Below are 144,179 nucleotides of genomic sequence, written 5' to 3' on the forward strand. Positions count from 1 at the left end.
CCCCATGAACTGCAGCACACTAGGCTTTCCTCGCCCTCACTATCTCCCGGAATCTGCTCAGGTGCATGTCCATTGAGTCAGTGATGCTGTCTAACCATCTCATCCTCTGCCCACCTCTTCTCTTCCTGCCTTCACTCTTTCCCATCACTTACTATGTACTCAACATGCAAAATTTTTTTTTAATAGTAGCTAAAAGAAAACATACTGACAGAAGTGAAAAGTGGGACTGGATAAAATATCAGTGAGAAAAAAATAAAACACAGAAAGTTACACAAATAAGCAAAAAAAGAGTCCTTTGGTACTATTTTGCCTGTAGTATTAGCAAATCGAAAGAACTAGAGGACATCAATTATAGCACTTTATGTCAACTCATGTATTAAAATAATTGCATGCCATTAAAATATTTTTAAAGCTCCATATAGTGTTTTAGTAGATAAAGAATGGTGACATAGTTTGAAGAGAGTTAAAAAAATTTAAATATTTATATATTAAAAACTTTAATTCCTTTGAAATTCATATATAAACAATGCCTGTAATGCTGCAAAACTAATGAGATGTTACTGTATGTGTCTCTGGGTGTGCGTGAACACATTACTTACGCAGTAAAGTTTTACTTAAACATGAACAAAGAAAATCATGCTCTATTCTCACAGATTTGTTCAGTGAGTTCTGACATGAAGGAGGTGGCTTGCTTGTATGGTTTCTTGAAATAAATGATAGTATGGGCAAAACCAAAAATATTTCTCACATCTTAAGCTGCAGAATGGCCTTCCTAGAAGTAAATACAAATCAAAATACCCTGCTGTACTCAGCCAGCCATGATATTTACCTGAATGACTACCCTGTTTTCAAGCTTGTGTATAACTAGAGTCAGCATCACATTACGCAGGCAACTATAAAGCAAAACTTGAGGGCAGATGGAGAGTTTAGAAGGCCTTAAAATATCAACCCTATTGCCAATGACAAAATTAGTTCCTTTTCATATTAATTTTTTGGGGTTTAAAATGGCTAGGTCTAAAAAGACACTCCTTATTGGAAAGAAAATACTCAAGGGATTGAAGCATTTCATAAGTTGCTGTCAGTGTCCTCATTAATGGCATTTAATTGACAGCTGGAGGAGAAGCCTGAGGGAAAACAGGGCCTGGCAGGCAGGGCGCCACGGATGAGCAAACTTGGAGTCCTAGTTTGGGCCCAGTGCTGTCCTTAGCAGTCCTATATTTTGAATAATACGAAGATTTCTCCTCTTTATTTTATTTGACTGGTTTAGGTTACTGGGCTCACTTTTTGGTCACTGACTTTCAAGTTTCTGAGAGACCAACCAGGATATATTTGAGTGTACCAACATAAATTGAAATCAGCTGGCTTTTCTTCTAATGCTTTATAGTATATTTAGCTCCTGGTAAGTTTGCTTTATACAGAAGTTTGAAGCTGGAAAAATATACTTTAAAATAAACTGCTTTCATGTATTCACTTTATTATTATTATTTTTATTTTTAGAAGTACTACTTTTATAGAACTTAAAATCTTACTTAGTATAAGGTGTATTATAGAAAACAGCAAATCTCTGGGTCAGGAAGTTCCCCTGGATAAGGATTTGCAACCCACTTGAGCATTCTTACCTGGTAAATCCCATTGACAGAGGAATCTGGTGGGCTACAGTCCAAGGGGTCACAAAAGAGTCAGACATGACTTAGCAACTAAAAAACAACAACAACAATACCTTAACACTACCGTTTCCTCCCTAGACCGGCTCTGAGAGTAAATTAGCTCAATATTTTAACTCTTTAACTGTTTCTTCTTGTATTTGCCTACAAATTTTTGACCAGTATCACCCTTAAAAAAGGCAAACAGGGATCTAGTTTCAGGAAAATGACCAAACATCAGATCACTCCTGCTGGATAAGGCAACTATTTTTTTCTCGGGATCTTGTGAGACTGAACTATCAAGATGGTGCTGACTAACTAATTTAGGGTGACTCATTTATGTCAGACCTAGGACAAGTTCAGATACTGGACTACTAATGATCCACTACTGATCCTTGGCCTGTGCAATGGATTTCACCCATCCGTGTCCCAACCATCCTATCGCTTCAGGCCTACAGCACCCAAATGTGTGCTGTGTGGCTGTGGTGGTGCTACAGGAATTCTTTACACTGAATGTTCCTTTGCCAATTGACACTGACCATGGCTAGGCAGTTCAGCAAGAGTGGCTGTGCTCTTTTCTCCAAAGGTCCTTAAGACTCTTGCCACAAAATACCAATAGGCCTTTCTTATCTATTTCCTCTAATTGTATTCAATGGATGAGGAGATGTGCTCCCATGACCATCTTCAGCTCTGCTAGACAAAAGGTAGACAGTCCTGTGAATGGGACTACACTTCTTCCATTCAACTCCCCTATTTAACTTCCACTGGTGAAAGCAGAGGTATAACCAAGATCAAAAGAGACTGCATGCTATGAATGTGGACGTTATAGTTTAAAGCATTCCAGAAAACATATTGTTAGAAGGCTTTGCAAAACTTTTATGCTATAAAATTCTAAATTGGAAACTTAACAAAACCAGAAAACTATGTGGTATACTAATGTGTATTCTTGATAAGACTTGCATTTGTGTTCACTATCAGTGTAACACACTAGCAGCTTTTCAGAGTAATTGCAAGTTAATATTCACAGAAGTAATGATGTAACCAGCATTAAACTAGTGGAATTAGGGAAATGTAGAGTAAGATCTATATTGCCTCAATATAGACAGGTTTTAAGGCAACATTGTACCATGAGTAGTAACAATATTACTAGCTTTTTTTGTTTTTTTTGTAAGAGTAGGGTACCATTGACCATGAATGGTACTTTTGACAATGAGTAACACAATACTGTGGTTCCCAGACCTGAATAAAAAGAGGTGATTCATTGACACCATGACATATAAATATTTATATACTTCTTCTCTACATCTGCAGTAAATCAAATTGAACTATCTTACATGAGCCCATGAACTTTATCATACATTTCTGGTCAACTTGTTGATGTGAAAAAGGACACTGTCAAAGTATTATCCTGTGCCACATAAACTCAGGAGAGGGCCTACTTATCACTTAAAATTCTGATGCTTCTTCATTCCATTTCACAATTCAAGGCGTTATCTAATAATCTTCTTCTACTGAAGATCAGAAATAATATTTTTTATTCTCAAATGTCGTGTTCTGGCCCCACATGGAAATACTTTCTGTATCTCCATCCTAGCAATTATATAATTTTTTGCTAAATAAATATTTCATGTGTGCCTTTTTATGATTTTTAAAATATTATTCATAGTTAAACCACATATTGCTGCATAATTGCATTTTATTTATTTTACAACATTTGCTTGGGCTAGAAATTGCTCATTCATAAAATGACAATAATAAAATTGCCAAATTTATAAGTTTGCTATTATGTTTAGCAAATTACTATATAAAAAATAATGGTTACCTGGTGCAAGTTAGCACTCCATAAATACTTTCACCCTTAGATTAATACTTAGCTGTAATTTTTCTTTCTCTAAATTATCTGAAAAAAAGAATTTTGTCAGATGATCAAGCAGTTATAGATTCCCCCCCACTTAATTGTAACTCTCTTAAAGCTCTCCATCTTCATGAATTTATCTCTAATGGGAACTTGCTATACTACTACAGTCATTATCTTGTTATTTCCATTTAAGCCCCTTGAGCATTACAATCTTTATTTGTTAAATTACATGATTTCTATTTCTTAATACACTCTCATTTTTGGCAGAACATATATAAAGAAACTATAAAAAATGCGCCTCAGTTGAGTACACTTCAGTTGTTCAGTCGTGTCCAACTCTTTGTGACCCCATGGACTGCAGCACACCAGGCCTCCCTGTCCATCACCAACTCCCAGAGTTTACTCAAACTCATGCCCATTGAGTTGGTGATGCCATCCAACCATCTCATTCTCTGTCGTCCCCTCCTCCTCCTGTCTTCAATCTTTCCCAGCATCAGAGTCTTTTCAAGTGAATCAGCTCTTCGCATAAAGTGGACAAAGTAATGGAATTTCAGCTTCAACATCAGTCCTTCCAATGAACATTCAGAACTGATTTCCTTTAGGATGGTGTGGTTGGATCTCCTTGCAGTCCAAGGGACTCTCAAGAATCTTCTCCAAGACTCTTCACCACAGTTCAAAAGCATCAATTCTTCAGCTCTCAGCTTTATTTATAGTCCAGCTCTCACATCCATACATGACTACTGGAAATAGCATTGTCTAGGTGACTGTGACAGCTCACGGGTGTGACCAGGAGGAGCTACCTGGCACCCGAGGTCAGGGGTGGCGGGTGTGCTTTGCTGGAGCAGCTGTGAAGAGAGATCCCACGTCCAAAGTAAGAGAAACCCAAATAAGACGGTAGGTGTTGTGAGAGGGCATCAGAGGGCAGACACACTGAAACTATAATCACAGAAAACTAGCCAATCTGATCACATGGACCACAGCCTTGTTTAACTCAATGAAACTAAGCTATGCCATATGGTGCCACCCAAGAGGGACGGGTCATGTGGAGAGTTTGAACAAAATGTGGTCCACTGGAGAAAGGAATGGCAAACCACTTCAGTATTCCTGCCTTGAGAACCCCATGAACAGTATGAAAAGGCAAAAAGATAGGACACTGAAAGATGAACTCCCCAGGTCAGTAGGTGCCCAATATGCTACTGTGGGCAGGAATCCCTTAATAGAAATGGAGTAGCCATCATGGTCAACAGAAGAGGCTGAAATGCAGTACTTGTATGCAATCTCAAAAATGACAGAATGATCTCTGCTCGTTTCCAAGGCAAACCATTCAATATCACAGTAATCCAACTCAATGCCCCTATCAGTAATGCTGAAGAAACTGAAGTTGAACAGTTCTATGAAGACCTACAAGACCTTTTAGATATAACACCCAAAAAAGATGTCCTTTTCATTATAGGGGACTGGAAGGCAAAAGTAGGAAGTCAACAAATACCTGAAGTAACAGGCAAATTTGGCCTTTTAGTACAGAATGAAGCAGGACAAAGGTTAGTAGAGATCTGCCAAGAGAACAAATTGGTCATAGCAAACACTTTCTTCCAACAAAATAAGGGAAGACTCTACACATGGGCATCACCAGATTGTTGACACTGAAATCAGATTGATTATATTCTTTGCAGCCAAAGATGGAGAAGCTCTATACAGTCAGCAAAAACAAGACCAGGAGCTGACTGTGGCTCAGAACATGAACTCCTTATTGCCAAATTCAGACTGAAATTGAAGAAAGTGGAGAAAACCACTAGACTGTTCAGGTATGACCTAAATCAAATCCCTTACTACTATACAGTGGAAGTGAGAAATCGATTTAAGGGACTAGATCTGACAGACAGAGAGCCTGATGAACTATGGACAGAGGTTCATGACATGTACAGGAGACAAGAATTAAGACCATCTCCAAGAAAAAAAAATGCAAAAAATTAAAATGGCTATCTCAGGAGGCCTTACAAATAGCTGTGAAAAGAAGAGAAGTGAAAAGCAAAAGAGAAAAGGAAAGATATACCCATTGGAATGCAGAGTTCCAAAGAATAGAAAGGAGAGATAAGAAAGCCTTCCTCAGCAATCAGTGCAAAGAAATAGAGGAAAAGAATAGAATGGGAAAGACTAGAGATCTCTTCAAGAAAATTAGAGATACCAAGGGAACATTTTGTGCACACATGGGCTCAATAAAGGACAGAAATGGTATGGACCTAACAGAAGCAGAAGATATTAAGAAGAGGTGGCAAGAATACACAGAAGAACTATACAAAAAAGATCTTCACGACCCAGATAATCACGATGGTGTGATCACTCACCTAGAGCCAGACATCCTGGAATGTGAAGTCAAGTGGGCCTTAGAAAGCATCACTAGGAACAAAGCTAGTGGAGGTGATGGAATCCCAGTTAAGCTATTTCAAATCCTGAAAATTGATGCTGTGAAAGTGCTGCACTCGATATGCCAACAAATTTGGAAAATTCAGCAGTGGCCACAGGACTGGAAAAGGTCAGTTTTCATTCCAATCCCAAAGAAAGGCAATGCCAAGGAATGCTCAAACTACTGCACAGTTGAATTCATCTCACGGGCTAGTACAGTAATGCTCAAAATTCTCCAAGACAGGCTTCAGCAATATGTGAACTGTGAACTTCCAGATGTTCAAGCAGGTTTTAGAAAGGCAGAGGAACAAGAGATCAAATTGCCAGCATCAACTGGATCATCGAAAAAGCAAGAGAGTTCCAGAAAAACATCTATTTCTGCTTTATTGACTATGACAAAGCCTTTGACTGTGTGGAACACAATAAACTGTGGAAAATTCTGAAAGAGATGAGCATACCAGACCACCTGACCTGCCTCTTGAGAAACCTGTGTGCAGGTCAGGAAGCAACAGTTAGAACTGGACATGGAACAACAGACTGGTTCAAAATAGGAAAAGGAGTATGTCAATGCTGTATATTGTCACCCTGCTTGTTTAACTTATATGCAGAGTACATCATGAGAAACGCTGAGCTGGAAGAAGCACAAGCTCGAATCAAGATTGCCGGGAGAAATATCAGAAACCTCAGATATGCAGATGACACCACCCTTATGGCAGAAACAGAAGAAGAACTAAAGAGCCTCTTGATGAAAGTGAAAGAGGAGAGTGAAAAAGTTGGCTTAAAGCTCAACATCTAGAAAACTAAGATCATGGCATCTGGTCCCATCACTTCATGCAAATAGATGGGGAAACGGTGGAAACTCTGGCTGACTTTATTTTTTGGGGCTTCAAGATCACCGCGGATGGTGATTGCAGCCATGAAATTAAAAGACGCTTACTCCTTGGGAGGAAAGTTATGCCCAATCTATACAGCATATTAAAAAACAGAGACATTACTTTGTCAACAAAGCTCTGTCTAGTCAAGGCTATGGTTTTTCCAGTGGTCATGTATGGATGTGAGAGTTGGATGGTGAAGAAAGCTGAGCGCCGAAGAATTGATGCTTTTGAACTGTGGTGTTGGAGAAGAATCTTGAGAGTCCCTTGGACTGCAAGGAGATCCAACCAGTCCATTCTAAAGGAGATCAGTCCTGGGTGTTCATTGGAAGGACTGTTGTTGAAGCTCAAACTCCAATACTTTGGCCACCTGATGCGAAGAGCTGACTCATTTGAAAAGACCCTGATGCTGGGAAAGATTGAGGTCAGGAGGAGATTGGGACGACAGAGCAAGAGATAGTTGGATGGCATAACCTACTCGATGGCCATGGGTTTGGGTGGACTCCAGGAGCTTGTGATGGACAGGGAGGCCTGAAATGCTGAGGTTCATGGGGTCGCCAAGAGTTGGACACGCCTGAGCGAATGAACTGAACTGAACTGTCTAGATGGAACTTTGTTGACAAAGTAATGTCTCTGCTTTTTACTATGCTGTCTAGGTTGGTCATAACTTTTCTTCCAGGAGCAAGCATCTTTTAATTTCATGGCTGCAGTCACCATCTGCAGTGATTTTGGAGCCGAAGAAATCAAGTCTGACACTGTTTGCACTGTTTCTCCATCTATTTGCCATGAAGTGACAGGACAGGATGCCTGATCTTAATTTTCTGAATGTTGAAATGTAAGCCAACTTTTTCACTCTCCTCTGTCACTTTCATCAAGAGGCTCTTTAGTTCTTCTTCACTTTCTGCCATAAGGGTGGTGTCATCTGCATATCTGAGGTTATTGATATTTCTCCCGGCAATCTTGATTCCAGCTTGTGTTTTTTCCAGCCCAGCGTTTCTCATGATGTACTCTGCATATAAGTTAAATAAGCAGGGTGACAATATACAGCCTTGACGTACTCCTTTTCCTATTTGCAACCAGTCTGTTGTCCCATGTCCAGCTGTAGCTCTTGCTTCCTGACCTGCATACAGGTTTCTCAAGAGGCAAGTCAGGTGGTCCGGTATTTCCTTTTCCAGTCCTTTGGCCACTGAACCACTTTCACAGCATCATCTTTTAGGATTTGAAATAGCTCAACTTGAACTCTTTAGCAAGTATATTTCTTATGTCCTATCTGGTTTTGTCTTGGTTAGTTCTTTTTCTATGGTTTTGTCTTGTTCCTAATTTGGAACACATTTTCTGTCTCCTCATTTGCCCAGTTTTCTGTTCATTTTCGTGTCTTGGAGGTCAATTATGTTTTGCAGTTTTGGAGAAGTAGCCTTATGCAGGAGACATACTACTGGCCCCAAGAGTATACTCCTCCCTGGTCACCAAAGCTATGTAGACTGTGTGGACTTTTTGTTGAAATGGGGCTGACCGATATGGGCACGCTGGCTGGTGGAACCTACCCCAGACCCATTTGTCTGACAGACTCTGAATCACATGATTGTGCTGGCCCAAGAGTGTGCAAGGGCAAGGACCCTGCAAGCTGGTTGTGTGATATTAGTGCTAGTGTCAACCCACTCTTGCCTAAGGCTGGGTCCCAGAATGGGTCGTTGTGGGTGTCAAGAGAATCCTGCTACTGGTCCAGCTTGTTGGTGGGAAACTAAGCCCCTATAACTAATAAGCTAGAGGGAAGATACCAAGATGTCACTTGCCAGCACCAGCATTCTTGTGGGGGAATGAATTCCCTAAAATGACTGCTACCGGCATCTGTCCCTATGGGAATCTCATTTGCCTTCTTCCTCTCTGAGGGGTTCTCCAACATCAGCAAGGATATCTGACTCAGTCTCCATTCAAATCACTGCCTCTGTACTGCAACTGAGTGTGTGATATTTAATACACCCTTTAAGAGCTAGTTTGTTTCTTATAAGCCTCTGACTTTTCTATACACAAGTGTGACTGGCTTTCAAAGCTATACATTTTGGGTCCTCTTCTTGGTTTATGATCTCTAGACATGGGAGCCTGAAAAGGGTCTCAGATCCCTCCTGCCTTCTGTACAATCTGTGCTGTTTTAATTATCCTCAGTTTATAAGTCGGTACCCAAAGGCATTGACCTTGACTATTCCATGCCTCTGCATCTCTTACCTTACTGTATATTCCTTCTGCCTAGCATCAAGTCTTCCTCACCAACAGTTACTCATCAGCAGTTATAATTTTGTTGTGCTCATGTGAGGAGGTGAGCTTTTGGTCTTCCTACTTCACTATCTTGCCCACATCTCCTTTATTGTAATTTTTAAAATAATATCATTGATAATATCCCTGACCCATTTTATCCTTTCTTATATTTTGAAACTGCTAGTTTAAATCTTGAATTAATTCACCAGTTTTTCTTTATTCTGTATTCTTCTACCTTTTGGATCATATATATATATAAATAATTTGTCAAATAATATTCTATTTTTGCTAAAGTGCACTTTTTCACATTTTCAACACCAACATTTTAATTATCTGAATGGTTCATCTTTTAAAAACATAACACCCTGAACTTCCTTGGTGGTCCAGTGGTTAAGAACCCAGCTGCCAGTGCAGGGGACATGGGTTTAATCCCTGGCCTGGGAAGATTCCACATGCCGTGGGGTGACCTAAGCCATGTGCCATAACTACTGAGCCCACCCTCTAGAGCCTGTGTCGCAACTACCGAAGCCCAGGCACCCTAGAGCCCATGCTCTGCAATAAGAGAAGACACCACAATGAGAAGCCCCTGCATCACAACCAGAGAGTAGCCCCTGATTGCCACAACTAAAGAAAGACCATGCACAGCACAAAGACCCAGGACAGCCAAAAAATATAAATAAATAAATAAATAAATCCAATAGTATCCTACCCTTACTTAGCATGATGTTATATCATCTCTTGATATTACAGTTTCTATTAGTGCTTTACTTTCAAACTTTATTATCTCTAAATGATTCATATTTCTTGAGTGTTTAGCTTTTGTTTTGCTTAGGTACAGTTTTCCCTTGAACAATGTGGATTTAAACTGTATAGGTACACTTATATGCAGATATTTTTCAATAATAAACATTTCCATGGCTGAGTTAATCTGCAGATGTGGAGGAACTGTGGCTATAAAGTGTTGACTACATATACAGATTAACCCCTGCATTGTTCAAGGGTTAACTGCATATGCATATTTGTCTTTAAATTTAGACAGTGTCCTAAAATATGGTAGCTATCTGTTTCTTTTAAGATTTAAGAACTAAAATATAATATATTAGGGTATATGTGTTGTGAGAAAGGCTAAAATATGACTAGGTTTTATTGAAACATTTTTGGTGGATGCTAAGCTGTTTCATTGATGATACATAATTATCAACATGCATCATCTTTTTTTGCATTTTCCTGGGTCAGGTGGTTGCTTCTAATAGGTAGTATAAGCCTGGCTTTGTGAAATTTAGAAGCTGATAGACAAAGTAGGATGAGGTTTTAGAGTTTAAAAAGGAGACATTTATCTAATCCTCATGTTTCAATATCTTCTCTTACCCTCAACCGCTATTAACTTGGCTCAATATATTTAAATCTAGAGCTCACTACTTTCACTTTTCCATGGAGTAGACTTCTTTTCCCTACCTTACCGGAGAAGGAGTAGTCACATCGTTGTGTGGAGTAAATAATGGAATGTTGACCAAAAAAGTACGTGCTTTTAAACTGTTTAAAATATTATTTGTTTTTATTCCCATGCCTTATCCATGTTTTCTTTGAGCTTGTGTCGCCACTCCCTGAGAGCCTCTGTGGTTTTGCAGCATGAATAAGCCTCCTTAACGCTGGTTTCTAACTCTGCCTGCCAGATGATAGATTTCAACTTTTTGTCCTGTGCTAAGTTAGCCGCTACTTGTCATTTTTCAAAATTTGAATATCAAATTTCATCTGATAGTATCTCCTCAACTTTTCCTTTCATTTCAGTTCAGTTCAATCACTCAGTCACGTCCGACTCTTTGCGATGCCAGGCCTTCCTGTCCATCACCCACTCCTGGAGCTTGCTCAAACTCATGTCCATCGAGTCAGTGAAACCATCCAACCATCTCATCCTCTGTCATCCCTTTCTCCTCCCACCTTCTAGCTTTCCCAGCCTCAGGGTCTTTTCGAATGAGTCAGTTCTTTGCATCAGGTGGCCAAAAGTGTTGGAGTTTCAACTTCAGCATCAGTCTTTCCAATGAATATTCAGGACCGATTTCCTTTAGGATTGACTGGTTGGATATCCTTGTATCAACCAACCAGTGCAGCAAGGAGATAAAAGGAGCTGAACTTTTCCTTTAGGTAGCTATAAATATTTTTTAGAGTAAAAACATTCTATTATATTCCATAGAGATAGCGGTTTTAGATAGAGCTTACAGAAATTAAGACATTTTACCTATCGTGTTTAATAAAAAATATAATTTCTTTGCAGTTGAGTATCTGCTAAAGTTGTTTATATGCTTGACATAGTTTGAGTCATGTAACACATTCTGTTCTACCGGTTATAATTATTATTGATAACAGAATTGTTGTTGCTAGGAATTTGTTGTTGTTCTTGAAATTGTTTTTCCAAAGTTCACGCAGACAGATAATGGAAGAACTGGAACTCCAACTCTAACCTTCTAGCTTCCCTCTTTCATCCTTTCAGAAAGAGAAAATAATTCAAATTTCTGACCTTCTCTTTTACTGAAATTGTCTTCTATATATCTGAATACAGGCCAGGACTTAAGGAAGCTATGAGCATGTAGAGACATTTTAACCGGAAATCAAGCCAACTTTGAGGTTTTTAATGTGCTGTTGCCTTTGTACTGAAGTGTACATCTATATGAATTCCTGATCCATACTTGAAATGATTATCCCTCAAACAATTTAAGCACCCACAAGGAGGAAAGTTATTTTTATGTGCCAAAACTATGGATATTAATTTTGGTCCTACCCTGAAAAACTTCACTACTAGAGCTTAAATAGACTAATAGTCATAACATGATCAGATGCCTGAGCCAGTGAAACAATGAAGAAATGAAGAGAGACCAGAGAAAAGAATAGCTAGGGAGATTAAGAGGTCCCCAAAACAGTGTGGCTTGAGTTCCCATGGAAAATGACCAGTTGCTGTTGGATACATATTTTAAGCTAAATAAATTGGGCAAACAAGGCAAAAAGTTATAAAGGCATATGATGTACTGTGCCCAAAGTATGCTCACTGTCTCTCGAGCAGGGGTATATGCCTTTTTACAGTCAAGTTTCCACATATTCTTTGAACTCTGATATGCCTTTGATCTTTGACTAAATTTTTTTGTGTTAAAGCCAAATGCTGATTTACAGACACTGTATATGCTCAACATGCTATTTGAAACAAAAATAAATATGTATCTGTCAAAATATTGAAATAGTTAAGCCATATCAAAATAGTCATGAAAAACCATAGTTCTGGATGGTAAGATATATGGAAAGGGATGTTTGCAAATGAGATGTGGGAGCCGTGATGGGGTTTGAATTTGATTCCATTAGCAAAGAAAAGTCATAAAAAAGGTCATATTTAAAGCTAATCACTTTATGAATATTAGAGGCATATGTAAATTTGCTTTATATAGTGCATTATGTCCACTGGAAGGACTTAAGAAATGAAAATCATTTGATTTGACCTATCAAGTATGTTTTATACTATCAGTATCAATTAACTTCCTGCAGTTTTTAAGTTGTTTGTCCATGTTTTTCACAAGAACTGAAAACTTATTGGTCTTACATCTGATCACCATTCTCTTCAGTTCTGTGCAACCTGACTTATCCCATAAGACGAAACAGTCTTTGAGTCTCTTTCTGCCTAGACTTCATCCAGACTAATTTCTAGTTCTCTCAGCCCATTTCTCACAAACCGTACACTTAAATAGTATCATTCACTTGACCTGTTTGGCAAAAAAAAAAAAAAAAAAATGTTTAGAAATTGTTAGAAATTGCCATTCTGGAATTTGACATGAAGTAATGAGCACACCAAGCAAACAATTTTCAGAACACGCACTCTGCCAGTCCAATCTATTTCAGACAAACAATGGGAGGCTTAAAATAGCTGCGGTGTCATGGTGCCCATTTTGAAATGAATAAAATGTTTTGGGTGACAAAGGGACATGTTTTCTCTCCTTCACAAGGTCACAGGGGAGACTGAACAAGTTTCCGGGATGTGCTATTGCAAAAAGGCAAAAAAATTGCATGACCATGACTTCATGGATATGAAAGCATATTTGTACTTTCTAGAAGCTTTTGGTTTTTATTTTAACTAATGATACGTTTTCCTCACAACCTAGCAACCTAATTATTCCTCCTTTAAAAAATGTATCTCTTTTTGCAAGGTTATTACTTTGTGTGTCTCAGTGTAAAATAAATCCAAATACTATATATGTTTGAAAGTGTACCCTATTTAGCTGTAGCATTATAAAGGATGGTGTTTTAAAAACCAATAGTGTGGGGCATAGAATTAATTAAATTGAGCCATATAAATTTCTAAAGCCTGATTATATTTTATATCCACACGGTATGGAAATTATCTCTTGCCTATGGAAACTTAAAATATAAGAGTCAAAAGAAATTGTAAAGACATTTATATTGTCACAGTAATGGCATAAATCAGTGGCACACTTAAAGGATATACATGAACAGAATTTAATAAAGGGACTTTTCGTAGAGTTTGGATGAATCAAAAATTCACAGTAGATGGTAAAGCTGGCAAGAATTGTTAACAGTGAGATGATATTACATCCGTCATCACCACTGGCCTGATGGACAAGAGGCTGAAGCTGGACCTGTGAAGAGTAGGAACCAGAGAAAACAGGATGGCCGACATGAGTCATGGCCATAGAGGCACAGAGCCGTTGCTGGGACTATGGCCAAACCTGGAGATGCATGAGAGAACAAAGACAAGGCATACTCTACTTGGATCTATCCCTTATTTTACATATTTTCAATTACATTTAGTCTTTTCCCAGAAAGGAAGGGAAGGAGGGATTCTTACACTGCGGTCTGTAGAAGACAGTTAACTTCTCTAGTCACAGAGCTAGAGAATATAAAGTATAAAACTTGTGATATACCAATGCTTTTGCTACTCCACATTCATCTGCCATGCACCACTCTTTATATTAATACATGATTTAGATGAAGAAACTTCCATTTCCCCAAACAAGGAAATATATAATGTTTCATCAATAACAATATAGTAGCAGAGTACGGTTAAATCAGTGAAAATTAGACACCAGTAGTTCTAGTGTATACATTAGTAAAATAAAAAGAATGAGAGTGATTAATTACCACAAAGAGCGCTGCTACAGTCTCAGTTTTGTAACTGGTTAATAAGTCCTAAATCTGTAACCAATGGATTTCCTTTGCACTTTCCATCTTCTCCTGCCTTCTGTCACCACCTTAGTTTTGTTTTTTTTTTTTTCTTGTTCTCTGGTTGTGTTTTGTCTTTTTTTTTTTTTTTCTTTTTCTTTTCTACAGTGGGTAACTCAAACTTCTATCATTATAATTTTTGAGCCCTTATAGATGCTACCCTTCATGAGAATACTGTGGTTTCTTATTAGTTGTTATTATTGAATGTGAGAACATTGAGTTGCACTCAAGTGATTCTCTGGATTCCAGATATTATCTCACCTGCCACTTTGTGTAGCTATATTCAGATTTACCTAGCTTGTGGTAATCAAGTTTCCTGGCCAGTGAAGTGATTCAGAAACATGCTGATTCAATAGCATGAGGAGTGTAGGATGGTCTGGAGGCAATTACAGCTTCTAACAGAAAATAGTCGTGATTGTGTTTCCTAGAGGAATCACTTTTCTTTTGAGAGATAATATATGAGCTAATGTATCTAAACCCATCAAACCCAAGACTATGGGAAAAGAAATAAGCAACTGTTTTAGTGATTATTAGGTACAATTATGAAAGGGACCTACTTTCACCTTTTGGTTTTGGAACCCTTGAAAACTAGGAAATCTGGAAGCAATCTCCTTATAATTGCCTTTGTTTTAAGGCATACATTATACCCAGTGGATGATACACCAACCCACATAGATGTTGCTTTATAGATGACTCTGTACTTGAATTTTCAACAGGTCTTTGAATAGAGCTATTGCATGATACAACCAGCGAATGTCATCAGCACAGGACCTTTGTTGCCATTTTTTGTATTCACCTTAAAATTTATTCTCTGGACAGAATGTATGTTCTTTAGATGTCTCAGAATGAAAAAAATCTTGAATGATGCTGGTAAAATTAATGAAAGTGGGAAAGGCAAAAATGTGTACAGATCTATACATCTGTTTCCATAAGGACTAATTACTGCCTGTCCATGATGGAAATAATTCAAAACGATCAAGTCCCTGCCACGTGGTGAACATGAGAGTGCCATACCAAGCTGCTTCCTATCAATGGTTTCCATAACTAGATCACTTTGGTAAGGAAAACACAGGCAGGTAAGTTCTTGCATAGCTTTTTTTCCCCCTACTGCTGCTCTCAAGATTAGACATGGACACATTGACCAAGCACAGAAGCAACTGTGAAAGAGGCTCCCTGACAGCTATAAAACAGATCATTTTTTAAACCTGATTATTGTTAAGCATCTCTGTCCAGGGACCCTCAACTGAAAATTTATATGAGCACAGATGGTCACACTGCCTATTGACAAAATATTTCCCCTAACTGGTCTGTTAGAATCTCTACATCAGAGCATCTCTTATTCCAGATAAGGTAGAGAAATGGACTTGCTGCCTGGAGTTCTTCCTTCCAGTAAGTTTCCTTACACAATGTTTATCAGTAGCACTGCTTATTTCTCTTACTGGCAAATTCTGTTTGGATCCATCTATATGGTAAGCCTAGAGTCATTTAGCTGGGTCTTTCGTTAGTTAGACATAAGAAATGCTACTTGAAGCCATAGTTTTAGATTCAGAGAGAAATAATAAATGTTTAAAGCAGGTACCCTTGGAATATGAGCCACATTTGCAAGCAACATACTTGTGCCCTCAAGAACTTCTTTTGTACATTAATAATATACAATTTCCATATAATAATAGAATGCTTGCTCACATGTCCAACTTTCTGATTGAATGGATCAGATAACAAATTTATAATGGACATCTTAAGTTTCATAGTCCCCTAGTGCCCTATGATCAGGCATTCCCTGTCTCTACAAGCATCTAATAGCGAAGTCTAAATAGGAGTTATTTTCCTCAAGGTAAAATTTTTTGTCAGCAAAGAATAGCATGGCTTTACTACAACATTTGAGAGTCTTCCCTTTGATTCTCTTATTGGGACTTGCTAAAGGCTTCAGACAGTATCTCTTTATATTACAGATTGTTCAGGTAAAATTTAGTCTGTTGGATCATATGATCCAAGTAACAAGGCTTCTTTTAAAATAGCCTGGATATGATGCAGAGCCCTTCCTTGCTCTGAACACTGCCAATACCAGAAGCATTATCAATTATCTGGTAAAAAGATTAAAGAATCATACCTTTTTTAAACTAAAGAATGTCATCAAATATTCTTTCAACTTAATAGGTGACTCAAAGAACAGAAAGTTGCTTTTTACTTTCATAATAATCTCCTGACATGCCAATAAAGCTGGATCCCTAGAGTTTCCAGATATGGCAAATCCCTGAACTTATAAATTTTGATACTTGTATGTTTAAAGTATCTAGGATGCGTTCCATGTCATGCTAATGAGGTCCAACTAGCACAGTAGCATCAATGTATTGGACAAAAGTGATATTCTGAATGATACAAAAATGATCAACTTTCCCACAGAATATATTCATGGCAGACAACATGAGAGCATCCATAATCCTGAACTAAGATAGTGATGCTATAGCTTTTTTTCCTTAAGGTAAGGGCAAAGTGCTTCTAACGTCTTTACTGATTGCCTTGAATATAAACAATGTTTAGCTCAATGGCTGCATACCAATATTTTGTTGCTACCAAAATGGAATAGTAGCTATTATTAGCTATCACCTTTTGAGCATATTTATAATTATCTAGTCATTTTATAAGATTTGTCTTTGTCACTAACCTCAGAAGTGAATTATATGGAAATGTATAAAGGGACAACCACTAACACAATTTTGACACTGATGATGGAAGTATTCCCTGCAATTCTTTCAGGAATGCATTTTTGCCTTTGACTTCTATTTTGCTGAGGTGAGAGATGAGATATGGCTGGTAACAATTCTTAGAATCCTTTCTACCATGGTAGTCCACTGATATGTTTGGGAACCAGTTGAGGATCCTTCATGTTAATAAGTATATCTAGTCCCACACTACTTGCTGGAAAAGGATGGAAAAGAGCTGAGAACATCACTAGCCCTTAAGGATAGAAATATAGCAAGACATACATTTTATCCCACTCTAGTGAAGCTTACTTTCTAATTTATAAACAGACATGTAAAAATATTTAATTGTTGTGTAAAAACAAAGACAAAGGAAAAGTATAGGAGAGATAAATTTTATCAAGAAGATTTTACTTTGAGAATCATCATCAAAGACTTCCTACAAAGCCTATGTTTGAGCTAAAATCAGAAGAATACATAGGGCCTTAACAGAGTAAAGGGAATTGGGAGGGGAGTAGTAGTGGATTCAAAATTCCAAGCAGATGGAAAAGTACAAAGATAGTCTCAAAGAAGGCATATGTGATGGAGCGTTCTGATAATTAAACATCAATGATCAGACTCACATGTTTCATTTTATCATTGAAGATTATTTACTTTAAAATGAATAAGTTACAAACACCAAATATATTCTAGATTATAGCAGAAAGTGAAAATCAACACTTGGAGAAGCTCTCCTAATTTTCTCTATGTTGAGACACCCAGAATTCAGCAATAGAAACAGTTAAGGGTTCCTGCCATCCAAGGAAATGGATTTATTCAATTCTTCCTTACAAAAAAGTAGCACTGGTAATTATTTTAAATCATAATATAATTATGAAACTTAAAAATACATACTTGGAGAAAACAGCCCTTACATGGACACATACCTAGAAAAACAGATTTACATTAATTAAAAGATACATATGGATTCAAGATGAATATCAATATATTGGAGTAGGCTTGTATAAAAATGGAAGAGGGAAAGAAGCAAGCGAAGGAAGGCCTTGAAGAACTAATAAAGAAGTATGTTATAAAATGATGAGTAAGATTAATTTAATCTTTGCACTTTGGTTCCACAAATAAGATGAAATTTAAAATGTTATCCTTGATAGAATATATATGAATGTGACATACTTGTGAAACTTGTTTGTAAATTGAATAATTGCCCTTGAGGTATTTATATCGTCTTGCATGTGAATCTCTACTATAAAGAGAGTATCAGTCGCTCAGACATGTCTGACTCTTTGTGATCCCATGGACTGTAGCCCGCAAGGTTCCCCTGTCCTTGGGATTTTCTAAGCAGGAATACTGGAGTGGGTTGCCAATTCCTTTTCCAGGGGATTTTCCCCATCCAGGGATTGAACCTGGGTCTCCTGCTTTGCAGGCGGACTCTACCAACTAAACCAACAGGGAAGTCCCTACTATAGAGAAACTGTAGCACTCAGAGATCAACTTTGTTTAAACAGGTGGCAATTGTCAAGATAAAACTATAGATGGAGAAGAAAGCCCAATCATACTTAAAACTTATGTTGATGATGTTGGCCTTTATTCTAAGACTCCTGAAAAGATATAATAGCACTTTAGGGAACAGTATCGGCCTGATCATTTTTACAGTTTAGGGCATGTCAGGAGAAGAGGTAGATGGCAGTTTATCACGAGAGAGACAATTGCAGGTTTGAAAAGGGTGATGAGCCTGGATCCAGAGAATTGTCAATGACTTCCAAAAATATTTTCAAAGTTTCTTTCACCCTTCTCTCTGATTGTCAAATTTCTGCGGATAGCACGTTTAGACATGAATGCTAATAAGGAACATAGTAGTGATATATTGAACAGAATATAGCCCAGGAATTATTTCTTCACTCCTAGAACTATGGCTGGAAGCATTTAGAACATCAACTTTTTCAGGAAACTTTTACGCTTCACCAGCATGGTGCAAATTGAACACCGTAGCGTTGCAGTGCCGCATTTTTAACGGAAAGAATGGGAGAAGTCACTTTCAATGTAAATGATTATTACTTAATTTGCAAAGAAATTAGTGCTAAGAAATCTTTAGAAGTTAATAGAATATCACTACTTGGCTAAGTCACACAACATAAAACCTGTAATGAAGACAGCCATGCACTTTTCATGTAAGTCCTTGGTTCACTTTACACTGTGAACAATGGTGAAGTCAAACCCAGAAACCGTGAAGCAACCACTTTACAAGCTTAAAGAACTCCAGTGAATTTCTAAAGCAGGCAATTTGTTTCACACACGAAATTATAGGAAGTTATATGAACCAGCGCCATATAATTATCTGGTTCTTCTATCTGAAAAATTATTCAGAGCTTGTTTTATAAACCTTTGTGGACTTTCTATCTAATCCAGATCTTCTCCTTTACTTTCAAATGGAATCGCATACTTTAGTTCAATTATTACCAACAACAAATTGTCCCCTACACCGAACAGACAAGATAAAGCATAAAATAGTATTCTCAATCTTCACCAAACAAAAACTTTTCAACTAGTGTTGGCAAGGATAATCTCCACACAAGGAAAATATAAAGTACCACTACTTCTTGCTAATATTCAAATTGAGGATTATGTACGTCATTATTATTTGCCAATTTAGTTAGGCTACAATGTCAGTTATTCAACAAAATGCTAATCTAGGTGTAGCTATGAAAGGTCATTTTGTATATGTGATTAAAGTCCATGATCAATTGACTTTAAATAGGGGGAAATATCCTAGATAGTTTGGGTAGGCCTGATTCAATCAATGGAAAGACCCTAAGAACATGCTACTTAATGTTTAAGTTTTACCTTTTTGCCAGAGCACATTTGCCTTAGTAAATGGCAAGCAAATTTTAATTCATTCATGTTCAAATTAGGCTAATTAACAAATCCTACACATTCTTTATCCCTATTTCTTATACCTCACTTCTGATAGCAAGTCATTTTTTGGTTGAAAATAATGTTAAATAATTTATGTAAATAATCAGAAAATAATTAATTGAAAGGATAGAATAGGTCCCAAGAACTAGATAATCCATATTTGCTAATCAGGCAAGAACCAAAGCAGAGTCAAATCCAAATGAGAGAAACATTTATTTACAGCAATTATCTCTTCCCCTCACCACTACTGTTTTATGGCCTATGCCCGCTTCTTGAACCAGAGCCCTTGAGACCTGCCATTGGACCCCAACACACCAGGACAATATCCACTTTGCTGCTATTTCTAGATTCCAATCTGGTCCCTTCCAAAATCTTTAACTGATCTTGCATTTTGTGACATTTATTCAAAAGTTAATTTTTCATTAGGAAGATAAAATTCAGTGAACTTAAGTCATATTTACTTTTCCTTGTTGCTAACGAGATCAGAGAAGGAAAATCTATTCTTCATTTGTCATATACATATCAGTTCAGTTCAGTTCAGTTGCTCAGTCGTGTCCCACTCTTTGCGACCTCATGAATAGTGGCATGCCAGGCCTCCCTGTCCATCAACAACTCCTTAAGTTTACCCAAATCCTTGTCCATTGAGTCAGTGACGCCATCCAACCATCTCACCCTCTGTTGTCCCCTTCTCCTCCTGCCCTCAATCCCTCCCAGCATTAGGGTCTTTTCCAATGTGTCAACTCTTCGCATGAAGTGGCCAAAGTATTGGAGTTTCAGCTTCAACATCAGTCCTTCCAATGAACACCCAGGACTGATCTCCTTTTGGATGGACTGGTTGGATCTCCTTGCAGTCCAAGGGACTCTCAAGAGTCTTCTCCAACACCACAGCTCAAAAGCATCAATTCTTCGGTGCTCAGCTTTCTTCACCATCCAACTCTCACATCCATACATGACCACTGGAAAAACCATAGCCTTGACTAGACGGACCTTTGTTGGCAGAGTAATGTCTCTGCTTCTAAATATGCTATCTAGGTTGGTCATAATCTTCCTTCCAAGGAGTAAGCATCTTTTAATTTCATGGCTGCAATCACCATCAGCAGTGATCCTGGAGCCCAAAAAAATAAAGTCTGACACTGTTTCCACTGTTTCCCCATCTATTTCCCATACGTATCTATATGCACTTTATATATAAATATAAAAATTTTATATTATATATTTTTAGCAAAGTCCTTCTTTTGCCATGAATAATTTGTGTCTCTTTGAATTTAACAAATACAAGTTACCATCATACCTCTGATACACCCAGTTGAATCATGCAAAATTTACTAGCAATGATTTTACCTTCATGGAGTTTGCCATTAAGTCACTCTGGAGAAATAACATAACCATTCTAGAATTCAGTTTTGTTGTCTACTAAATGAGGCAGTTTAATTATCATGCAAATCATTTATCATCCTTTTTTCCATACTTCTGGGAGTGAAGTTGAGAGACTAGTATTGAAAAGGAAAGACTTATTATTTGTGTTATCTTCCATAATAATATAGGAGACATAAAATCAGGAGACTAAGTAATGACCAAATCTAAGTGGGAAGGAAAAATTCATTAAATCAAACAGGGAGACTGAAATTTTTGCTAAAGCTGATTTTCACATCCAAGTTGTTGTTCAGTCTCTCAGTCATGTCTGACTCTTTGCGACCCCATGGACTACAACACACCAGGCTTCCCTGTCCTTCACTGTTTCTTGGAGCTTGTGCAAACTCATGTGCATTGAGTCGATGATGGCATCCAACCATCTCATCCTCTGTCAACTCCTTCTCCTCCTGCCCTCAGTCTTTCCAAGGATCAGTGCCTTTGCCAATGAGTCAGCTCTTCCCTATCAGGTGGCCAAGTATTGGAGCTTCAGCTTCAGCATCAGTCCTTCAAATGAATATTCAGGACTGATTCCCTTTAGGATTGACTGGTTTGATCTCCTTGCAGTCCAAGGGACTCTCAAGAGTCTTCTCTAGCACCACAGTTTGAAAGCGTCAATTCGTTGTTGTTCATCCTACTTTATGGTCCAACTCTCACATCCATACATGACTACTGGAAAAACCAATAGCTTTGACTATATGGACCTTTGTTGGTCTCTGATGTCTCTGCTTTCTAATATGCTGCTAGGTTTGTCACAACTTTTCTTCCAAGGAGCAAGCATCTTAATTTCATGGCTATGGCTGCAGTCACCATTTGCAATGATTTTGGAGCCCAAGAGAACAAAGCCAAGTTACGCATTCAAAATCTAGGAGGGAGTGAGGCCAGTCTCACAGAAGTAGTGTGGGTAAAAATAGAGAGTAGTCCAGGGCAATTTCCTAAACAGGTGTTGTCTGCATGACATTTGTATAGAAGCACGTGTGCGTGTACTTAGTTGCTTATGTCGTGTCTTACTCTTTGCAACCTTATGGACTGTAGCCTGTCAGGCTCCTCTGTCCATGGGATTCTCCAGGCAAGAATACTGGAGTGGGTTGCTATCTTCCCAACCCAGAGATCAAGCATACATCTCCTGTGCCTCCTGCATTGCAGGCAGATTCTTTACCACTGAGTCACTGGGGAAGCCCATATGGGGGGATAACCTAGTCAAATTTAAAGAATTCGAATATAATAAAATGTTCTGCAAAAGAACATAAAAATATGATATTTTTTTCCCTCTATAATTTTGTTCACATAGATTTCTTTGAAGCACTATCTGATGCAGATAAAGCACTTGGTTAAATAACAATAACAACTATTGTATTGTTGTTATTATTAATATTACTTCCCTTTAGTCTCTAGCAGAGCCCTCAGCTTAAATCTCTCCTGTGCTAGGCTGGAAAACTGGGGAAAACTTTATTTTATGCAGTATGAATGGACTTCCTGAGAATAAACTTAACCTCAAAGAAGAAGGAACAAATCTCAATAAGCTTGATCAGGGAACAAAGATCTGTCTTCAGGGGTAAAGTTTAAAACAGTTTGGTGACTCTCAGTAGCATCTGTGTCCTATTGCAATAACCACTGCATTAATGTTTAGTCTTTCAGCGACTAACTTTAAAAAGGCAGGGAGATGGGATTAGATAAACAGGAACAGAATGAAATAAAAATCAACATAACATATTTCTAATATGGAAATGGTCATTGTGATGTAAATAGTACTTCTGATTAGTCTTCTAACAGACTTAACAGCAATAGTGAGAGATATTTTCATCTACCTCTTAATGGAACACAGTTGATGTTTGGCATTGAAAAGTCTATGGCCTACACTGTAACAGGAGGACATGACAATTTCCAGTGGGTCCCAGAAGAAAAATAGTGATGCAGCAGCTGTATCCTCCAAGACATAATGGAATTCTATGTAAGACAACCTCTGAGGCCTTCATAAATACTTAATATACTGCATGAGCAGATGGGAAAAGAACCAGGAGGATAGGGATTTGAATTTTTATAGTTATTATAGATTCACTATACCCATAGGCTGCTTTATATGACCACTAAAATTATTTGAATTAAAAATATTTTAGAAAAAGGCATTGACGTACTTATCCATAAGTGTATTTTCACATAAGAATTGGCTTAAGAGGAGTTGGTGGTAATGTGTACCATAAATTTCCATAGATAAGATTTACAAATCTCTTGATTCTATAATCTAAATACACTTTATATTATCATCAAAGTTAAATTCCTTAAAAATTCTAGATTCAAAAGAGATTTTAAAAATGATTCTAAACTAAATATTGAGTGACCTTTATCCAACAACTATGTGACACTTTCATTTAAGGAATTTTCATCAGCTTTTGACAGATTAGTCTTTGCCTTCTTCTGCCCTCTTTATTTCTCTAGTTATTCAAAATTTATTGTTTCTTTGATATTAAGCTTTCTTTATCTTATTCTCCTTCACTTATCTTTTTAAATATTTTCATTCTTCTTTCCCTTTTACTATCCTAATTTTGTTTACCATTCACAAATATATCCTTGTCCTTCCCAAATATCTGAGCCAAAAATATTCACATTTCTAACTACCCACAGGGATTGCTCATAAAAGTGGATTAAAGTACTTAGTGAAATCTTGTACTGTAGTCTTTTATCATCTATATAGTAAGTGGTAGAAAGTATAGTTAATAAGTAAATATCAGTTTTCCACAATTTTTAAAAAAATATTATAGATTTACCTGAACATTTCTTGAATGAATAAATGGTGAATACATGAAAATCCTCTAAACTCCTAGTAGATTTATATCTCTGTCCTTTTGTAAACTGCATTAAAGCCCCTCAAAATGAAATTTCATCATGACAAGTTTTTCCTTTCTTCAGGAAGCAAAAGGCTTTGTTTGTACTGTGTATGAACAGATATAACTGGCTTATCCCACCAGCTAGTGGGACATGTTAAATGAAAACAATGCCAGCACCCACATGAGTTCCTTGTACAAGCACTGATGATATTACTGTCAAGTCCATATCACAGCCCCTGCCACACAGTAAGTGTGAAGGACATGTGATGACTAATACTGCCCAAAGTTTCAACAGTTCTTTATCATGTGAAAACAGAGGCTTAAGTGAGATTAGAGACTTAGAGAGGCTTGCTTATGACAAATAACTATTAAGGGCAGAGACGGGATTTAAAACCAGATAAAGCCAACCCTACAATCAATGTTCTTAATCAATGCCCATTCAAAATTTCCTTTCCTGGTCTTATTTGCCCATTCAACATTTCCTTTCCTGGTCTTATTTGCCCTTCTAAGGTTAGACACCTCTCACGTGACATGGAAGAAAACTGAAAAAAAAAAGAACAATCAACAATGATCATTTGCCCTACTTTAATTTCATTTATAATTCACTTATTCCTTCCCAATTAGATATTCACTCCTCACAATGGGAGACAAATGTATGCATATAAGAATTTCATTTTTGTGACTGGAGTTGGGCAGAAAAAGCATAACTAGAGTTCTCCTTAGAAGTTATGGCATATGAGTAGTGTTTGGCATATGGGAAGTATGCACACTTCTTTTCATTTTAAATGACCAATCACAGCATAGCATGGTATGAGTATTCAATCAGTTTAGTTCAGTCGCTCAGTCGTGCCCAACTCTTTGCGACCCCATGAACTGCAGCACACCAGGCCTCCCTGTCCATCAACAACTCCCGGAGTTCACCCAAACCCATGTCCATTAAGTCAGTGATGCCATCCAACTATCTCATCCTCTGTCGTCCCCTTCTCCTCCTGCCCTCAAACTTTCCCAGGATCAGGGTCTTTTCAAATGAGTCAGCTGTTCACATCAGGTGGGCAAAGTATTGGAGTTTCAGCTTCAACATCAGTCCTAACAATGAATATTCAGGACTCATTTCCTTTAGGATGGACTGGTTAGATCTCCTTGCAGTCCAAGGGACTCTTGAGAGTCTTCTCCAACACCACAGTTCAAAAGCATCAATTCTTCTGTACTCAGCTTTCTTTATAGTCCAACTCTCACATCCATACATGACCACTGGAAAAACCATAGCCTTGACTAGAAGGACCTTTGTTGGCAAAGTAATGTCTCTGCTTTGCAATATGCTGTCTAGGTTGGTCATAACTTTCCTTCCCAGGAGTAAGTGTCTTTTAATTTCATGGCTGCAATCACCATCTGCAGTGATTTTGGAGCCCAGAAAAGTAAAATCAGCCATTGTTTCCACTGTTTCCCCATCTATTTCCCATGAAGTGGTGAGACCACATGCCATGGTCTTAGTTTCCTGAATGTTGATCTTTAAGCCAACTTTTTCACTCTCCTCTTTCACTTTCATCAAGAGACTCTTTAGTTCTTCTTTACTTTTTGCCATAAGGGTTGTGTCATCTGCATATCTGAGGTTATTGATATTTCTCCCGACAATCTTGATTCGAGCTTGTGCTTCTTCCAGCCCAGTGTTTCTCATGATGTACTCTGCATATAAGTTAAATAAGCAGGGTGACAATATACAGCCTTGATGTACTCCTTTTCCTATTTAGAACCAGTCTGTTGTTCCATGTCTAGTCCTAACACTTGCTTCCTGATCTGCATACAGGTTTCTCAAGAGACAGGTCAGGTGGTCTGGTATGCCCATCTCTTTCAGAATTTTCCACCGTTTATTGTGATCCACACAGTCAAAGGCTTTGGCATAGTCAATATAGAAGAAATAGATGTTTTTCTGGAACTCTCTTGCTTTTTCGATGATCCATTGGATGTTGTATAATAATATGAGTATGAGTATAATAATATTCAATAATTCTGTTGATAAAACATAATGAGACTTTAATATAAAGTTAATGATTTGAATCTTATAAGGTAAGCAAAAGGAAATGAATACTATTTTTCGTAGGAGAGAAACAGAATTTCTTTTGGCATAAGCAAACCTGTTAAATGAAAATAGAATTGAAATGTTCCTAAACTGTTTTCAATCCATACTCTGCTTATGTGAAATGGCTCTCTGCCAAGAAGTTCAACATTGGTAAATTATATATGAGATTCAAAAAGTCATATTGCCAATTCAATATTTGTATTTGGGAAAACTAAGGTGAGAAGTTGTAAAGAGAGTGATCTCAGCATGCTCCATAGTGATTTGACTAGAATATTTTTTTCTTAACATTCTTATGAAAGTTTTATACACTTAGAAAGACCAAAGAGTATGCTATTTTGGCCTTAAATTCCATACAAATTGACTAATTATAAGCATTTTTCATCAAAAATGAAAATACTTCCTTTTATAGAAAGATAAAACCATTTATAGCAGAGACATTCAATGTGAATTTTATGCTACCTATTTGTTCATAGACCCACTTTCTGAATTTTCACCAGCTGATGATAGTAGTTTGGCAGGATTCTACCTTTGAAGTAATTTTTTCCTCATTTTTTTTTTTTAATATATTTACCAAGCAAATCTGTGCTGGAATGAAGGGGACAGGATATAAAGAAAAAAATGTGAATCTGGCCTATTATTAGTATTCAGTATTGGCAGCTGTTAAATTACTCATGATATTAATTTTTTAAATACAGATGGGCTGCACATTAAATATAGGGAGCAGAGCCCAAGGACTATAAGTTAAACATAAGTTGTCAGTCAATAATACTCCCTAAGCATCCAGTATGCACAAAGTCTCCCTTATATGCTGTGGAAAATTTTAAGTGAGCAAATAAGTTACAAGAGGATGTAGCACAATGGTAAGGGAATGGCAAAGACGAAAATGCTAACTGAAAAATCAATGCCGCAAAGCTTGAAACACTTGATCTATTCCCAGGTTTATTTCTTACCACTTCTCTCTTTTACTCTGCTTTCATTCATGCTATATGTAACACATGAAATTTCCTCAATACATACACCCTCTCTCACTTCCAAAGCGCAGCATGTACTCGTGACTCTAAATGATTTGTCTTTTATTCACATCCTGTAAGTGTCAGACTGAATGAGTCTGGCTTCAGGAAATCTCCCTGTATTTTTCTCTTGACTATATTAATTGCCCTTCTGTTTTCCCATTGCTTCCACACTTATCTCTAGCAAAATCCTCAACTTATATATTCAAACAGTAACTTTTTCCATTAGATTATAACCTCAGCTACCATTTTCCACTAGATTATAGGCTTTTTGTCTTGTGGACCAAAATATTTTACATTTTAGTTGCTAGCATAGTGTCTGGTATGTCATATTAACTTAAAAGCAATTCTGTATGTTGAATTTGGAAGTGGCTGAATTGACAGTCAAAATGCTCAAGTCTGCGCTCCGTTACTAGTTAACTAACAAATAGTAGACAAGCCATGTATTCATTTCAAATCTACAATACTAGAATTACATCTCTTTTACAAATTCATGAGAAGCATTATATGAGATAGCAATGGGAAAGTGCCTTGTTAACTGTAAAATAACATATTTAATTAATATTAATTTTAACCTCAAATCAAATGAAGTTGTTTATCTGAATCCATATATCTTACTGCTTGTTATCCTCAACAACAGAAACTGAAGAAATGACCTGAATCAGTTGAGAGCGATATTATTTGAGAACAATCTAAAAATAAGAAAAAGGAAATAGATGTTCATACATGGAATATGAAATTAGGAGAAATAATGAACTCATGAAATGAAAGTAGAGGGATAAAAATAGAGATCTTAAAGTGATTCCTTATCAGAAACATACATTACAAAAACAGTCTCAGAGGACTCTTAAGAAAAACTCAAAAAGCATACGACAAGAGAGCCAACGTTGAGAGAGCTCTGTCTACGCTGTTTCAAAGATTTAAGAGAGAAAAGGCTGCCAAATTTGAGAAGGAGAAATTCATAGGATAGTAAACAGCATCTTTAGTAAAATCTATTCAAAAGCTGTTATTTTAAATTGAAATAGCATTTAATTTACTTCTGTTACCAAGCAATTTGGCAGTCTTTCACCAGGTTGATTTGAACTAGAGTCCCTAAGAAACAAAAATCATTAAATAATACCTTGTAAAAATGACAGTTACTGATAGTATAGTTTGATTTTCATGCCTCTTGACCTTTGTCATTTTCCATCTAATTTCTTAAGTTTAGTTACAAGATGATCGTATTTTAAGCTCAGCTACTAATTTGTATACACTTTTCAGTTCTGTTTCTCAATCTGTTTTGACCACATAAGGAAAGGGTCACAGCTATCCAATTAATTCCCCTAATTAATAAACTTGATTTCCTCTTCAGCCACTTATGGCATGCTCCACGCTGTTCATCTGTCTCAACCCGTCCTTCCAACCTACTTGCACAGAGCCTTGGTGGTTTGGGCAGCACACCAAGATTTTCACAGCTTTAAAACCACATTAAAATCACATTAAAACCCCTTCTGCAAATCTGTGCATGTACACCACTGTGTCACAGTTGCATCTCTGCTTAACTTCTTCTCCATACCTTTATTATCTTCCAATTTAGCTACAGAGTTCACTTCAGCAGTAGCATCTCGTGGTCCACATTTTCAGATTCTATGATGTACCATGTGAAGCTGATGACAGAGGCTCAGCAACACCCACATCTGTATACACAGCCAGCATTTTCCTCGTTTCTTAACAATTCCATTGACTATCTCTTTACTGCATTTGTTCCAAATATTTCTTTTCTTGTTTCAAAATTTGCAATGGGCTTCTTATAGTTTTCCTCATGAAAACCTTGCAATCTGTAATTTCCTCCCACCCAACCCTAGCCCTCCACTAATTATTCATATATTGGTAAATGAAATTTCTCCCCTGTAACTTCTCTCACCTTCAACAGTCTTCTTATTACTCTCTATCTCATTAGCTCTCCATATTCAAGCTTGGCTGAAAGCAGAATGTTTTTCTTGCCTGACTTTCATTTCTTCATTCTCTCCTTCCTCTCCTTCCCTTTAATTCAATTACAGAGGAAAATATCACTGATCCTATCTGTCTTATAATGTCTTATAATGTGAATCTCAAAGGACTAACTCATGCATCATAGATCAAAGTGAGAAATGTTGTCTCTCTTGGTGTTAGACCCACTCCAAGAGATCATTTTTCCAAATGGAGTTGTTATTAGTGGTACAGCAATATCTGATGTGCACAAATTTGGGGGAATTTTTTTACCTAAAATATTTCTATCTTTATCTTTCCATATAATTTTTATATCTATAAGGTATGGTTAGCACAGCTGGAGTTCACATAAGACTGCCCTAAACCTTGAACTTCCCAGATGGCTCAGCAGGTAAAGACTCTGCCTGCAATTCAGAAGACACAGGTTTGATCTCTGGGTGAGGAACATTCTCTGGAGGAGGACATGGCAAAACACTTCAATATTTCTTGCCTGAAAAGTCCCATGGACAGAGGAGCCTGGTGACTACAGTCCATGGAGTCACAAAGAATCGGACACAACTGATTGACTAAGCACACAATAATACAAACCTTGAAACAATATACATTTATTGGTATCATCAGAGTTTATCATGTGGTAAGTGCAAGCTAATGTTGTTATATTTTGCTTGGGCTTTATTACTGTGTTGGTCCTTCCATCTTTTCATTTATAGAAGGACAGAAGACAGTTATATTTTATATGTAGGGATATACAAACACTTATATGCTATAACTGAACTATGGTGAAGTACAGAGGAAAATAAATTGAAATTATTATATTACTTGGCACTTATGAGGTAGCATTTCCTGTGCACAGAACTTTAAAACATATCATTTCTTGTAGTGTCATAAGAGAGGTAGCCTACCAGGCTCCTCCATCCATGGGATTTTCTAGGCAAGAGTACCGGAGAGGGTTGCCATTTCCTTCTCCAGGGGATCTTTCTGACCCAGGGATCGAACCCAGGTCTCCCACATTGCAGGCAGACGCTTTACTGTCTAAGCCCCCAGGGAAGCCCAAGAGAGGTATTACTGTCACACTAATTTAACTAAAGAGAAAAGCCAATATTGAGAATCTAAACATTTTGTCCAAATTTGTTGAATGCAACTCTTATCTTCCGACTCCAGAAAGGTAACAGAGAAGAACAAACCTGACTCCAGGCTTGAGCTATTTCTTTAGCTCTAACCTCGGTGCTCTCTTACTGTGCTTAGTCATGCTGGCTCTGAACCTTTGTGAAAGAATGCTGCCTGTAGTCTGAAATATACATGCGAGCCCATTCTCAGGGTTCTGCCTCCCAGGTTTGACTTCTAAAATTACAACATTTTTCACTCATATAGATTGTGAAAGTGACAGAACAAAGAATTTGTCTTGTGGAGGTTTATAGGAACATTGTCATTGGATGGGTCTACCTAGACAGCTGCAAGAACCTAGGATTCAGGCACCAAGAGGTTTTCAACAACCAGGCATGCCCCTTCCTCTTTAGTATAAAGTGAAAGTCGCTCAGTGGAGTCCGACTCTTTGCGACCCCACGGACTAAACAGTCCGTGGAATTCTCCAAGCCAGAATACTGGAGTGAGTAGCCTTTCCCTTCTCCAGGGGAATCTTCCCAACCCAGGGATCCACCCAGGTCTCCTGCATCGCAGGCAGATTCTTTACCAGCTGAGCCACAAGGGAAGCCCAAGAATACTGGAGTTGGTAGCCTATCCCTTCTCCAGCGGAAATTCCCGGTCAAGGAATCAAACTGGGGTCTCCTGCATTTCAGGCGGATTCTTTACCAAACGAGCTATGAGGGAAGCCCTTTAGTATAAAAGAAACCTGAATTCTATCTTGGGTAAGATTTTGTGTGTGTGTGAAGTTAGTTCTTCATCTTTTCCATTTGCTGGGTTTCTAAATAAAGTCACTATTCCTTACCTCAACATCTCGTTCCTCAATTTATTGACCTTTTGTGAAGCAAGCAGTACAAGCTGTGACCCAGTAACAGATTCTAAATCCTTATCTAAAGTCAACTAATAAAACTTCAGAATTAAATTATCTTTTATTAGGTCTTAAAGGATAAATAGAGTTATGACATATAGAGATGGTCAAAAAGTCCTATTAAAATTACGGAGCAAAACAAGTGCCTCTTAAAGGAGGAGTCTCATTCCCAACATATGCATCATAAAAGTTAAAGAGAAATTCCACTTCATTTTTCAGATTTAGAATAATTTGATAAAAACTAAAATTTGGAGTGTAAAAATGGTAAACATTCCTGCACAAGAGAAATATATAACCCATTGTTTTTATTGAGAATATGGAACTAAGGGACCTTGTAAACTGAGTTCAATGTACCGTACTTAAGCATAGTTGTGAGCTCAACATAAGAACAAAGCAAGCAGTGTGTATTTGATTCTTGGGCACATTCACAGATTGGCAATCAGGAAGGAAACCAGGTAGCCTTTTTGCTAACAAAATATATTGGAAATATGCTGGAACATACAACTCACAATAATTTCAAATATAAGAATTTTAAACAGAGCATTTAATGGTTTATAAATTTCATAAATGGTGAGAAATACAGAACAATTGTTGTCTTTATCCCCATTTTTGGAGGGGAAAGTAAAACTGAAAAGTGACTTGTCACAGTGAATCAGTGACAGGCTGGAATACGAGTTCTGGTCGAGGAAAATCACAACATCAGCAGCTCCATGGGTGCATGGGTGTTCAGTTGCTGAATTGTGTCTGATTCTTTGCGACCCCATGAAGTGTGTGGAAATGCCTCTCTCATTTTCACAGATATACATTCAACATTTGAGTTCAACCAGCCTGTACTCCATAGAGATCTACACTCATTTGACCCCAATACAATACTCTCTACTGTGAACTGATCCTTCAGAACAGAAATATTCTGATGGTGCCCTTTTTTGCCCTTTTCTCTTTCTGACAACTTAGGAACCAGCCAGCTCACTGAGGATGGGCGTTTTGGTATCACCTAGCCGTGTGTGCTCTCTGCCTCACATTCTCACACAGCTCGAAGTACAGAACATATTCATAGTGAAGGGAGAATTGAGAACTTCAGTAAGGAAAGACTTCCCACTGTTCCCTCCTCTTAACATGTGTCTTTTAAATTTTAAGGATAGAGTGTAGCTTGCCAGAAGCTGTAGTTTGTAAGATTAAAAGCCATGAAAGAAAGGTTAGAAAAATGAGACTTGATATAAAAACAAATCTTTGAAAAAGCAAACTGACACTCAAGTCAGATCTTGGAGTCCTGAATGTCACGGTGGCTCATCTCATTGTACTTTGCCCTTTGCGTTTCACTTCCGACACTGGTTCTCAGGGTACTCTGCATTCAATCAGGACATAGCAATTAGCCTTTATGAGACATTCAGTTATTCAAGTCTTAATGCCCGAAACACCGTTAAGAAATCTTTTCATTACAGGCACGCAATTCCCAAGCAATAGAGTAACTCATTTCCTCCATCTAAAACTCTGTGCTAAAGGTCTCAGCTTCAGAGATTTGCAAATGGTGGTTTAAATAACACCACAGGTAAGTTCTTGTAAGTGTCTGAAGCCCCGTGCCTACCTAGGGGATGGGTTTCTTTGTGTGTAACTTCTGAGTTATTCATTCCATTTATACTAAGCCCTTTTTATTAAATCGATGCCTTTTACTATGACTTTGATACAGAGGACTCCTCTTTTGTTATTTAGACCTGGAGGCTTCAAGTCTATTCATCATTTTAATTTGTTAACTAGGATAGAGTACAGGATGAGTGGTCTGAGAGCTTCTGATATGCAATGACTATGTAGTGTAGGCTGGGGGAAATCATTTTAGTCTCCATTTTTTTTTTTTTCCCCAAACATTTTTCCATTGTCCTATAGACTAGGCTATAGGGAACAATCCTCAGCTGGTAAGGAATGAATGAGATGACCTTAAATGGAGTTGTTTCATATCCAATGTCTATGACTCTTTAATTCAGTTATCCTCCAGGCATGGAAGAGCTTTCCATCAATACTGCTAAGCTAACTACCACTGTGACTTCAAAAAAGTCTCTCAAGATGTGCTCCACTTTTCTGTCTTGCTTGAACTTCTGCTTCCTGTCACTGGCTGCCACTGGTGATACAGCTTTTCATCCTTGCCGAAATCACTTCCTGGTGTTCCTCCAGATTGATATTGAGAAACTTGATAAAATGTCTCTATCCATGACAGATGTGAAAACATTTGTCCCCCATTTTATGACAGGTACATTTCTAGCACCACTCATTACTGCATATTTATTTAGATTAATATTCCAGAGATAGAAGCCAAGTAGTTTATATGTATAATTTATACATAATCTTCTGCTTCTCCTGTTATTTGAATTTCAAGTTTACTGCCTTATGAATGTTTATAATCTTGAATAAGCAGAGCTCTAGGCAAAGCGCACTCTGATGCTGTCTTCTCTGAACCAACAGTAAAGATTTGCCAAAGAAGTGACTTTAGATAAAATGGGAAAGATTTAAAAGAAACAAGGAAAGAATAAATGCACTCATATATCATACTTCTGACTCGTGGAGTTTGGGTGGTGTTAAATATCTAAGATTTTATGTATAGAGTTTGTAAACTGTACACATGCAGTTATATACTTGGCTGAGCTCACACACACACACAGACACAAACAAATTAGCAGTCCTTTCCATGACAAGCAGTTCTGTTGCCAAAACTCTGCCTCTGTTTGCTGGTGCTGAAAAGAAACATGGAGACAGATTTTTGAATGAAGTAGAAAAGAATAGTAGGCAAAGGGGGCCACAGAGGACTAATGCCCTTAAGACTGTGTGACTACTCTTGGATTGGGTAGTGAGGATTTTTATAGCATTCAAGGAGCAGGGCATGATCAACTTACAGAAAATTCCAGGATTGGTTGGCATCAAGGTGAAGTTTCAAGCATCATCGACTTTCTGATTTCAATCTGTTCAGTATCTACATTCTTGTGGTCAGCAGTTTTATCTGAAGAGGGGTCTGCTTCCTATAAAAACAACTTAAGAATATGTGTCAGGCCTTTATCTACGTCTTTCATGGAACTTTGAGTTTGGTGATTCTGCTATGTGGCAGAACTATAGTCTAAATTGTTACCATTCCTTAGCCTAACATCTGTTCTTTGTTTCTATATCTTCACATTTCCCAACCATTAGTTCTTGAGTCAGCATTTTACTTCAGAAGACAAGGAAACAAGGGGTTGTACACAGTTTCAGGTAGAAATCTACAAGGGTGTGAACTTTAAATAAAATTGTTTGCAAATAGAGAGGGAGTTAATTTATTACTAGATTAAAAAAAAACAATTTGCAGTTAGAGTAGATTGATATAGGCCAGATTTAAAAAAAAAATGAACATTTTTTATATCTTTGTTGAATTTGTTGCAATATTGCTTTTGTTTTGTGTTTTTCATTGCAAGGTGTGAGGCATGTGGGATATTAGATCCCTGACCCAGGATCAAACCCACAGCCCTGCATTGGAAGGTGGATTTTTTTTTTTTAATTGGAGACTAATTGCTTTACAATATTGCGGTGGTTTTTGCCATGCATCGACATGAATCTCCCATGGGTGTACATGTGTCTCACCATCCTGAACCCCCTCCCACTGGAAAGTGGGTCTCAGTCCATCCCTCTGGGTTGTCCTAGAGGACCAGTTTTGAGTGTGCTTCTTCATGCTGGAAGGTGGATTCTCAGCCATTTGTTCTTGTTCAGTCACTAAGTCAGGTCTGACCCTTGCAAACCCATGAACTGCGGCATTCCAGGATTCCCTGTCCTTCACCATCTCCCAGAGTTTGCTGAAACTCATGTCCATTGAGTCAGTGATGCCATCCAATCATCTCATCCTCTATTGACCTTTCTCCTCCTGCCCTCAATCTTTCCCAGCATCAGGGTCTTTTCCAATGAGTTGGCTCTTCTCATCAGGTGGCCAAAGTATTGGAGCTTCAGTTTCATCATCAGTACTTCAATGAATATTCAGAGTTGATTTCCTTTAGGATTGATTTGCTGTCAAGTCAATATCCTTGCTGTCCAAGGGAATCCCAAGAGTCTTCTCCACCACCATAATTCAAAAGCAACCATTCTTCCACGCTCAGCTTTCTTTATGGTCCAACTCTCACATCCATACATGACGACTGAAAAAACCATAGCTCGGACTATACAGACCTTTGTTGGCAAAGTGATGTCTCTGCTTTTTAATTCACTGTCCAAGTCTGTCATAGATTCTCTTCCAAGCAACAAGTGTCTTTTAATTTCATGGCTGTAGTCACTGCAGTGTTTTTGGAGCCCAAGAAAATAAAATTGGTCACTGTTTCCACTCTTTCCCCATCTATTTGCCATGAAGTGATGGGACTGGATGCCATGATCTTAGTGAAATGGTATCATCTGCATATCTGAAGGTGTTGATATTTCTCCCAGCAATCTTGATTCCACTGACCACCAGGGAAATCCCTTGAACCATTCTTGAGAATAATTGTCTTTCAAGGACTTGTAATCAGCAAGTGGTGAATTTCCTTCCAATCCTTCATCTTACGAATGTGCTATATGAACAGAATGTATGGCTAATAACTCAGTAGAAAATATGTGCCTGGGTTCCATCAACAATTGTGGTATCTAGAACTGAATGTTTTCATTAATTATCTGCTTTAGCTAGTCTCCACCCAATTACTCAAGATTACTCTAGTCATCAATGTGCCTCAAATGGAAATTTCAGTTTTCTCAATTATCATATTACGAAAAGAATATAATATTTTGTGTATGAGGTTTTATAGTATAGACTGTAGGAATGCAAATATAGACATTTATATAGTTTCACATGTAGATGTAGGCATGGGGAGAGAGGGCTATAAATTAGATAGATTGCTTCCTTCTCCTTCTTACAAATTCTGTGACTATGGTCAATTAATCTTGATAAGGTTCAGTTTCCTCTGAGTGAAATGAGTATTACCTCATAGGGTTCTCTCTAGTAATAGGATCATGGATGTGGAATTTTTGGCAGAGTGAAATACATGATGAAGGTTAATTATTATTACATAATACATACAGTTGAAGAGTTTAGCTTTGTAATTAAATGTTAAATTTCTCCTGTTCTAGAAACCTTTAACCCAGATACATGTTCCCCTTCTTACGCCACCTCCACAATAAACACATATACACACTTAAGCACAAAAGCCCAGCCCTCCAATCTGCTTGTCTGCTTGTAATTTCTCTCTCTCATCTCTCTTTTTTTCTTTTAGATAGAGTGCCTTTGCTTGTATGTCCGTCTGATATGTTCTCCTTTCCCTCCATATATTTGACTGGCCAATTCCTATTATTCTCCAAGATTCATTTTAAGTATAATTTCTACTTGGGAGCCATAATGAGCAGCATCTCTTCCCTTGCATAGGATGTGGTAGAAGTTCTTTCTCCTGATATTCTAAAACTACAAAGTTGAATTCCAATTATCTATTAATGAATTTATCTCCAAGTGATCTCTCAACTAGTCGAATGGAAGAAAAAATAAGTATAAGCATATACTTATTTATATAAGTATTTCCATAAGATTTCATTATTCTTTTCTGAATGAAAGACTGAAAGAATCAGTGAACAGGTAAAAGTCTATGTTTTTACCAATAAACAAATTTATTTTTAGTTTTTTATACATTAAAATTTTTATGCTCTTTTCCATATGATTTATCACAGGATACTGAATATAATTCCCTGTGGTATACCTTAGGGCCTTGTTGTTTATCTATTTTAATTGTAACAGTCTGCATCTACCAACCCAAACTCCCAGTCCATCCCTCTCCCTCGCCCAACCTCGGCAACCACAAGTGTGCTCTCTCTGAGTCTGTTTCTGTTTTGTAGATAGGTTCATTTGTGCCAGTTTAGACTTCACATATAAGTGATATCATATGGTATGTGTTTCTTTTCCTAACTTACTTCACTTGCTGCGTCCAGCACAGCAGGTGAGAAAGACCTGAAATGGGGGTGAGCACAAAATGAAAAGACAGACACATATAATTTGGCAAGCAGGGAGTCAGGGGGCCCTCTTGCTCTCCATGGCAGGAAGACAAAATGGCTCATTTTTAGCCTGCACTTTTATTGGCAGAAGTCACATGAGATCATTAGGAAATAGTTATACTTGGGAGTTTGATCAGTGCACCATTAGCAGGGGGTAAAGTTAAGGCTCTGCTGTTGATCAGGAACATCTTGTTTTGTTTCCATGGAGATGGACACATGGGCAGGCAGTGAAGCTGAGCAGAGAGCACTTCCCACCCCAAGAATGTCTGTTTCGCATGCTTACTAGGACAATCACAAGGGTGCAGTTTGCCACACCCTTGAGTCATGTGGCAGGTTCTGGTCTCTGCTCCAACAGGCTGCAACATCACTTAATATGATAATCTCAACTTGCATCCATGTTGTTGCAAATGAAATTATTTTGTTCTTTTGTAGGGCCAAGTTGTAGTCCATTGTATATAGGTACCACATTTCTTTATCCATTCATCTGTCAATGGACATTTGTTTCCATATCTTGGCAACTGTGAATTGTGCTTCTATGAACAGCCTTAGGAATAGGATTGCTAGGCTATATGGTAATTTTATTTTCAGTTTTCTGAGGAACCTGCATACTGTTTTCTATATTGGCTGTACCAATTACATTTCCACCAACAGGGTAGGAAGGCTTCTTTTTCTCCATACCCTCTCCAGCATTTGGTATTTGTAGATTTTTTAATGATGACCATTCTGACCAATGTAAGTGGTACCACATTGTAGTTTTAATTTGCATTTCTCTAATAGTTAGTGATGTTGAGCATCTTGGCCATCTGTATGTCCTTGTGGAGAAATAAATGTCTATTAAATCCTGCTCACTTTTGATTGGGTTGATTTTTTGTTGTTGCTGAGTTATATGACCTATTTGTATATTTTGGAGAGTAAACCAAATATTATTATATACCAAGAATATGTAATGTCTAGAATTAATGAGCAAATAAGAAATCTACCAAAAGACAGTCACATAGTTTTTAATTTAATAGGGGTTTGAATAAATGAACTGCTATTTAAAGGGATTAGAGTCTTTTAAGATGATCCCTTTGGTTTTATACTCTCTATCAGGGCATTTATTTGCACTGAAAAATGATGGTTCAAGATTTATACCTAAAATGCAATGCCTATTTTTTAAATTCAATCAGATCCATGATAACAAATAAAGCCTGAAAAAAACATAAATAGATACTATATTTTAAGTCACTTTACAAATTAATCCATGGTAATGATATGAAGAAAAACTTTGACAGTGTTTACAATATAAAGCAATTACTTTCTAGTTATTATCAGAAATAGAGATTGATATATAATGAAAAAATAAAAAAGACAAAGTATCATAAGAATGATTGATAATCATAAGAAACATATCTGGAGGTAGATGATAATTAAGAACATTAAAAACAAAAATGAAAAAATAAACACAAGACACACACACACCTCCAAAGAGAAATCCACATGAGTGAAATGTATTAATAAATATATTGAAGGCATGAGGAGAAGAGGATGACAGAGGATGAGATGGTTGGGTGGCATCACTGACTCAATGGACTTGAGTTTGAGCAAGCTCTGGGAGCTGGTGATGGACAGGGAAGCCTGGCGTGCTGCAGTCCATGGGGTCGCAAAGAGTCTACATGACTGAGCAGCTGAACTGATGGAAGAAAAAAATATATATAATGAAATCTGGACAGGATCGGATTGAAAAAAAGTAAATACTAATAAAGAAAGCGTGATAGAATCCCAAAGTGGGAACTCAGAGTTCTCACTGAGGAAGAGTTATATCCAGCATTTCACACAATGATGATTTCAGATAGCATGTCTCAATTACCTCAGTTGTTAAATCCATTAGCTTTTAAATGATGCAACTTTACCATTTGACCGTAATTTAAGACCATGAAACTAAGATGACCTTTTTGTTGTCAACTTAATGGGTTATTTATTAATGATTTCTGCCCTTTTTGGGTGATGTTAACATTGTAGATCTGGATCAACTGACAAGATAGTTCTATGTTTATACTTGTTTTTAGATTAAAACTTAGTTTGCTTATGGTTTTCTAAAAAAACCATGATTGAGACAACAAACATATATTCTTTGGTGCTGTTAATATTTCACCTGTGTATTTATTTTCTAAGATCTTTTAAAACTGAACCAGTATGAACACTAATTAATCACTGCACCCCAAACACCATGATCCCTGCACATAACCACTTCCTGCCTTGCCTCTTTAAATATAGCAACAAATTTGATAATCAACTTTAGAAAAATAATTATGAAAGCTTCTAAACCCTAATAACTTCCGCTATATGTAATAAAAAGGAGTAGTGAAAGGTTGCTGCTGAGCCGGGATTCTTGGCCTCCGGAGGAGAGGAATTCAATCTAGGGCTGGTGAAGAGGCTTGATCACTTAGAGCTTTTGTGTAATAAAATTTTATTAAAGTATAAAAGAGATAGAGGGAGCTTCTGACACAGCCATCAGAAGTGGGCAGAAAGAGTGCCCCCCTGCTAGTCTTTGGCAGGATGTTATATAGCTACCAGTAGGCTGCTAATGAGAGAAAGGAAATATCTCAAAACTCAGAGAGTGGCACCAGGTCCCTCACCCACAACATACATTTTGAGATAACATTGGCACAAGGTGAGTTGTCCCAGGCCCTAAAATAATTGACATGATTCTTTAAGAAAGGCAGGTTTCCAAACAAAGACATAGTCTCATTAACATAGCTTAAGAGAACACTTGCATTAGTAAAACATACTGGTTTGTCAACTGGTTCTGACTTTTAGGCCGAACTGATTTGAAGACAGAATCTAGGGTCAGGTTTCCAAACAAAGACATAGTCTCATTAACATAGCTTAAGAGAACACTTGCATTAGTAAAACATACTGGTTTGTCAACTGGTTCTGACTTTTAGGCTGAACTGATTTGAAGACAGAATCTAGGGTAAATACATAGTTTATTAACATAGCTTAAGAAAAACATTTCCATAAGAAAAACACATTGGTTAGCTCAAGGTTTGAGAACAGTTCAGGTGGGACCAGGTGTCATCCTGGCAACACAGAATTTAAAAAAAAAAAAAAAAACTCCTTTTATATAATTTGTATTGAGAAGGGAAAAAAAAAAAAAATCTGACACTTATAGTTTGTTTCCTCCTGCCTCTTGAGAGAGATAAAATATGTCTGACACTTGCAGCCTATTTCCTCCATTTGGAGACCCCTGGCCTTCCTGCCTGTTACCCTCTCAATCGATTCATTATATCAGGGATGGAACATCAGACCTCTATACCATGCTTTCTCTGTCCTCAGGTGACTGAAGGAGCAATCAGCAATGTATTTGGAAACCATTTATTTCCTGGAGCCTTAGAATTTTTTTCAATGCTTAGTTCCAGGCAGACCCTACTAATTACATAGATAGCATATGAGTGAAAGTTAATGTGACATCTCTAATTAGGATACAAGGTTCTGGATCATAACTGAATTTTATATCAAGAAACATTGATATCTGGGTAAGAAACATCATTTGGCTAAAAAATTAATATAGTACGTTAAAGAAAAATCAGGAAAATGATAGATAATTTCTCCAAGAGTAAGCAATGATGTAACTCCAATGTAGCCTGAACAGGCAGTAAAATCTACAGAACACATATTGCATTACACAGCTGGAACAAGATGCCCCAGATCACTGCGGCTATTCTCTTATGCATTAACTCATTTTATATGTGCAGAAAACTTTTATGTTGAATACTATTATCATCTACCTTTTGTGGATGAGAAAATTGAGGCTCAGAGAGGGTAAGTAACTTGCTCAAGTTAAACTGGGTAATAAAATGTAGAAACTGGGATTTGAACCAGATAATCTGCTTCAAAGCCAATATCCCTAACCATTAGCTCTATACCTCCTGCCTCCTATACAAGTCTGTTAGAGGAATCAAATAAGGATGGCGGAATGAAAGTGACTTTTAAAGCACAAGCATGGGTAAAGACTTAATAATGGACCCCAGGAATATGTGGAGTGATTGATGATTGGACTTGCCAATAAGAACACTAGCAAGGAAATGCTGTGACCAATCTATTAGTAAGTGCTACAAGTATTTGAATAATTTATTTCACTTGAGTATTATTTGAATGTTAACTTTGTATTACATTAGCTTTAATAAACTGAGCAGAGAATTTCATGCAAAATCCCAGTGACTTTATCATGTTTATAATTTACTACAAATATTCTGCTAGTTCCAGAAATTCCTTGTAGAGAGAAACTATCTTTACAACATGCTATGCCCCGAAGGGCTATGTCAGGGCTTTGAGGATAGAGTAGGTATTCTATAAATGTTTGTTAAATAAATATATGAGTTAATTATAATTCTATTTGCATTAAGCTTTTGTTCAAAGAAAATGTCAGCTTCATTTTTGGAGGGCCTAGGTTTAGAATTATTTAGAGCCTCTGAGTCTGTGCCAGAGGCATTTTTATAAACAGAAGTCCCATGAGGTTCCCACATCCCCTACTTCTCACCAAGCTTATGTATCCTTCTCCTATAGTAACTGCCATCACAATCCTAGTGGAGAAAGCAGGACTTAACTCAAATGTTCTTTAACATCAGCATCTCTACTGAGTGGAAGGGAAATTGATTATGACAGTTGCCAAAATGCAAGAAAACAATTTAAAAGCAAAAAATGGGCTAAATGACATCTTTGATTTTAAAAAATCAAGTTCCATTTATCAGTAATGTAAGGGCATTCCAAATGAACAGAACAGTGAGATAAAGAATGCGGAACTGCAAGGCCCATTTTGAGAAAATAAAAACTCATACATTTCTCTTTTTCCTGATGCTGAAAAATGTTCACAGCATCCCTTTATCTGAGTTTACAATAGCATAAAACTAAATGTTTTTCAATGAGAATTTAATTCCTGATAATGTATAAACAAAGGCAGGGTATTCATTTTTGGCAAGTTTGCCATTACTGGCTGACTTACAACTAATTCATTGTCAATGCCAGTTGATTTGGAACCATCATTTTAAAAACTCCATTTACCTGAATGTGAGCTATTTAGTGGGGCAACAGGTGGTGAAACGTTTACTAAAACAAGCTCAGCTTGAAATCGGAACACAAAAGGATGCTATTATTATTACTAAATTATAAGCAGAATCGTAATAAAAAGTAACTATTGAGATAAAAATCTGGTAAAATAAGCAAGCAAAATCTGTTTTTGAGTCAGCATATCCTAATGCCTAACAGCAACTCCTGATATACTCCTGAAAAAGTTCTAATCTAGAGTGGAAGCTGTATCTTTCCTTAGTAGCTTTATTGTTTTGTTCTATAAACGCATGGCTACAGAGCTTAAACTAGTACCGTGTTTGAGATGTTGCTCTAAAATAAATCTCTCCTGACATGGATTTATAGGTTGGCCTGAAGTATATTTTAACCTCATGGTTTGGTTATTTTTATGCTATTTTAGATGTTTCTAAAAATTTTAAGTGTCAAACCACATAAATTTCATATGTCCCTTAAAGCCATTTAGACGTTTTTCTCATTACTGATGATGAGTAAAAACCATTTTTGGAGGCAGCAGTGTATGGGCTTCACTATCTCACTTACCATAGATAAAAGTTTGTTTCATTCCCGTTTTTTATAAGCAATAATGCAGCTGTGCAAGGCATTTGCCAATGGTTAACTCTCTTTATGTCTGTGTGCACAGGAACTGATTATGATTTAACACTCCAACACTCAGGCAAACCATTCTCTTACCCACAAATCCCCACAGAAAACAGACATCAGACCTAATGCCAGTATTCTCTAGGACTTTCCTACTTGTCCAACTATTTTCTGAGTCCATGGTAACAAAAAAAGAAGCTGAGACAGAAAACCTTCACTCTCCCTGCCCCATCCTCCAACATAGCATGTTATTCACATGCTAAACACACTAAGAATGTGAAATTGGCTCAGTGTTATTTTTCTAACTTCCCCTCCTTCTCACTCAAAGGAAAATTAACAAATGCAAATGAAAAGGAGTACAGTGATTAAAAAGTATCTCAAACATACTCCAGCTTCTTTTTTAAGTAAACTATAAGATGTACTATGCTTTGGCAATGTTTTGCTTGGAGACTTTACAATTTCACTGAGAGCTACCATGAGGAACAGGAAGAGTTGGGAGGTGCGGCAAGCTGTGGATAGAGGCCAAGAGCCACACTTAGCATCGGAGGCCAGAAAGAGGTCTCATGCATCAACACAGAGTCCAGAAATGCTTCAGAGAACTTTGGTTCCCACCAAGCTGGGGAACTAGCCAGTCTACAAACTACCCCACTCCCCTAAAATGCAGAGAGACAATACAAAATAGGGGTAAGATAAATTCCAATAAATAAGTTTTAAAATAAATTATTTATTTTAAAGTCCTATTTTATATACTTACATTTAATTAAAATAAATTTATTTTTCAAAATTAAAAAAAACTAGCAAAAATACCTGACAAGTATTGAGGAGACTGAGGGCCACGATGAACTCACCATCGTGGATGTGAAGGAGTTATGGGAGGAAAGCAGCTGTAGGTAGGGCAGGAAGTGGATGATGTGGCATTAAAGGGTTGGTTGGGGGAAAGCTTCTAAAATTCTTCATCTTGCACTGCACCAGGCCACCCTCAATGTACTGAGACAGTCTTATTTCCTTCATTGGAGGAATCAGCTGTGTCAGGCTGTGTCTTCCAGCACATGGTCTTCGAGATAAAGGCAGAGCAAAACCGTGCAGGGATGAAGAGCCAGCGGTAGCAGATGTGGATGACCGGCTGTCCCCGGCTGTTCACTCCTGGATACTCCATCTTCCCCTTACGCATTTAAGGCTAACAGATCTACAACACTGACAGATGATTATTCTCATGGACTGATGGGCAAATGGCAATAATAAAAATTTATTTTGTGCATTAAGGGGCTCTCTGTCTTACCCTTAAACTTACTAGCACTGACAGAATTGGGCCTGGCCTTGGGTGTTTCCTCAGTATACATAACCATTCACAGCAGCTGGTGAGCCTAGAGGAATAGGAATTTACAAGCTCAAGTAGCAACACTTAGAATTCTGAGTACCTTACTTCAAAAGAAACTAGATAACATATATTGTTTAAAACAGAATTGGAACAAAGGACCAAAAATTTAGAGTATGTATCATAGATATTTAAAAGGAGATGAGGGATGATATTAGCATTATAAGACAAGAAAAATAAATCATAAATGAAATAAATTGTACTATAAAATATACTAATTGAAAAGAAGAATGAACACATTAATTGATATCAAGAATACACAGCATAAGTAGTAGGAGGGATCCAGCTTGGGAGAAAAGAAAATTATTGAAAGACTAGATAGAAACTACAGCCCAGAAGATACCAAAAAAGTTGGCAATAAAACAAAGCTAACAGATATGGAAGACAAAATTTAAACTTTCAGAATACACACTAGGCTTTGCACAAGGAAATAAAATTTAAAATGCTCATTAGAAAATAGATTAAAAAGCCAGTATTAAAGATAAAAAAAACAACAACTGAGTTTAAAATGTCAGGCAGGAGAAAAATGACATATTCAAATATGCTTACACAAGTTTGGGCTTCCCTGGTAACTCAGCTGGTAAAGAATCTACCTGCAATTCAAGAGACCCAAGTTCAATTCCTGGGTAGGGAAGATACCTTGGAGAAGAGATAGGCTACCTACTCCAGTATTCTTGGGCTTCCCTGGTGGCTCAGATGGTAAAGAATCCACCTACAATTTGGGAGACCTGTGTTCAATTCCTCGGTTGGGAAGATTCCCCTGGAGGAGGGCAGGGAAACCCACTCTAGTATTGCTGCCTGTAGAGTCAAGCCCATGGACAGAGGAGCCTCGTGGGCTACAGTCCATGGAGTCACAAAGAATCACACATGAATGAGTGACTAAGCATAGCACAGACAAGTTTAGACATACTATGTAACATTTTTAAAATATCAAAGAAAAAGAAATATTTTCTAGATGCTTCAAAAGAAAAAGCAGGTTACCTCTTGAACAGATAATCAGACAGGCATCAGAATGTTCTTAGTGACTCAAGATGTAAGAAGAAATGGAGATCTTTTGAATTGAAGATAAATAATTTTGAAACAAATTTTCTATTATGTGTAGAACTGCAAAAAAAGTATTTTCAATTATGCTGCTGCTGCTAAGTTGCTTCAGTCATATCCAACTCTGTGTGACCCCATAGACGGCAGCCCACCAGGCTCCCCATTTTCAATTATAAAATGTCTTAAATCATTTGAACATGGAATGTCACATGGAATAAAATACTTTTAAGAGGAAATACTAAGAGACACAGGAAATGCTACTAGAGGTATGTGAGTTAAGGTTATTTAATTATTTTGATTAAGTTTATTGATGCTTATAATGAAAGGGCAAAGAAATAAAAATTATATATATATAATATATGAAATATATTTAAAAACTAACAGCTTTTGGTGATTGAGAATGAGTGGGGGAGAGACATAAGACAAGACTAAACTACTTGCATTAAAAAAAGGAAGATAGAGAAAATGATATGTTTAATAAGGTAGTGGTAGTAAATAAATGTGAATAGGGGACTTCAATTAATAACTACCACTTAAGAAAGAAAAGCAAAATCAAGTTGATGTATGGCAGAAGTCACCACAATATTGTAAAGTAATTAGCCTCCAATTAAAATAAATACATTAATTAAAAAAAAAAAAGACTTCAACCCTGGTGGTAGGTGGTAGAGATAGCTTCTAGCACAATATGAGAGTCCAGTTGATAAAATTTTCATCTATTTTGAGTTGGTATGATGCTTGTGAAAGAGAAAGCATCTGTGCACATAATGATACACATAAGGATGATGAAATTGCATATTTATTACTAAGTTACATTATCTGCCTTATAGGCAGATAATTAAAAACTTACGACAAGTAACAAGTAATTGATAACTGAATATAAAAGTTATACAGTTTCTTTGGTAGTTTACAAAGAAGCCTTCATTTTTAGTCAGTGAATGAGCATGCAACAGTAACTGAAGATCAAGATAGTTGAATACTCAGCCTGGGCAAATGTGTTATTTCAAAATCATGGCCCTAATTTGGAAAACTGGGAATCCTGCTACATGGGATGGGAATAGTTTGGTGGAAGACCCCAAAATATTTATTTCTCAGATTTCTCTAAGCATTCTGGGCCTATAGAAATAGTATATCTCTGCCTATTAAAGCTAGTACCCCATCTGTACAGAAAAATAATGCATAATTATTTCACTCAAAAGGCAAAAGTGACCACCCCAAAAGCTGTCTCCACCTCCTCTCATGGTTGCCACCCCTGTAACTCTACGATCCAGGTTAAGTCACAGTGTAATCCATCTAGGAGCAAATGGTGCCAGATAAAAGAGAAAAAAAAAAAGGACTTTACATCAAAGAGGCTGTCTATCTCAGAGAATCCAACCTATGATATTAAGTGATGGAGTAATTCCCATATGTTTACCAAAGAAGATTAATGACTGAATTGTCTGACAAGAAAACATCAATATGTGATTGTAAGTACATGTATGCATGCTCAGTCAGTTCAGTCATGTCTGACTCTTTGAGATCCCATGGACTGTAGCCACCAATCTCCTCTGTCCATGATATTTTCCCAGCAAGAATAATGGAGTGGGTTGCCATGCCCTCCTCAGGGGATCTTTCCAACCCAGGGATTGAACACATCTCTCCTGCATCTCCTGCATTACAGGTGGATTCTTTACCTGTTGAGCCAGAGCGTAATACAGGCCTGACCACTGTGAAAACATAGGATAAAGGAAGGATTAAATAGGAATCATCTCACACTGCAGTTTTGAGACTCTTTACCTGACTGATGGGACACAGCAAGGAAATATGGCCTGTTAGAGGAGTCCCGCACTGGGTAAATGGCTCAGGTTAGGGCTTAGTCACTGGCTAGGAACAGCCTGGGGCAAGCATGATACTGACAGCACCGCCATCTCAGCAGATACAAAGATGTGACAGCTGGAGATTGTCAGTCAGCCATGCTCCCTGGAGCAAGCTACCTTGAAAGGATATCGGAGCAGTTCAACTACATGGCCATAAAAATCACATATGACTACACAAAGAAATGTACACAACAGCTCATAGAATCTTTATTCATAATAGTCCAGGTCAGCAAACAACCCAAATGTCCATCAACAGCTAAGCATATGGCGTATCCTTACAGTGAGATGTTACTCTGAAACAACGTGACAAGCTACTTACGTGCAACAACGTGGAAGAATCTCAAAACTTGTGTGCTGAGTACATGAAGCCAGAGAGCAGAAGATGTTGAGTCAAACAATTCTATTTACATGAAGTTCTAGAGCAAACAAAACCCATGTATATATCAATAGAAATTTGATCAGTGGTTACCTGTAGCAGGGATTGCAAGATAGTTGATTATGAAAGGTCAGGAGAGAACTTTTGGTGGTGATGAGTATCACAATTGAAACCATGAATTCATGTTTGGTACATTTGCCAAACTGTACTCTGAAAATGGTGATATATTACTTTTTGTAAATTATATATCTATAAAGTTGCTTAAAAAAAAAGTGACCACTCAAATAATCCTATTTAAGGAATATTTCTTATTTTTCTATATCAATTAACTAATAAAATTGAATTCAATTTAATAAATAAACAGGAGGGACTATGAGGTCATATTTCCCATATGCAACACTTAAAAAAAAAAGCTTTTAATGTATATATCATTATTCTTATCTTGAAAAGGAAGCAGCAGAGGCTCAACAATATTAGTTAACTCATTTGAAACTATACAACTCCTGCAGGAAGAGGCAAGTCCATATGATGCCAAATTCTATAATTTTCCACTCTGCTTTGTTGCTTCATATTTTGATAGCATAATAAAAAACTAAGAAACCCTTTCTATCATCGATTTACATACTGAAATTGAGTATGATTCAAAAAGGAAATTAAATCTGGTAAGATCCTAAAATGCTTATAATTATTTTGCTTCTCAGCCTTAAAATTTAAGTGATCTACTATAAATGATATTAATAATAACAATAATGATAACACTCTACCATACATTGATAAAACTCTATTCTCTTCTGAGTTGTTCATTAATAAATGCATAACATAGCTTTTCTGAAATTATGTTTAATCAGTTATTTCCAAGATTCTTTAATACATTAAAGAGAGTAGAAAGTTAATAGATATAAAATGAGTTTACAAGGGAGATTTGAAGATAGTTAAAGTCACTGATTTAGAAAGACAATTGTGGGTTAAAATGCTCCAGAGAAGGTTAGGAATAGCTGCTTTCGTATACACATGTCAAGAAGGCAAGGAACCAGAAGATAAATCATACTAAGAGGAAAATTCAGATCAACAAACCTGGAATTAAAAAAAATAATTAAGAAGCCAATTTAAAAATGGATTTCAGAGTAAATAGGAATCAAAAGGTTAATGTATATGTATTTGTTCTTAATTCCAGTGAAGAAGAAAGCGAGGAACAGCACAGATAGAGCTCACATATAAAATAAAATAAAACAAACAAACAGACAAAGACAGAAAGAGAATCCTGTTTAAGTACAAACAGCTTTAGTAAGTAAGGGTGTCAAAATGTTAATTTTCACTTGCTCTTTGAGCACAGGCGTTCCAAGTCCAAGCTCGTACTGCCACATGACAGGTCAGGAGCTGGAGAGACAAGGTGTTAGGGCAAGGAACAGTGACTTTATTCAGAAAGCCAGGAGATCAGGATGCTAGTGCTCATGTCCCAAGCCATTTTACCCAAGGTAGAATTCAGGTTTCTTTTATACTAAAAGGGAAGAGAGGTGTGGCTGGTTGTTGCAGACTTTTTGATACAGGAATCCTCTTTCAGCAGTCCATGTAAATCTTTATCAAGCTGATCATGGAGTAGGAAATGGCAACCCATTCTAGTATTCTTGCTTGGAGAATCCCGTGGACAGAGGGACCTGGCAGGCTACAGTCCATGGAGTTGTAAAATGTCAGACATGACTGAGCTTTCACTTTCACTTTCACTTTCATGTAAGTCTGGTATCAATGATGTTCCAATAAGTCCATGGTTATTTTCTTTTCTGAAATTTTTATTGCCGTATGAATGAAAAAGTACTATACTTTTAAAACTCAGAGCCTTGAGAATAGACTGTCATATATATTTCAGGCTACAGGCAACATTCTTTTACAAAAGTACAAAGCTTAGTCATACTAATGACTAAGCACAGGCAACAGAGCTTAAAGGCTACAGTAAAGGAAGAGATCCAATATGGAGTCAGGTTTGCTCTTCTCTGTTACACAAGTACTTCTTTATTTCAGTTGTCATACCATTAAATGGCCAAGCCTCTATTACTCATTAGAATGTGGTCCCTTGTTTTATATGGCATTTAAGCTAATCTAAGAATTTCCATTACAGTGAGGCTGATACTGAATTTCTGTTTAATTACTTCTGTATTTGAGTTTCCCAGGTGGCTCAGTGGTAAAGAACTTACCTGCCAATGCAGGAGATGTGAGTTTGATTCCTGGGTTGGGAAGATCCCCAGGAGAGGAAAATGGCAACCCATTCCAGTATTCTTGCCTGGAAAATCCCATGCACAGAGGAGCCTGGCAGGCTACAGTCAATGGTGTCACAAAGAGTCAGACACGACTAAGCAACTGGCATGAGCACAAGCTTCTGTGTAAATGCTATGGTCTGAATGTGCATGCCCCAGTTCACATGTTGAAGTCTGATCTCCAGTATGACAATATTTGAAGGGGAGGACTTTGGGGGTGATTAACTAATGAGGATGGGACCTTTATAAAAGAGACCCCAGGGAGATCTCTCACAGCTGCTGCTATGCTAAGTTACAGCAAAAGATGTCTGGCTATGAGCCAGGAGGTGGGTCCTCAGCAGACACTTAACATACCTGCATCTTGGCCTTAGATGTCACAGCCTTTGGAATTGCGAGAAATAAATCTCTGGTGCTTACAAATTATGCAGCCTAAAGTATTTTGTTATAACAGCGTGAAGAGACTAAAACAATGTATTTCTCCACATGAGGCATTCTATGATTTTAAAAATAAGTAGCAATTTATTATATTTTCTCAGATAATCCCAATTTAATTGATCTCTTTTCTTGCCCTCAAAAATGACTTATTTAGTGTATGTGATATGTGAACCATGAACTTCCAGATATTCAAGCTGGTTTTAGAAAAGGCAGAGGAACCAGATATCAAATTGCCAACATCTGCTGGATCATTAAAAAAGCAAGAGAGTAACAGAAAAACATCTATTTCTGCTTTATTGACTATGCCAAAGCCTTTGACTGTGTGGATCACAATAAACTGTGGAAAATTCTGAAAGAGATGGGCATACCAGGCCACCTGACCTGCCTCTTGAGAAACCTGTATACAGGTCAGGAAGCAACAGTTAGAACTGGACATGGAACAACAGACTGGTTCCAAATAGGAAGAGGAGTACGTCAAGGCTGTATATTGTCACCCTGCTTATTTAACTTATATACTGAGTATATCACGAGAAACGCTGGGCTAGATGAAGCACAAGCTGGAATCAAGATTGCCGGGAGTAATATCAATAACCTCAGATATGCAGATGGCACCACCCTTATGGCAGAAAGTGAAGAAGAACTAAGGAGCCTCTTGATGAAAGTGAAAGAGGAGAGTGGAAAAGTTGACTTAAAGCTCAACATTCAGAAAACTAACATCATGGCATCTGGCCCCTCACTTCATGGCAGATAGAAGGGGAAACAGTAGAAACAGCAGCTGATTTTATTTTTCTGGGCTCCTAAATCACTGCAGATGGTGATTGCAGCCATGAAATTAAAAGACGCTTACTCCTTGGAAGGAAAGTTATGGCCAACCTAGACAGCATATTAAAAAGCAGAGAGACATTACTTTGCCAACAAAGGTGCGTCTAGTCAAGGCAATGGTTTTTGCAGTGGTCATGTCTGGCTGATGTGAGATTTGGAGGATAAAGAAAGCTGAATGCCGAAGAATTGATGCTTTTGAACTTTGGTGTTGAAGAAGACTCTTGAGAGTCCCTTGGACTGCAAGGAGATCCAACCCATCCATCCTAAAGGAGATCAGTCCTGGGTGTTCATTGGAAGGACTGACGTTGAAGCTGAAACTCCAATACTCTGGCCACCTCATGTGAAGAGTTGACTCTTTGGAAAAGACCCTGATGCTGGGAAAGATTGAGGGCAGGAGGAGAAGGGGACAACAGAGGATGAGATGGTTAGATGGCATCACCAACTCAATGGACATGGGTTTGGGTGGACTCAGGGAGTTGGTGATGGACAGGGAGGCCTGGCGTGCAGCGGTTCATGGGGTTGCAAAGAGTCGGACACGACTGAGCAACTTAACTGAACTGAACTGAAATGATATTTACTTTGGTTGTCTTCTAATGACATATATTTGACAAACATACTCTTACTGATATGGAAAAATATCTCAAATGACACGATCTCTTCATTGTTATAGAAAATACTGTACCAGTTATAACAGATGTTCCTTGACATCTGAAGAAAAGAAAGTCCTTTTGCTTTCCCTCATCCCTTTATTCTACTTTACAGTAAAGAGCTGTGGTAATACTATTGATCAGTTTCTAAAATATTCTTCAGACAAAATATTTTTTTCAGGTATGAAACCTCATGGAAATAATTTGGTGTAAACTTCTTGTTTCTATCCTCTAGCACCTTTTCAGTTTGTCCTGGGAAGTCTGACCTCTCCTTTAATAAGTACAGTGAAGTCAGAGACTCGTGTTTGAATATTGGGCTAGTTTTTCTTATTTTTCTGGTATGATATTTCTGTACTTTGATTTGTGACCACAACCTTCAAAATTTTAATGCCATCTGACATATATATATATGTACGCCTATATTATTTAACTTTCTTTTCAGTGACTTTGCTAGGAGACAAATATTTGAGATGTAGTAAGTGTCTGGTATTTCTGAATTTCAAGGCCCAGTGTTATGGGAAAAAAATGACATTTTAATTCAGCATCATTGTTATTCTCAACTTTTGGCATCCTCAATGAAATACTAAATGATAGAACTAAAGTCAAAGGAGGGCTTCCCTGGTGGCTCATATGGTAAAGAATCCGCCTGCAATGTGGGGAACCTGGGTTCCCCCCCAGCGTTGGGAATATCCCCTGGAGGAGGGCATGGCAACCCACTCCACTACTCTTGCCTAGAGAATCCCATGGACAGAGGAGCCTGGACGGCTGCAGTCCCCTGGCTTGCACAAAGTCGGACACAACTGAAGCAACTAAATAGTGGTAGCAGCAATGCCAAAGGAAGAGAGGACAGAATCAGGATTTTTAATATAGAGAAGAAGTAACACCCTCAATTGTTTATAAGAGAGATCTTAGAAAAGAGTTCTTTCAGCCTAAATTTCTATCCAGGAGCCAAAAAAATAAGTATCAGGATACCTAAGTGAATATAAATCAAAAATGCCAACACTGTCAAAATTTCCATAAGTTGGAAGAGAATAGAACTTTTTCTATAATTCTTAAATTTCTTCTCAGTCCTAAGAATGTAAAAGATTTGAAAAATCAGAGCAAAGGATGATTTATAAAGAGATTTTTTGGACAAAGACGTGGTTATAGTTAGAGACCTACACTCTATTCCAGTCAACATCACTGCAACTTTGGAGAAAAAAATTGTTATCTTCTAACTCTAGTCATTAGTGAAGCTCAAGGTAGATTCCTAGAGATCAATTATTTAACCAGTAGTTGGGATATCACAGAAGCTGTGGAGCTAACTCTTGGACAGATTATGATTCTTAGAAAGTGTAACAGAGAAAGGTAGACAGGAGATTTCAGCAATGTGATTGGTTTACTCTTCCTGGGTTCATTGGGGTAAAGGATGCCTCAGTGTTCCATGGCAACATGAGAGACAAAGTTAATGTGAGATCATCAAGGAGGTTGTCTGAAGGGTCTATCAATTTCAGCCCAAGGACTCTGGGATTTTATCATTGGCTGCCCATATGTGGAGGAAGGCATCAGGCAACCACCAGGATAGAGATGCATCACTCTGGCCTAATGAACTTCTTCTGGAGATGAGGTTTCATCAGGAAATTTCCTTAGAGCCCAAAGAACATCAAGTCAGGTTCCAGAGTTACCAGTTCAAATAAAAATGCTGCAGTGCCTTAGCTCTCCTCTCTCACCACTGCTTTAATACAGACCCAGGTCTAAAAAAATATTTATAAATAATGGAGGTAAGAGTTTGGGGATCAACCACATAAGTTTAGGCTTATAGGTTGGGGAAAGATTCAATGCTAAATCAAGTTGCGATTTACACTATATACTATAATTTTATAATATATGGTACATAATTTATATTGTAAATGTATTGAAGATATATTTTTGACTTAAAGTATATCAAGGCCTTTCTGTTTCCAAAAAATAAACATCAAAGAGTCTGGCAGAGGACACTGAAGACCCCAATGAATTAAATTTAGAGAATAGTAGAATAAACAGATACAATTGCATTTTTGTTACAAAACTTACAGCCTGGTTATTTCACAAACCAGTTATAATTATGTACTAGCAAACATAGACAACATTATTTCATTTTTGTCTCACACTAGTCCTATGTGGCAAATATTATAATTCATATTTTGCGAAGGAGAAACTAAAATACGATAATCTGGTTGTCCTAGGACACTAAATAGTTGAATGGGAATCAAGGTCGGGAAAATTTCAACATAAACTCTGTACTTTGTCCTATAGAGAAAAATAACTTTCTAACAACTCCAATCTGCCTCTTGAGAAATCTGTATGAAGGTCAGGAAGCAACAGTTACAACTGGACATGGAACAACAGACTGGTTCCAAATAGGAAAAGGAGTACATCAAGGCTGTATATTGTTACCCTGCTTATTTAACTTATTTGTAGAGTACATCATGAGAACTGCTGGGCTGGCTGAAGCATAAACTGGAATCAAGATTGCTGGGAGAAATAGCAATAACCTCAAATATGTAGATGACACCACCCTTATGGCAGAAAGTGAAGAAAAACTAAAGAGCCTCTTGACGAAATAGAAAGAGGAGAGTGAAAAAGTTGGCTTAAAGCTCAACATTCAGAAAACTAAGATCATGGTATCCGGTTCCATCAGTTCAGTTCAGTCGCTCAGTCGTGTCCGACTATTTGCGACCCTATGAACTGCAGCAGGCCAGGCCTCCCTGTCCATCACCAACTCCTGGAGTTTACCCAAACTCATGTCCATTGAGTCGGTGATGCCATCTGACAATCTCATCCTCTGTTGTCCCCTTCTCCTCCTGCCTTCAATCTTTCCTACCATCTGGGTCTTTTCAAATGAGTCAGCTCTTCGCATCAGGTGGCCAAATATTGGAGTTTCAGCCTCAACATCAGTAATCCCAATGAACACTCAGGACTTATTTCCTTTAGGATGGACTGGTTGGATTTCCTTGCAGTCCAAGGGACTCTCAAGAGTCTTCTCCAACACCACAGTTCAAAAGCATCAATTCTTTGGCACTCAGCTTTCTTTATATTCCGACTCTCACATCCATACATACCAGTGGAAAAACCATAGCCTTGACTAGACAGGCCTTTGCTGGCAAAGTAATGTCTCTGCTTTTTAATATGCTGTCTAGGTTGGTCATAACTTTCCTTCAAAGGAGTAAGCATCTTTTAATTTCATGGCTGCAATCACCATCAGCAGTGATTTTTGAGCACACAAGAATAAAGTCAGCCACTGTTTCCACTGTTTCCCCATCTATTTGCCATGAAGTAATGGACTGGATGCCATGATCTTAGTTTTCTGAATGTTGAGCTTTAAGTCAACATTTTTACTCTCCTCTTTCATTTTCATAAAGAGGCTCTTAAGTTCTTCTTTACTTTCTGCCATAAGGGTGGTGCCATCTGCATATCTGAGGTTATTGATATTTCTCTCAGCAATCTTGATTCCAGCTTGTGCTTCTTCCAGTCCAGCGTTTCTCATGATGTACTCTGCATAGAAGTTAAATAGCAGGGTGACAATATAGAGCCTTGACGTACTCATCTTCTTATTTGAAACCAGTCTATTGTTCCATGTCCAGTTCGAACTGTTGCTTCCTGACCTGCATACAGGTTTCTCAAGAGGCAGGTCAGGTGGTCTGGTATGCCCATCTCTTTCAGAATTTTCCACAGTTTATTGTGATCCACACAGTCAAAGGCTTTGGCATAGTCAATAAAGCAGAAATAGATGTTTTTCTGGAACTCTCTTGCTTTTTCAATGGCCCATCGGATGTTGGCAGCTTGATCTCTGGTTCCTCTGCCTTTTCTAAAACCAGCTTGAACATCTGGAAGTTCACAGTTCACGTATCACTGAAGCCTAGCTTGGAGAATTTTGAACATTACTTTATTAGCATGTGAGTTGAGTGCAATTGTGCTGTAGTTCGAGCATTCTTTGGCATTGCCTTTCTTTGGGATTGGAAGGAAAACTGACCTTTTCCAATCCTGTGGCCACTGCTGAGTTTTCCAAATTTGCTGACATATTGAAAGCAGCACTTTCACCGCATTCGGTCCCATCACTCCATGACGAATAGAGGGAGAAACAGTGGAAGCAGTGACAGACTTGTTTTTTTTTTTTGCTCCAAAATTACTGCAGATGCTGACTGCAGCCATGAAATTAAAAGACACTTACTTCTTGGAAGAAAAGTTATGCCGAACTTAGACAGCATATTAAAAAGCGGAGACATTACTTTGCCAACAAAGGTCTGTCTAGTTAAGGCTATGGTTTTTCCAGTAGTCATGTATGGACGTGAGTGTTGGACTATAAAGAAAGCTTAGCGCTGAAGAACTAATGCTTTTGAACTGTGGTGTGGGAGAAGACTCTTGAGAGTCTCTTGGACTGCAAGGAGATCCAACCAGTCCATCCTAAAGGAAATAAGTCCTGAGTGTTCATTGGGATTACTGATGTTGAGGCTGAAACTCCAATATTTGGCCACCTGATGCGAAGAGCTGACTCATTTGAAAAGACCCAGATGGTAGGAAAGATTGAAGGCAGGAGGAGAAGGGGACAACAGAGGATGAGATTGTCAGATGGCATCACCGACTCAATGGATATGAGTTTGGGTAAACTCGAGGCCTGGGATGGTGAAGTTCATAGGGTCGCAAATAGTCAGACAGACTGAGCGACTGAACTGAACTGAACTGAACAACTCCAAAGCTGGAATAGAATATCCTATGAAGCAGAATTTGCTATAACTGAAGAAAATTCAATGAAATATCAATGATAATGCAGATAGTTTCTTACATGTCAAGCTGTAACAGGAATTTTATTCATTTTGACAATTCATTCAAAGTTAAAGGAAATACTGTTTAAGGAAGACAGTATTTCAGAGCACAAACTGTCTTTGACTGTGTATATAAATATCACACAACAAAATACTAAGGGGAAACTGTATAAGAAAATATATTTCACAAATATTATATCTCAAATTATTATCATTTTTCAAGTAGTAACTAATGAAACTTTTAGAAATGAATAATTATCCCCAGTTCCCCCTGGCACTGCCCACCAGTCAGCCAACACCTAGGGGATATGGGATCCTGTAGGGCCCACAGCTAGCCATACCAGCATTCAGCTCTGTCTACTAGCAGCTCGTGGCCTATGCACAAGGCAAAGCCTGGCAGCCAATTAACGTGCCCTGAGTAGTTGGGCCCATCACAATGGAGAAGCCTATGAAGATCAAGAAAGGGGGAAACCTTAAATCATGTAGCTCTGGAGACCAGAAAAGAGTGTACTGCTCGACCTTCTTTTAACAAGATAAAACCTCAGAAGCACTAAGAAAAACAGAAAAGCAATCTACTTGTAAAGAGTTCAAGGTAATGATCACAAAGATGATCATTCAGAATGATCACCCATTCAGAATAAGAATTGGTTAGCTAATATAAAGAAGAACCAAAGAGAGCTGAAGAATAAAATAACTGAAACAAACAAACAAAAAATGCACTATAGAAAACACTAGTAGATTAAATGATGCAGAAGAATGTATCAGTGAACCGAAAGACAGAGTAATAGAAATTTGTCAGGAGCTGCGTTAGGCATTACTGACAAAATGGAGGCATGGCCCCAATCCCCTCTCCTCATCCCGCAGGCACAGTCCCGGGATGAAGGAGTTAGGTCTTGTGATTCTGACTTGTCTTTTCCTTCCTTCAGTTGAGTTGGCTGGAAAGAATGTTAAGGTGCTTATTGTCTTGTGAGGAGCATGAGAAAGCACAAAGCCTTCTGCAGTTATGCCCAGGAAATAATCCATAAAGTTAACTACTGACATTAGTTCAAGGATCTTTACAAAGAATGTTCCAGGATGAGCACATAGGCTGCAGCTTGAGGCCATGGGAAAGATTGTTATCTGAGACCTGCTTGTGAGGGAAATGTTTATGGCAAAAGAAGTTTGCTGAGCTTAGGGTTTAGGAATAATTAAGAATAGTTAGAAGCTAAAAGTTTAAGGAATGTTGTAGTGTTGGCATATTTTACTATAGTTTATAGAGATTAGGAATTTTAGAGATACTAATAGGTAGAAGCCTCTTTAGGAGATAATGAGCTTAGGATACTAGGGGCTAGCAGGATTTAGAAAAATAAGAAATAAACTGAGGAATGTGGTATACAGCCCAGAGATAAGCATGAGTTACAATGTAATCACAAGTTAAATATAGGACACTTAAGAGAAAGTAAATAATAGATGGTAAACCTGATTCTGAGAGAATCACTAAAGCAGGAACTCTGGGTAAAGGGAAACAATGATTTACGGAGACAATAAATCTGGGTGAGGGGGAACTGAAGATGTCAAACCTCTGACTTCATGCTTTTGTCAAAGTATAAAAGAAAAGCTGATGCTTGAAACAAACATGCAGCCCCACACCTTGAGTCAGAGGCTGCATCATTCTCCGCCGACACCGCTCATGCCTTCAGGCTGATTCCCTGGCTGCTGGAGCTGGACTCCGGCAGAAATCACCCAAGCTGAACAGGTAAAAGAATTTTTCATAAAATAATGATAATTTAAGAAACATCTGCCAAAGAAGACATACAGATGTCCAATCAATACATGAAAAGATGCTCAACATCACTCATTATTAGAGAAATTCAAATCAAAACTACAATGAATTATCACTTCACACCAACCAAAATGGCCATTATCAAAAAACTATAAACAATAAATGCTGGAGAGGATGTGGAGAAAAGAGAACGCTGTTGCACTGTTGGTGGGAATGCAAATTGATACAGCCCAATTCAAAAAGACACATGTACCCCAGTGTTCACTGCATACCTGTTTGCAATCACCAAGACATGGAAGCAATGTACATATCCATCAACAGATGAATGGATAAAGAAGGTGCAGTAATATATACAATGGAATGTTACTTAGTCATAAAATGGAATGGATTTGAATCAGTTGTAGTAAAGTGGATGAACCTAGAGCCTGTTATACAGAGTGAAGTAATATAATTATGACTATTTGCATTGTTGTATGCAAGAAACCACACACCACTACAAAAAAATTATCCTCTGATTAAAAATTAAATGAAAAAAATAGACCTCTGGGAAAGCATCAAGCATACTGTCACTTCACATGATAGAGGTGAGAGAAGGAGAAGAGCAATAGAAAGGTCAGAAAAATTATATAAAGCTATAATAGCTGAAAATTTTCTTAACTTGAGAAAGAATAAAGACATCCGGCTCCAGGAAATACAGAGTCCCAAATAAGATCAACTCACAGAGCTTCACACCAGGGTATACTTTAATTAAAATGGCAAAAATTAAAAATTAAGGGAGAATACAAAATGTAGAAAGTGAAAAACAACTAGTTATGTATTAACTGCAAAACATACATAGACATGTGTAGGCTAAAGAATATGCTACTAAACAGCTACTGGGTCACTGAAGAAGTTAAAGAGGAAATCAAAGGATACTAGGATGTATCTGAAAACAAAACCACAAACAACCAAAATCTATTGTACACAGATCTAAGAGATAAGTTTATAAAATACAAGCCTACCACAGAAAATGACAAAAAAAAAAAAAATCTCTAATGAACAACCAAATCTTCCACCTGAAAAAATTAGAATAACAAACAAAACCCAAAGTTAGTAGAGGGAAATGTAAAGATATGAGTAGAAATCAATGAGAGACTAAAAAATAAATATAAAAGTCCAATGAAAATAGGACCTGGTTATGTAAAAGGTAAACAAAATTGATAAATTGATAGGAAGACTAATCCGGAAAGAAAAAAAGATAAGATTCATTATACTTTATGCCTTTTCAGTCAAGGTGATTCTCAGAAGGTGGTATAGATGCCATATTAGCAGCCAACATCCATACCTGGAGGATGCATTTATCAACAGTAAAGGGAACTTGGAGGATCCTCAACAGCTTCAATATTTCATTGTTTTTAATCGGTGAAAAGGTCTTAACTAAAGTTGTAGTAGGCTCCTACTTTTCTATTTAAACAATAGCATTTCTGCACTGAATTTCTAAGCACTACAGAGCATGACTGTTGCACAGAACTCATTGGAGAAAGACGGATATGTATCTTTTTTTAATATTTTAAGGACATTTTAAGAATTATCTTTTTAACTTGTGATTTTTCTTGAAACTAAGCTTCATTTCCAAATAAAAATATAAAGATAAGTTTCAAAGAATAGCTAGTTAAACATGTTTGCTGCAATCAAGTAAAATCATCTTATTATTCAGTTTCTGGGAAATATTTGGAGAGTATTTTCAGAATATGTGCAGAAGACTGCATTTATAATCAAGGTTTAAAAATAAAGGAAATGTTTAAAAATGTATGACGTCAATTATTTAATAAGTATTATTCAGAAAACACAAATATTCATTTTCAGAACAAATGAAGAAGTGATATCAAGAAATGTGTTATTGTTCTATTTTCCTATGAAACTAAAAATAAAATAAATGGGAAATAGTAAATGTTTTCATATAAATTATTATGAAGCATGTCAGCAACCTACCAAATTCATATCTTACATTATATATTCCTTAATTGAATTCAAAGATCATAAATAAAGGGTCTCATATACAGTTTTTGCTTTTAAAAATCTGGCAATCAAAGGAAGTATGGGCTTGACTTTAAAAATTCCAAAAATAAATTCTGATTTTTTTAAAAAGCAGGGGGAAAATTTTTCTACTTAAAGAGATATGAATAATTTTAGAGATAAAGAAAACTGCTGATTACTGAGAATGTTTCATTATTCATGAACTCATTCAACTAATAATCATTGGCAATATACAGTATGCCAAGCATTTTGCTAAGCTCAGGTATTTGCAAATGACACCATAAACAAAAACCTCTGCCCTTGAAGAACTTAAATTTTCTGTGTGGAAAAAAAAGAAACTATATATCAAGTAAATAAAATATGCTAGATGGTGAAAGAAGCTCAAAGAAAAATAAAACAAAAGAGAAGTATGGAGAATGGAGGAAAGAAAGGCACACTTTCATAATGTGGCCAGGGAGGACTTTACTGAAAAGGTAATAGAAGTAAATACTTGAAGAAGTTGAGACAAGTCATGCACTTCTGTGGAGGGAGAAATTTCCAAGCACAAGGTAGATTCACAGGTAGCAATATGCCCACCATGTTCTCAGAGCAGAAAGAAGCTGGTGTGGCTGAGTCGAATGGGCACAGGAGAGGTAGGATGCCTGTCTGCAGAAAGTAAAGGGAGTGCACTGAAGGACATTGTAAGGGCTATCTTTAATTAGCAACAGGAGATATTCGATAGTTTTGAACAGGAGATTAACAAGATATGACATATGTTTTCACATGTTTACTGTGGCCATTAAGTAGAGAACAGCAGCAAATCTGTAAGATCAACCAGTTAGAAACTTATAGCGATAATCTAAGAAAGTGGGTTTGAGCAGTAGAGGTGGTAAACAGTGCTTTGATTCTGGATACAGTTTTAAACAAGTGTCAATAGAATCTGCCCATTTTAATGGAGTGTGATAAAGAAAAGGGAGTCAAGAAAGACTCCCGGATCTGGACTTGAGTAGCCAGAAGATTGGAATTGCCATATACTGACATAGAAACAATAGAATGAGCAGGCTTGGTGGCAGGGGAGAATAAAACCTCTATTTTGGACTTAGGTGTGAGATGAATATTAGAATTTCAGACAGAGTTGTCAAAAAGGTAGTTGGATATTTAAATCTGGAAATCAGAACTCTGGTAATATTCTTTGTTTAAAATTCCATTCAACAATAGTTTTACCTTTTGGATATCTATAAACACCAATTTAATATTGAACTTTAATTCTGCAAAACCATTTCTTCGAGAATCTATAATATTATGATCTAGGAGTATTGCTTTTGGTAATACAACTGGTTGAAAATAAACAAAGCTACAGCTTTGGCAGGACCAATTTGTATCAAGGGTCTTACATACTTTCTAACCATTTAATTGTGAGTTAAAACAGATTAACACCAACAGTAAGATAGCATGAATTCAAAGGACTTTATGCTTTTGCAGTGTCTTAAATTGAGAATTCTTCTTCTCAAATATGTGAGAATAATGTTTTCTTTGTATATGAAGAGATGTGCACAGTATATTGCTAATTAAAACAGGCTATACAATATTGTTTTGGACATGATGTATTTTGTTAAAATACATATTATGAATGTGTGTGTGTTCACTAGGAAGATGAATTAATATTTCCCTATTATCTTAGAGTTGTATCACTTTTAAGAATTATCCCAAGGCCAGGAGAGTGAAAGTTATTTAAGTGCCTTTTCAAGGAGACCAACTAAACAATGTCCTCATACATATCTCTACAGTACTTGCTATAAGGCTGCCATCTGCAATCACCTTACTATTCCAACTTGTTATAAAAACAAAAAGTTAGAAATCTTAGAGTCACCATGTCCTTCTAATGAGCTGTGAGGAGGGCTGCAAGAGATTACTCATGGGTACACGGAATCCTGCCAGGAAAAGTGACTGGCGGGTCATTACAAGGGTGAAGCTCCTTTGACTTTGAACCTGCTGCTCTATCCTCTGAAAAAAAGAAAAATAACAAGCAACCACCAGCCTGGTAGATCAGTCTAGCTGTGATGCTGCTAGAGCCAGCCTGACACTCACAGCTGGACCTTGGTGTTCTCTGCTGAACTTTAATAATATCACAGAACATCAGTATCGCACAGGGCTACTCTGTAATGGTAATGGAACAAGAGTAAGACAACTTCATAGTTGTATCTGAATACAGAGAAAAATTCAACATTATTCAGGCTACAAAAATAACCGAATATCACCTTACCATAGCTAATATGAAAGAGAGTTTCTTCTTTGCCAATTATAGCATTAGCATCTAGTCTTCCCTACTTCTTGATAAGATTTGTTAAGACATATAATCTTAGAATTACTTCTTTTTTCTGACGACATATAATCCAGAGTAAAGCTCAACTTTTTAAACCCTTCACAAAATCACCTAACATTGGCCCAAATTAAATAGCACTGTGTAATACATTCTCACCTAGACTGCCACAATTTCCCATGATGTACATTTCCCCTTGCTATCATGAACAACAGACCGACTTGTTCAATTACAGGTGTATCCCTGGTGGTCTTTGACTGAAGAGCATGGATAATTCTGAGTATATATGATTTAACCAAAGAAGAAATCTGGAGACCAATGGTAAAGAAAGGGGCATTTTTCACTGCTTTGATTTAGCAAGGATGTTTTAGTTCCCTACAGTAAATGGAAAGGTATCTTGGCTCTGTCTACATTAAAAATATCTGACACAAGCAGGCTTATTATGGAGACAAAGAACTCAAGAAATTTAGAGAGAGTGATCTGTGACAATAAAGGAAGTTTGGGGGAACTCAATACAATGTACCTATCAAGTCAGGGGAACTAGTAGTGGGAAGGGCCCTAAAAATTGACATAAGAGCCCCATGAGAGAGGAAAAAGCTAGTTGCCTAGATGCATAGAGGGAATCTAAAGTAAAGGCAGAATGTGATAGAAAGAGTAGATTGAATATTTTTCCTATTTTCTTCCATGCTTTTTCTCCGCAGTCCATGCCACTCTAGAGGAATAACGTGAGTGAAAAAATGCAGAAAACTAAACAAAATGAAAAGCTAAACCTACCCTCTATCCAAATACAGGTTTCTTGTTTCAAAATCCAAGCATAAGCTTACAGTACAGTAAAAGAATTCAAATAGTTAAGAGACTGAAGGCTTGCCAATTGACTAGACTGCAGTGGAGTTCACTTAGATAACTAGAAAACATAGAACTGTCCAAAATGTCATTAAAGATTGGAAAGAAATATTCAATAGAAAATAAGTGAAAAAAAAGAGGCAAGGATAGAAGAAAAACAGCTATGTTTCTACCTCACTCAGTTGAGACTGTTTGATAAATTAGTCCTACAAAGCAGAAAAATAGATCTAATTTTATGTAACTAAGGATTCAGTTGTTTCACATTCCCTTTCCTTTTAGCCTTTCTGTATCTTGCAACATTTTTCTAGAATAAACACTTATTTGTATCCTAATAAATAATAAAACTAAGCAACTTTTTAAAAGAAAAATTTCTAGCAAAATATGAATGCATAATATTGTAGAAAATAAGAGGTTTTGGTTTTTGTAGATGGTTAGTGCAATAGGCTCCTCTTGACCATGCTTGCATGCCGTCGCAGCCACCAGCGCTATTAAGCCTTTGACTGTGTGGATCACAAAAAACTGTGGAAAATTCTGAAAGAGATGGGAACACCAGACCACCTGACCTGCCTCTTGAGAAACCTGTATGCAGGTCAGGAAGCAACAGTTAGAACTGGACATGGAACAACAGACTGGTTCCAAACAGGAAGATGAGTACGTCAAGGCTGTATATTGTCACCCTGCTTATTTAACTTATATGCCGAGTACATCATGAGGAACGCTGGGCTGGAAGAAACACAAGCTGGAATCAAGATTGCTGGGAGAAATATCAATAACCTCAGATATGCAGATGACACCACTCTCCTGGCAGAAAGTGAAGAAGAACTAAAAAGCCTCTTGATGAAAGTGAAAGAAGAGAGTGAAAAAGTTGGCTTAAAGCTCAACATTCAGAAAACTAAGATCATGGTATCTGATCCCATCACTTCATGACAAATAGATGGGGAAACAGTGGGAACAGTGTCAGACTTTATTTTTCTGGGCTCCAAAATCACTGCAGATGGTGATTGCAGCCACAAAATTAAAAGATGCTTACTCCTTGGAAGGAAAGTTATGACCAACCTAGACAGCATATTAAAAAGCAGAGACATTACTTTGCCAACAAAGGTCCATCTAGTCAAGGCTATGGTCATGTATGGATGTGAGAGTTGGACTGTGAAGAAATCTGAGTGCTGAAGAATTGATGCTTTTGAACTGTAGTGTTGGAGAAGACTCTTGAGAGTCCCTTGGAGTGCAAGGAGATCCAACCAGTCCATCCTAAAGGAGATCAGTCCTGGGTGTTCATTGGAAGGACTGTTGTTGAAGCTGAAACTCCAATACTTTGGCCACCTCATGCTAAGTGTTGACCCATTGGAAAAGACCCCAGTGCTGGGAAGGATTGGGGGCAGGAGGAGAAGGGGACAACAGAGGATGAGATGGCTGGTTGGCATCATCGACTTGATGGACATGAGTTTGGGTAAACTCCGGGAGTTGGTGTTGGACAGAGAGGCCTGGCGTGTTGAGATTCACGGGGTCGCAAAGAGTTGGACACGACTGACCGACTGAACTGAACTGAACTGAGTACAATAGGCACTGAAGTCTGTAATAGATGATATAGTGAGCTCTCCTGTCAGATAGCCTCAGTCAAACCCTGTGTCTTTGCTTTATTTTTCTAGTACCTTGATTGTGCATGCATCCTAAGTTGTTTCAATAGTGTCCGACTCTTTGCAACCATATGGACTGTAGCCCGGCAGGCTCCACTGTCCCTGGGTATTCTCAAGGCAAGGATACTAGCGTGGGTTGTGTTGCCTTCCTCTAGGGGATCTTCCTAACCCAAGGATTGAACCCTCATCTCCTATATCTCCTGTATTGGTAGTCAGGTTCTTTACCACTAATGCCACCTATGAAGTCCAGTACCTTGACAAAGGTACTTAATTTGTCACTTCCAGAGTTTTCTTTCTTGTTTTTTGTTGTTCAGTCACTAAATCACGTCCAACTCTTTGCAACCCCATGGACTACAGTACACGAGGCTGCCCTGTCCTTCACTATTTCCCACAGTTTCAAATTCATGCCAGTTGAGTTAATGATGTTATCTAATAATTTCATCCTCTGCCACTCCCCTCTCCTTTTACCTTTGATCTTTACCAGCATCAGGAATTTTCCAGTCAATGGGCTCTTCATATCAGGTGGGCAAAGTGTTGGAGCTTCAGTTTTAGTGTCAGTTCTTCCAATGAATATTCAGGGTTGATTTCCTTTAGGATTGACTGGGCTGATTTCCTTGCAGTCCAAGGGACTCTCAAGAGACTCCTCTGATACCATAATTCGAAAGCATAAGTTCTTGAGCACTTAGCCTTCTGTATGGCCCAACTCTCACATCTGTACAGGACTATTGGAAAAATCCTGACTTTGATTATATGGACCGTGGTCAGCAAAGTGATGTCTCTGCTTTTTAATATGCTGTCTAGGTTTGCTATAGCTTTTCTTCCAAAGAGCAAGTGTCTTTTAATTTCAAGGCTGCAGTCACTGTCCACAGTGATTTTGGAGCAAAAGAAAATAAAATCTGTCACTGCTTCCACCTTTTTATCCATCTATTTGCTATGAAGTGATGGGACTGGATGTCATAATCCTATGATTTTGGATGTTGAGTTTCAAGCCAGCCTTTTCATTCTCTTCTTTCGCCCTCATCAAAAGGTTCTTTAGTTCTTCTTCACTTTCTGCCGTTAGAATGATATCATCTGCATATCTGAGGTTGTTGATATTTCTCCCAGTAATCTTGATTCCAGCTTGTGATTCATCCAGCCTGGAATTTAACATGATGTACTCTGGATGTGTTAAATAGGCAGGGTGACAATATGCAGCCTTGTTGTACTCCTTTCCCAACTGGGAACCACTCAGTTCCATGCCTGTTTCTTATTGACCTGCATTCAGGTTTCTCAGGAGGCAGGGAAGGTGGTCTTGTATTCCCATCTCTTTAAGAATTTTCCACAGTTTGTTGTGATCCACAAAGTCAAAGGCTTTAGTGTAGCCAATGAAGCAGAAGTAGATGTTTTTCTGGACATCTACTTGCTTTCTCTATGATCCATTGAATGCTGACAATTTGATCTCTGGTTCCTGCACCTTTTCTAAAGCCAGCTTGTACACCTGAAATTTTTGTTGTTGTTGTTCAAGGATTTGGGGCATAACTTTACTAGCATGTGAAATTAGCACAATTATACAGTATCTGCCACGTTTTTTGCATTGCCCTTCTTTGAGATTAGAATGAAAACTGGCCTTTTCCTGTCCTGTGGCTAATGCTGACTTTTCCAAATTTGCTGAGACATATTGCATGCAGCACTTTAACAGCATCCTCTTTTAGTATTTGAAATAGCTCAGCTGGAATTCCATCACCTTCACTAACTTTGTTTGTAGTAATGGTTCCTAAGGCCTACTTGACTTCATGTTCCAGGATATCTGGCTCTAGGTGAGTGACCACACCATCGTGGTTATCCAGGTCATTAAGAACTTTTTTGTGTACTTCTAGATGTTCTTGCCTCCTGTGTTTAATCTCTTCTACTTCTGTTAGGGCCTTGCCTTTTCTCTCTTTATTGTGCCAATTCTTGCATGAAATGCTCCCTTGATATCTCTAATTTTCTGGAAGAGATATCTGGCCTCTCCCATTCTATTGCTTTCCTCTATTTCTTTGCATTTGTCATTAAGGAAGGCCTTCTTATCTCTCCTTGCTAGTCTCTGGAATTCTACATTCAATTGGGTATATTTTTCCCTTTCCCTCTTTCCTTTCACTTCTCTTCTTTCTTCAGCTATTTGTAAATCCTCCTCAGAAAACCACTTTGCCTTCTTGCATTCCTTTTTCTTCCAAAAGGTTTTAGTCACTGCCTCCTGTATAATGTTTCAAACCTCCGTCAATAGTTGTTCAGGCAGTCTGTCTACCAGATCATATCCCTTAAATCCATTCATCATCTCTACTGTATAATCATATAAAGTATTCGATTTTGGTCAGATCTGAATGGCCTGTAGTTTGGCCTCTGTTAGTCAGTTCAGTTGCTCAGTCATGTCCGACTTTTTGCAACCCCATGAATCACAGCATGCTAGGCCTCCTTGTCCATCACCAACTTCTGGAGTCCACCCAAACCCATGTCCATTGAGTCAGTGATGCCATCCAACTATCTCATCCTCCATCGTCCCCTTCTCCTCCTGCTCTCAATCTTTCGCAGCATCAGGGTCTTTTCAAATGAGTCACCTCTTCGCATCAGGTGGCCAAAGTATTGGAGTTTCAGCTTCAACATCAGTCCTTCCAATGAACACCCAGGACTGATCTTCTTTAGGATGGACTGGTTGGATCTCCTTGCACTCCAAGGGACTCTCAAGAGTCTTCTCCAACACCACAGTTCAAAATCATCAATTCTTCTGTGCTCAGCTTTCTTTATAGTCCAACTCTCACATCCATACATGACCACTGGAAAAACCATAGCCTTGACTAGACGGACCGTTGTTGGCAAAGTAATGTCTCTGCTTTTTAATATGCTGTCTAGGTTAGCCATAACTTTCCTTCCAAGGAGTAAGTGTCTTTTAATTTCATGGCTGCAATCACCATCTGCAGTGATTTTGGAGCCCCCCAAAATAAAGTCAGCCACTGTTTCCCCATCTATTTGCCATGAAGTGATGGAACTGGATGCCATGATCTTAGTTTTCTGAACGTTGAGCTTTAAGCCAAATTTTTTACTCTCCTCTTTCACTTTCATCAAGAGGTTGTTTAGTTCTTCTTCACTTTCTGCCATAAGGGTGGTGTCATCTGCATATCTGAGGTTATTGATATTTCTCCCGACAATCTTGATTCCAGCTTGTGCTTCCTCCAGCCCAGCATTTCTCATTATGTACTCTGCATATAAGTTAAATATTACAGTGACAATATACAGCCTTGACATATTCCTTTTCCTATTTGGAACCAGTCTGTTGTTCCATGTCCAGTTCTAACTGTTGCTTCCTGACCTGCATACAGGTTTCTCAAGAGGCAGGTCAGGTGGTCTAGCATTCCCATCTCTTTCAGATTTGTCCACAGTTTATTGGCCTACTTCAATTTAAGTCTAAATTTTGTGTTAAGGAGTTCATGATGTGAGGCACAGTCAGCTCCGATTCTTGTTTTTGCTGACTGTATAGATCTTCTCCATCTTCAGCTGCAAAGAATATAAAAAATCTGATTTCAATATGATGATCTTGTGATGCTCATGTGTAGAGACATCTCATGTTGTTGGAAGAGGGTGTTTGTTATGACCAGTTTGTTCTCTTGATGAAAGTCTGTTAGCCTTTTCTCTGCTTCATTTTGTACTCCAAAGCCAAACTTGTCTGCTATTCCAGGTGTATCTTGACTTCCTTCTTTTGCATCCAATCCCCTACAATGAAAAAGTTATTTCTTTTGGTTGTTAGTCCTATAAGATCTTTAGGTCTTCATATAACTGGTCAAAATTAGCTCATCTGGCATTACTTGTTGGTGCATAGACTTGGATTACTGTGATTTTGAATGGTTTGTCTTGGAAGCAAACCAAAGCCATTCTTTTGTTTTTGAGATTGCATCCAAGTTCTACTTTTTGGACACTTTTCTTGACTATGAGGGTTACTCCATTTCTTCTAAGGGATTCTTGCCTGCAGTAGTAGATATAACGGTTATATGAAGTAAATTTTTCCATTCCCATCCATTATGGTTCACTGATTCCCAAGATACCAATGTTCAGTGTTGCTACCTCCTGCTTGATCCATCCAATTTAACTTGATTTATGAATCTAACATTCCAGGTTCCTATTCAATATTGTTCTTTACAGCATCAGACTTTAGCCACCAGACACAACCACAACTGAGCATCATTTATGCTTTGGCCCTACCACTTCATTCTGTCTGGAGCTGTTAGTAATTGCCTTCTGTTCTTCCTGTAGCATATTGGACACCTTCTCACCGGGCAGATCACCTTCTTGTGTCATCTTTTTGCCTTTTCATACTGTTCATGGGAGTGGTTTTCCACTGGAGTGGTTTACCATTCCCTCCTCTAGTGGGCCACCATTTGTCAGAACTTTTCATTATGACCCATCTGTCTTGAGTGGCCCTGCACAACATGGCTTATAGCTTCATTGAACTACACAAGCCCTTTTGCCACAACAAAACTATTATCCTTGAGTTCAGAAGATCCCTTGGAGGAGGAAATGGCAACCCCCTCTAGTATTCTTGCCTGGAAAATCCCATGGACAGAGGAACCTGGTAGGCTACGGTCTATAGGCTCGCAAAATGTTGGACACGACTGAGCACAGCACAGTAACAGTAATGCCTTGCACATGCATGTCTGATGGAAGAAGTTTCTTTCCTAGATGTGTTTACAATATTAACTTACTCACTGTTAATAAATATTAAGTAAGTGATGTATCCCTAGTGATCAATGAAGTTTTGGCACAGAGACGATGCTCAATATTATTATATATATTTTTTTCAAAAACATCAATAAGGTAAATAATATCACAAAATTGTAGGATGATTAATTCTAAATAACTTAATAATTTGGAAGTTACTGAGATTTCACTCATTGACCTGGGGCTATGAAAATGTTTAAGGTATATAATTCTATTGGTTTTCGGTAGGATTTTTGAAACCTATTATTATGCAGGGATGAGCAAATGGTTTAAGAGCTGAAAAATATAATTAATTCAAAATAAAATGAAAAATAAGTGCTTTTCTGTGGAAGACATTGTCAAGATAATAAGAAAACAAGCCACAGATCAGGAGAACATTTCAAAATGGGTGTTATCCAAAATATGCAAAAGACATTTGTAACTCAATAATAAGGAAACAAACTACCCAATTAAGAAAAGGGCAAAAGACCTGAACAAACACCTCAGTAAGAAGATATATAGATGACAGGTAAACATTTAAAAGATGCTGTACATCAAATTTCATGAGAGAAATGAAAATTATAACAATGAGTTATCACTACATACCTATTAGAATTGTCATTATCCAAAATAGTGACCATGTATATGGTGAGTAGGATGTTGAGCAACAGGAATTCTCATTCATTGCTGGTGAAAATGAAAAGTGTTACAGCCACTTTGGAAGACAGTTTGGAGGTTTTTATAAAACTAAACATACTCTTAATATTTGATCAAGAAATCATACTCTTTTGTATTTATCCAAACTAACTGGAAACTTGGGTCCACACAAAAATCTTCAGGCAGATGTTCATAGCAATTTTATTCTTAATTGCTGAAACCTGAAAACAACCAAAATGTCCTTCAGTAGGTGAATGAATAAACTGTGGTAGGTACATTTAGACAACTTCAGCACTACAAAGAAATGGGATAAGAAACCATGAGAAAATGAAGGAATTTAAATATGTAAAACTAAGTGAAATAAATCAGTCTGAAAAAGCTACATCCTGTACGATTCCATAACATTCTGAAGAAGTCAGAAAAAAATATGAGGAGTTGCCGGGGGTTAGGGAGTAAGGAGGGCTGAATAAACAGTTGGAAGACAGAGGATTTTTAGGACAGTGAAACTATTCCATATGATACTATAATGGTGGATGTATATGTACATCCAAAGTACATGTCACTGTACATTTGTCAAATCTCACAGAATATACAACACCAAAAATGAATTCTAATGTAAGCTATGGACTTCAAGTGATGGTAATGTTGTCAATGTACATTCATGGATTGTAACAAATATACCACATGCCACTCTGGAGGGAGATATGGATGGTGGAAGAGGTATGTTTGGTTTTACGGGGTATAGGGGAATTCTCTGTATTTTATGCTCAATTTTGCTATGAACCTAAAAAGTCAAGTTTATTTAAAAGTTTTTTAAAAGTAGTGTTTCTACAACTACTCTTACAGAAACCATATAAGTATCATTATGTTTAAGTATACTTATTTTTATATTTGCATTAAGTTTTATATCTCGATATGAGAAAATTTTTATTTTACACATTTTCTGCCTCAACAATATCTAGCATAATAACTTGGAAGAGGTGATTCTTACACTTTTTATTGAAGAAAATGTTCATTCTGAAAACTAAACCTACTCTTAAGTAAATAGTGTAATGAATTTCTGAAACTGAACACACCTGTGTAATCAACATCTAGCTAGCATCACAGAACCATATCCCTTGTTGTCTTCCAGTCATTAACAAGCCCAGAATAACAACTACCCTGAGTTATAATAGCATCACACCATTTTGCCTTTTCATTGTTTCATATGTATGGAATAATCCAGTGTGTACTCTTCTGTGTCCAGCTCTTTTTCTTTAACATTATATTTGTGAGATTCAACTCATAAATTACATGAGTTGCATGTAATTGTTTTCATTCTCATGATTGGAATGCAAATGAAATATCGGTATGGTATTTCATTTATTTTTTTTTTCCACTGTTAATGGACATGAGGGTAGTCTTTAGGTTTTGGGTTTTTGTTGTTGTTGTTTTTGGCAATTGCAAAAAGAGTAACAAACTTAAATAGTGTATTAAAAAGCAGAGACATTGCTGACAAACGTCTGTAGAGTCAAAGCTATGGTTTTTCCAGTAGTCGTCTATGGATGTGAGAGTTGGGCCATAAAGAACGTTGAGCACTAAAGAATTGATGCTTTTCAACTGTGGTGTTGGAGAAGACTCTTGAGAGTCCCTTGGACTTCCAGGAGATCAAACCAGTCAGTACTAAAGGAAATCAATCCTGAATATTCATTGGAAGAATGGATGCTGAAGCTGAAGCTCCAATACTTTGGCCACCTAATGTGAAGAACTGACTCACTGGGAAAGACTGAAGGCAAGATTGAAGGCAAGAGGAGAAGGGGATGAAAGAGGACAAGATGGTTGGATGGTATCACCGACTCAATGGACATGGGTTTGAGCAAGCTCCAGGAGATGGTAAAGGACAGGGAGGCTTGGCATGCTGCATGGGTTGCAAAGAGTAGGACACAACTGAGCAACTGAACAATAACAACAAATATCAATGTTAATTTCTGTTGAGTAGAGTCTGGTGGGCTACAGTCCATGGGTTTACAAAGAGTCAGACATCACTAAGTGACTAACACAACGACAATACCAATATCTAAAAGTAAAGTTTTATTTCATAGGTTAAGTATATTTGGCTTTAGTATATATAGATATTTTTTCAAAAGTGTTAAAGCAATTTACACACCATGAATAGTGGAAGAAATTTCCTCCTGTTTCATAATTTCACTAACGGTCAGTATTTTTCAAGCATATGTCCATTTAATTCAAATGATTAAGTTTATAGTTGTATATTTTTCATGTTATCTGCTTTTATTTTTCTGATGTCTGTACAAATGTAGAAAGATACTATTTAACATTCTACATGTTAGTAATTTGTGAGTCCAGTCATTTTTTCTGAGTTATTTATTGCCTTTATTATTAATATTTAAGAATCAGATTTGGAATTTATTGATTTTTATTTAATACATTTTTGCTCTAATTTTATGATTTTCATCATTCTATTTTATGTGTTTGATGTATGGCTCTTTCCAAGCTTCTTGACATAGATGTATAAATTATTGTTTTCCAGAATTTTTTCTTTTATGGTTTATACATTTCCTTCCAAATGTTTCATGTCAATAGTATGTTTTGTCATATCTTATTTATTACTCAGTTAAAATATTTTCTCTTACAAACTTTATTTATAAGTACACAGAAAAGTAATTAATAAAAAAATAAAAAGTATTTTGAACTATGAAATGTTTGCTATTTAACCTATTTACAAACTAGCAATTCGGGTTGCCATTTTTTCATAAATGCTCACAGAAGACCCAATAACTGGGTCAGAATAAAAATTAAAAAAAAAAGCACATATAGCACAACAAGGAGCATTGAGCATCGTGTGCACTGATTCCACTTGCTGCACATGTTCCCCAGGAGTGAGTTAGAAAGACCCGGTGAACCCTGAACATGCAGTTAATTTGTGTCCTAGCTGAGGAATCCCAAGTTTGAGAACTGAAATAAGCAGCAAGACCACCTGACCCTTGTTCCAGAGGAAGGAGACATTACTTTTATCATGCTGGACATTAAAGGAAAAAAAAAAATGAAAACCTGCCCTCTGATTTGGAGCAAGACACTATCTTTATTTTCCAAAATTACTCACTCTACAAACTGTCAAGAAAATGTAGCCTATAACAAAGACTGTCAGTAGCTCTGCTCCCAAGATGTGCAGAAATGTGAGACTTATGAAGAATTATTTCCCATCAGTAATTTCTGTTTTGATTTCCTCTTTGTATCGGCAACATTCTTCTCATGGCCATTGATACGCATTTGCAAAGTATATACTAGAGTCAGCGTTACCATCCTAACTTTGATCCTGACTTTGAATACCATAAAAGGCATTTTCTATTTATCTCTCTTAATTCAGCTGAGCATAAAACAGGAGAATCTAGGAGGGTGTTCTAGGGTGCTTTCCATCTGCATCTCTAGAAATAATTATTACTATGATTTCAGGCAGTGTTTAATTGTTATGGAGATAATGTGACACAGAGTTATTTCAAAAAACTGCATGTTAAAAACAAGTGTGTTGATCTGAGAATCACTGTAATAAATCTGGCAGTAAAAATAAGAAAGAAAGAACTTCCTGAGAAAATCAGTGTATAAAATATTTCCCCTTGACCTACAGTCTTTGGGTAAAGAGAAGGGATTTTTTTTTAACTTCAAAAATAAATATGTAACATCTTGCAAGATAACCACACTTTAAAGGCAGCATCTGCTGTAGGACACCATTTCCAGCATCTAAGGCTCTGCCTTGTTGAAAACTAGAAAAGGGGTGAGGGGAAACTGGGTTAGGCCTTGCGTTTTACTTGATCCAGCGTGTTTTTAATGACTAATTGGTTGTAGAAGAGAGAACAAACATTAAAATTCCATACCTGTCTTTCATCAGAGCTAGATTTTTAAAAGTCAGAATGCCTTTCTTTTCCTTCCCCTAGTGAAATAATGTCAGTAGGTAAACTAATTGGTAGCACAAGAACAATTACTATAATAGTCCTCAGATTCAAGTGAAAACCATTCAGAGTTCAAGAAAAGATAAAACACTGTTACAAGTGTTTGGTCTAGGAAGAGAACTAGTAACCCAAATCTAAATATTTGGCTTTTTAACATTCAATTAGCCATGTGAAAATAAGAAAAATTATAACTTTATGAAAGCACTTTATGCTTAATGATAAGACTGACTGCCATCATTTCATAGTTCAGAGTATGGATTCTAAAGGAGATTTGTCTTGCATGCCAAATTTTGCACAATGATAGGAACACTATATTTAGCAAAATGAAACAACATTTGGGTCATTTCAGAAAAACTGTTATGAGCTATGAATCATTCATGGTCTTGGAAAGAAAGAGAATGCATACCAGTTGGTTTAAATGGCATTTAATGAAGGTACTACTTAGAGAGCTGTGAGCAGTATAGGGGTGCTTGTGACGAGTACAGAGACAACCAGAGCCAGGCAACAGAAAATTACAGAACTAAAAGTCAGGGTCATGAAATAGTGTTATCATATCTTCTGTGAGAGCTGACTGTGGGGTGGGCTTGCTTGATGAAACTGTGGAGGAGAACTGAGGAGAGGAGCCCTTGAAGTGAGAAGGGACCAGGGACCAAATATCTTTCTTCTTGCATTCTGATCTTCCACTAGTACCTTCCATTGGCCAATCCAGGGGTGGACTGATAAATGAAGTGTTTAAGAAATGACTTTCAAAACAAAAGCTTGATTTTAAAATTTGCTAATACCCATGGTGCAATCACTTCCACCATGGCTGATTTCAGTCTACCAATGTGATGTCATTGAACCGGAGGTGAGAATAGATGCATATAATTGACTCTTACAAGCTGGTGGTAACCTGGATCCAGCATATTACTGGATTAACCGCAGCAAAAGCTTTCTATCAAGGAGTTCAGGAGCTACAGTATGCAGGAGATTTAAAGCAAGGCAGTGACTAATGGAGATGTAATTTGGGAACAGGGGCACAGGGAGCGGGGTGGGTAGAGGAAGTGGTCTCATGGAGAATGATCATATTGACAAGATATATGACTTGCCCAAAATTTCTACACTAATGACCCAACCAGGACTCAAAACTAATTTTGATACACTGCACTGTGTTCTCTCCTACATTGTTCTGTCTTTTTAATGTAATGCTTGGTTGGGGCAGGGGGTGGGGGCAATAGCTCTATTTTACATGCACCCACAGATTTCATAAAAAGGTTGACACAAGACTGAATTGAAACAAAGATTCAGATACAGAAGCTATTTGCATGGAAGTTTAGCTCTTGGAGAAAATATATTTTAGGCTTAGAAACTAAGCCTTTTTTTCTTTGACTTTTAAGATGGAGCAGGGTGGTTGGGATAGATTTCAGTAGAATACAGTGATAGGAGAGAACAAAACATATTTGTTTTTTTCTTCCAGAAGTTTATTCAGAGATTGATGGGGAAAAGCTCAGTCTTTCACAAATCACCACCGTGACAAGGATTTTTATGGTGATATGCAAGTATCCAAATGGTAGAATTTGTAATTAAGTATCTTTTTAAGACCTTTTAAAAATAAAATTTGATGGGTTTGGATCATCTAGATGTCAAATTTTTATTTTTATTTTTTTCTATGAAATGATCATTACAAATTAAAGTCTTCCATTTATTGAATTTATACTAAATACCAGTCATTTTTTGTTTGTAATATATAGTGGAAGGTTAATATGGGATTTTTCTGTCTCAGATTTGATTGAGAAAACAAAATTTCACCAAAAAACTGCTTTGTGACGTATCCTTCCAAATTCCAAAGTGAGGATTTGCAGAAATAAAAGTATCCTATGTGTTGGGGGTGGGGGGAAGATAGGAGTGGGGTTCAGGATTGGGGGACATATGTGCACCCATGGCTGATTCTTGTCGAGATATGGCAAAACCCATCACAGTATTGTAAAGTAATCATCCTCCAATTAAAATAAATTAGTTAATTAAAGCAAAATGTCCCTGGGACATCCCTGGGTCATCTCTGGTGGTCCAATGGTTAAAATTCCTAGCTTCCAATTCAGGGGGTACATGTGGGTTTTATTCTCCCTCAGGGAACTAAGATCCCATATGCTGTGCTGCATGGCCAAATAAATAAATCAATAATCTCTAAAAAAATTGCAGTCATAAAAAAAAGAAAGTATCCTAAATTGGTTTCAGAGTCATAGCTCAATATCTATTCAGGGATGTGGGTGGGTTGAGTCTGAAGGTGGCAGAGTAGATTACTTTAGGAAGCACTGTAAATTTCCCCTCCTCTGCTAGCAGGGCTTTTCCTTCACCTCACTCTGGGCCAGGGCTGGGTGTTAAGGGAATTTGATGAAGGATTTTCTCTACGTCTGCTGGCATTTGGGTGAGATATTTCATGGAAATAACATTTAACACATACTTTTGAGGAATCTGGGCTTCCCTAGTTACTCATACAGTAAAGAACCTGCCTGCAATGCAGGATTAGGTCAGGAAAATCCCCTGGAGAAGGGAATGTCTACCCAAGCCAGTATTCTTGCCTGGAGAATTCCACGCACAGAGGATCCTGGTGGGCTACAGTCCATGGGCTCGCAAAGAGTTGGACATGACTAAGAGACTAACAACACTTTGAGGAATCTAAAGCTGAGAGGATGAACCTATGAGCCTGAGGTGTGAAAGGGAGGGAAATGATGGCAATAGGATTGAACAAATGCATGAGTCTCATTCATAGGTGAGAGTGGCCATTGGATAGATTTGACTATCTCTCTCTTGTGTCCTGTCCAAAGTAGTGTTCTAGGAGTGATATGACATCAGCGGAGAAGAGGGACTGCCAATTGTCCAAGAATCCAGAGGGAAAATGTTAAGTGACCAGATGGAAATACTAATACCAAATATGTAAACTGAATCTTGGAAAGGGCAGTCCAAGGCCATTAAAAACACTGCTGAGAGAGTGAGCACCCAATATTCGTAAATCCTAGAAAGTATTGATATTAAATTAGGACAAGCCCTGGCAAATAAAATAATGATTGTTCCTTAATTATCCCTAGTTTACTCCAGCTTCAAAATACTCACATACTGGGCTGTCAGAAGCCTTGGCTAGTTAGTTTGCAATAGGCAAAGAAACACAGTATGAGAACAGAGAAAAGCTAGCCATCCCCCTCTCACTGTGGGCTTCCCACCGGGTGATGCAGTGGGAAAAAGTATCTGTTAAAGATTATTTCCATGAAATATCCCTGGGTTTGATCCCTGGGTTTGGAAGATCCCTTGGAGTAGGAAATAGCAACCTGCTCCAGTATTCTTGCTTGGGAAATCCCATGGGCAGAGGAGCTTGGAGGGCTACACTCTATGGAGTTGCAAAGAATTGGACATGACTGAGCACACACACATGCACATACACAGACAAAGAAACAATGTAAGAACAGAGAAAAGCTAGTTATTCCCTTCTCACTTAAATATTGCCAAGTGTAAAGCAAGCTGGAAGTGGGAAAAGAGGTCTGGAATTTTTATTGCTAATTTAGAAACAAATCAAACAAAAAATAATCTTTAAAATTTTGTTATGAGAAGTGACTCCAAGTCTTTTAAATACCAGAATAAGCAAAATAAATAAATAAAAAAAAAAGATTACAGTCTTTCCTTGGTATCCTCAAGGGACTGATTCCAGGATTTCTACACCTACTCCCTATGAAACCAAAATCCACAGATGCTCAAGTTCCTTATATAAAAGGTAACAGTACAGTGGTCCTTTTTATCCACAGGTCCCATGTCTGTAGGTATGGAGGGTTGTCCATATAGAGATGTAGAAAGCACAAATAAAAAAAATAGGATAGATAAATCAGTATTACTGATAATTAGAAAATTAGAAATGATATTTGCAACAAATATTATTGTTTGGATATAAAAATAACTCCTAAATTTATGGGATAAAAGAGATTTAGCTAAATAGGAAAAAATGAATAAACTCCATCAATAGACATTTCACGAAAGAGGAAATATGAAAGCACAGTAAATATTTGGAAGCTGTTCAGTCCCTCTACAATCAGGAAAATACAAAGTAAAACTTGAAAAAGATACTATATTACACATACCAGATATACAAAACTAAAGTCTGACAAAACAAGTAGAAATAAGAGTGCAGAGCAAGAGAAATTTGTGCATAGGATATAACTTGGATCAACTTTGGAAAATTATCTTGAATTACTTGTTAAAGTTGATGTAATGGCATGATATGTTTCAGTTCAAATGATCTGTGAAACTGAATCTCAAAATTCCCTTTTCTGAGTGGTTTCAAGTTAGGTTTTTCCCATATGAAAAATTTGCATGTTCAGTTAGTGTCTGTAAGGGACATACTTAATGGTAACAGTAGTTTTCAGTTTGTCCCCTTACTTCATTTCTCAACTGGCCCATTTTCTTCTTTGTCAGCCCTGATGGATGTTTTTTCTGCAAATTCATAGGCAGTATCTGCAAAAATCCAGCAAACTTCCTCAGACTTCTAAATCAAAGAATCAACTTCTAAATCAGACTTCTAAACTCCTTAACAATTTCACTCCAGCTCTTGGATGTGTCTCCCTTTCCACAAACTTCAACTTTTTCAATCACTTCAAGAGTGGTTAGTTTTTTTTTCAATCCTATTCAGATCTTTACTTCTCCAAAACGTCCATTATTTTATAAGATTAATACTTAGAGCAAATTTCTTATTACATAAGATGTAGAAATTCTGCAACCCTGATCAAACATTGACCCATATGTAACTTCTGATTCTGTAAATCCATTCTTGAATATATATTCTGAAATATTTCTTGTCCCTGTACATCAGAAAATATAAAAAGAATGTTTTTGTATTCAGGAATTTTATTGCAATACAATTGTAATAATAAGACTGAATTCAACCCAAATAACTATTAAATATAAAAATAGATAAATAATGTGTGGTGTGGTTACTTACAAATAAAATGAACAAATCATAGCTTCCACATTAACACAGTCAAATCTCAGGAAACAAAATATTGGCATAAAAAGTCATACAATAATTAATTACATAATGGTTCATTACATAAAAAGTAAATTATCTTTCAAGATAAGCAATATTTTCTGCTGTACTTAAATATTTGGCAAAATTATAAGAAAAGAGAAGGAATAGCAATTACTAAATTTAGGATTGCAGTTACTCTTGGAGAAGAAAGACTAGAACAGGAACTGGGAGAGACTGAAAGGTAAGCATTGATGGGTTTAATTATGTTCCTTTCCAAACTCATATGTCGAAGTCTTAAACCTCAGTACCTTATTATGTGACGTTATTTAGAGTTAGGGTCTTTACAGAGACAGCCAAAGTAAGCTCATTAAGGTGGGTCCTAATCCAATATGACTGGCATCTGCTTAAAAGGAGGAAGGCAATGTGAATACAGAGAGAAGGAGGCCATCAAAAGACAGTAGATGTCTTGGAAGCCATTATTCCCTCAGAAAGAACGAACACTGCCAACCCCCTCATCTGAGTCTTCTAGACTCCAAAACTGCTACACAATACGTTTCCAATGTTTGTGTGCTCAGTCACTTCAGTTGTGTCTGACTCTTTGCATTCTTATGGTCGGTAGCCCACCAGGCTCCTCTGTCCATGGGATTATTTCAGCGAGAATACTGCAGTGGGTTGCCATGCTCCATCTTCCCAACCCAGGAAATGAAAACGCATCTCCTGCATTTCAAGTGGATTCTTCACTGCTGAGCCACCAGGGAAGCCCTTTCTACTGTTCAAGCCACTGCTTTTAGTTTTATATCTCTAGAAGACACTGTCAAGTTGAAAATAGTCTTGAGGCTGCACTTGCATCTAATCTGTGGAGAAAAATTAGCCCATGAAACATGTTTGGACAGGTAATGGAACAAAGCATAAAACGACTCTAAGAGTGTAACTCCACATGTTCTACACAAATAATCCATTGATTATACAGAATTATCTCACTTAAACACACTAAAATCCTATGAAATAGGCATTATTAGCCCCATTTTAAAGACACAGTAAGAGAGACTTTTAGAATTTCTGATTAGTTTGCACTACATCACATAACTAATAAATGCCAAATCTGGAATTTACTATTTAAATAGGTCTGTCAGGAATAAGTGTACATAAACAAGCTGAACTTGATAGACTATTACTAGAAAAGTTATCCATTCTTGAGCGATGCGTGCCCTCTTTTCTTTCCTTTCCTTTTCTTCTCCTATAAGACCTGTCTCTGTTTCTCTCCTTAGTTCTTCTATATCTTGGAATGACTCTGACCAAGGACTTAGAAAGTCATGAATTTGGCAAGTGGTGATTTCCAAAATTGGCTAATCATCAAAAGTACCTGGGGAGAATTTTTTTAAATATAGATTAGGAAATACTAGTTTTGCAAAATGCTGTTGGCTAGTTTCTGAAATTCTGTCCATGTTTTTCCCACTTTATTGTGATATGATTGATGTATAGCACTGTGTAAGTTTAAGATGCACAATGTGTTGATGTGATACACGTATAATAAAAAGTTGTTACCACCATGGCCTTAGCTAACACTTCCTTTCTGTCACATAATTAACTTTTGTTTTTTTTTACAGTGAGAATTTTACCCGTATTTGAAAACTCCACCTTCACCTGACCAAATTTCCTAATGCCAATAAATATATACAGCTTCACTGAAATTCTACAGAATTTATGTAACCATTTTTATACATATCAAATTATATTTGGCATAATATGTAGCTATATAATGTTTCCCTCAGATAGTAGGTTAATGTTTCTTAAAATGAGGCTAAAGCATTTTTTTCAAAAATAACAAAGTATTGTACATATACTGAGCTAACAAAACTAAATTTAGGCATAAACAAACAAATTATGGGTTAAAAAACAAAAGAGTGGTAAAGTGAAAAATGGTTAGAAGCAGATAAATCTACAGCATAGACATAGAGAAGGAGATAAATCACAAAAGTAGCATATTTGCCCTTAAAAATGTTACAATGTACATAAAATGATTAGGAAGCTATCTAATTCTATGGAATCATGTTTATTGAGTAATTTAAAATGTTGAATAAATATTTTCATCTCCATAAATAATTGATTTTAATCTGAAACTAGTAATACAATTTAATGAGTGCATTCTAGGCACAATACTTTATATTATTAATTCTATTTAATTCTAACAACTCTGCCAGACAACTCTTGTGTTTACATATTATAAATGAAGAAACAGAGAACTAGAACAATATTCTAAACACACAAAACAGTTTCACAGACCTGTGTATTGTCTTTAGAGCCACATAAATACCATTGACCTGGGTCAGGATATACGTTTTAACCAGCATAACTCAAATTGGTTATGTCTAGGGTAGTATCACAGCAATGACTCTTTTCTGCAGGGCACACATTCCAAGACCATTTAAGTGGATTCTTGAAACTGTGAATACCACCAAACCTTTATATACTGATTTTTGTCCTATCTATCTATAGATAGACATATTAAGGATAAAGTTTGACTGTGTGGATCACAATAAACTGTGGAAAATTCTGAAAGAGACCACCTGACCTGCCCCTTGAGAAACCTGTATGCAGGTCAGGAAGCAACAGTTAGAACTGGACATGGAACAACGACTGGTTCCAAACAGAAAAAGGAATACGTCAAGGCTGTACCCTGCTTATTTAACATTTATGCAGCGTACGTCATGTAAAACGCTGGGCTGGATGAAGCACAAGCTGGAATCAAGATTGCAAGGAGAAATACCAATAACTTCAGATACGCAGATGACACCACCCTTATGGCAGAAAGTGAAGAACTAAAGACCCTCTTGATGAAAGGGAAAAAAGAGAGTGAAAAAGTCAGCTAAAAGCTCAACATTCAGAAAACTAAGCATCCAGTCCCATCACTTCATGGCAAAAAGATGTGGAAACAGTGGAAACAGTGAGAGACTTTATTTTGGGGGGCTCCAAAATCGCTGCAGATGGTGATTGCAGCCATGAAATTAAAAGATGCTTACTCCTTGGAAGGAAAGTTATGACCAACCTAGACAGCATATTAAAAAGCAGAGACATTACTTTGCCAACAAATGTCCATCTAGTCAAGGCTATGGTTTTTCCAGTAGTCATGTATGGATGTGAGAGTTGGACTATAAAGAAAGCTGAGCACTGAAGAATTGATGCTTTTGAACTGTGGTGTTGGAGAAGATTCTTGAGAGTCCCTTGGAGTGCAAGGAGATCCAACCAGTACATCCTAAAGGAGATCAGTCCTGGATATTCACTGGAAGGTCTGATGTTGAAGCCAAAACTCCAATATTTGGCCACCTGATGCGAAGAGCTGACTCATTTGAAAAGACTCTGATGCTGGGAAAGATTGAGGGCAGGAGAAGGGGATGACAGAGGATAAGATGGTTGGATGGCATCACCAACTCAATGGACATGGGTTTGTGTAGGCTCCGGGAGTTGGTGATGGACAGGGAGGCCTGGTGTGCTGCAGTTCGTGGGGTCTCAAAGAGTCAGACACGACTGAGTGACTGAACTGAACTGAAAGTTTAATTTATAAGTTAGGGACAGTAAAAGATTAATAACTATACTTAATAATAAAATAGAACAATTATAACAAAATACTGTAATGCAAGTTAGGTGATTGTCATCTGTCTCTCAGAATACCTTATTGTATTATATTCACTCTTTTTCTTGTGATGACGTGAGATGACAAAATACCTGTGTGATAAGTCCAAGTGAAGTGAATGACGTGGCATTGTTACTGAGCATTAACCTGCTACTGACCTGTTGATACATCAAGGGGAGACTTATCTGCTCCAGTTGATCCTGGGTCACAGAGCCCTGATGATGTCCATGGATGGACAAAGAGCAGACTTCCCAATGGTTGGGGATTCCAGGCAGGAATGAAGTGGAGGGAGGGCTTGAGACTACATCATGAAACTCAGAAAACTGTGGAAAGTGGATCTACAGATACGGGGAGAAATCTGTAGTCACTAAAAGGCCAGAAGACTAGACTTCAATTAAGTAGCAGACTGGAGCTTAATTCATTATTTCAAATATTCACTCACTATAATGGTATTTTGGAGTCACCTTCTCTATACCAAATACTCAGCTAACCCATCCATAGAAAAAGTGAAATGCATTATAGGAGCACAAACTACTTTTGTGTGTACATTCATTGCTTTTTACTTTAACCATTAATAATCATATACATTCATCTGTGAAATTGGAAACATTTTTAGGCTCTCTTATGATTATTGTGATAAATTGCTTATCAAAACAATTTAAAAACCACTTAAGAAAAATATAAAGTACTAGGGGAAAAAAAAACATAAAATATCCCCTGTTGTACTACGTCCCTACTAAAACTAGACACATCTGTTCAAAAGGCATTTTTTTACCGTAATTACAGCTTTGGCTTTTAATTTAAAATAAACCTGTTAACTTAAAATAAATCTGACATTAAAATAGTTTTCATATCAGAATAACTGTGTGTTTTCCCCTAAAGAAAGCTTGATAAAATCCACTTAATTGTTTAATCTTAACTTCTCATTATTGAGTAACTGAAATTAGCAATGATAGGTGTTTAAATAAGCAAATTCCAATTACTATTAACATAAGCAATTCATTATTCCAAATGCAATCAATGTAGCTATTAAAGAACTGTAAACAGAATCATTACCAATGTGAATTATATTACTACACCATACACAGTCCGTCAGATACACTCTTTTTCAGTGAGTTTTATTTATTGTACTTTGTGTATTTATGTACCACATCTGCTATATAAGTATATGTAAATTTTCTATTTGTGAACATTCACCTCTGTTACTTTTCTCAGGTTTGTAAACAAAAGCTAGAAGAATATTAGATATTTGTAAATATTGCTGCTGCTGCTGCTGCTGCTGCTTCAGTCGTGTCTGACTCTGTGCGACCCCATAGACGGCAGCCCAGCAGGCTCCTCCGTCCCTGGGATCCTCCAGGCAAGAACACTGGAGTGGGTTGCCATTTCCTTCTCCAATGCATGAAAGTGAAAAGTGGAAGTAAGTCGCTCAGTCGTGTTTGACCCTTAGCGACCGTATGGACTGCAGCCCACCAGGCTCCTCTGCCCATGGGAGTCTCTAGGCAAGAGTACTGGAATGGGTTGTCATTTCCTTCTCCGTTGTAAATAATACACATCAGCAAAAACCTACTCTATTTTACACTAAACTTCTTTGGCTAAATGTAGCTAGTCATGCTTTCCGGTCTAATTTTAAGTTCTATGTTATTTCTGTGACTTTTGTTTTCTCTTTTTAAAGAGATACAGCCTCATCCTAATGTTATCACTCATGTAGCTAAAAGCATCTTTAAACAAAATATGGACTCAATTATAGTATAAAGTAAGACTCTTCGGATATTCTAAATTGGCCAGTTTCTTACAAGATGTTAATGGTGGTGGTTGTGTCAGTGTCTGTATTTGTGTGTAGAGGTGGGATGCAGGAGAGGAAGAAATGTTAAGAGCTTTATAGAGCAGTAGTTGTCACACTGATCAGACCAAGCACTCCCTTAGTCAAACTCAGAAGGCTCCACAGCACCACATACATGGGTTTAAAGGCTACTGGGAGGAACCAGCCAACCAATTAATCTGAAAGAGCAGGTATTATCATTTCCACTTTACAAAAGGGAAAACAGATTAGTAAACTGTTTAAATATGACTCTCTTCAAAGTCAGCTTGTTCATATAATTATAGGAAAATATTGAAAGTTCCAGGCTTCCCTGGTAGCTCAGACAATAAAGCGTCTCTACAATGCAGGAGACCTAGGTTCAATCCCTGGGTCGGGAAGATCCCCTGGAGAAGGAAATGGCAACCCACTCCAGTATTCTTGCCTGGAAAATCCCATGGACTGAAGAGCCCGGTAGGCTACAGTCCATGGGGTCGCAAAGAGTCGGACACGACTGAGAGACTTCACTTTCACTATATTGAAAGTTTACAAGGTAGCATTGATTATCAAAGTTTAGAAAGACAACTTCATCTAAATTCTGAATCGATATTATGGAAACAAATTATGTTAAATAATTTTCCAGTGAGTGATAGAGTGAAAAAGATGATCCTAGACCACAGTTGTTTTTGTGAAGTCGTGATGGTTGGAAAGGGAAAGAAATACTGCTTAATTAACTTTGTCTAACATTTTCAATCCCTTTATGTGTTCAATATGCCTTTTATTTGCATAAAATTATTTTGTTATACAGGCTTCTCAGTGGCTCAGCAGTAGAGAATCCACCTGCAATGCACAAGACACATTTTCGATCCTTGGGTCAGGAAGATCCCCTGGAGGAGGGCATGGCAACCCACTCCAGCATTCTTGCCTGGAGAATCCCTTGGAGAGGAGCTCTCAGGCTACAGTCCATAGGGTCACAAAGAGTCAGACATGACTGAAGCAACTGAGCATGCACACACATACATTTGGTTATACAATTATAAAACAGAGTTCTATTCTGAGAAGGAATGTTTTATGACAATGAAAAGCCAAACAATGAAGTTTAGCATTATTGATAGAGTTGCTTGTCAGTGTATATTTTGTCTTTTATGAAAACAATCTTCTAAACCTCCTGTCTCCTTCCACTGCCACCACTGCCCAAAGGTTAGAACTTAGACCCTAGAAAGAAGAGGAAACTGCAATCTCATTCCCTTAAAGCAAAAAGTTTATAGGCTGGCCTGTGCATCACAGAAACTGGCTGAAAGATGGAGAAAGATAACCTAAGAGCAAAACTCTATGATGAAAGTTGGACTGGACTAATAATACTGCTTTAAAGTTTGCTGTTGCAGTTTTCTTTAATTTGCCCAACTCTTTAGATAAATACTCTTAAATGGTAAATCTCGTTATTAACAATCTCATGGGAGAAAATATAGAAGGGTCTCATACCTTACAAGGTGCAAAGTAGAACCAAAGAAGCAGCAGCTGCCTAAAGTTTATAGTTAGCAAAAAGTGATCCACAGAACAAATAGGGCAATGGTCTAGAGCCTACTGGACAGTGAGCTGAGGTAACAAGTAACACACAGAATGCATTTGCAAAATATATAAATGTTCCTCATGGACTCCTTGAGGAATCATTAGAAGAGACTATAAAATAGTGATTTCTTATAGCCAAGTGCAGGCCTTGAAACTTAATGACTTGTGCCTAATTTTAGAATCATTAACCTGTGATGATTGTTACATCCAGTTTTGTGCCCCAACACAGCCATGTAGCGCAAGAGGTAATTTCAAAGTTTCCTTGTCCTGAAATACAAATAGTACCAGGATTGCTACCAGCTGGAATTTCAAGCAATCATTAGTGAACTTTCATTCCAAAATTTGAATTAACACATGCCATAGCTCCTGTCATTGATGTCATAGGGACAATGTAGTGATCATTTTATAGGCATGAGAGTGAAAAGGCCAGCATGTTTGGTCTGCCAAATTTGAAGCCTAAGTTTGAGATCATCAAGATTTCACGTAAAAGTAGTCACCATATATTAATACATCTAAGTCTTATCTCTTCCAACATGCTTTATGGCCTATTAGTATTCATAATATTTTCAAATTATTTTAATTACCATACTCAATAATTTGAATTACATTAGGTTTTGACTGTAGCAGCTGAGCCTTACTATCTCCATTAAGTTTTCATTTATTTTTAATTAAAAATTTAGAATGAGAAAATAACCAAATAAAACCAAAATTGTACCATCTTGCATTGATATCAAATCTGCTAAATGATGACTCATGCCTAGTCCCACTTAATGAGAACAAGGATTAAGTAGGAATTAGAGACTATCAAATTTCTATTTACTCTCACCACAAACTGAGTGCTAGAACATCTTTAAGACTAAATAGTAATCACAAGGAGAGGATTCTGGTATCTAGAGTTAGATGAATCTCAGTTTCCCTCATTACTTCAGCTCAGAAGGTAAATAAATGAGTCCATAGGAATTCAAAATAGCTTGAAAACTGGGTTAATTTTCTCTTATGCTTATAAATTCTGTGCACAGCAATGACAGCCTGTTACAAAGCTTACCAAAATTAGTGGGAGGACATGAACGTTAAAAATGTGCAATTGCATTCTCTTTCCAAGGACACAGATGAGAACTGCCAAACACAAACAACAAAAGCACAAAATAACTTAGGCAATAAAATGAAAATAAATTAATAAACAAGTAAATGAAAAAAGAACAAAATTAGTTTCTTTATACATTCTCCGTGAATCATGAAAACTGTGCTCTAAGTTTCATATTATCATCTCTGTTACATAAAAGGAAATGTGACTCTGAGCTTAAGAAATGTGGCTAACAAGATTTACACATTAAAACACAAAATGGTGAGTTTAAACCTCCAACTTTCTATTCATTTTCATTGCCACATAGTGCCTCAAATCTGAGGGTATGTATCTCTTTCAAATAATCTCCCACCCCAGTCTTGGAACCATCACTTTGTTATATATACTTTAGTTTTCTTGAGTATCATTCTGTTTTGTATTTTGAGATTCAATGAACGCAGAATTCAGTATTATATCCTTGTTGTGCTCAGATTAGTTCACACATAAAAAAGGAACTCTAGGTAATAGGATTTTTTTTCATAAATTGAAATAATTAGTATTAAGAATGAGATGTAGTTAGAGGATTCACTCAGCTTATTAATTCAGTTAATATAACCCAAAGAGAAGAGAACAAGCTGGTTTTATTTTATGACACACCTGGCGTCCTGCTCCATAAGAAAGAGATTGCTGTGGAGCCAAAGAAGAAATTCTGTATCTCAAAGGAGAGCAGATTTTCCTTTAAGAGAGGCAGTTATATTACACTTCCTGTCTTATCTCTCCTCTATGTTGTTCACCAGGGCTGAAATAATAGATTCATCTGCCCTAAAGATAGACATTATTAGTTGCTCACTTGTATCAGCTGAGCCTTTGCCTCATTAACAGAGGTTCCCCCATGCTGTGGTTAGTTATGGTTATGCATTAAGCAGAAAGCTTCATTAAATCAGCACTTCAATGTTCTCTTTTTACCTTTACATTTTGAATTTATGAAAAAGCTTATTTAACTCCATCACCTTTGAATAGTTTACTCAATTGATTAGTTCATTAAATGCCATCCAATTCATGAGTATATCTTTTCTTTGTAAATATATCCAAGTCTATAGCAAGAATCATATGCCTAAAATTATATAACTGTGCATTTGTTAGGGGGCTGGAATGTGTGGTTATCCATCATTACTGGTACTTGAGAAGAAGTGGTCTTCTGAGTAGTTTTAAGTTACTAAAGGTATACTCATATTACAGCGTTAATGTATGTCTTTAGAAATGTTTATCTAAACTTTTTATTCTCTTTTGTTTTCTAAGAACCATTATATTATCTATAAAAGATACAGTGACTTTGGAAATAGTTTAGAAATAACTCAAGTATAAAATTTTCTGTATTCTAAGCTAAAGGTATTAATGTTTGACTTGAATCTGGCCCCCGGTCTTCCAAATTATGACTGTTTGGCTGTTTTTGGAGTAGCTCTTTAAGCTTACTGCAGTACTCGTTCCAGGAGGAGTTAGAACCATATGACTCTTCAGCCTTGTGTGGATTCTGATTTTATTTAATAAAAAAGCCATTAATTCTAGAAACGGTTTCAAGAATTAGTTCACTGAATAATATAAGCAATCAAGGTAGTCTTTTATTAAATCCTCTTGCTTAAATGATGGTGTTTTAGCAAGCTTTCCTTGTTTTGCTTTTGAGCTATCAGAGTAGAAACTAGATAAACAAAGAAAATTATGTAGATGTGAGGGCTAATCTAGATAGTCAATAATAGAATCTTTTTTTTTAATTAGTTTATTTTCTACTTTTTAACTTTACAATATTGTATTTGTTTTGCCATACATTGACATGAATCCACCATGAGTGTACATGTTTTCCCCTTCCAGAACCTCTTTCCACCTCCCTCCCCATCCCATCCCTCCAGGTCATCCCAGTGCACCAGCCCCGAGCACCCTGTATCATGCATTGAACCTGGACTGGTGAGTTCTAATGAGGTGGATGAAACTGGAGCCTATTATACAGAGTGAAGTAAGCCAGAAAGAAAAACACCAATACAGTATACTAACACATATATATGGTATTTAGTCAATCGGTAAAGATAACCCTATATGTGAGACATCAAAAGAGACACAGATAAATAGAACAGTATTATGGACTCTATGGGAGAGGGCGAGGGTGGGACAATATGGGAGAACGGCATTGAAGTATGTAAATTATCATATGTGAAATGAATAATAGAATCTTTATATGAAATAATTCAATGGAAGGACCAAAGGTAATAATAAAAATGAATATAATGGCTCACTATTTATAATAAACAAACTTGGAAAACAATTCCATACATGTTTGTCATAGAAAATACTCAATTTTTTAAAAACATAATGATTATAAGTAGGATGATAATAAAAACAGACAGGATGGGGAGTCAGAAGAATCGCAGTTGTCACTGCCTTTCTTGTTGACTGCAGCATCTTTGACCATTAGGCACCCACTATAGACTTCATTTTTTTTATCTTCATAAAAATATTATAATCCTGTCTGTCTCAGAGAATTTCATAATAGGGTTAAATAAAATTAAATAAGTCATGTGATATTAACGCAAAACATAAAGCACTATGTGAATATTAGCAGCTTTTATTGCTAACATAATTATATATTTTTGCTCTCATCTCCATGAAATATCTAAATTTCAAGCTTATTTTTGTTCAATTTACTTCTTAACCTCTGTTTTCTATAACATTTTTTTTTCTTAAAGCATCTCGTCATCTCCAGTTTTCTGTTTCTTCATTGACTGTCATAGCCATGGTCCCATGGTTGGGTTGCTCAAAAATATGTGTATACCTCCCTTTATTGACTGATCTTTACTTTAGACTGGAATATCATGCTTTAAAAAGTATTTTTAAATTTCTCTGTTCATAACTGAAATATCTTTTATAATACTTTGTTCTTCCTTCCAAAGCTAAACTTTTCTTCACCCATTCCCCAAAATGCCACCCAAAGGATGTAAAAGATTTGTAAAGCAGTTCATATTTCCATTATTTCCCCACCGTAGAAGCCAGGATCCCTGTAATATGTGAGTGTGTAGCATGTGTATGGGTGTGTATGGATACATGTATGTGTGTGTATACAATTATAAGAATCTATTAATAAATTGAAGAGAAAATAAACTGGTTTTATTTAAAAGCTGAGGATAGAGAGCATCAGGTTGGTGTGAACAGTGACAAGGGACTTTGTGTTATACCAATCTTGCAGGAGACCCACAGACTAGTGGGAGCTCTGAGGCTGCCAGACACCCTCTGGAGCTGCTTCCCTTTGTGAAAGAATTACTGAATTTGGCAAATTACTAATTTACTATATGGTATACAATGGTCAAGTAGAAGACAGATCCATTTGTGTCCTCTTGTTTGTTTTTATTTGTGAACTTCTGGGAAATTTGCATGGTTTGAAGAACAGTTAAGTCAACATCACTCTCTGCATTGCCATGGGCATATTTCCTAATGAGGCCTGCCAACATAGCAAAATGGTGTTTCTTAGATTGTTGTGCGCATCTTGTCCTGAAGTGCAGTTGCTCAGTTGTGTCTGACTCTGTGTGACTCCGTGGACTGTAACCCACCAGGCTTCTCTGTCTTGGAGTTCTCCAGGCAAGAATACTGGAATGGGTTGCCATTCCCTTCTCCAGGGAATCTTCCCAACCCAGGGATTGAGCCTGGGTCTCCTGCATTGCAGGCAGATTCTTTACCATCTGAGCCACATCTTGTCTTAGGCCTGCCTAAATAAGACTTGACCCCGTTTTTACAATGAAAACTGGTCAAAGCAATGTAATTAAGATAATACAAAAATGTTGTTATGAAAATAGTCAACACTTACCAAGAGAGAAAGTTCTTTAGTATTTCTACCATCTGGTGAAAGAAGAGACTTTGGGCTATATGTAATATAACAGATGCTCAATGGTCACAAAACATTATCTATTATTAGATGACTATTTCCAGCTTAGACCACTCCCCTGAACTCCAGAATCATATTTCCAGCTGCTCACTCAACACCTCCTTTTGGATTTCTAACCATCTGTCTCAAAGTTAATATGTACAGAAATGGAATTCTTTATTGCTACTCTTCATCGACTTCTGCAGTTGCCTTTTGAGGCAACTGCTCCTTCCTTCAGTCAAAGTAAAAGCTAACTCCAGTAATCTAGTTGCCAAAAAAAAAAAGAAGCTTTCCTTTCACATTCCACATGCAATATGTCAGTCTATTTTGTTTTGGTTTTCAAATTGCATCCCAATGCAACAACTTCTACCATCTCTAAACATATCGCTCTTCTAGCTCCTGACATTTCTCATCTGATAAATGTTAACATCTTCCTAACTGGACATGGCACTCACCTAAATATTATTTTCAACACAGCAATCAGAGTAATCCAGCTAAAAAGGAAATAATGCCATGTCCCTTTTTCTGCTTAAAACTGAAGCCTTCTCATTTCCCTGAAAACAAGTCAAAGGCCTTACAGTGGTTTGTATTCTACATAAACTGCTCCCTGCTCCCTCTTTTACCTCGTCTCCTACCCTACACCCATTAACCCCACTCCAAATATGCTGCCTTATATACAAAAGTCACATTTTGTCCTGCTGTGTCTACTACTTGGAATACTCTTCTTCAAGATATCCATATGGTTTATTCTCTCATCATTTTCTAGTCATTAATTAAATGTTCCTTTTTTAGTGTAGCCTTCATCGACCAGTCTATCAAATAAAAACTCTCTAAAGAAGCTCTTCCTTTCATAGAACTTGACATTTGGCTAATATTTGATATATTTTACTTATCTTGCTCATTTCTGATCTTTTATAACTACAATATAAACTTACTGAAGGCAAAGATATCTTTGTTATGTTACCTGTGGTGTCCATAGTCTAGACTTCTACCTGATGAAAGAAACTATGAATTTTAATAACGAGTCTACAGAAAATCCAAAAATACTCTCCACATGGTAGTTTGTTCATACAATCCTTAGTATGCTTGAAAAAAATAACTTTAAAATTAATAAAGGAAAGATGTGCAGGTAAGAAATTAAAGCAATACAGGTCATGACATAGCTTTTTTGCTCATAAAGCTGTGAGAGTGAAAAATACCAGAGAAAGGATAAATGGATATCATATCACTTGAAATCCAAATGTATTCTCATCCTTATTTCCTCTATAAATATTTTAGACACATAAACTCTCCAGTTTCTTTGAGATACTTGGGATAGTATCTAGTTTTTACCCCAGGTTGCTACATACCATGTGATTTTATGTAGCATTCCAAATAATAAGAAAAATAGGGTATATCTGGAATTTATGTTACTACATCTATTTCACATAAAAAATTTAGTACTAGTAAACACTGGAAGAAAAGAATACAAAATCAATCATTTACTGCTTCATGGCTGTTACATCTCTTTAGCATGTTTACCTCATAATTTTGCATCCCTTCTCACAGATTTCATCCTTTGAAATTGGAAATAAATAACAACACTTCAAATTTGTTACCAGTGCCATTTTCTGGAGTGAGTTTTCTTAAAATAGATTGACTATTTGCTTTGAAAAAAAATTTTTTCAAATGCCTTTTGAAGGTTATATAAATCCAGAAAACTTCAAATATACAGAGATCTCAAAGTCAAAATATTTATTTCTGATGATTTGAGTTAACATCGTGGAATTCTCAGAATGATGTTACATTAGAAAATGTACATCCTTGGATATTAAAGCTTTAGCTTAAATTTAATTTTTCTATACTTATGGAAATCTAATTTATTTTCTATACAATCTTCATTTCTTCCTTACAGAGCTATTGGCTATCTGATGACAGATACATGATCTTGGGTAAAATAAAGTGTCTGAGTATCTATGAATACAATTGTTAAAATTTTACTCAAAATTCAATCTATAGCTAAGTAGTAAACACTTAAACTGCTAACTATCTACTCTTTTTTTTTTTTTTTACAAAATATTTCTCTCTTTTCTATATTATTTTGCAATTCAAAGGCTTATTGTATTCCTAGGCTTTATTTATGTGGGACCATTTATTCAAGTATTCTCAACTAAGGCATTTATCTTTCCCTTGCATCCATTTTTACAGCAGCAAAAAATATCATTCATAGGTAGAGAACACATGGCAGTCAGGATAATCTATGTAGCGAATAGTGATGGTTTGAAGATGCACATTGGCTAAGCTCTGAAAAGGTTTGAGTTTCATGAGTTAATAGATGGGAATCTCTTCATGCAAAGTCATAAATAGAAAGCATTGTGTACATGTCAGTTCTGATTTTGCAATGATAGCTAAATTCTGGCCATGTGGGATGGGGACCAAGGTGTTTCACTTCATTTAATGGACATCTAGACACAAATTTGTAAAATAATTTCATGTGCTTTCCCAGAGAAAGCTATGAGAAAATTCCCCAAATGCTGAAAATAATCAAACTTAGCTCAAATGATCAACATTTATTTTGTCTGATATTTCCTGTGATATTAACAAAAAAAATGCAAAAGAAAACCAGCTTTCAGGCACTGTTGAGTAAAGGGATTTGGTAAAATTGTCATAGGCCTTAATGGTTTAGTTAATGCAGACATTGGTATTTGATGAAAATTAATTACTAACCGCTAGTCATACTGTTCTACTTTCATAAGGGACAATCTGAACACATAACCTGGTGTCTATGGTTAAGCCTAAAAAAATTCACTCTAAAGTAGTTCAGGCAACACAAAATTTACAAATGTCAGGAATGGCTTTTCAGCATTATAGACTCTGCTCTATTATTTGTGAGCTCCTGGCATCAACTAACAGGTGATACATGAGACTGTACATCTGGATTGCAGTAATAGTCCTGGGTCTTCCACTAAACAGCTGTAATCTAATCTCTGGAATTCAATTTCTCATCCAGAAACTGAGAAATATAAAGTAGAATACAATTCATCTAGTCAACAAATATTTATTTAGTGGCTATTATGTGTCAGGCATTGTGCTAGCTGCCAAGGAAAGAAGTTATTAGCATTTAGAATCTTGGGCAAACACAGATATGCAAACAAAATACTTTAATTCAATAAAATGACAGCTATAAATCAGCAAGTTAGAAAGTGAAAGTCACTTGGTGGTGTCCGACTCTTTGCAACCCCATGCACTGTAGTCCATGAAATTCTCCAGGTCAGAATATTGGAGAGGGTAGCTTTTCCCTTTTCCAGGGAATCTTCCCTACCTAGGTACTGAACGCAGGTCTCCTGCATTGCAAGTGGATTCTTTACCAGCTGAGCCACAAGGAAAGCCCAAGAATACTGGAGTGGGTAGCCTATCCCTTCTGCAGCAGATCTTCCTGACCCAGGAATCAAACCAGGGTCTCCTGCATTACAAGCAGCTTATTTACCAAACGAGCTATCAGAGAAGTCATAAGTCAGAAACTTAAAAGGTCTAAAAAAGCAATGTAGAGTTGCTGTGGAAAGTATTTCAACACAGATTGTGAATGATTTTCCCAACAAACAAAAACTAACGGAAAGAAGTAAGAGAAGAAGGGAGGGAATGGCAAAGAAAAGGAAGAAAGAAGGCAAAGAGAAGTTTTAACTGCTGGAGAGAATGTGACGTATAAAATACAATTAAAGCATGAAAAGGCAGGTTATACCTGGGAAAATCCCCATGGGAAAGGAAGAATAATGAGGAATACCAGAAAGTAGTGAATTTATTTAAACAAAAGAAGTCTTCAAAGAATTTTGAGGAAGGAGATAATAAGATCAGATTTGCAAACTCAAGAATTTCCACGATGAATATGGGAAATATATTAGCCAGTGAAAGTGAAAGTAGTGAAAGTGTTAGTCTCTCATGTCAGAGTCTTTGTGACCCATGAACTGCAGCCCGCCAGGCTCCTCTGTCCATGGAATTCTCCAGGCTAGAATACTGGAGTGGGTAGCCATTCCTGTTCTCCAGGGTGTCTTCCTGACCCAGGGATTGAAACCAGGTCCTCCGCATTGTAAGCAGATTCTTTACCATCTGAGCCACCAGAGAAGTCCATATTAGCCAGTAGGGAGATTCAAAGCTTAGAGAAACTAGAGAGAAGACCATTGCAAGGATCCAAATGAATCCATTAATAGGCAACAAGGGGCAAACCAGTTAGGGTTAATCTTTTTTAGTATTTACTATTTTGCATGTTTTAAAGCAACTCATTTATTCAATAAAATAAGCCTGAAAGATAATCACTGATTTATCTATTACCTCTATTTTGCAGATGAGGAAACTGAGGTAAATAGGTGAAGTAACATGGTAAAGTTAAGCTATGAACCAAGGCATTTTGACTGCTAAGTCTGTACTGTCAACTTCTATACTTTACCCCAAAGGCCATACTATAATGATGCATATTGATAATAAAAATGGAAAGTTCCTGTTCCAATTACCAGCTTAAATTTCTACTTCCACCTAGGAGTAAACCTTTTATCATGATTTTGCCAACTCTAGTTGCAGGTGTTGAGCAACTGGTTCCTGTTAAGCCAAGCACCTGAGGAGAGTGATATGTTCGAATGTAAGCCCACGGATCACTTCTGAGTCTCCAGAGTCCACTTTCAGAATCATCTAGGCTTTGACAGGGCTAATGATGATGGAACACAGAAGAATACTGGACTGGATAAATTTTTCAGTGGCTTCACTATTAGGGCAAGTGAGAAGCCCCCTGAAGGCCTTTCAGCCATAAAGTATTTTCCAACAGGGTATCAAAGTCCATGGATGACCGTTTCTGAAGCAGAACAGCACTATTAGTGGCCATGGGCTAAGAACCAGGCTTTGAATTTACAGAAGAAACACTTTGTAGGCAACTTTAGTGACAAAGGCATGTGTGCCCTGGGTTTCTGAGGAATATGTCTTGGAACAACATTGTAGCTGGAGTCCTGTTATTGTTTTTCTTGATCTTTTTTTTTTTAACTTTTAAATTTATTTATTTTCAATTGAAGAAAAGTTGTTTTACAACCCAGTACTGTTTGTACCATCTCCTAATCTTCCTGAACACTTAATATCAATATTACATGCATTCAGTTTCCCAAACACTTTTGTTACATAAAGTAGAATTTCACTCAGAAGTCCCAGTTGATAACATTGCCTTTGGAAAATAAATAGCCAGATAATACAATAATCCTGGTACATTATGCTTGCCAGCCAAACTAACTAAATTTCATTCTCCACACCTGTAGCTCTATCAGAACATTTTCTACCTCTTGGATACATTTTATTCAATTTCTGGTCTTTTTTTCTTTGCTCCATTTATATCTTGCTGAATCCCCATATCTGACAAGTATAAGTGATGGCTCCCATGGGACAGAATAAAATAGAATCCATTAAAAAAAATCTATTCAGTGTTTTTTAGTGATTGTGGAAATGTGGTTATTTTGGAAGAATAGTTTTCAGAGTCTTTTGTTATTTCTCTATAAATAAACACTCATAAAATAAATGTACATAAAATACTGAAGTAATATAGTATACTTTTTCTAGTCTTTTCACATTGGGAAATTGTGTATAAAGAACAGTAAGGAAAACAAGCTTTCTGATCAAACCTCTCACATTTAAAAAACTCTGATTTCTTCCATTTTAGTAATTTCTATAGCCCTTCCACCAAGAACTCCAACAGAGCTTCCTCTTCTTAGCACAAGGTTACTAACATGATAAGCCATTTTCACTGTATTATTCTCCCCATCCCATCCAATTTAAAGCCTTTAATTTAACCACTCCATCTTTTTAAAGAGTTCATGCTTCCTCCTCGCCTAGTACAAAATATGTATGTCTCTCCTTTGAAAAAGGACCCAGGAAGTGGACTTTCAAAGGTCTAATAGTCTCATCTGATATAATACTGAAATGTTAAATGCCTTACTGACATTCAAAAATTCATCTTGGGTTCCACAGAGCAAAAAAAAAAAAAAGTCATGCCACTCAGAATTCAGAAACCATATCATCTACTGAGTGAGATTATAAAAATCTGTCTGGTTCCTAGGAGTATTTTCAAATCTTGATCCAAGAATAAGGAGTTAAGTTTACATAGTGGAAAAAGGATATTGCATTTTATTGTTTTCAAAGAATTCTGAAGAAAGAAGTTTATCAGTCCCTGCATATAATCTCAATTAAATTTATGAGTATTTAATTATCAAAATCCCTTTGTTCTTAGTACATATTTGTCATGGATTATAGGATTAAGAAATTCAAAAATAACAGTATCTCTATCCAGTTGCGGAGAAAGCACTGTTAACCCACTTCAGTACTCTTGCCTGGAAAATCCCATGGACGGAGGAGCCTGGTAGGCTGCAGTCCATGGGATCGTGAAGAGTCGGACATGACTGAGCGACTTTACTTTCCCTTTTCCCTTCCATGCATTGGAGAAGGAAATGGCAACCTACTCCAGTGTTCTTGCCTGGAGAATCCCATGGATGGGGGAACCTGATGGGCTGTCGTCTATGGGGTTGCACAGAGTCGGACACGACTGAACCGACTTAGCAGCAGCTATCCAGTTGTGAGATAGAGAATTGCTATTCTAATTTTAAAACTATTCTGCCACACTCTGTATTAAACCTTTTCAGAAAAAGAGCCGCTTAAGTAACTCCTAGTTTACATAAAAATTACTCCCAAGGGAATAAGAACACAAAGATAGAGTTGTGTCTTACTCATTTTTACTTTACTGATGCCTATCATATATTATAGTTTGTTTTAGGTACTCAAAAAGTATTTGTTACAAGAATAAATGAAAATAATCTTGAACACAAAGTCTCCAATACAAAGGAATCTTTCTTCCCTTGAAATGGATCTTACACTAAAATAAGCTTCTCTTCTTTTTTATTCATCGGCACCTGCTTGCCCCTTAAATCCATACTCTTTGAGCATACTGATATTTTGATGCAGTTTGTGCCATGATAGACATCCATCTAGTAATTGACACTGTAAGTGTTCACTAAGCCTCTACTATATGTCATGTGGGTGGTAATCAACTGCTGTTTCTCCATAAACAGTACTGAAAAGTTGTTACAGGAGGTCAAGATACAGATAGTCATCCTCAATTTTACATAGGCTTTCGTACTCTTTGGAGAAGGAAATGGCAACCCACTCAGTATTCTTGCCTGGAAAACTCTATGGACAGAGGAGCCTGGTGGGCTACAGTTTGTGGGGTCGCAAAGAGCTGGACATGACTGAGTGACTAACACTGTTAGCACTCTTTTATTTAAAGCAGTATGCAATCTGTTCAAATTTCATGGCTGAAGTCACCATCCAAAGTAATTTTAGAGCCCAGGAAGAGGAAATATGGCACTACTTGAAGTTTTTCCCTTTCTGTTTGCCATGAAGTGATGGGATTGGATTTCATGATCTTCATTTTTTGAGTATGGAGTTTTAAGTTGGATTTTTTACTCTCCTTCACTTTCATCAAGAGGCTCTTTAGTTCCTCTTTGTTTTCTGCCATTAGAGTGGTATCATCCCCATATCTGAGGTTGTTGATAATTCTCCTGGCAAACTTGATTCCAGCTTGTAACTCATCCAGCACAGCATTTCACATGATGTGCTCTGAAAATGAGTTAAATAACTGGATGACAGTAAACAGCCTTGTTGTACTTCCTCAATTCTGAACTGGTCAGTTGTTCCTTACAGGATTCTAACTGTTGCTTCTTGACCCGCATACAGGTTTCTCAGGAGATGGGTGAGATGGTCTGGTATTCCAATATCTTTAAGAGTTTTCCACAGTTTGTTATGATCCACACAGTCAAAGGCTTTAGTGTAGTCAATGAAACAGAGGTAAAGGCTTTCCTGGAATTCCCTTGCTTTCTCTATCATCCAGGGAATGTTGGCAATTTGAACCCTGGTCCCTCAGACTTTTCGAAATCCAGCTTGAACATCTGGAATTTCTTGGTTCACATAATGCTGAAGTCTACCTTGGAGAATTTGGACTATAACCTTACTAGCAAGGAAGATGAGTGCAATGTTTTACTGTCACATATGTTATAGCAGAGATATAGTTGGGAAAAACTGTGCTAGAGACCTTGAATGACCCCAATAAAAACGTTTGAAGGATTGATCTGCTGTGCTTAAAATATAAAGAGAAAATAATATATACTTCTCATTTAAATAAATTATCCCCGCCTCCACACCCACAGTGGACATTTCACATTAATAATCTCAACTCACTTTCCCCCATTTTACTTTCTCTAATGCTTATAGCGAAGAAACAAGTAGAGTCACCACCGCTGGGTTTTAGGATGTTTAGATTGGGCCAATATAAAGCCCAAATCCTTCCTTTAAGAAGTCTTTTCTCCCACAGTACAACTCTTAAATCCTGTAAATGTTATTGCAGCTGTAACCCTATCTTGAATGGGAAGCAGGTTTTGCTTGAAAGATTTATCTTTGTCATATAAGATGGCTTTATAGCCATGCATACCATTTATTGAGTTGACAATGAGGTTGTTATTTTTCTGAGGGGGAAAAAAATAGCTTTTTAGGGCGTATGATGAATGAAGGCGATGCTTATGTACAGTTGCATCCTTTTTTAAGGGGATAATTAAGAAGAGATTTCTGACAGGAAAATCCAAATAGGATAGCCCTGACCCATGGCTCCTTTTTCCCAACTTATAAAAATTCTTGCTTCATCTTTTGGGGCTCCTGATCTTCATGGTGGTGCCGTATAAAAACCTATTATCAAAAACACTTAAACTAAAGCCATACTTCTCCCACAAGGAATTATATTTCTACAGAAATCAAAGTCTGAAGCTGAAGGAATCAACTGCACAGGTAGGATTTCAAGCATGTCAAATATACCAATTAGCTTCTTAAAGGATTTTTGTTAAAGTGACCTTTTCCTTTACTTATTCCGTAGAATAAAGTAAGTGAAAAGAGAAATAATAAGACTAACATTTTGTATTTCTTGAAAACTAGGACCTTTTAATGTAGCTGAGACTCAGGGCATAGCTGACCTCAGCTATTAAAAGTAACAGTGCAGAAATGGACAATAGCAATTTAGAGCTTCCAGGTATCTTTTTGCACAATGTTTTCTCTGTTCTACCTGGAAACTTTTTCCTTGCTCTGATAATTCTTTAACTGCATCCTAAACCTGGCATGTACTTGAGGTAACTGAACTCTAATCCAGCCATTAGTTCAAGGATCCTTTGGAGTAATTTTGTTTTGATCCTTTCCTTACCTCCTCTTTTTTGAAGTTTCCACCAGCTTCTCTCTTATTCCAGGGTACCCATATTTCAGGAGAAGAAATAAAGGTTAGCATTCACCGTAAGGACTTTAAGCTTAGGTTCATGATACATTAGGGCTACATTACTTGTCTACTAGTCTAAAATCTGGTAGCATAAGAAACTTACTTCTGGAGAAGTTAAGTGGTTGACATAAATTCAAATGACTGTTTATTGGAGAATTAATTCTTGTTATTTTATGAGATTATTTGCATGAATAAGCCTGAGCTCTACTTTGAATTTCACCACTTATTCTGCTGAGATGTTCCCCTCTTGTCCAAACCAGTGGAATAATTCACGCTTTCTACAGAAATTCTTAACACACTGGTAGGCTATGATTTTTTGTTAAAATGCAGTAAACTGTATTTAATACATTCTGGAGAAATTCAAGCTAGATATCAAAAGCTGGTTATCCCATGGATTATGTGAACAAGAGCTAGATAAAGTTTTTTTAAAAAAAGAGTTAGATAAATTTTAGAAATGACTCAACTGAATACATCTTCTTGTCTCACAGTGCTCAGCCAAATGTTATTAATAGAAGATAGTAGATGAGATTATAAATGATCATGAAAGTGAAGAGTTATTAGGTGATATGATGCTCAGGAATGCACAAACTCTACCTTAACTCAGCTACCCTTTTTATTTTAATTTCAGGCAAGAAGTAAATGTATGAGAAATGTGATAAAAGGGAAAGATCATTATTTTATCCAGATTTATCCCCCAACAGTTTATTTAATTTTCAAGGTTAGAAAGGTTACCTAGGCCTATGAGACCTCCTTTCATTCCTTAAGCACAAATTTAGATTTATGAGTTTAGCCACCTCTGACTGCACCAATGGAAAGAGAAATGAAAGGAGTACCGGAACTGGCTGAGTCAGCTTATCAATTATGGAGAATTCATATATTTTACTTTTCTTTATGAGAGAAACACCAGAAAATAACTGAGCCTCTTACTATGCAGATAAAAACCTCTAACCTGACTGTATGAAAGGAAGAAGAGAGTATATATGTGTATTGTGTATTAACACAGTTACCATGCAGTAGTTAATACAGGTAAATTAGCATTTTACCTGTATTAACAGAAATAAACCAAGCAGAATAGCCACCTCCATGGAAATTATGGAAATGGCCTGAGACAATTTAGGAGAAGTAGAAGAACTAATACTTTTAGTTGTCTATAAACATGTACTTATTTCCTGAAATATAAACCATGTTCCCAATTTGTAATCTCTTGATGTTAATGGAAAAAAAGTAACATTTATCCAGGTCCTCCCTGGTGGCTCAGATGGTAAAGAATATGCCTGCAATGCATGAAATTGAGGTTCAATACCTGGGTTGGGAAGAACCTCTGGAGAAGGGAATGGCAACCAACTCCAGTATTCTTGCCTGGAGAATTCCATAGACAGAGGAGCCTGGTGGGCTACAGTGTATGGAGTCTCAAAGAGTCAGACATGACTGAGCGACTCACACACACACACACACACACACACACACACACACACACACACACACACACACACAACGTTTATACAGAGTAAGTTAACTACAAAGATTCAATATAAAGCAGATAATTCAATGCAAACTTTATTTGTAATATAAAATTACTTGTATATAAACGGTCCATGTCATGTAGATGTTCTATATTTATTTAGTGTACATACTGAATTCACAATTTGAAGGCAAGTTCTACTCTATATGGACTCAAACTAGAAATTAAAAATTTCCAATTCTAAGGTCATTTCTCTCCCATAGCTGAGTGGTTCCCAGGCAACAGTCTGGGGTCAACCAATGTCCGTGGTTTGTATTTTTAGCACAGGTCAAACGGTGACCTCAAATCCCATATAATGCCAAATATGTTATGAAAGAGTTTAGGCTCCAATCATTTACATTTCAATGAGAAATATGTTTTACTCTGATATGTTGGCAGTGGTTCAGTGCAAATGACCCGTTTTTACACATTGACGTTTTGCAAGGCTTTAGAGCAATTGGCTTGAAATTCGGAACACTTATCTCTGAGTTTCATGCCTCGGATGTATGAAGGAGTGCTTTTGTGGAATTTTGTCCAGTTATTTCTATTGAATTCCCAGCTCCATAAAGTTCTAAGAAATGAGAACAGTGCTTAACTGTCAAATAGAGATTTTGCTTTAAACAAAAGTCAATTTATTTTTAGCCTATTATATCGGATCAAATTTGGAATGGAAACATTCATGTTTATGCATTGCCCTCGTTAAATCATTTTAATCAACAAACAATACTTTTAAAGCAGCACAGTCTATTAAAATACTGCAGTGTTGGAAAGAGAGCACATTAATGTGAACTCCACATGGAAACCAAGCACTATGGTTGTTTATTAAACCCTTTCAATTACAAGTCCTACTTTTATTTTCCTTCAGTTATATTAAATGTCACAGATTAGTCTAGATGCATTTAAACTCCTCCCTATTTTTATGATGTTCCAAATAAGGCCAAATGAGTCTGCATGGAAGAAGATGAATCCTGATTCTACCACCTACTACTTGTATAACCTTGGTAAATTTTAAAACTTTGTGTCTTAAGTTTCTCATTTGAACAAATTGGGATAGAAATACAATATCTACCTCACAAAATTGTTATAAAGACTATATGTGATAATGTATATAAAACACTTACAATTTTTTATCCTATGTCATAAATGCTCAATGAAATTTCAGAGTTAAGGTGTAAAAATAGATAACAAAGAGGTGATTTTTCCAGCACTTTTTTATCCTATAAGTGATTCAGCTCTTAGGATATCATTTTATAATTCTAAGGCATCCTATCATCAAAAGTCAGTGTGAGTGGTACAGAATGTGCTCTGGGCATTTAAGAAAGATGGGACTCAATAAAGACAAGAATCAGAACCTAGCTTCTCAATTTAGCAATTGTGTGCTTCAGGAGAGACCAGTCTCAGTTTTCTAAGTTTTTCATCTCTAAACTGAGTGTAATTATCTCTATCTTCCTTACAGTATTAATATGAGATGTTTTTCTTTTTTCAACTGGAAAGTTATATTGCAACTTAATATTACTGTCTTTACAGACATCTCAGAAGGTGTGAGATTTAAACAACTTTGAGAAATGGAAAGGGATTAAGGAGATTTTTCCACTATGCAGTGTATACTCCAGAGCATCACTATTTATCTTTACTGTAACATATGAAAATTGTATTTTGAGAACAAAATGTTGGAAACTAAAATAAAACTTAGCTCACCAGTACCATCAGATTTGATGCCAGTTAAATATGTATTTTGTTGTTTAGTCTCTAAGTTGTGTCCTCTTTTGCAATTTACCAGGCTTCTCTGTCCTTGGGATTTCCCAGGCAAGAATACTGGAATGGGTTGCAGTTTCATTCTCCAAGGGATCCTCCTGACCCAGGGATCAAACCTGTGTCTCCTGCATTGACAGGAAGATTTTTGTAACTAGTGATCCACCTGGAAAGCTATGGATATGTATAAACTTACATAAATGTTATCAGATGGATGACTTAATTAAATTAAGCTTTGTAATTACAATGCAAATCTTTCATCCACGAATGAAAATATATTATGTAAAAACTCCAAATTAGATTTGGGGTTTATTGTAATAAAGATCCATGCATGGCTAATGAGACAATATGACATTTATATTTGCATATCATATTAACTTTTGTGCAACACTTACATAATTATCAAATTTTGTGCTAGGTTTTATAATGTAAATTAACATACTCTAAAACAACACAATCAATGCAATACTTGATGTTTAGGTAACTTAATGCTACCCTATTTAGGTAACAGTAACACTTGTTTATATTTATCCCAAGTGCTTGGCTTTTAATTTAAATAGTGTGTGACAATGTGCATGAAGATGATTCTGAGCTCAAATTCAACAAACTCAATTTGTTCATAGTCTCACATGTGCCATCCATCTTTGATTAGAGGTATACTTATCCTTCTATTTTTTCAAATGAGTCAGCTCTTCGCTATAGTTTCTTGCATTCAAGAAAAAGGGAAATGACTTCTCCTCGGTTATGAACTTGAATATTATGTGCAGAGCACATCCATTGTAACAAGAAAAATAAATCCTTATAAGATCAAGTATAATCAATATCAGTTAGCCCATGAGAATAAACCTCTTTCTCCAACATATTCCAATTACATTCTGGGAAATCACATCCACTTTTCCAGAGCATCATGGCGTTTCTGTGAGCTCCAAAACATTTTAATAGAATGGAACCCTGTAGCTTCCCTCGTGGCTCAGATGGTAAGAGCATCTGCTTGCAATGTGGAAGACCTGGGTTCAATCCCTGGGTGGGGAAGATCCTCTGGAGAAGGAAATGGCAACCCACTCCAGTACTCTTGCCTGGAAAATTCCATGGATGGAGGAGCCTGGTGGGCTACAGTCCATGGGGTCCCAAAGAGTCAGACATGACTGAGCGACTTCACTCACCCTGTAGTGATGGATAATTTTACAGGTCAACTTGTCTGTGCATATTGTCAGGATTAAACGTTATGTCTGAGTATGTCTGCAAAAGTATTTTCAGATGAGATTAGAATTTGAATCGGTGTACTCAGTAAAATAGGTTGCCCTCATCAGTGAGGATGGGCATCATCCAAACAACTGAAAGGCCTATATGCAACAAAAGGCAGAGGAGAGAGGCAATTGCTTCCTTTTTCCTATCTGCATACATAAGCTGGGACATTGACCTTCTCCTGCCTTGGAACAGGGAATTATACCATTTATGTCTATGCTTCTCAAGTCTTTGGACTTGGACTAAATTACAGCACTGGATTTCCTGGATTTCCCTCTTGCCAATGGCAGATCATGGGGCTTCTCAGCCTCCATAATCACTTGAGCCAATCATTTCTTCATGGTATTTATCTGTTTATGGAATATACTAAATTTATAGTATTAGATAAGATTCTCCAGAAAAGAAATGGGATATCTCCTTTTCTCTCTCTCTTACTAGTTTTGTGTTTGTGTGACATATACATATCCCAAATGGAATAAATAGGTGATGTGTGTGTGTGTGTGTGTGTGTGTGTGTCTTCCTTTCTTGGAGATAAATAGATGGGTAGATGATAGATAATTAGACATAACTCATAGGAGAGTATGAGCATACCTTATATAAAACACTATATATATAAATAGTTTATCTAAAAAATCCCATTTATCTGGATAATCCTGATTAATACATTTGCTAAAACCAATTTGTAGAAGTCATCCAACTTATAATTTCTAATTAGGTTTTGCATGGAACTCATCATTTTATTTCATACTCCATAAGAACTAAATTATTTTTCATTCCCAGGATTTTCTCTCAATCATCATTTTGAACAAAGAAGTTTTCTCCCCTATGTGTCTCTATACATTAATTCTTGCTTTCACTTCAACATAGCATTTCTAATCATTCCAGATCTCAGCTATCCCTAGGTTTTTTGTTCTCAGAGAATGTCCAATATATTACCGGACCAAGCCTTCAATTGGAGCCTAAATAGATTCTTAGACTACAGACTACAGAATAATGATATAAAATAGGAATACAAAGCAAAATTTCAAAAGCAACAACAAAAAGGAAACTCTGTCAAGTCTAGATTCCAATATTTCCACTTAAATCAGCATGAAAATGGAAAATATGTAAGAGTTAAGAACATGTACCCAAGACTTAAAAGCACACATATGAATACTTAAGGAATTGTCAACATTCTAAAATTTTCTATAGTATAAACATTCTAGATATCTGGAAACCATAACAAGAATATGCTTAGTGATTTGTAATAAGTACTGAAAAGAAAAACAAAGATAAATGAAAACTTAAAAAATACTGTTTTCTTTTTTTTTGATAAAATAATTTTATTATATGTTAAATAACTAGAATGTTCATTTTTATATAATTGATTTAATACATTCAATAGAAATGGATTCAGTAGAAATCTTTGTGTCTCTTAATATAGGTTTATATTTTCATCTCATCTTTAATTTTTAATATCCAATGCAATACACCCATTTTTAAAGTTGCAAAACAAATTCTGTAATAATACCTAGCCTAAAAAGAAATGTAGAAACCAATATAACATTGTAAAGCAATTATCATGCAATTAAAAAAAAAGTAATAAAATATTCTGTAATTCTTCCTAAAATCCTCCTCATTCAGCATTTATGACTTTAATTTTTTTACATTTATCTTTTTTTAGTTTTCTTTTATTTATTTATCTATTTTTTTTACTTTACGATATTCTATTGGTTTTGCCATACATTGACATGAATCCGAGAACAGGATGGAATGCCAAACAGTAACTTTCACAAATCTAAAACAAAACACTTTTGGTTTTCTTTTTCCTCACCTTAAACCCTTTATCTTTACTTACATATTTCTAACTCTTGTTGGACTATGTAAGGTTAATTGCCATTCTCATCTTGAATACTAAAATGAACTTAACATCTCATTTATAATCAAGGACTTCCCTGGTGGCTCAGAGGTTAAAGAGTCTGCCTCCAATGCGGGAGACCTGGGTTCGATCCCTGGGTCGGGAAGATCCCCTGGAGAAGGAAATGGCAAAGCACTCCAGTATTCTTGCCTGGAGAATCCCATGGACGGAGGAGCCTGGTAGGCTACAGTCCACAGGGTCGCAAAGAGTCGGACACGACTGAGCGACTTCCCTTTCCCTATAAGACTGGCACAACCTTAGATCTGTTATTTTTTTTTAATTGAGCTAAATTTTACATGCAGTGAATGCACAGATAATGACTGAAAATTTTTGATGAGTTTTAATAAATGTATAGTCCTGTGCAAATATAAGTTTAATTATAAGGTAAATTATTTCTACTATCAAATGGATCATTTTTTCTGCTTGTTGTTTGAAAATTTTTATTAAGTGATGACAATGTTATGTGCTTGATCATAATGTTTTCTTTAAAGTATGTGTTTTCCACCACAATGAGGTACCATTTCACGCCCATCATAATGGCTGCTATCCAAAAGACTACAAGCAATAAATTCTGGAGAGGGTGTGGAGAAAAGGGAACCCTCTTACACTGTTGGTGGGAATGCAAACTAGTACAGCCACTATGGAGAACATTGTGGAGATTCCTCAAAAAACTGGAAATAGAACTGCCATATGACCCAGCAATCCCACTACTGGGCATACACACAGAGGAAACCAGACTTGAAAGAGACACGTGTACTCCAATGTTCATCGCAGCACTGTTTACAATAGCCAGGACATGGAAGCAGCCTAGCTGCCCATCAGCAGACGAATGGATAAGGAAGCTGTGGTACATATACACAATGGAATATTACTCAGCCATTAATAAGAATGCATTCGAATCAGTTCTAATGAGGTGGATGAAACTGGAGCCTATTTTACAGAGTGAAGTAAGCCAGAAAGAAAAACACCAATACAGTATACTAACACATACATATGGTATTTAGTCAATCGGTAAAGATAACCCTGTATGCGAGACATCAAAAGAGACACAGATAAATAGAACAGAATTTTGGACTCTATGGGAGAGGGTGAGGGCGGGATGATATGGGAGAATGGCATTGAAGCATGTAAATTATCATATGTGAAACGAATCGCCAGTCCAGGTTCGATGCATGATACAGGGCGCTCAGGGCTGGTGCACTGGGGTCACCCGGAGGGATGGGATGGGGAGGGAGGTGGGAGGGGGTTCTGGAAGGGGAAAACATGTACACCCATGGTGGATTCATGTCAATGTACGGCAAAACAAATACAATATTATAAAGTTAAAAAATAGATAAATAAACTAATTAAAATAAATAAATAAATAAAGTGTGTGTTTTCCATATAGTGGCTGCTTTTATGTATGAAATTACTTAACCTCAAGATTTTTCTTTTCTTTTACTTTTCCTAGGCTTTTTTTTTTTAAGATTACCATTTATGTTGGATACAAAATGATATTAAGAGAAGTGACATTTTGGGAAGAGGATTTTATTTATTCACCTATATAAACCATGAATGTTGAAAAAAATACCTTTACAGCAATAGTTCTAAGTAGAGATGTAGTACAAATGCAAATCTAAGTTTCCCCAACTAATAAGAAAGTAATCTGAAAAGTGTTTCTTTCCTAGTACACATATGCTGTTAAATAAATGACCAAAGGAATAAAGCACCTAGGAGGAGATTAGAACCTAGAATTAAATGATCTCTATGGGTCATTGCAGCCCTATGGGTCGTTCTGGTCTAGCAATTAAAACATTGAGTTTACTATATATCAGGCAATAAATGGATGGTACAGCATTTACAACTTCATTTACTTCTAACAATAACTCTGTGCAGAGTTAATTCTGTATACATTTCATAGATGGAGAAAGATGAAGCGTTTGACCAATGTCACAATGGAATTAAATGACCAACATGAGAATGAATCTAATTTATATCTGACTCTTATGCCTGTTTTTAATCTTACAGTGCATTTTTTAATGCCCTTTCAAATCCTTTGTGTTTTTAAATTGAGTTGTTTTTTTTTTTTCTCTTCTAATTTGAGTTATCTAAAAACAATTATGCCTTTTGAAGACATGGGAAAACTATTAAAATAATTCACATACATGTCCCTTCTATAAATGGGTGACTTATTTTAATGAAACTAGAGTCCATTCCATAAGCATGAAATAAGTTTTCCTTTGATTTTGTCCTTAATATCACTAGTATAGGCAACACAGACTGGTGGAAAGACATTTGACTATCAGTTTTGCCAGTGGTACAGCAGAAACAGAGGCAACCTTTTTAAAGGCATAATTAGTCATGTCAGTGTCTACATATAAACATTCTTTTTAAATTTTTGGTATTGTCACATCTAGAAACAAAGTACAAGAGTCCAAAATAGGTCATTCTCAAAACATTGAAAAAAGAACATAGAAAATCAAGCACACAACTGTAGTGCTTAATTGTTATTGCTATAGCTGTTGTTACTTAGAAAATCTCTCGGAACAAAGGTAGATACGGCATCTACAATATACTCTTACTCACTGTGCTGAATGTGTTCCATTTCTCAAATGAAGAAGTTGTGAAGATTTTAAGTTATCATTTGTTATATTACAGTGCTAATAAAGAAAGAAGAAAGTATTTCCCATGACAAAATGCTAGTAAGAGCCTCTGCTAATGAGGTTTTTGTCATATTAATGAAAACAAATGCCAATATGATATAAAACTATTATGAATAAAATTGTTAATGTGGCAGCCCTCATAGGGAAAATATTGAATACACAGCAAAGATATTCGCAGTGTGTATGAGTGACTATGTGTGTGTAAGAGAAGAAAAGCAGAACGAGTGAATGAGATCCTGAGGTATTTCAACCACATCAAAGGTATCAAACCAAAAGCAATTAAGATGGAAGAGAGATTGATAATGTTAAATATACAAAGAAACAAAAGGAGCTCCAATGGAAAAAGATCCCTTCATATTATGATCATAAGATGCATTGGGGTAAAAATTCATAATTTATATTTATTTTTAGAAAACAAGCAAAATAATGAATATATAAAGTACTTTACCTGAAAAGTATGTTGCTATTATTATTACTCATAAGAACTCATATTACTCATAAGGAGAGATTCTTGTGAGATGATGTATCATGTCACTGAACATATCAGTTTTTTTATGATAAAAACAATTCATTTTCCTTATTATGAATGCATTTGTATCTACTAAATTATTTAGAAAGCCTGAAAGCTGGAAGGTCCCAGATGCCTTTTATTTGTGTGTGCATTCTTTGATCCACCACCTACTTTAATATGGCTGTAACATTATCTATCAAGAAAATTTATTTACTTTATACTAGTCAATAAATTATATGTGCAAACCATTTATCAAAAAGTACTTCTTGACTACTGATTGATAACCACTTCTAGAAGTATGTATTAATTTTGAAAAATAAGACATTATTTCTCAAGAAGATAAAACTGGGGATTATACTGCTATTAATAAATCAAAATTGAGTAGTATTATAGCAGAAAGGTTTCCTTGGTGGCTCAGTGGTAAAGAATCTACCTGCAAATGGAGGAGATATGGGTCTGATCCCTGGATCGGGAAGCTCACCTAAAGAGGAAAATGGCAAACCACTCTACTATTCTTGCCTGGGAAATCCCATGGACAGAAAATGCTTTCGGGCTTCAGGCCATAAGGTCAAAAGAGTCAGACATGACTTAGCGACTAAACCACAAACCATTACCACCACAGCAGGAAGACGGTGGAGATAATCTGATCACAATAAGAATCAACAAAAAGAATTCCCCACACGTGGTTTACAGGCCCTGCAGATCATCTCCTGGTATCAGTTTAGTTCAGTCTCTCAGTCGTGACTAATTCTTCTACTCCATAGACTGCAGCACACCAGGCTTCCCTGTCCATCACCAACACTCGGGGCTTGCTCAAACTCATGTCCATCGAGTTGGTGATGCCATCCAACCATCCCATCCTCTGTCATCCCCTTCTCCTCCTGCCTTCAATCTTTCCCAGCATCAGTGTCATTCTTTTCCAGTGAGACAGTTCTTCGCATCAGGTGGCCAGAGTATTGGAGTTTCAGCTTCAACATCAGTCCTTCCAATGAACACCCAGGACTGATTTCCTTTAGGATTGACAGGTTTGATCTCCTTGCAGTCCAAGGGACTCTCAAGAGTTTTCTCCAACACCACAGCTCAAAAACATCAATTCTTCAGCGCTCAGCTTTCTTTATAGTCCAACTTTCACACCCATACATGACTACTGGAAAAATTATAGCTTTGACTAGACAGACCTCTGTCAGCAAAGCAATGTCTCTGCTTTTTAGTATGCTATCTAGATTGGGAATAGCTTTTCTTCCAAGGAGCAAGAGTCTTTTAAATTCATGGCTGCAGTGTCCATCTGCAGTGATTTTGGAGCCCAAGAAAATAAAGTCTCTCACTGTTTTCATTATTTCCCCATCTATTTACCATGAACTGATGGTACTGGATGCCATGATCATATTTTTTTGAATGTTGAGCTTTAAGCCAGCTTTTTCACTCTCCTCTTTCACTTTCATCAAGAGGCTCTTAACTACTTCGCTTTCTGCCATAAGGGTGGTGTCATCTGCATATCTGAGGTTGCTGATATTTCTCCCAGCAATCTTGATTCTAGCTTGTGCTTCATCCAGCCCAGCATTTCTCATGATGTACTCTGCATATAAGTTAAATAAGCAGGGTGACAATATACAGCCTTGATGTACTCCTTTCCCTATTTGGAACCAGTCTTTTGTCCCATGTCTGGTTCTAACTGTTGCTTCTTGACTTGCACACAGATTTCTCAGGAGGCAGGTCAGGTGGTCTGGTATTCCTATCTCTTGAAGAATTTTCCACAGTTTGTTGTGATCCACATGGTCAAAGGCTTTGGTGTAGTCAATGAAGCAGAAGTAGATGTTTTTCCCCACTTCAGTATTCTGGCCTGTAGAATTCTATGGACTGTATAGTCTATGGGGTTGCAAGGGGCCAGATATGACTGACCGACTTTCAATTTCACTTTCAATACAGCATAAAAAGAGGTGGCATCAAAACTATAAAACAGCAAGAAGAAAAAAGTGGAGCTTTTATAGGCACATGAAGGTAATTTTCTCTCAGTCTAAAACAGACTGTTTTATACATGATATATTCTATGTAAACCTCATTGTAACCATAAAGGCAATATCTAGAGTAGGTTCACAAAACATAAAAAAGGGAATGGAACATATAACCATGTAAAACTAATCAATTTACAAAAGTAAGCATATACAGAGGGCAAAAAGAAACAATGTGAAGGGAAAATAACCAGAAAGCAAATAATAAGATGTCAATATTAAGTCCCTATATATTAATAATCACTCTAAAAGTAATCAGGTTGGATTCACCAATGAAAAGGCACAGAGTGGCTGGATACTTGAAAAAAATAAGACCCACTTATATACTTTAACCAAGAGACTCATTTCACCTCTAAAGACATACAGCCTCAAAGTGTATGGATGGAACAAGATATTCCCTGCAGTTGCAAACCAAAAAAAAAAAAAAAAAGAAGAAGTGGGATTAGTCATACTTATACCAGACAATATAGATTTCAACAAAAAAGGGTAACAAGAGAAAAAGAAGGTCATACAGAATGATAAAGAGGATGATTATTCAAGAAGATAAGCAATCATAAATGAATGTACACCAAACACTGGAGCATCTAAATAAACAATCACTAATGGATCTAAAGGGAGAAAAGAACAGCAATACAATACTAGTAGTGACTTCAATACCCCACTGTCAGCAATGGGTAGATAATCCAGACAGAAAATCAACAAGGAAACATTGAAATTAAACCATACTTCAGGTGAAATAGACTTAGCAGACATATATAGAGTTTCCCTCTAACAGCAGAATAATACACATTCTTCTCAAAAGCACATAATACATTCTCCAGGATAGATCATATGATAAACTACCTCTTAGCAAATTTAAGGTGATTGAGCTCATAACAGATAACTTTTCTGACCTCAGTGGTATAAAACTAGTAATCAACAAGAGGAAAGCTGAAAATCTATAAATATGTGGAAACTCAATGACACACTCCTGAATAACCAATAGTTGAAAGAAAAAATTAAAAAAAAAAAAAGCTATCTTGAAACAAGTGAAAATGGAAACACATCACATCAAATCTTATGGAGTGCTGTGAAAGTCATTCTGAATAAAGAGGTTTACAGGGATAAATGTATATGTTAAGAAATCAGAAAGATTTCAAATTAAAAAAAATAATAATTTTACACCTCAAGGAACTAAAAAGAAGAACAAATTATTCCCAAAGTTAGCAGAAGAAGGAAATAGTAAATATCTGAACAGAAGTAAATTAAGTAAAGACTAGAAAAGCAGTAGAATGCATAAATGAAATTAAGAGCTGCTTTATTGGAGAGTTAAACAAAATCGACAAATCTTTAGCTATACTAAGAAAAAAGATTCAAAATTAAAATTAGAGAAACATTACAAATAATACTAAAGAAAAATAATGAGTAATAAGAAAATACTATGAAAAATATATGCCAATAAAGGGATAAATTCATTCCTAGAATTATACAGCCTAGTGAGACCAAATTAGGAATAAATAGAAAATCTGAACAGACCAATGACATGTAAAGAGATGAATCAGTATAAACCTCCCAACACAGAAACCACAGGACCAGATAGGAAATTCTAGGCAACACTTTGAGAAATAACACCAACTCTTCTTCAACTTATCCAAAAATTGAAGAGAAGGAAATACTAACAAAAAATTTGAATGAGCCAACGTTACACTGACACCAATTTCAGTTAATGTCAGGGGGCGTTCAACTTTAAGGGATCAATATGTTATTTTCTTCTTTCCTGTGCCATTTCTCAAGGACTCTCTATTCCCTATCAGTTCCTGGAAAACAGGAACGAGCAGAACTGCACGCAGTTCTCAGGACTGAGATCATGAGAAAGGGCCCCTGCTTGGATTCCTTTCAGTGACTCACTTCAGTGACCTTTTACTTAAACGTAACCTATTCAGTTATGCCCCTCTTACCAGGATATGGAATGCTTTCTGGCCCTTTGAAGATTGTTATTTGCTTGGCTTTGTTTTTGCTCCATTTTTTTACTGCCTAAAACTGCCTTGTATGGAGGTATATAAACATGCGTTTCCGCAAATAAAGCACCCTTGTTTCACTCGAGACTTGGGTCCCCTGCGTCCTTCTTCTCATTGACTTCAGTCCCCAGGTACTGGTCTGTAAAGACCATAACAAGTTAATAACACTAAGAGTAAAGAATATTATAGACCCATATCTCAGATGATATGAGAAAAGGTCAGTTTTCATTCCAACCCCCAAAAAAGATAATGCCAAAGAATGTTCAAACAACTGTACAATTGCACTTATTTCACATGCCAGCAAGGCAATGTTGAAAGTCTTTCAAGCTAGGCTTCAGCAGTATGTGAATCAAGAACTTCCAGATATACAAGCTGGGTTTAGAAAAGGCAGAGGAACCAGAAATCGAACTGCAATATTCACTGGATCATAGAAAAAGAAAGAATTCCATAAAAATATCTACTGCTGCTTCATTGGCTATGCTAAAGCCTTGACTGTGTGGATCGCAACAACTGTGGAACACTCTTCAAGAGATGGGAATACCAGACCTTGACCTGCCTCCTGAAAACCTGTATGCAGGACAAGAAGCAACAGTTAAACCGGATATGGAAAAATGGATTGGTTCAAAACTGGGAAGAGTACGTAAAGTCTGTATATTGTCACACTGCTTATTTAACACATATGCAGAACATATCATGTGAAACTCCAGGCTGGATGAATCACAAGCTGGAAACAAGATTGCTGGGAGAAATAGCAGCAACCTCAGTTATGCAGATGACACCACCTTACTGGCAGGAAGAGAAGAGAAACTAGAGCCTCTTGATGAGAGTGAAAGAAGAGAGTGAAAAAGCTGGCTTAAAACTTGGCATTCAAAACACAAAGATCATGGCATCTGGTCCCATCAGTTAAGTTCATTTGCTCAATCACGTCTGACTCTGCAACCCCATGGACTGCAGCATGCCAGGATTACTGTCCATCACTAATCCCAGAGCTTGCTCAAACTCATGTCCATCGAGTATGTGATGCTATCCAAACATCTCATCTTCTACCGCCCAATTCTCCTTCTGCCTCCAATCTTTCCCAGTATCAGGGTCTTTTCCAATGAGTCAGTTACATCATGTCATGGCAAATAGATGGTGACAAAATGGAAACAATGGCAGATTTTATTTTCTTGGGCTCCAAAATCACTGCAGATGGTGATTGCAACCATGAAATTAAAAGACACTTTCTCCTTGGAAAGAAAGTTATGACCAACCTAAATAGCATATTAAAAAGCAGAGACATTATTTTGTAAACAAAGGTCCAACTAGTCAAGGCTATGGTTTTTCCAGTAGTCATGTATGGATGTGAGAGTTGGACTATAAAGAAAGCTGAGCGCCAAAGAATTGATGCTTTTGAACTTTGGTGTTGGAGAATACTCTTGAGAGTCCCTTGGATAGAAAGGAGATCAAATCAGTCAATCCTAAAGTAAATCAATCCTGACCATTCATTGGAAGGACTGATATAAGCTGAAGCTCTAATACTTTGGCCACCTAATTGAAGAGCCTACTCATTGGAAAAGACTCTGATGCTGGAAAAGATTGAGAGACAGCAGATGCGTGGGTGACAGAGGATTAAATGATTGGATGGCATCATCAACTCAATGGACATGAGTTTAAGTAAACTCCAGGATATAGTGAAGGACAAGGAGGCCTGGCACACTGCACTCTATGGGGTTACAAAGAGTCAGAGATGGACTTAGCAACTGATCACCAACACTATGTCATCTACCAATTACCACTTCTGGGTTAAACTCAAAAAAATGAAAACAGGATATCAACAAGATATTCCAAGTTTATTGCATCATTACTGTAATAGCCAAGGCATAAAGACAACCTAACTGCCTACCAATGCATGAATGGATAAAGATGTGATATAACCATTCAGTCCTGAGTAAGAAGTCTATCTTTTGATTTGTGGTAACATGGTGGACTTTGTGGACATCATGCTAACTGATGTAAGTCATATACAGAAAGACAAATATTGTGTGATACCACCCATATTTGGAATCTAAAAAAGCCAGATTCATAAAAATGAGAATATTATCATTGTTACCATGATAAGGGTGAGATGGTGAGAAAACAGAACAGGTGTTGTTTAGGAGTAAATCCTACAGTACTAATGCACAGTATAATCAATATTGACAATGACATTGTATTATAATCATTAAACTCATTAAAATCTGAAAGTTAAATATTTCAACCCCTAAAAATAAATGACAATCATGCAATATGCTAATTATTGCTATGATGCAATCATATTACAACATATAAATGTATTAACATGTTTAACATGTTGCATACCTTAAATTTACCAATGTTATATGTCAAATATATTTTAAATAAAATAAAACAGAATCAAAGACTTAAATATATACTGAAAACGCAGCTTATAAGTTTTTAACCAAGATTTGAACTTGATCAATTTATTTGCAGGACTAGAAACATTAAAAAAAAAAAAAAAGAACAAGAGTTGGATAGGGATTTGTAGCAAAATAAAATATGCATAAGTGACCTAACATGAAGCTGATGTTAAATTAGTGAGTTCCAGTTTAGATGTTGTTATTTAGGCTCATGGTAGGATCCATTTGAGTGAAGCTCCAAGTTTAGGGTTCCTGAGCACCGAAGAATTGATGCTTTTGAACTGTGGTGTTGGAGAAGACTTTTGAAAGTCCCTTGGACTGCAAGGAGATCCTACCAGTCCATCCTAAAGAAGATCAGTCCTGGGTGTTCATTGGAAAGATTGATGTTGAAGCTGAAACTCCAATACTTTGGCCAGCTGATGCGAAGAGCTGACTCATTGGAAAAGACCCTTATGATAGGAAAGATTGAGGGCAGGAGGAGAAAGGGATGACAGAGGATGAGATGGTTGGATGGCAACACCGACTCAATGGACATGGGTTTGGGTGGACTCCGGGTGTTGGTGATGGACAGGGAGGCCTGGTGTGCTGTGGTTCGTGGGGTCGCAGAGTCGGACACAACTGAGCTACTGAACTGAACTGAACCCGAGTCATTCTGTAGATCTTTATCAATTTATAAACAATGTGATTTCTCTTTTGTTAAAAACAAATTGGTTGGAGAACAAGATGGTAGAGGAGTAGGTTGATGTGGAGTACATCTCTCTTCACGGATACATCAGGAATACACCTTCAGATATAGAAGTGCATGCCCAACACCAGTTGAGAGTGGACAGGAGTACCTGACCAATGGAAAAGACTATAAAGACTCACGCAAAACTTGGTAGGACAGAAATACTAGGGAGAAAAACAGGAGTGTTAGTAGGATTGGACCTGCCCTCAGCAGATGGTGGAACTGAAGCGAGGGTCTGATTCCCACACTGGGGCAAGTGTCTGAGTCAGAGGAGAAACGTTTAAAGCTGAGAATGAAACTGCTGATCTGTGGCAGCCTAAATGGAATGAGAATCAGACAGTCCTTACCACAGCCATACACATCCCAGAAAGGGACACAGGTCCCCTGGAAGGAGCAGAACCTGGGAGCTGGAGTTCAGGGACTGTGAAGCAATCCTAGGGTGAGGGCTGCTGACTGCAGAGAGATGGCTCGATGGGATATGAGGGAGGAGATTGTGGTGGGAAATGCCTGTGGAGGAAAGCCAAGTAGCCATGGAAGCAAGGAGATACTGCTGAGTCACATGTAGGGGATGGAGCCATCAACATAGCTTCTCTCCCCCCACATGCCAGTGTCGGCAGCTGAACGGTAGAGAGTCTGGCCCATCAAACACCTGACACACCAAATTCCAAAGTAGGATCTCACCCAGGGTGCCCCTTTAAGTGACTGATGTGCTAAACTACAGAGAAGGACCCCAGGCAAAGGAGCCCTTTAAGTGCCTTAATGGGCAGAGCTATGGAGAAAGACTGGCCAAAGAGGCCTTCTGGCCACCACTACAAGAAGGTCAAAGAAGACTGTGATAGGGCCATAACTCCTGCATCAGAGACGGTCCGTGTCCCTGCACTCTTGGTGCTGCAAGTGTCCTTGCAAGCCAAGAGCTGTGCAACCTTCATGCTCAACTCTCACTGGGGCAGAGCAGCCGCAGGCAAAAAAAAAAAAAAAAGTCTTGTGTCTATGTGTGCAGGGTCACTTCAGTAGTGTCTGACTCTTTAAGACCCTGTAGACTGTGGCCTTGCCAGTCTTCTCTGTCAGGGAGTGGGGTTCTCCAAGCAAGAATACTGGAGCACATTGGCCAATACAGGTTGCCACGGCCTTCTACAGCACGATATTTCCTGCTGCCCAAGCCAACTCCCCTGATTATCTGGTGTGGCTACAACCCCTGCAACCCAAGCAGCTGCACCACCTCCACACCTGGCCCTCACAGGGGCAAACCCAAGTCCTCTAGGGCAGCCTAAGGAGAAAATCCAAGTGCACAACCCACATGCAGAGGTGTAAATAAAACCAAAATTGAAACTCAGGGGCAGTGTGGCTACAGAATAAGACCCAATACCTTCCAGCAGCTGTACAAGCTGCAGATTAAATCCACACGATCAACTAGGCAGACTGTGTCTATGGAATACATAAAAGGTCACTGAGAGCTCCCACAAAAGAAAATACACTTGTTCTGATAGTTGTGGACACTGGAGGTAAGAATATACAGGAGTAGGACCAGATTAGAATCTTAGCTTTTCCCACAACAGGTCCAGAGATCAGCACAGTGTTGGAGGGCATCCTAGGGAGGTGAGGTGGACTGTGACTCCCAGCGAGGGAAAGGACTCTGACAGCAGTCACTCAAGAAAAACATTTATTACTCTTATGTTTTGACTTCTTCTGTAGATTCATTTGTATATCTTTTTCTTTTTCTTTTCCCCTCTGTTGGAGCTGTTGATTTTTTTTGGCACTGCAGCAGCTGTGATGCAGGAGAGGCTGAGAGGAGATACCCCACGTCCAAAGTCAAGAACAGCAGCTGTGAACAGATACCCCACGTTCAAGGTAAGAGAAACCCAAGTACGAAGGTAAGCGCAGATACCCCACGTTCAAGGTAAGAGAAACCCAAGTACGAAGGTAAGCGCTAAGAGAGGGCATCATAGGGAAAACAGACAGAAACCACTATCACAGACAACTGGTCAATCTCATCACATGGACCACAAGCTTGTCTAACTCAATGAAATGAAGCCCTGCCGTGTGGGGCTGCCCAAGACGGACGGGTCATGGTGGAGAGGTCTGACAGAATGTGGTCCACTGGAGAAGCGAAAGGCAGATCACCTCAGTATTCTTGCCTTCAGAACCCCATGAACAGTATGAAAAGGCAAAAAGATAGGACACTGAAAGATGAAATCTCCAGGTCAGTAAGTGCCGAATATGCTACTGGAGGTCAGTGAAGAAATAACTCCAGAAAGAATGAAGGGATGGAGCCAAAGCAAAAACAACACCCAGTTGTGGATGTGACTGGTGATAGAACCAAAGTCCAATGTTGTAAAGAGCAATATTGCATAGGAACATGGAATATTAGGTCCATGAATCAAGGCAAATTGGAAGAGGTCAAACAGGAGATGACAAGAGAGAACGTCGAAATTCTAGGAATAAACAAACTAAAATGGACTGGAATGGGTGAATTTAACTCAGATGTGTCGGAGCCAGCCGACGAGTCAACATAGGCACGGACGCGGGATTCTTCGGCGTAGAAAGAGACAGACACAGAGACACAGAGAGACACAGACACAGCGGGGCGTTGAGAGGATCACTGCAACCTGTAATGCCAGTGATGCCCGTTTATTTTTACACACAGAATTAGATACCCTTATACTATCATCAAAAATCACCTAAGTAACATGCATCAGAAATCACCTTAGTAACATAAATCTATCAATCAAGATCCCATGATTATCCCATGATTATCTTATGATTTTGTATCTCAGAACTCAGGTAACACCTAGGCAACATAAAGCTATCAATTAAGATCTCATGACTCCGTATCTCAGGACTCAGGTCATATCTCTGGACTCAGGTCATAAAAGCCATTTGTCCTGTGTCAGATGCGCTCCAAAAGGCTGCAAGAAGTTTCCCTAATAAACAACAAGAGGTGGCGGGACAGAGAACTATGTCTGGACTTGACCCTTTTTTTTTTTTTTTTTTTTTAATAAATTTATTTATTTTAGTTGGGGGCTAATTACTTTACAATATTGTAATAGTTTTTGCCATACATTGACATGAATCAGCCATGGGTTTACATGTGTTCCCCTTCCCGGACCCCCCACCCACCTCCCTCCCCATCCCATCCTTCTGGATCATCCCATTGCCCCGGCCCTGAGCCCTTGTCACATGCATCTAACATGGAATGGTGCTCTGTTTCACATATGACAATACACATGTCTCAATGCCATTCTCCCAGAACGTCCCACCCTCACCTTCTCCCTCAGAGTCCATAAAATTGTTCTATGCATCTGTGTCTCTTATTCTGTCTCGCATATAGGGTTATCGTTACCATCTTTCAAATTCCATATATATGCATTAGTATACTGTATTGTTGTTTTTCTTTCTGGCTTACTTCACTCTGTATAATGGGCTCCAGTTTCATCCATCTCAGTAGAACCGATTCAAATGTATTTTTTTTAATGGCTGAGTAATATTCCATTGTGTATATGTACCACAGCTTCCTTATCCATTCGTCTGTCTAGAGAGCAGAAATCCAGCTCCACCTACCAGAACACCGACACAAGCTCCCCCAACCAGGAAACCTTGACAAGCCACCTGTCCAACCCCAACCGCAGTGAGGAACCTCCACAACAAAGAGGAACTTCATACTACCAGAATACAGAAGGGCCACGCCTAACACAGCAATCTAAACAAGATGAAAAGGCAGAGAAATACTCAGCAAGTAAAGGAAAATGAGAAATGCCCACAAAGCCAAACAAAAGAGGAGGAGATAGGGACTCTATCTGAAAAAGAATTTAGAATAAGGATAATAAAAATGATCCAAAATCTTGAAAGCAAAATGGAGTTACAGATAAATAGCCTGGAGACAAAGATTGAGAAGATGCAAGAAATGTTTATCAAGGACTTCGAAGAAATAAAAAGGAATCAATATAGAATGAATAATGAAATAAAGGAGATAAAAGACACTCTGGAGGGAACCAACAGTAGAATAACGGAGGCAGAAGATAGGATAAGTGAGGTAGAAGGCTGGACTTGACCCTTGAGTTAACAAAGGCAGCTCCAGCTCTCAAAGCAGAGCCTGCTTGTCAGGTTGCCCTGGAATTAACCCTTGAGTTAACAAGGCAGTTCTTCAAGGCACGTCCTGCTCACAGGTTGCCCCCCGCAGCTCCCCCTTATTTTTTTACTAAAGCACTGATTTTGTGCTTTAAATGATCAGTATGAATAGCTGCTTTAATGTTAAGCAGCTCTGAAGCTAAGCGCTTGATGCAGCATGGAATGAGACACATCAACAGCAGTAAAACTGCCAGTACAACCACAAGACCGAGAATATAATGCCAAAATGTACTCAGGGTAGGGAAATGGGAAAATAGCCCTTCTAGAAATCCATTAACAGTGGAGCCAATATCAGTGTTTGGAGAGAGCGAATCTTCAATGTTTAGAATTTCTTGATGTAACTTTACCAAATCTATAGAAAGGTTATCGTGACTCCATATTCCAGCAAGATGAGCTTTAATATGTTGCCACGGTGTATCTGATTTATTATACTCTTTTTGAGTGACACATATCCAATAATAATTAGCATGACATCTCAATTTACTCCTAAGCTTCAGCTCTTGCATTTGTTCTCCTAAATACAATACAGAATCATACAGAGCATTTAAGCGATCTTCCAATCGTTTATCAATATCTTCTTATATTCCTAAAGCATTGGATGCATTTTTGGCAAGCCCATCTACAAAAGCAGCAGTATGAACAGACTGACTAAAAGCAATAGAAGCAGAAATAGTGGATGCTATTAAAGTTATCAGAGAGATTACCCCTAGTATAACTAAACCTATTCCTCTCCGAGGCCTGGAGAGTGCAACATTCAGGCATTTCCACAATTCTATTCCTGTATCTTCATACCAGGATTCTGACACATTTACAGGGATAACAACAAAAGGAGGTTGCTTTACAATAAGCAAGCCTGAATTGTCATCAATTCCTCGAATACAATTTGACAATATCCAGTTTAAACAGGTAATATTATACATACCAAATTGTTTACGAATAGCAACAGACCCCGTTATTATCATGAAAGGTAAAGGTACACAAGCACGAGGATATCTGTAAGGCTCATTCAGATGGTTTGCGCCTGTATACGACAACCTCACTGTCTTGCTTGTAGCGGCAGCAAGCTTCCACAGGTCTGTCTGGAAGATCTTATCACCGCCGAGATTCCAAATGGGAGGATGAAGCTCTCGATAGCCAGACCCTTGTGCAGTCATCAAATCAGGACCCCAGTCCCAAAGCCTTTGTGTCTCATTATAGATGGTATACGTGGTAGCAGTTTTATTCCTACATAATGTCCAAGGCACATAAATCTGCTGTTCCCTTAGTCCAAGTCCACAAAAGGGAATGTCCTTAGGCCCTATTCCATTCCGATGTTGGGTCTGTCCAGCCTTTTCTGTTATTGATGGGAAACGTAGTATCCATGTATTCTGAGCAGCAATCTTGGTTCTGTAGAAGGTTTCTGTAATTAAAGGACAGCTAGAAGCATTATAGTTTTTATACATACATATAGGAAGTTTTGCAGAGAACCCTGTATAATTTAGAGAAGCATTTTGTGGAATAATATGTTTATCTGAGGATCCTCCCAGTGTAATAGTGTCATTAACATATACAGGAATAAATGCCATCTCCCAGGTGACTGGCTGTAACAAGAGAGGGTCAGGGACATAGGCCCAATATACCTTTCCCTGAACACCAGAAAGATTTTGCAAAAGCAGTAATAATTGAATCCACACTCTAAAAGGAGAGGTGTGTTGATCAGACCCTTGTTGGGCCAGCCGCAAAAGGGCTTGTACTTGCTGTGATGACGGAAGAGACGAATCAACGCTGTCCGTCATTCGCCTCATCTGAGCTGTCAAGGACTGCCTCCGACGCGCGTACCAGCCTTTCCGGGAGCCAGCGTGGCGCTTCGGCATTCTGCGGAAACACACAAACATGGCCTCTCCCCCATATTAATACAGGATCAGGACCATTCCAAGATCCGTTCATAGGATCCTTCCATCGTACGAGTGGGAACTTCCGTGGTGGATCCTGCATCCAGAAGCGCTGGGCAGCAGTATTGCCTTTATTATCGAAGGTCAAAAAATTCAAAACATATAAAGCATGGCTCAATAGAGAAGGAATACTGCCCTGCACCCAATTCCCCCTTTTTAGTTTTTTCAGTTGATGTTTAAGGGTTAAGTGAGCCCGTTCAACAATTCCTTGTCCTTGAGGATTATAAGGGATACCAGTTTTATGCAGTATAGAAAAAGTATCACAAAAGGAACGAAATTTACGTCCAGTGTAGCCAGGACCATTATCAGTTTTTAACACACGGGGTATTCCCATGGCAGCAAAACAGCGGAGGCAATGTTGAATACAATTTTTACTAGCCTCTCCAGAAAGTGCTGTGGCCATAAGGAAGCCAGAATAGGTATCAATAGTAACATGAAGATACTTCAGCTTTCCAAACTCAGCCACATGAGTAACGTCCATTTGCCAAAGATCATTAGGACGGAGGCCACGAGGACTGACACCAAAAGAGGGAACAACAAAGAACTGAGGGCATGTTGAACAGCTTTTAACAATTTGTCGTGCTGTTTCTCTAGGAATCTGAAACTGCAAGCGTAAAGAATGACTATTTTGATGATGTATGGCATGAGAAGCTTTGGCAGCCAAGGCTGCATCTTGAAAATAAATGCTTTTTGTCAGGGCATCTGCTATCTTATTACCCTGAGCAAGGGGTCCAGGCAGAGCCGAATGAGCTCGTATATAGCCAAAGAAACAGGGGTTGACACGAGTTTGTATAGCCTTTTGGATACGAAAAAACAAATCAAATATTGAAGTTTTAATTGAGCCAATCAGCGGGACTGTTTCTATGACAGACATGGCTCTGACTACATAATGACTATCTGAGTATAAATTAAAGGCAGAAGAAACTGTATGAAGAGCTCTCAGCACCGCATACAACTCAACTTCTTGTGCTGATTCATAAGTAGTTTGAGTAAAAAATGTTTGTTGACCGACAACAAGACTAGCTATTCCATTAGAAGAGCCATCGGTAAAAATAGTTACAGCATTAGGAATAGGATGCTCTTTTACAATAGTAGGGAAAACAAATGGATGTTGTAAAGCAAATTGCAACAACTTATCAGCTGGGTAATGCTGAATTAGTTGTCCCGGGAAGTCAGCTAGGGCAAGCACCCAGTCATCAGAAAACTGGAAAAGCCAGTTCTGTTGTTCAGAGGAAAAAGGGACACATATAAAGGAGGGATCTTTGCCTAAATACATAATAGAATCTTTTCGACCTCTAGCAATTACCCTAGCAACCTGAACATGGTAGGAATCAAGGGCCCGCACAGGAGAAGCTGCCAAATAAATCCATTTTAATGGCTTATCCTGATATAGTACTCCTGTGGGTGAATGTTGAGTAGCAAGTATATATAATCCCCATGGCCGGGTGTAATCACAATACGCCGTGTATTGTTCAGCAAGTGCCCTTTCCACAGTTTGCAGAGCCAACTCTCCTTGTGGTGTTAGTTGCCGAGGAGACGTAGGTGATGAATCTCCTTTCAAAATATCAAACAATGGTTTCAAACTTACAGTAGGGAGGCGTAAGTAAGGGCGTATCCAATTAATATCTCCCAGCAACTTTTGAAAATCATTTAAAGTACGTAACCCATCTCTTCGTAACTGAAAATGAGGGACAGAGAATTTTTCTTTTTCCAAACGGAAGCCCAAATAGGAGTATGGAGGAAAAGTTTGAATTTTTTCAGTAGCTATAATTAAACCTCTAGACTTTAATGCAATCTCTACTTCAGAAAAGGCTTTTAATAAATAGGCATAATCAGTATGAGCCAAAAGAATATCATCCATATAATGAAGCATGTAGACATCTGAAAACCTTTCACGCACATCTGTTACGGCTGCATCTACAAACTTTTGGCATAACGTAGGACTATTAGCCATTCCTTGAGGCAACACCTTCCATTGATACCTCTGCATGGGTCGTGAAAAGTTAACAGAAGGAACACTGAATGCAAAACGATAACAACCCTGAGGTGCAAGGGGAATGGTATAAAAGCAATCTTTTAAGTCAATAATAATTATATGGGCTCCCCTAGGAATTGCCATTGGAGAAGGCAACCCGGGTTGCAAAGCACCCATGATCTGCATGGCTTTGTTAACCTGACGAAGGTCTTGCAATAAGCGCCATTTTCCAGATTTTTTCTTGATAACAAAAATGGGTGAATTCCAAGGCGAGTTAGAAGGTTCTATATGGCCCAAAGTCAACTGTTCCTGTACCAGTTGTTGTGCAGCCAGCATTTTTTCTATAGTTAGGGGCCACTGATCTACCCACACAGGTTCCTCAGTTTTCCAAACAATAGGATCAGCATGAGTAACAGGACAATCAGTAGTCCCCACTAAAAATATCCTAACCCTGCTCTTGGTGCCAGCTTTTGAGGCTGAATTGGCGCAATTCTTCCCTGACCATGCTTACCCAGGCCCTAGTGAGGCAAAAGACTCTGATCAAACATTTGTGAACTTATTGCAGTGCTTGGACTGTAAAGAAAGACTCCCATTTTTGACATAACATCCCTTCCCCAAAGATTAACTGGCAATCTAGGTAGTATGTAAGGACGTATCTCGCCTTGATGGCCGTCTTGATCTTGCCAATGCAGTAGCTCTGCACTCTGTTCTGGATTACTGGACTGCCCAATTCCTTGCAAAGTGGAAATAGCTATATGTTTAGGCCATCCGCTGGGCCAATGATGTTCAGCAATAACAGATACATCAGCTCCAGTATCCAAAATCCCATTAAAATTTTTCCCATTAATTTTTAGCTCCAATTCAGGCCTGGATTCTTTAATAGCTTGGATCCAATAGGCATCTGAAGACCCAAAGGCAGCAGTGCCACGTGTCTTTTGAATCTCGCGCCCTGTGACTTTAAGAGGGAGGAGAACAAGTTGTGCAATTCTTTGTCCTGAATGAATAGTACTAATAGTACGAGGTGATTCTGCCATAATTTTAATTTCTCCATGATAATCTGAATCTATAACACCTGGAGCGACACTAAGGCCCTTTAAAGTGGTACTACTTCTCCCTAACAGTAAGCCTACTGTCCCTTCAGGCAATGGCCCAAACACTCCAGTAGCAATAGTCTGAATTCCCATTTCAGGGGTTAGTACTGTGTAGGAGGAGGCACACAAGTCCAATCCGGCGCTGCCCGAGGTGGCTCTAAACAGGTCTGAGACCCGCTTTCGACTGGAGAAGTCTGCTGAATTGCCCCATAACATTGTTTCGGGGCCAGAGGCTGGCCCCTCACCCAGTTTCCCTGCAGTGGGGGTAATGGATTGCCTTGTGAATCTGTTTTTGACCTACAGTCTTTCACCCAATGTCTTCCTTTCTTACATCTAGGGCATACAGTCGGGGCTGTACCTCTTGTCCCCCTGTTAGTCCTCTGAGGACATACTGCAGCTCGATGTCCTGCTTGGCCGCAGGCATAACAACAAGCATTGGACGAATTTTTCATCATCTCCTTCTTGCACTGCTGCTGAAATAATACCTCTTTTAAGCTTTTCCCTTGCAAAGCAGCTGCAATAGCAATCCCCTGCATATAAGATGGACCAATATCAGCACAAATACGAATATAATCAGACAAAGCCCCCTTCTTTCTATATGGCCGCAAAGCAGCCTGACAGGCAGAGTTAGCATTTTCATAGGCCAATTGCTTAGTTAAAATCATATCTGCTTGATCATCAGACATTATTTTTCCCACAGCTTCCAAAAGCCGGGCAACAAAATCTTGATAGGGCTCGTCAGGCCCCTGCCATATCTTTGCAAGATCCTCTGATCTATTAGAGGGACACGGCAATTTCCTCCAAGCCTGTCGTGCGGCGTTGGAAATTTGAGGATATGCTCCTGGCTGATAATTCAGCTGTGCATTGGTAGCCTGAAATGCACCTTCCCCTACCAACATTTCATAAGTTGTTGGAATCCCTTGTCTTTGATTGATTTCAGCTATATTGTGACATTGTTCTGCAAATTCTGATTTCCACAATAAATAATCACCGCCCGAAAGACATGCACGAGCGATTTGTTTCCAGTCATTAGGAGGCAGATTTAAGGCTCCTAAATTCTCAATCATAGCCTGTGTAAAAGGTGCAGTAGCCCCATATTATGCACAGGCAACTTTAAGTTCTTTTAACTGTTTAAAGGGAAGAGGATCATAATATCGCTGACCAGCATTTTCCAGTACTGGAAATAGGACTGGGAAACCAGAAACATTTTCTCCATCTTTATATGCCTGATGAATGGCCTGCTGTAACGGGGAAAAAACCTGAACTTGCACAGCGGCCTGAGCGGGAGGAGGATCTAACCCAGCAATAATAGAAGCGGCATAAGTGGGTGGTGCAGCAGGTACCACAATTTTTTGAGGAGGTGGTTCTTTTAAAGTAAGACGCTCCATAGGAGCACAACAGGACTGTTGCACCATTTTATTAGCAGCAGGAGGTGACTCCTCAGCTAACAGATCCCAATCATCCTGGTGATATTCAGCTGCTTGCTCATCTAAATCTTCCTCATCAGAAGGAGACAGCCCATCCTCCTTTTTTACAAGATGGGACAAAGTGACCAATTTGTCTTGACCCTCTGGAGCAGCAGAAATCTGCTCCTCATCAACCATTTGATTAATTTTAGAACCTTCTTCATGACTAAAATCAAGGCAATCACGAATTAAAGTCCACAATGAGAAAGTTTCTACTGGAACTTTGGAAGGGCCATAAAGTGTATAATGTGTTTGAATCTGCTTACCAATCTTTTTCCAAATTTCTAAACTCATAGTTCCTTCCTCAGGGAACCATGGACAGACTTCCTCAACAAACTGCAAAAATGTGCGTAATTTAGGCTTAGATACTTTGACCCCTCGGTCTCTTAACATTACATATAACATATGAACAAACACTTGATGACTATGATCTTGCCCCATTTTTTACTCTCAACTATAAACCTTCCTGCCCCCGTATTTTGCTTTTTCTTTTTTCTTTTACAGGATTTTCTTTACCTATACGCGCGTTTTATCTCCGGGCAGCGGCCGAGAATCTCCTAAACGTCGATGCCCCACGTTGGGCGCCACTTTGTCGGAGCCAGCCGACGAGTCAACATAGGCACAGACGCGGGATTCTTCGGCGTAGAAAGAGACAGACACAGAGACACAGAGAGACACAGACACAGCGGGGCGTTGAGAGGATCACTGCAACCTGTAATGCCAGTGATGCCCGTTTATTTTTACACACAGAATTATATACCCTTATACTATCATCAAAAATCACCTAAGTAACATGCATCAGAAATCACCTTAGTAACATAAATCTATCAATCAAGATCCCATGATTATCCCGTGATTATCTTATGATTTTGTATCTCAGAACTCAGGTAACACCTAGGCAACATAAAGCTATCAATTAAGATCTCATGACTCCGTATCTCAGGACTCAGGTCGTATCTCTGGACTCAGGTCATAAAAGCCATTTGTCCTGCGTCAGATGCGCTCCAAAAGGCTGCAAGAAGTTTCCCTAATAAACAACAAGAGGTGGCGGGACAGAGAACTATGTCTGGACTTGACCCTTGAGTTAACAAAGGCAGCCCCAGCTCTCAAAGCAGAGCCTGCTTGTCAGGTTGCCCTGGAATTAACCCTTGAGTTAACAAGGCAGTTCTTCAAGGCACGTCCTGCTCGCAGGTTGCCCCCCGCAAGATGACTATTATATCTACTACTGTGGGCAGGAATCCCTTAGAAGAAATGGAGTAGCCATCATGGTCAACAAGAGTCCGAAATGCAGTACTTGGATGCAATCTCAAAAACGACAGAATGATCTCTACTCGTTTTCAAGGCAAACCATTCAATATCACGGTAACCCAAGTCTATGCCCTGACCAGTAATGCTGAAGCTGAAGTTGGATGGTTCTATGAAGACCTACAAGACCTTTTAGAACTAGCACCCAAAAAAGATGTCCTTTTTATTATAGGGGACTGGAATGCAAAAGTAGGAAGTCAAGAAACACCTAGAGTAACAGGCCAATTTGGCCTTGGAATACCGAATGAAGCAGGGCAAAGGCTAACAGAGTTTTGCCAGGAGAACACAAACACAATGGTCAGAACAAACACCCTCTTTCAACAACACAAGAGAAGACTACACATGGACATGACCAGATGGCAAACACCAAAATCAGATTGATTATATTCTTTGTAGTCAAAGATGGAGAAACTCTATACAGTCAGCAAAACCAAGACCAGGAGCTGACTGTGGTTCAGACCATGAACTCCTTATTGCCTAATTCAGACTTAAATTGAAAAAAAGTAGGAAAAACCACTAGATCATTCAGGTATGACCTAAATCAAATCCCTTAAGATTATACAGTAGAAGTGAGAAACAGATTTAAGGGACTAGATCTCATAGACAGAGTGCCGGATGAACTATGGATGGAGGTTCGTGACATTGTTCAGGAGACAGAGATTAAGAATATCTCCAAGAAAAAGAAATGCAAAAAAAGCAAAATGGCTGTCTGAGGAAGCTTTACAAATATCTGTGAATAGAAGAGAAGCAAAAAGCAAAGGAGAAAAGGAAAGATATTCCCATTTGTATACAGAGTTCCAAAGAATAGAAAGGAGAGATAAGAAAGCCTTCCTCAGTGATCAATGCAAAGAAATAGAGGAAAACAATAGAATGGGAAAAACTAGAGATCTCTTCAAGAAAATTAGAGATACCAAGGGAATATTTCAGGCAAAGATGGGCTCAATAAATGACAGAAAAGGTATGGACTTAACAGAAGCAGAAGATATTAAGACGAGGTGACAAGAATACACAGAACTGTACAAAAAAAGATCTTCATGACCGAGATAGTCATGATGGTGTGATCATTCACCTAGAGCCAGACATCCTGGAATGTGAAGTCAAGTGGGCCTCGGGAAGCATCACTATGAACAAAGCTAGTGGAGGTGATGGAATTCCAGTTGAGCTATTTCAAATCCTCAAAGGTGATGCTGTAAAAGTGCTGCACTCAATAGCCCAGCAAATTTTGAAAAAAAAACAGCAGTGGCCATAGGACTGGAAAAGGTCAGTTTTCATTCCAATCCCAAAGAAAGGTAATGCCAAAGAATGCTGAAACTACTGCATAATTGCACTCATCTCACATGCTGGTAAAGTAATGGTCAAAATTCTCCAAGCCCGGCTTCAGCAATACATGAACTGTGAACTTCCAGAGGTTTATAATAACAATAAACAATGGTTTTAGAAAAGACACCAGAACCAGAGATCAAATTGCCAACACTGCTGGATCATCGAAAAAGCAAAAGAGTTCCAGAAAAACATCTATTTCTGCTTTATGGACTATGCCAAAGCCTTTGAATGTGTGGATCACAACAAACTATGGAAAATTTTTCAAGAGTTGGAAATACCAGACAATCTGACCTCCCTCTTGAGAAACCTGTATGCAGGTCAGGAAGCAACAGTTAGAACTGGACATGGGACAACAGACTTGTTCCAAATTGGGAAAAGAGTACATAAAGCCTGTATATTGTCACCCTGATTATTTAACTTATATGCAGAGTACGTCATGAGAAACACTGGTCTGGAAGAAGCACAAGCTGGAATCAAAATTGCTGGGAGAAATGTCAATAACCTCAGATATGCAGATGACACCACCCATATGGCAGAAAGTGAAGAAGAACTAAAGAGCCTCTTGATGAAAATGAAAGAGGAGAGTGAAAAAGTTGGCTTAAAGCTCAACATTCAGAAAACTTAGATCACGGCCCCCGGCGTCGTCGCTTCATGACAAATAGATGGCGAAACAGTGGCTGACTTCATTTATTTATTTATTTATTTGGCTCCAAAATCATTGCAGATGGTGACTGCAGCCATGAAATTAAAAGACACTTACTCCTTGGAAGGAAAGTTATGACCATCCTAGACAACGTATTAAAAAACAGAGACATTACCTTGTCAACGAAGATCCATCTAGTCAAGGCTTTGGTATTTCCAGTGGTCATGTACGGATCTGAGAGTTGGATTAAAGAAAGCTGAGTGCCGAAGAATTGATGCTTTTCAACTGTGGTGTTGGAGAAGACTCTTGAGAGTCCCTTGGACTGCAAGAAGATCCAACCAGTCCATCCTAAAGGAGATCAGTCCTGGATGTTCATTGGAAGAACTGATGTTGAAGCTGAAACTCCAATAATTTGGCCACCTGATGCGAAGAGATGTCTCATTTGAAAAAAACCCTGATGCTGGGAAAGATTGAGGGCAGGAGGAGAAGGGGACAACAGAGGATGTGATGTTTGGATGGCATCACCAACTCAATGGACATGAGTTTGGGTAACCTCTGGGAGTTGGTGATGGACAGGGAGACCTGGCGTGCTGTGGTTCATGGAGTCACAAAGAGTCGGACATCACTGAGCGACTGAACTGAACTGAACTGATGAAATCTAATTAAGCTTTTGAGCTTTTTCTTTTTTTTTTTCTCTATTTCTCAGTCACATTTTTGATTGTTGTTATAAAGCCCTGCCTCTACACTGGACTTTTGCAGTTCTATGGTTTTCCTATTTTTTTTTCTTTTCTCTTTTTCTGACTTTAATTTTTTAAACCTGTAACCATTTTTTCTACATTTATTCATTTCTTTCCTTTTCCTACTGTTCATTTTCCTGTGCAGTTAATATTTAATGTATGTAAATCTTGTTTATCTACCTCTATTTAACTTTACATATCTATTCTTTCTTTCTTTTCTTTCTTTCGTTTCCTCTCAATGTAGTTGTTAGTTTTATTTTCAATGCTATATTCCCCAGTTGACACCATGCTTTAGTTTTGTTTTCCAGTTTGTTCTTTAGTCAGTTTTATTCTGGTAGACATTATTTTTGGCCTTCTTTGTTCACTGGGTCAATCCATCATACTTTATATTTGTTGGACTCTTTCAATTTTGCTTATGAGTGTGTATGTATATGTGCATATTCAGTCACATTTTTATTGTTACTTTATTCTGAAATGTAGCCGCCATTTGTCTGAGGTTCATCTTTGGTTTCTCATTTTTGGACATTGACTTTAATCTCACTTAATGCCATAACAAATCTCTTGTGGAATCTTTCTTCATGGCCAGATATTATACTCTGAGACTTTCGAGTGGGAATACTGACTCCAAGACCCTAGACTACCAGGGAACTTACTCTAGGGAGTATCAAATAGAGAACTCACACAAAGGAAACCACTTGAACACAAGACCTGGCATCATCCAACCACCAGTAGCACCCTATTCAGGACACCTCATCTAAACAACAAACAAAAGGAAAATACAAACCCAATCAACAGCAGACAGGATTACCACCTCACCCAATCATGCCCATCAGAGGGAAAACACACAAACAAAACCTCAGCACAAATCTCACTGCATAGAAGCTTACACAATCCACTGGACAAGCCTTAGGATGAGAGAAGCCAAAAAGGAAGAAAGGATTCAACCTTGAAGCCTGGGAAAAAAAGATCTCAAATACAATAAGTTAAAAAATAATGAAAAGGCAGAGAAATACTACACAAATGAGGGACAAACTAGAAACACAGGAGTCCAAATAAATGAAGAAGAAATAGGCAAACTACCTGAAAAAGAATTCAGAATAATGACAGTAAAGATTATCAAAAAACTTGAAAACAAAATGGAGAAAATGCAAGGATCAATTAACAAGGACCTAAAAGAAATGAAGAATAAACACACAGAAAAAGAATACAGTTACTTAAATGAAAAATACTCTACAAAGAATCAATAGCAGAATTTGTGAAGCAGAAGGATGAAGCAGTGAGATAAAAGATAAAATAATGGCTGAAGAGCAGAATAAAGTAAAAAAGGATGAAAATAACCGAAGATAGTCTCACAGAACTCAGGGATAATATCAAACGCACCAACATACAAATTATAGGGGTCACAGAAGAAGAAGAGGAAAAGAAAGGGTATGAGAAAATTCTTGAAGAGATTATAGTTCAACATTTCCCCAACGTGGAAAATAGTCAATCAAGTCCAAGAGGTACAAAGAGTCCCAAACAGGATAAACACAAGGAGAAACATGCCAAGACACATACTATTAAACTAACAAAGACTAAGCACAAAGAAAGAATATTAAAAGCAACAAGGGAGAATGAAGACCCAGGACTGATCTCCTTTAGGATGGACTGGTTGGATCTCCTTGCAGTCCAAGGGACTCTCAAGAGTCTTCTCCAACACCACGGTTCAAAAGCATGACTTGTTCAGCTCTCAGCTTTCTTTAAAGTCCAACTCTCACATCCATACATGACTACTGGAAAAACCATAGCCTTGACTAGAGATACTGTACATAGAAAACTCTAAAGATAGTATCAGAAAATTACTAGAGCTAATCAGTGAATTTAGCAAAGTTGCAGGATACAAAATCAATACACAGAAACCGCTTGCATTTCTATGTACTAAGAATGAAAAATCAGAAAGAGAAATTAAAGAATCAATCCCATGTGCCATTGAAACAAAAGAAATAAATATCTAGGAATAAACATACCTAAGGAGACAAAACAACTGTACACAGAAAACTGTAAGACACTGATGAAAGAAATTAAAGGTGACATAAACAGATGGAAAGATTTTCCATGTTCCTAGGTAGGAAGAATCAATATTGTGAAAATGACTGTACTACCAAATGCAATCTACAGAATCAATGTGATCCCTATCAAATCACCAGTGGTATTTTTCACAGAACTAGAACAAAAAATTTCACAATACATATGGCGACACAAACCTGAATAGACAAACACAAAACCCCGAATAGCCAAAGCAGTCTTGAGAAAGAAGGAAGAAGCTGGAGTAACAAATCTTCCTGACTTCAGATTATTCTACAAAGCTATGTTCATCAAGACAGTATGTTACTGGCACATAATCAGATATATAAACCAATGAAACAAGATAGAAAGCCCAGCAGTAAACCCATTCACTTACGGTACCATATTTTTGACAAAGGAGATGAGAATATATAATGGGGCAAAAGTGGCCTCTTCAGTAAATGGTGCGTTGGAAACTGGACAGCTACATGTAAAAGAATGAAATTAGAACACTTCCTAACACCATCCACAAAGATAAACTCAAAATGGAGTAAAGACCTAAATATAAGACCAGAAACTATAAAATTGTTAGAGGAAAACATAGGCAGGACACTCAATGACATAAATCAAAGCAAGATCCTCTATGACCCACCTCCTAGGATAACATAAACAAAAACAAAAGTAAACAAGTGGGACCTGATTAAACTTAAAAGCTTTTTCACAGCAAAGGAAACTATAAGAAAGGTGAAAAGACAACCCTCAGAATGGGAGAAAATGATAGCAAATGAAATAACTGACAAAGGATTCATTTCCAAAATATACAAGCAGCTCACGCAACTCAATGCCAGAAAAACAAACAGCCCGATCAAAAAGTGGGAAAAAGACCTAAACAGACGTTTCTCCAAGGGAGACATACAGATGGCTAACAAACACATGAAAAGATGCTCAACATCACTCATTGTTAGAGAAACGCAAATCAAAACCACAATGAGATATCACCTCATACTGGTCAGAATGGCCATCATCAAAAAGTCTACAAACTGTAAATGGTGCAGCAGGAGTAGAGAAAAGGGAACACTCTTGCACTGTTTGTGAGAATGTAAATTGATACAGCCACTAAGGAAGATGGTATGGAGGTTCCTTAAAAAACCATGTGACCTAGCAATCCCACTCCTAGGCATATACCCTAAGGAAACCAAAATTGAAAAAGGCACATGTACCCCAATGTTCATTGCAGCACTATTTACAATAGCTAGATCATGGAAGCAACCTAGATGTCCATCGACAGAGGAATGGATAAAGAAACTATGGTACATATATACAATGGAATATTACTCAGCCATTAAGACGATTGCATCTGAGTCAGTTATAATGAGGTGTATGAACCTAGAGTCTATTATACAGCATGAAGTCAGAAAGAGAAAGAGAAATGTCGCATACTGATGCATATGTATTAAATCTAGAAAATCGTACTGATGAATTTATTTGCATGACAGCCATGGAGAAACAGACATAGAGAACAGTCCTATGGACACAGGGAGAGGGGTTGGAGGGAGAGGGTGAGATGTATGGAGAGAGTAACATGGAAACTTACAATTCCATACGTAAAATAGCTAATGGGAATTTGCTATATGACTCAGGAAACTCAAATAGGGGCTCTGTAACAATCTAGAAGGGTGGGATGGAGAGGGAGATGGGAGGGGTGTTTGGGAGGGAAGAGACATGTATGTACCTATGGCTGATTCTTGTTGATGCTTGACAGAAAATGACAAAATTCTATAAAGCAATTATCCTTCAATTAAAAAATAATGTGGCAAATAACTAATTGACATTAACATTGTTTGATTTTTTAAATTCACCAGTCCGATTGAAATATTGCTGCTCTATATCTGTGTGTGTGTGATGTGTTTGTGTGTGTGTATGTATGGTTTAAATTAGGCATTCAATTACTCAGTCCTCTCTGCTGAACTTGTCTGACAAAATATCTGCTGTAACAACTGAATAACATGTCTTTTTTGAAAGCATATCCAGATGGATACCAGTGGAATCTATTCGTAAACTGGCTTTATTGTTATGTCACTATTACATTGTCAAGCCCATAGTAGAGCTGTGGCTTTGCAAAGCATTGAAGCTGTGAAGTTTTTGAAATGTTTTTATCTTATCAGATCATGGGTGTAATACCTCACTTAAATAAGTCATTGTCAACTTGGGGACTGACAAATGTCTTCTGGAAATGGTTACACTATACATTCATCAGGAGAATAAGATAATTAAGTCATCCATCAGCTCTGATGCTTGCTTAGATATGTGCTATTTTTTGTATCCTGCCCTTGGTGTGTTTGGTGCTCAGATAAAACCTCTGATGGATATGTCAGCAGTCATAACTACCACAAGACTTGAATGCCCAGAAAGCCTAAGCTGAAAACATTATATTTATCCTTCTGTTTTCAATCATTTTGACATTCATATACATCTTGGGCCTTCAGTACAACCACTCAAGCTAAATTAGTTCTTCTTGGTGTTCCCATAATCCTTTTCCTATCATATTCCTTAACACAATGTATTATAAACATTTTTCTATCTCTCCTACTCTAACAAAATATCTTCAGTGTATTGGATCATATCTTACTTAATTTTGTTTCCATTACACAAGCCTACTGACTGCCATGAAAAATTGATTAATACATAATGGATATGTTAATTAAATAATTGTACTTCTGCTTTATCAAATTTGGTATAGATGATAGAATAATGATACTCTTTAAAGAGAAAGTCTGAAAAACAATTTATTGAGTAAATTGTGTGATAAAACATATTAGAAAAGATGTTATCACACTAGATTTAAAACCATGAACAAAGCTAGTGGAGATGGTGGAATTCCAGTTGAGCTATTTCAAATCCTAAAAGATGATGCTGCTGTTAAAATGCTTCACTCTATATGCCAGCAAATTTGGAAAACTCAGCAGTAGCCATAGGACTGGAAAATGTCAGTTTTAATTTCAATCCCAAAGAAAGGCAATGCCAAAGAATGTTCAAACTCCCACACAATTACATTCATCTCACATGCTAGCAAAGTAATGTTCAAAATTCTCCAAGGCTTCAACAATACATGAATAATCAAAATTCCCCAAGCTTCAACAGTACATGAACCATGAAATTCCAGATTTTCAAGCTGAATTTAGAAGAGGCAGATGAACCAGAGATCAGATTGCCAAGATCCATTGGATCTTAGAAAAATCAAGAGTTCCAGAAAAACATCTATTTCTGTTTTATTAACTACACAAAAGTCTTTGACTATGTAGATCACAATAAACTGGAAAATTCCTCAAGAGATGGTAATTCCAGACCACCTTACCTGACTCCTGGGAAATCTGTGTGCAGGTCAAGAAGCAACAGAACTGGACATGGAATAACCGACTGGTTCAAAATTGGGAAATGAGTACATCAATTCTGTATATTGTCAACTTGCTTATTTAACTTATATGCAGAGTACATCATGTGAAATGCAGGGCTGGATGGAGGTCAAGCTGAAATCAAGATTGCCGGGAGAAATACCAATAACCTCAGATAGGAAGATGACACCACTCTTATGGCAGAAAGCAAAGAAGACCTAAAGAGCCTCTTGATGGCAGTGAAAGAGGAGAGTGAAAAAGTTGGCTTAAAGCCCAACATTCAAAAAACTAAGATCATGGCATCTGGTCCCATCACTCCATAGCAAATAGATGGGGAAACAATGGAAACAGTGACAGACTTTATTTTCTTGGGCTCCAAAATCATTGCAGATGATAACTTTAGCCATGAAATTAAAAGACTCTTACTCCTTGGAAGAAAGGCTATGACTAACCTAAACAGCACATTAAAAAGCAAAGACATGACTTTCCGGACAGTGGTCCATATAATCAAGGCTATGTTTTTTCCAGTAGTCATGTATGCACCTGAGAGCTGGACTATAAAGAAAGCTGAGAGCCTAAGAATTGATGCTTTTGAACTGTGGTGTTGGAAAAGACTCTTGAGAGTCCCTTGGACTGCAAGGAGATCAAACCAGTCAATCCTAAAGGAAATCAGTCCTAAATATTCATTGGAAGGACTGAAGTTGAAGCTGAAACTCCAATACTTTGGTTACCTAATGTGAAGAACTGACTCACTGGAAAAGATCCTGATGTTGGGAAAGATTGAAGACTGAAGGAGAAGGGGACAACAGAGGATGAGATTGTTGGATGTCATCACCGACTCAATGGACATGAGTCTGAGTAAACTGCGAGAGTTGGTGATGGACAGGGAGGCCTGGAGTGCTGTAGTCCATGGGGTTGTGAAGAGCTGGACATGACTGAGCGAACTGAACTGAAACATGTTTAAGCCTGGAGTATGTCATTTGTGAGCAAAATAAATTTGAAAATAATTTCGTTTTTCTGTTTGTTACCTCAACTGAAAAATCAAAGTTTCACAATGTCTACAATCAAGGCTTGCTGTATAAAGAAATTTAGGAAACTGTTTAAATTATTTGTGAACTATAATATACAGCACAAGAAGGAGCTATTATTGTGAGTTTTACCACAGTTAACATAGTCAAATTTCAATTTTTCTCTTCCTGCATCTATTTAAAGCCCCTGTTATCATTGATCTCTCCCTCCTTGAAATAGTTTGGTCTTCTCTATATCCATCTAGTTATTTTTTTCTCAATTAGTATTGCTTTTATTTCCACGTCTCTGACTTTTTAAAACTGAAGTCCAATCTTACATATTTTGTTCTATCTAAACTTAACTTTTTAGGGGATCTCATTCAAACGTATGCTTTTAAATTTCATCTGAATGCTAAAGATTCCTAAAGATTTATTTAAAATCAAGTAATCTCCCCTGAGGGCTTCCCAGTTGGCTCAGTGGTAACAAATATGTCTGCCAATTCAGGAGAGGCCAGAGACTCAGGTTTGATCCCTGAGTCGGGAAGATCATCTGGGGAAGGAAATGGCTACCTACTCCAGTACTCTTGCCTGGAAAATTCCATGGACGGCAGAGCCTGGTGGGCTACAGTCCATGGTGTTATAAAGATTTGAACATGACTGAGCATGAACACATCACACCACATTATCTCCCTTGAATTCAGATTTACATATCTTTCCATTAGGCATCTCTACCTGGATATTTAAGAGATATCACATACTGAGCAAGTCAAAAGCTGAACTCCTGCTCTATCCATGAGTCCTCTCCATATATTCCACCTACAGTCTTCTCACTCTTAATGGAAGCTTCACTCTCCCAGGTATGGAACTCCCAAGTTTGGGAATCATCCTTTCTCTTACATTTCACATCCAATTTATCAGACAATCATAATCACCTGCCATCTAAATATAAACTGTATCTGACCACTTCCAGCACCTGCACTGACTGCTACATTCTCATCCAAGTCATCACGATCTTTTGCTTAGATTATTATATCAGATTTCTTACCAATAATTATTTCCCTACTACTTGTCTCCTCAAAGTCCTTTTTATCTTACCAATTGTAAAATTTAAAGTCTCTACAATGGTCAACTATCCCTATTTGATCTGTACACTCCCCCATACCATTACCACTATTATATTTCTGATCTGATCCCAACTCAGTCCTAATTCCTTCCTCTACTTCAGCCACACTATTTTTCAAATGCACATCTGTCTCTCAGCCTCAAGGTCTTTGCAACTTTTGCTCCTTCTGCTTGGATGCCTTCCCCCAGTATATCCTCAAGATTCATTTCCTCACAGCATTCATGTCCTTATGCAAATGCTACCTTCTCAGTAAGGCCTTGTCTCACTATTCTATTGAAAATTGCAACTGTCAACATCCTATCAACCTTCCTTGTCTCTCTGTTTTCTAAAACATTTATCATGCCCTGAAGTTATTTACTTAAATATTTTGCTTCACTCCTCTACACAAAAATGTATGTTCCATGCAAGCAAGTATGTATAACTGCTTTATTATGACTGGTTCCTAGTGGATAATACAGATATAGGCCTGGTACAGAAAAGATACTCAGGAAGTGTTTATGAAGTGGATGAATGATTTATAATAAAATTATACTCTCCAAATAAGTATTAATCACTCATTTTTTTGTATCTGTTTCTTTTTTCCAACATCTTGCCTCACACCTATTTAGTAAATGCTACTATTCAGGATTATTCATGTTCACTTGTCTTCTCTTGATAAACTGTTGAGCTATTGCCGTGTTAGTTGCTCAGTCATGTCTGACTCTTTGCAACACCACGGACTGTAGCCCACCAGGCTCCTCTGTCAATGGAGTTCTCCAGGCAAGAATACTAGAATGGGTTGCCATTCCCTTCTCCAGGAGATCTTCCTGACCCAGGGATTTAACCTGGTCTCCTGTACTTCAGGCAGATTCTTTACCATTTGAGCCACCAGGTAAATGTAGTTGAAAAAAAAAAATACCGTGTTGCAACTTGCAAAATCATGACAGAGTGAAAAACATATTGATTAGGTACAAACATTACTTATTTTCAAGGGAAAGACCAGTGTTAATGGGTATAATCACTTAAATTTATTACAAATCGTTAGAAGATAACCATACTGAGAATATAAAACTAAATAGACAAAATTTATATAAAAAAGCTAATATATGTCATTGTAATTTCATAAAGGCTGTTGTGGCTAACAACTAGGTTAATATGTAAATAGTATAGCTTATGTAAATCACTATGTTTATATCACTTTCCTTGAGCCAAACCAAATTTGTACACACCTCTTATTTAATATTTATTTATTTGACCGCACTAGGTCCTAATCATGGCACCTTGGATCTCCAATCTTCATTGTAGTATGGGGATTCTTTAGTTGTGTCATGTGGGATATAGTTTCTTAACCATAGATCAAACCTCAGCCCCTGCACTGAGAGCACAGAATCTTATCCACTTGACCACTAGGGATGTCCCCAGGTTTTGTTTTTATCAGTAATTCTATAATATGTATACATAGTAGCAATAGTTATATTTTCCCTTGACAACAGTCTATGTTTTTCAAAAAACTGAATTTTGAAACTCTTTTAGATTATAGAAAAACCATGACCATAACACATAGTGTCCACATATGCCCAATTTCCCCTACTATTTATATCTTGTACTAATATGGTAGACATCTAACAATTAATGAACCAATATTGAAACCATATACAAGACCTTGTGTCCCTGTACTTTGAAGTGAAAGTCTTTTGTTTTAGGAAGCAGACCCCCACCAGATGAAAATTACTGACTTCAAGAACAGAGACCCTAAAGTGGAAAACAGAGAGTGAGAGATGTTGAAATTTCACCTTGACATCAACCAATCCAAGAATTGTCCCCTCCCTCACATTGCCTTTAAAGCCCTTTCCCTGAAAGCAATGGGGGAGTTCAGGCTTGAGCATGAGCTGCCTATTCTCCTTGCTTAATGCCCTGCAACAAATGTCTGTAGATTGGCTTTACTGTACATGAGTGGATCCAAGTTTGGTTCATAACAATATTGATACCTTATTATTAACTATGGGCTTCCCTGGTGGCTCAGACAGTAAAGAATTTGTCTGTAATGTGGGAGACCTGGGTTCAATCCCTGGGTTGAGAAGATCCCCTGGAAAATGTAAAAGCGACCCACTCCAGTATCTTGGTCTGGAGAATTTCATGGACAGAGGAGCCTGGCAGGCACCAGTCCATGGGGTCACGAACAGTCAGACACGACTAGGCAACTTGCAAACATAGTTCATATTTTACCCAGTTTTCTCCTAATGCCTTTTCTATTCCATGATTCCATTCAGGATATCGAATTATATTTAGTAGTAATGTCCCCTAGGCTCTTCTTGGCTGTGAGAGCTTTTCAAGACCTCCCTTCTTTTTGATGACTTTGACAGTTTGATGATGATTGATCAAGTATTTTATACATTTATTTCAGTTGGAATTTGTCTAATGTTTTTGTCATGATTAGTCTGGATTTTAAGAGGAAGATCACAGAGGTAAAAGTGCCATTTTTATCACATCATCTCAAATGTAAATATTCAGCATGATGTTGATGAATATTACCATTCTTGATGTTAACTTTGATCACCTGACTAAGATAGTGTTTATCAGTTTACTTCAATGTAATGTTTTTTTCTTGTTTCATGTTGTACTCTTTGGAATGAAGTCATTATTGTACCCATTCTTAAAGAATGGATGGTTATGTACATTGTGGCATTATTTTGTATGGAAAATTTGTCTATTCTTCCACTGATTTATTTATTCAATCATTTATATCTCAATATGGACTCTTGGATACTTATTTTCTACCTTTTGTTATAATGTGATACTACTTTACTTTGCAGATTGTGCTATTAATAATAGCTTTGGCTACTGGGAAATATTTTAATTGACTCCTATGTCCCTTTGACATACCTTTATCATTGTGAAGGGTTTTGTTTGTTTTGTTTTGTTATCTGTTACTGTATTGTAGCTTTTTGGGTTTTTTGAGCATTTTATTACTTTCTGGAACTGCAAAGTGTTACAGGGTCATCTTGTATATTCCCTGGCCAGTCCTAAAAATAGCTATTTCTCCAAACAGCATTGGTCCCTTTTGCTGAAGAATATTTTTAGAAACTTAGATTCAGTCACTAGTTGTTCATATTGCTACTGGGTGTCATTGGTTCTAGGTTATCTCAATTTTTAATACAAGGATTTATATGTGTATAAACTAACCTATGAATTCCCAGGTGGTGCTGGTGGTAAAGACTCCACCTGCCAATGCAGGAGATGCTGGAGATGCTAGAGCTGCTAGAGGGTTCAAGTCCTGGATTGAGAAGATCCCCTGAAGGAGGAAATGGCACCCCACTCCAATATTTTTGCCTGGAAAATTCCATGGGCAGAGGAGCCTGGTGGACTAGAGTCCACGGGGCCACAAGGAGTCAGACACAACTGAGTGACTAAGCACACACACACATACATATATACACATGCTTATAAATATTTCTGTATATAAACATATGAATCTATATTATACCAAATATGAGCCCATACTGATGTTTCTAGCTCTAATCTAGTGTCATATGAGTTACTCTAGCCTCCTTCCCTTGATAATCTTAATCAATCACTCAATTCATGTGTGAGACATTAATGTGCCTATTGAAGCACATTTTGGTCTTCTCCAGTTTTAAGCCATTATAGATAAAACTGTAATAAATGTATGCACAAAAGTTTCTGTTTGGAATTGTTTTGTTTTCTTGAATTCTAAGAATTGTGTGTGTGTGTGTGTGTGTGTGTGTGTGTTGACTATATGTCCTATCATATGTGTTTTTAAAATATGTTGTTTTTCTCTTGTGTTTTCATTCTCTTACTAATGTCTCTCACAGAGAAGAAATTTTAGTTTAATAAAATCAAATTTTTCAGATTTTTCTTTCATGAATACTTCTTTGGTGTTATTTCTAAGTCCTTATCAACAAATCCAAGGATGTAGTTATCTCCTATGTTTCCATCCAGAAGTTTTATGGTTTTGAATTTTAAATTTAGATCTATGATTCACATTGAGTTAATTTTGGAAAGTTATTAAATCAGTATCTAAATTCTTTTCTGTTTTTCATATTGTATAAAAATCAACCCTGTTCCTTCAAAGACTATATTTTTTTTCATCGGATTGCCTTTGCTTTCGATAAATAGTTGAGTATGTCTGTGTGAGTCTATTTTTGTGTTCACTTCATTGCCCCATTAAGCTACTTGCCTATTCTCTAATACTACTAATTAATTACTACTTAATGAATTAATTAATTAATTAATACTACACAATTTTGATACTGAAACTTCTTAGAAAGTCTTGAAGTAGAGTAATGTGAATCTCCAAATTTGTTTTCGTTTTTTTCAGTAATACGTTGATTACTCTAGGTCTATTGGCTTCATATAAACTTTCTACTCAGTTTACTATATACCTAAGTATATAACTCTCTGGAAATTTAAAGGTATTTCATTGAATTTCTAGATCAAGTTAGAAAGAATTGACATATTTCATCTTTAATTCCATGAATATAAAATATTTATCCCTTTATTTAGATTTTTGACTTCCTTCATCACTGGTTTGTAGTTTTCTGTACAAAGATCCCACACATATTTTGTATGATTTGTAAGTGACTACTCTAGTTTAAAACAAGTTATCTTACATTATAAACTTAGCTTATAAATATGAATTTATGAAAGCCCTATATTCATATTTGGGGAAACCTCTTTAAATAATATTAATACTATATTTTATTTGTAATTATACATAATATATACTTAACTGTATAGTCAATGTCAAAGTATTTAAAGTACTACATAGCACAGTATAATAAGTATATCTGACTGTAGCTCAAG

This window comes from Giraffa tippelskirchi, chromosome 11, assembly GCF_054371585.1.
Source record: "Giraffa tippelskirchi isolate mGirTip1 chromosome 11, T2T-mGirTip1v1.2.pri, whole genome shotgun sequence".
Lineage (NCBI taxonomy): Eukaryota > Metazoa > Chordata > Mammalia > Artiodactyla > Giraffidae > Giraffa > Giraffa tippelskirchi.